Genomic DNA, 144,179 nt, shown 5'->3' with positions numbered 1-144,179 from the left:
TAATTTATTTCAGGTGCTCAGATGAACAATAGAGTTGTGTCTCAGGTCGCGAGGTGTTTCAAGAGAAGTTAATGTCCTTCATTCATTTTTCTCCTCTGCCATCCAATCATCCAGGGCAGCACGGTAGCATTGTGGATAGCACAATTGCTTCACAGCTCCAGGGTCCCAGGTTCGATTCCGGCTTGGGTCACTGTCTGTGCGGAGTCTGCACATCCTCCCCGTGTGTGCGTGGGTTTCCTCCGGGTGCTCCGGTTTCCTCCCACAGTCCAAAGATGTGCAGGTTAGGTGGATTGGCCATGATGAAGTGCCCTTAGTGTCCAAAGTTGCCCTTGGTGTTGGGTGGGGTTACTGGGTTATGGGGATAGGGTGGAGGTGTTGACCTTGGGTAGAGTGCTGTTTCCAAGAGCCGGTGCAGACTCGATGGGCCGAATGGCCTCCTTCTGCACTGTAAATTCTATGATAATAAGTTGCCCCTTTCTGCTTTATTGTCAAAGGAATTACCTGAGGAAAGGTGATCAAGTACCTCACTCACTCTCTGCCATGTTCAATGTGTTTTTGCCATTCACAACTGCTCAGAACCAGAAGCGGTTTGTGGCCACACGTAGCAGCATTCCTGGGCTTGGGCTGATAAGTGGCAACTAACTTTCATGCCACACAATCGCCAGCAATGACCATCACGAGAGAGAAGCTAACCATCTCCCTTTGTTTTTAAACAAAATTACGATTGCTGAAACCCCAACCATCACCATCCCCAGGTTTATGACTGGCCAGAAACTGAAATGTGTCATGATATGCAGACACACACATAATGATATACAGACAAGCAGCTAATGGACACAGAGAACAGGACATGACCAATAAGCAGGCAGGACACTCAGGGGTGGGATCTGACTATAAAAGACACGAGGCACTCACACTCCGCCTCTTTCCACTGATGAACATTTAGAGAGTCAGTCAGGGGGTGTTGTTACAATCTCACACCTCCAGCAAGTGGCTAAGAGCTAATCTGGTTCAGTCAGACAGAGTAACCACACTTAAGTTAGCAGAGAGTCGAACTCACGGAGAACTGTGCTAACTGTGCTATTAGTTCAATAAACCTGATTGAACTAACTTCAAGGTCTGGAGTATCTTTCTGATCTAAACTGCATCCAGTTGCAGCCAGTGTTAGAGCAGTGTACATAACATGACAAAATGGACGAGCCATATAAATGCTATGGCTACAAGAGCAGGTCAGAGATGGAGAATTTTGTGGTCAGTAACTCACCTCCTGACTCCTTAAATCCTGTCCACCATCTACAAGACACAAGTCAGGGGTGTGATGGAATACTCTCCAGATGCCTGCATGGATGAGAGCAGCTCCAACAATAGTCAAGAAGCTTGACACCAATATAGTAAATAGCGCCCTCTTGATCTATACCCTATTCAGTACCTTACACTTTCATTCCCTCTACCACCAGCTGACAGTCCCATCCAAAGATTTTAACATCATTTCTGGTTTTATAAGCACTCGATATTCTCAAAAACAATTTGACGTCAATTGTTCTAATCTGGAAAGAATTTGATATCAATTTTGATAATGTACTTATCCTCATGCACTCAAAGATATCCCTGCAGGGTCAAAGCCACCATGGACTCAAAGCTTTGCCTGTGCATTTAAAGCTATCTTTGTGCGTTCAAAGCTATCTTTGAGCGTTCAAAGCTATCTCCAGGTGCTCAAAGCTACCTCCACGTGCTCAAAGCTATCTACATGTGCTCAAAGCTATCTCCATGTGCTCAAAGCTACCTCCAGGTGCTCAAAGCGATCTCCATGTGCTCAAAGCTATCTCCATGTGCTATCTCCAGGTTCTCAAAGCTATCTCCAGGTGCTCAAAGCTATCCCCATGTGCTGAAAGCTATCCCCATGTGCTCAAATCTATTCCCATGTGCTCAAAGCTATCCCCATGTGCTCAAAGCTATCTCCAGGTTCTCAAATCTATCCCTATGTGCTCAAAGCTATCCCCATGTGCTCAAAGCTGTTCCGGTGTACTCAACCTATCCCCATTTGCTCAAAGCTATCCCCATGTGCTCAAAGCTGTTCCTGTGTACTCAAACTATCCCATGTGCACAAAGCTATCCCCATGCGCTCAAAGCTGTTCCCGTATACTCAAAGCTATCTCCATGTGCTGAAAGCTATCCCCATATGCACAAAGCTATCCCCATGTTCTCAAAGCTATCTCCATGTCTTCAAAGCTATCTCAATGTGCTCAAAGCTATCTCCATGTGCTCAAAGCTATCTCTAGGTGCCCAAAGCTATCCCCATGTGCTCAAAGCTATCTCCATGTGCTCAAACCTATCCCCATGTGCTCAAAGCTATCCCATTGTGCTCAAAGCAACCTCCATGTGCTCAAAGCTATCTCCAGGTGCTCAAAGCTATCTCCACAGAATTTGAAGCTATCTCCATGCACTCAAAGCTGTCCTTGTGTGCTCAAAGCTCCATGTGCTCAACGCTGTTCCCGTGTACTCAAATTATCTCCATGCACTCAAAGCTATCCCCATGTGCTCAAAGCTGTTCCGGTGTACTCAAACTATCCCCATGTGCTCAAAGCTATCCCCGTGTGCTCAAAGCTATCCCCATGTGCTCAAAGCTGTTCCGGTGTACTCAAACTATCCCCATGTGCTCAAAGCTATCCCCATGTGCTCAAAGCTGTTCCCGTATACTCAAAGCTATCTCCATGTGCTGAAAGCTATCCCCATATGCTCAAAGCTGTTCCCGTATACTCAAAGCTATCCCCATGTGCTCAAAGCTGCTCCGGTGTACTGAAACTATCCCCATGTGCTCAAAGCTATCTCCATGTGCTCAAAGCTGTTTCCGTGTACTCAAACTATCCCCATGTGCTCAAAGCTATCCCCATGTGCTCAAAGCTGTTCCCGTATACTCAAAGCTATCTGCATGTGCTGAAAGCTATCCCCATATGCTCAAAGCTATCCCCATGTGCTCAAAGCTATCCCCATGTGCTCAAAGCTATCCCCATGTGCTCAAAGCTATCCCCTTGTGCTGCTGAAAGCAATTCCAGTGCACTCAAAGCTATATCCATGCGCTCAAAGCTACCTCCGTGTGCTCAAAGCTATCCCCTTGTGCTGCTGAAAGCAATTCCAGTGCACTCAAAGCTATATCCATGCGCTCAAAGCTACCTCCGTGTGCTCAAAGCTATCCCCTTGTGCTGCTGAAAGCAATTCCAGTGCACTCAAAGATATATCCATGCGCTCAAAGCTATCCCCATGTGCTCAAATCTATCTCCATGTACCCAAAGCTATCCCATTGTGCTCAAAGCAACCTCCATGTGCTCAAAGCTATCTCCAGGTGCTCAAAGCTATCTCCACAGCATTTGAAGCTATATCCATGCACTCAAAGCTGTCCTTGTGTGCTCAAAGCTCCATGTGCTCAACGCTGTTCCCGTGTACTCAAATTATCTCCATGCGCTCAAAGCTATCCCCATGTGCTCAAAGCTGTTCCGGTGTACTCAAACTATCCCCATGTGCTCAAAGCTGTTCCCGTATACTCAAAGCTATCTCCATGTGCTGAAAGCTATCCCCATATGCTCAAAGCTATCCCCATGTGCTCAAAGCTATCCCGATGTGCTCAAAGCTATCCCCATGTGCCCAAAGCTGTCCCCATGTGCTCAAAGCTATCCCCATGCGCTCAAAGCTATCTCCATGCGCTCACAGCTATCCCCATGTGCTCAAAGCAACCTCCAGGTGCTCAAAGCTATCTTCACAGCATTATAAGCTATCTCAGAGTTCTTCCAGTGAGTCAGAGAAGACAGAGCCAGGAGTGAGACACAGCTAAGAGTGAGTTTGAGAATTTGAATCTAGGTGGGAATTCGAAGCAGGGTGGGGAGGACGTGCTTTTTATCCCTGGTAAGTAGTGTTTCTGTTTCTCTGTTTCTTTTCATTGGTATATTTATTTATTTTTTCTTTGTTGTTTCTTTTTGATCAAATTGTAGTTGTTGAAGTTAACCGAAGGTTGAAGACATGGCAGGAGATCTCAGACCCGTGTCATGCTCCTCGTGTGCGATGTGGGAGCTCAGGGACACGTCCACTGTCCCTGGCTCCTTCACGTGCAAGACGTGTGTCCAGTTGAGCTCCTGTTAGACCGCTTGACGGCTCTGGAGCTGCGGATGGACTCACTTTGGAGCATCCGCGATGCTGAGGACGTCGTGGATAGCACGTTTAGTGAGCTGGTCACACCGCAGGTGAAAGGTACTGAGGGAGATAGAAAATGGGTGACCAAAAGACAGAGCAAGAGTAGGAAGGCAGTGCAGATGTCCTCTGCGGTCATTCCCTGCAAAACAGATATACCGCTTTGGATACTGTTGAGGGAGATGGCTCACCAGGGGAAGGCAGCAGCAGCCAGGTTCATGGCACCGTAGCTGGCTCTGCTGCGCAGCTGGGCAGGAAGAAGAGTGGCAGGGCTATAGTGATAGGGGACTCAATTGTAAGGGGAATAGACAGGCGGTTCTGCGGACGCAATCGAGACTCCAGGATGGTATGTTGCCTCCCTGGTGCAAGGGTCAAGGATGTCTCGGAGCGGCTGCAGGACATTCTGGGGGGGGGGAGGGTGAACAGCCAGCTGTCGTGGTGCACATAGGCACCAACGATATAGGTAAAAAACGGGACGAGGTCCTACAAGCTGAATTTAGGGAGCTAGGAGTTAAACTAAAAAGTAGGACCTCAAAGGTAGTAATCTCAGGATTGCTACCAGTGCCACGAGCTAGTCAGAGTAGGAATGTCAGGATAGAGAGGATGACTGTGTGGCTCGAGAGATGGTGCAAGAGGGAGGGAGTCAAATTCCTGGGACATTGGAACCGGTTCTGGGGGAGGTGGGACCAGTACAAACCGGACAGTCTGCACTTGGGCAGGACTGGAACCGATGTCCTAGGGGGGGTGTTTGCTAGAGCTGTTGGGGAGAGTTTAAACTAATGTGGCAGGGGGCTGGGAACCGATGCAGGAAGTTGGAAGGTAGTAAAATATGGACAGAAATAAAAGGCAGTAAGGGGGAAAGTGTAAGGCAGAGAAGCCATAGTCAAAAATCAAAAAGGGCGACAGTACAAGGTACAGTGACTGAGGGGAGCTCAGTGAATAGGACCAGGAATACTAAAAGAAATAAAACGGGAAGTGAAAACATTAATGGTAAGCGACGCGGCAGGGTGTTACAGGAAGATATGGGTTCAACGACAAGGAAAATTAGGAGAAATGTTCAGAGGAAATATAACTTAGGAGAGGTTACTGATCGAGGTGTTAAGATTCAGAACAGAGGTAAAAAAGCCAACATAAGTGTACTTTACCTGAATGCTTGTAGTATTTGGAATAAGGTAAATGAGTTGATGGCGCAAATCATCGTGAATGACTATGATTTAGTGGCCATTACTGAAACATGGTTAAAGGATGGTCACGACTGGGAGTTAAATATCCGAGGGTATCAAACTTTTCGGAAGGACACGGTGGATGGTAAGGGAGGTGGTGTAGCTCTGTTATTTAAGGATGACATCCGGTCAACAGTAAGGGATGACATCGGTGCTATGGAGGATAAGGTTGAATCCATTTGGGTGGAAATCAGGAATAGTAAGGCGAAAAAGTCACTGATAGGAGTAATCTACAGGCCACCAAATAGTAACATTATGGTGGGGCAGGCAATAAACAATGAAATAACAGATGCATGTAGAAATGGTACAGCAGTTATCATGGGGGATTTTAATCTACATGTCGATTGGTTTAACCAGGTCGGTCAAGGCAGCCTTGAGGAGCAGTTTATAGAATGTATCCGCGATAGTTTCCTAGAACAGTATGCAATGGAACCTACAAGGGAACAAGCGGTCCTTATCTGGTCCTGTGTAATGAGACGGGATTGATTCAGGATCTCATAGATAGGGATCCTCTCGGAAGGAGTGATCACAATATAGTGGAAATTAAAATACAGATGGAGGGGGAGAAGGTAAAATCAAGCACTAGTGTTTTGTGCTTAAACAAAGGAGATTACAATGGGATGAGCGAAGAACTAGCTAAATAGACTGGGAGCAAAGCCTTTATGGTGAAACAGTTGAGGAACAGTGGAGAACCTTCCAAGTGATTTTACACAGAGCTCAGCAAAGGTTTATACCAACAAAAAGGAAGGACGGTAAAAAGAGAGAAAATCAACCGTGGATATCTAAGGAAATAAGGGAGAGTATCAAATTGAAGGAAAAAACATACAAAGTAGCAAAGATCAGTGCGAGACTAGAGGACTGGGAAATCTTTAGGGGGCAACAGAAAGCTACTAAAAAAGCTATAAAGAAGAGTAAGATAGATTATGAGAGTAAACTTGCTCAGAATATAAAAACAGATAGTAAAAGTTTCTACAAATACATAAAACAAAAAGGAATGGCTGAGGTATATATTGGTCCTTTAGAGGATGAGAGGGGAGATTTAATAATGGGAGATGAGGAAATGGCTGAGGAACTGAACAGGTTTTTTGGGTCGGTCTTCACAGTGGAAGACACAAATAACATGCCAGTGACTGATGGAAATGAGGCTATGACAGGTGAGGACCTTGAGAGGATTGGTATCACCAAGGAGGTAGTGATGGGCAAGCTAATGGGGCTAATGGTAGACAAGTCTCCTGGACCTGATGGAATGCATCCCAGAGTTCTAAAAGAGATGGCTAGGGAAATTGCAAATGCACTAGTGATAATTTACCAAAATTCACTAGACTCTGGGGTGGTCCCGGCGGATTGGAAATTAGCAAACGTGACACCACTGTTTTAAAAAGGAGGTAGGTAGAAAGCGAGTAATTATAGGCCAGTGAGCTTAACTTCGGTAGTAGGGAAGATGCTGGAATCTATCATCAAGGAAGGAATAGCAAGGCATCTGGATGGAAATTGTCCCATTGGGCAGACGCAGTATGGGTTCATAAAGGGCAGGTCATGCCTAACTAATTTAGTGGAATCTTTTGAGGACATTAACAGTGCGGTAGATAACGGGGAGCCAATGGATGTGGTATATCTGCATTTCCAGAAAGCCTTTGACAAGGTGCCACACAAAAGGTTGTTGCATGAGATAAAAATGCATGGCATTAAGGGGAAAGTAGTAGCATGGATAGAGGATTGGTTAATTAATAGAAAGCAAAGAGTGGGGAATAATGGGTGTTTCTCTGGTTGGCAATCAGTAGCTAGTGGTGTCCCTCAGGGATCAGTGTTGGGCCCACAACTGTTCACAATTTACATAGATGATTTGGAGTTGGGGACTAAGGGCAATGTGTCCAAGTTTGCAGACGACACTATGATAAGTGGTAAAGCAAAAAGGGCAGAGGATATTGGAAGTCTGCAGAGGGATTTGGATAGGCTAAGTGAATGGGCTAGGGTCTGGCAGATGGAATACAATGTTGACAAATGTGAGGTTATCCATTTTGGTAGGAATAACAGCAAAAGGGATTATTATTTAAATGATAAAATATTAAAACATGCTGCTGTGCAGAGAGACCTGGGTGTGCTAGTGCATGAGTCGCAAAAAGTTGGTTTATAGGCGCAACAGGTGATTAAGAAGGCAAATGGAATTTTGTCCTTCATTGCTAGAGGGATGGAGTTTAAGACTAGGGAGGTTATGCTGCAATTGTATAAGGTGTTAGTGAGGCCACACCTGGAGTATTGTGTTCAGTTTTGGTCTCCTTACTTGAGAAAGGACGTACTGGCACTGGAGGGTGTGCAGAGGAGATTCACTAGGTTAATCCCAGAGCTGAAGGGGTTGGATTACGAGGAGAGGTTGAGTGGACTGGGACTGTACTCGTTGGAATTTAGAAGGATGAGGGGGGATCTTATAGAAACATATAAGATTATGAAGGGAATAGACAGGATAGATGTGGGTAGGTTGTTTCCACTGGCGGGTGAAAGCAGAACTAGGGGGCATAGCCTCAAAATAAGGGGAAGTAGATTTAGGACTGAGTTTAGGAGAAACTTCTTCACCCAAAGGGTTGTGAATCTATGGAATTCCTTGCCCAGTGAAGCAGTAGAGGCTCCTTCATTAAATGTTTTTAAGATATAGATAGTTTTTTTAAGAATAAAGGGATTAAGGGTTATGGTGTTCGGGCTGGAAAGTGGAGCTGAGTCCACAAAAGATCAGCCATGATCTCATTGAATGATGGAGCAGGCTCGAGGGGCCAGATCGCCTACTCCTGCTCCTAGTTCTTATGTTCTTATGTTCTCAATGCACTCAAAGCTGTCCTTGTGTGCTCAAAGCTCCATGTGCTGAACGCTGTTCCCGTGTACTCAAACCTATCCCCATGTGCTCAAAGCTGTTCCGGTGTACTCAAACTATCCACATGTGCTCAAAGCTAACCCCATGTGCTCAAAGCTGTTCCCGTATACTCAAACTATACCCATGTGCTCAAAGCTATCCCCATGAGCCGAAAGCTGTTCCCGTGTACTCAAAGCTATCTCCATGTGCTGAAAGCTATCCCCATGTGCTCAAAGCTATCCCCATGTGCTCAAAGATATCCCCATGTGCTCAAAGCTGTCCCTGTGTGCTCAAAGCAATTCCAGTGCACTCAAAGCTATCACCATGTGCTCAAAGCTATCTCCATGTGCTGAAAGCTATCCCCATGTGCTCAAAGCTATCCCCATGTGCTCAAAGATATCCCCATGTGCTCAAAGCTGTCCCTGTGTGCTCAAAGCAATTCTAGTGCACTCAAAGCTATCTCCATGTGCTCAAAGCTATCTCCATGTGTTCAAAGCTATCCGCATGTGCTCAAAGCTATCCCCATGTGCTCAAAGCTGTCTCCATGTGCTCCAAGCTATCCGCATGCGCTCAAAGCTATCCCCATGTGTTCAAAGCTATCCGCATGTGTTCAAAGCTATCCCCATGTGCTCAAAGCTATCTCCATGTGCTCAAAGCTATTTCCATGTGCTGAAAGCTATCGACATGTGTTCAAAGCTATCTCCATGTGCTCAAAGCAATCCCCTGTGCTCAAAGCTATCCCCATGTGCTCAAAGCTATCCCCATGTGCTCAAAGCTATTTCCTTGTGCTCAAAGCTATCCCCATGTTTTCAAAGCTGTCTCCATGTGCTCAAAGCTATCCCCATGTGCTCAAAGCTATCTCCATGTGCTCAAAGCTATCTCCATGTGCTCAAAGCTGTCTCCATATCTCAAAGCTATCTCCATGTGCTCAAAGCTGTCTCCATGTGTTCAAAGCTGTCTCCATGTGCTCAAAGCTGTTCCCGTGTTCTCAAACTTATCTCCATGCGCTGAAAGCTATCGCTGTGTTCTCAAAGCTCTCCCTGCAAGCACAAAGCTATATCCATGTGCTCAAAGCAATCCCCTGTGCTCAAAGCTATCCCCATGTGCTCAAAGCTATCTCCATGTGCTCAAAGCAATTCCAGTGCACTCAAAGCTATTTCCATGTGCGCAATGCTATCTCCATGTGCTCAAAGCTATCCCTGTGTTCTCAAAGCTCTCCCTGCATGTTCAAAGCTATTCCAGTGCACTCAAAGCTATCCCCAAGTGTTCAAGCTACCCCATGTGCTCAGAGCTATCCGCATGTAGTCAAAGTTATCCATGTGTGTTCAAAGCTATCCCCATACACTCAAAGCTCTCAAAGCTACCCCTGTGTGCTTAATGCTGTCCCCATGTGTTCAAAGCTACTCTTGCATGCTCAAAGCTATCGCCATGCATTCAAAATCTACCTACCTGTGCTTAAAGCTATCCCACGCAAAGCTAACTCCACGCCCTCAGCAACTGCCATTAAAAAATACAAGGAAATTAATTCCTTAAATTATTTCTCAATTTATTGTTTTTCATTTCGTCCAGAAAACCTGTTTCTCTATAAACTAAAAGCTTGAGAGCACTACTTGATCCACATCATTTCTTAATTAATATGACGATACTTTCCACCCATTCACTCCCCAGGTCTCACGGTCTAAACTGTCCCCCCTCTCGAGTGCTGGGCCTTTTCTCTGAACTCGAGTATTGGATCTCACCCCTCCTCATGTCTTTCCCCTGAACTCAGTGCTTGAGGAGACCTCAGTCTCCTCCGAACCCAAGTGACAGGCCTTTCCTCCGAACTTGAGCTCCGGTTCTCTCTTGCGAACTCAAGCACTGCACCTCCCCTCTGAACTCGAGTACCATGCCTTTCCACCAAACTCAGCACCGGGCCTCTCCTCAAATCTCTAGTGCCAGACCTTTCCTCAGAACCCAAGTGCTAGGCCTTTCCTGTGAGCTTGTGCAACAGGCCCCTCCTCCAAACCGAGTGCCAGACCTCTCCTTTGAACTCGAGTACAAGGCCTTTCCTCCGAACCCGAGCGCCCAGCCATTCTTCCAAACTCAGTGCTTGGCCTCTCCTCCAAACACTACTGTTAGGCTTCTCCTCTGAACTCGAGCTCCGTGACTCTCCTCTGAACCCAAACTCCAGGCTTCTCCTCTGAACTCGAGCTCCAGGCCTCTCCGCCGAACTAGAGCTCCAGGCCCCTCCTCTGAACTTCAGGTCCCGGCCTCTCCACCAAACTTACGCTCTGGGTTGCTCCAAAGTTGACCTCCAGGTCTTTCCTCCAAACACGAGTGCCAGGCCTCTCCTTTGGACAGCAACGCCTCACCACCGAACCTGAGCTCTGGGCCTCTCCTGTGAATACAAGGCCCAGGCCTCCGACTTCTCCAACGCTTGATCCACGTTATGATCACATTAGGGTGGTAAATTGTCAGTTAATAACTATTATTTGATATCGCAAGTATGGTTCTGTGTGAAAATAATAACTAAATGGCCAGTTCTGAGAGAAAATTAAATGGAAAGATAGCCAGATGATTGTTTGTGAGTGCAAGTGATATCAAACGATAGGAACTGAGAACAATTGGTATCAAATGATGGCAACATGATTGCAATTGACGGCAGTTTTGTTAAATGAAAGCCTTTGAAAGCAAATTATGTGAAATTACATTAAAACATTTGGGTAGTGAATGACTGCAGTGTGCATCATCTACAAGATGCAATGCAGCAACTCCCCAAGGGTGCTTTGACTGCACCTTCCAAACCCATGACCTTTACCACCGAGAAGGACAAGTGCAGCATACCAAATGGGAAGCTCACCACCTGCAAGTCCCTCTCCAAGGTCACATGTCACTCTGGCTTTGCATTATAATGTAATTCCTTCATTTTCGCTGGGAGAAGATCCTGGAAATCTACACTGCACGAACGGGAGAGGTTAAAGAAAACGGCTCACTATCACCTTGTCAAGGCAACAAATGATGGGCCTTTCAGTAAAACCCACAATCCATAAATGAATTTTTTGTTCAAATGAGGTGCATGCCTCCAGAAGATGGAAGAATTTGCATTTATACAGTACCTTTCATATTTGGCTGAAGTGGTGGAGATAAAAAAACGCTTAGTGGGGCTATCCCTGGGCATGATGTCTAAGTCATGGAAACCAATGGCCTTTTTTGAATTCATTCACGGGATGTGGGCGTCGCTGGCTAGGCCAGTATTTATTTCCATCCTTCATTGCCCTTGAGAAGGTGGTGGTGGGCTGCCTCCTTGAACAGCTGCAGTCCATGAGGTGGAAGTACACCCTCTGTGCTATTAGGGAGGGAGTTCCAGGATTTTGCCTCCGCGACAGTGAATGAATGGTGATATAATTCCATGTCAGGATGGTGTGTGGCTTGGAGGGGAACTTCCACATGGTGTTTCCATGCATCTGCTGCCCTTGTTCTTCCAGACGGTAGCGGCCGTGGATTTAAAAGGTGCTACCGAAGGGGCCTTGGTGAGTTCCTGCAATGCATCTTGTAGATGGTACACACTGCTGCTACTGTGCATCAGTGGAGAAAGGGGTGAATGTTTATGGATGTGGTACCAATCAAGCGGGCTGCTTTATCCTGGATGGTGCCAAGCTTCTTGCACTCATCCAGCCTAGGTTGGAATGAAGGTAAATTTACAAATTACCATAATTTAATTTATCTCTTACATGCGCAAACCTTGCATGACATGCAGCTACATTCATAGAACATAGAACATAGAACATAGAACGATACAGCGCAGTACAGGCCCTTCGGCCCACGATGTTGCACCGAAACAAAAGCCATCTAACCTACACTATGCCATTATCATCCATATGTTTATCCAATAAACTATAAATGCCCTCAATGTTGGCGAGATCACTACTGTAGCAGGTAGGGCATTCCACGGCCTCACTACTCTTTGCGTAAAGAACCTACCTCTGACCTCTGTCCTATATCTATTACCCCTCAGTTTAAAGCTATGTCCCTTCGTGCCAGCCATTTCCATCTGCGGGAGAAGGCTCTCACTGTCCACCCTATCCAACCCCCTGATCATTTTGTATGCCTCTATTAAGTCTCCTCTTAACCTTCTTCTCTCCAACGAAAACAACCTCAAGTCCATCAGCCTTTCCTCATAAGATTTTCCCTCCATACCAGGCAACATCCTGGTAAATCTCCTCTGCACCTGCTCCAAAGCCTCCACGTCCTTCCTATAATGTGATGACCAGAACTGTACGCAATACTCCAAATGCGGCCGTACCAGAGTTCTGTACAGCTGCAACATGACCTCCTGACTTCGGAACTCAATCCCTCTACCAATAAAGGCCAACACTCCATAGGCCTTCTTCACACCCCTATCAACCTGGGTGGCAACTTTCAGGGATCTATGTACATGGACACCTAGATCCCTCTGCTCATCCACACTTCCAAGAACTTTACCATTAGCCAAATATTCCGCATTCCTGTTATTCCTTCCAAAGTGAATCACCTCACACTTCTCTACATTAAACTCCATTTGCCACCTCTCAGCCCAGCTCTGCAGCTTATCTATATCCCTCTGTAACCTGCTACATCCTTCCACACTATCGACAACACCACCGACTTTAGTATCGTCTGCAAATTTACTCACCCACCCTTCTGCGCCTTCCTCTAGGTCATTGATAAAAATGACAAACAGCAACGGCCCCAGAACAGATCCTTGTGGTACTCCACTTGCAACTGAACTCCATTCTGATCATTTCCCATCAACCACCACCCTCTGTCTTCTTTCAGCTAGCCAATTTCTGATCCACATCTCTAAATCACCCTCAATCCCCAGCCTCCGTATTTTCTGCAATAGCCTACCGTGGGGAACCTTATCAAACGCTTTGCTGAAATCCATATACACCACATCAACTGCTCTACCCTCATCTACCTGTTCAGTCACCTTCTCAAAGAACTCGATAAGGTTTGTGAGGCATGACCTACCCTTCACAAAGCCATGCTGACTATCCCTGATCATATTATTCCTATCTAGATGATTATAAATCTTGTCTCTTATAATCCCCTCCAAGACTTTACCCACTACAGACGTGAGGCTCACCGGTCTATAGTTGCCGGGGTTGTCTCTGCTCCCCTTTTTGAACAAAGGGACCACATTTGCTATCCTCCAGTCCTCTGGCACTATTCCTGTAGCCAATGATGACATAAAAATCAAAGCCAAAGGTCCAGCAATCTCTTCCCTGGCCTCCCAGAGAATCCTAGGATAAATCCCATCAGGACCCGGGGACTTATCTATTTTCAGCCTGTCCAGAATTGCCAACACCTCTTCCCTACGTACCTCAATGCCATCTATTCTATTAGCCTGGGTCTCAGCATTCTCCTCCACAACATTATCTTTTTCCTGAGTGAATACTGACGAAAAATATTCATTTAGTATCTCGCCTATCTCTTCAGACTCCACACACAACTTCCCATCCCTGTCCTTGACTGGTCCTACTCTTTCCCTAGTCATTCGCTTATTCCTGACATAACTATAGAAAGCTTTTGGGTTTTCCTTGATCCTACCTGCCAAATACTTCTCATGTCCCCTCCTTGCTCGCCTTAGCTCGCTCTTTAGATCCTTCCTCGCTACTTTGTAACTATCCATCGCCCCAACTGAAACTTCACACCTCATCTTCACATAGGCCTCCTTCTTCCTCTTAACAAGAGATTCCACTTCTTTGGTAAATCACGGTTCCCTCGCTCGACGCCTTCCTCCCTGCCTGACCGGTACATACTTATCAAGAACACGCAGTAGCTGATCCTTGAACAAGCTCCACTTATCCAGTGTGCCCAACACTTGCAGCCTACTTCTCCACCTTATCCCCCCCCAAGTCATGTCTAATTCACATTCACAAATCAGGGTAAAGATTTTTCTTGAGAAACAGAATATTTTCTGCGTTGTTTTAGACATTTTTGAGATGCCCTGGTTTCAATTCCGGGTTTTAAATCAACATGGTCCTGTTACTTTGTGAGAGATTTAATTTGGACCTTAAACGGTAATATTTTTCAATTTTTGTTTGAAAAGAATAGGAATTAGGATGCCACATCGTGGGGTGTTTCTGTTTTCCGTTTTCTGCCTCCTTTCCTGAAGGCGGTGACTCATTGGTGGTGGGTATTATCAGAGAGACGATGACAGCTTTCCAAATGCTCGTTCATCAAAATGTGTGCTCCTGAGCTGTGTGTGTTGGCAGGCTGTTCAACTGTGCCAGCCACCATAAATAAGCCCGATCTTTGCCCCACCCACCTCCAATTTACAGCCAGGAGGGGTGGATTGCCATCTGAAGTAACAAAACGGAATTGAGTCTGGAGCCTTGTTCGGTGATATGGGCAGTTCTTCAACATTGCATTCGGAGAGTCAGACAGGAGGCTGCTGTGTGTGTGTGTGTGTGTGTATGTTTATTTTTATTAATGTTGTTTAATTAATGCAGGCTTTACTGGGAAGACTGTGCGGTGCTTTTGGTATTCTTGAAGTTAGGATGGTGGCAGATTTGGATGACTGAGAGCTAATTGGGTGAATGAGAGCTGACAGTATCCTAACTCTGGTAGCCGAGGAGAGAAGGCAAAGCTGTCTCCATCCTGACGTGATCTTAGCTCCAGTGCTATGCCGTTCCATGCTCCTATTTTGTTGTCTGATGCTGTGTGATAGGTCCCCTCATAACATTCAAGGCTATGGGCCATGTGCTGGCAAATGCGATTAGGTAGGCAGGTCAGATGTTTTTCATGCACGGTTCAGACTCGATAGGCTGAAGGTCCTCCTCTGCTCTGTATTATTCTGTGATTCTGTGATATGATCACGAATGCAGCGTGGATGAACAGATGTGTGACCTCAAATGCCTACAAGGACATGGGCAGGGGAGGCATTTAAAAAGTACATTCTAAAGTAAGATCCTTTCTGTGAGTGGACAATCAAAAAAATCCAGAAATGTGACATTGGCAGAGATCATTTCAAAACAAGGATCTCTTTAACACCTCTGCTCTTCGACAAGATAGTTGGGAAATCTTATGCCGATCATCTCAGTATTAAAATAGTTAATAGTCCGCCAACCTTCTGAAAACTGTGTGGCACATAGCAAAGCATGTAACTTAATAAGCCTGAGTTTGACTGTGGTTGCATATTTCAGTGAAAAAGATAATAATTACAGGGACTCACTGCTGATTATAAAAATAATCTTTATTAATGTCACAAGTAGGTGTACATTAACACTGCAATGAAACTACTGTGAAAACCCCCTCATCGCCACACTCTGGCGCCTTAGATTAAAGATTATGTAGCACCGGCATCTTGGTTGGCAGTCCAGTGCAGCACTGAGACTTTGGATGAGAAATGCCCCAACCGCACATTCAGGCAGACATAAATATCCCAATGACACTATTTCAAACAGGGAAAGTGGAATTCTCCTGGTCTCTTAACCAATGTTTATCTTTCAACCAAAATGTCAAAGCAGACGATTTGCTCATTATTACATTGCTGTTGGTGGGAGCTTGCTGTGCTTAAATTGCCTTCCACATTTTGTACACTACACCACTTCAAAAGTACTTCTTTCTTTAAAGCACTTTGGGGTGCCCTGGATTTGTGAGAGACACAATAGAAGTGCAAGTTCTTCCTTATTTCTTTCTTTAAAGAGAGAAGTTGCGTTGTCATGAAGTACCAGGGAGTGAGCAGGCAACAGTTCCCGCAGAACTCAATATGAGAAAAATTTCAGCTGTTTGCTGATGATCCCATGCAGAGAGGATGGTATGAATCATCTGCTGATGGACAGAGATGAGCTAGCAGGAAGGAAAGGCAAGGGGCAGATTAAATTCAATACAGAGAAGTGTGAGGTGATGCATTTTCGCAGAAAGGTGAGGGTGAGGAAAGATAGACTTAATGACACAGTTCTAAAGAACATGTAAGAACAGAGGGAGCTGGGGGTGGATGGTGGATAGGAGTGTATGTGCCCCAATCTTTGTAAATGGCAGGAGACATTGAGAGAATGATCAGCAAAACATAGGGAACCCTGGCCTTCATAAACTGAGGCATTGAGTAAAGGAACAGACAGCTTTAGCTGAATCAATTTATAAAAGCTCTGCTTGGGCCCCAAGTGGAGTTTTGTGAACAGTTCTGGTCAGCACACTTTAGAAAAAATGTGAGGATCCTTGAGAGGATATGAAGGAGATTGATCAGATTGGATGAGGGATGGTGGGTCGGGGGGGGGGGGGGCTGCGGTGGAGGGGTTGTCCGTTACATGGTGAGGTTGGAAAGATTGTTCTCCTTGATTGAGGGGAGATTTGATAGAGGTGTACAAGATTACGATGGCTTAGCTAATGTAGACAGGGAAAATAGTTTCCCATTAACTGATAGGAGGACTATGGAGTACAGATTTTAAAATTTCGGGCAAGGGATGCAAGAGCAATGTGAGGAAGAACCTTTTTACACAATGAAATAGTAATGACCTGGAACGTGTTGCCTATGAAGGTGGAGGAAGTGCAAACGATCAATGATTTCAAAACAAAATTTGAATGGACACTCGAAAGAAATTAACTCGCAGGACCCAGGGATAAAATGGGGGCAATGGGACAGATTGGATTAATCTGCAGGGAATCAACATGGACTTGATGGGCTGAATGGCCGTCACTCGTAAATGAATCTCTCCCTCTAAGCTTAACAGTTTTGTAAGAATTGGATGATAATTCAAGTGCTGCTGATGGGTTTCAAACCAGAATGACCTCAGTGGGATTGCTTGGCAGAGATGGTAGATTAGTGGCAATGTCTTTGGAGCAGTGATCCAGAGGCCCAGGCGAATTCTCTCGGGCAGTGGTTTAGATCTCAGCTTAGCTGCTGAAGGAATTTCAAATTCAATTAATAAATTTAAAATACAATTCTTGTTTCAGTAATGGCGTCCACGGAACCATCATTTATTGTTGTAAAAACCCATCTGCTTCCTTAATGTCCTTTAGGGAAGGAAATCTGCCATACTTACCTGGTCTGGCCCACATGTCATTCCAGACCCACAGAAATCTGTTTGACTCTAAACTTTCACTAAAATGGCTGAGAAAACCACTCAGTTCAAGGGCAATTAGGGAAAGATGACAAATGCTGGCCTTTCCAAAGCTGTGCATGTCTAATGAATGGATAAAAAAATAAACATGCTCATTTACATTATGGAGCAACCATTATGAACAAAAAGATAATTTGTAATATATTAAACAAGGATAGTTTTGTTTTACTGTTCTGAAACCAGGGGCGAATGAGAGGAAGAGCAATAGTGATAGGGGATTCTTTAGTCTGGGGAACAGATACACGCTACGGTGGGAGTCGATGTGACTCCAGGGGATGGTGTGTCGCCTCCCTGGTGTCGTGTTGGGTGTCCTGATACACAAATAAGCGAACACGGCTGTAGATGGTACAACTTGATTTTATAATGTTAACTAACAGATGCAACTAAATATAGACTTGGGTACCTTCGCTACTAGCTAACCTATGGATCTAGCCCGATCACTAATGTTGGTGAGGCACTCAGCACATGGTCTATGTCTGAGTGTCACGCTGCAAGCTCTGTGTCCCAAGCTGTCTCCTACCAGAATCAGCGGGAACTCTCGTGTTCCCCCCTTTTATAGTGCGTGTGCTCTTACTAGTGATTGGCTGCGATGTTGTGTGTGTGCTGGTTGGTTCAAATACCTGTCCATCAGTGTGTGTGTGATTGCACCATGATATGCTGATCTGGATATCATGACATCCCCCCTTTTCACAAGAAATATGTGCCTGCATGATAATAAATAAGATTGTGTACTGGGTGCAACTAAATATGTGTGTGTGAGATTAACTACAAAATGTACAGGAGGCTAACTATATACATAGGAAGATGTCAGGTGCAACATAAGAACAAAAGTGTACCAAGAACGGAACAAATGCAAACTCTCGAACCCAGAACGATAATAGAAACATGTCAGCAGTACTGTAAACCAGTTCAGTAAGTCCAATGGAACAAAATAAACCAAAACAGGCTCATCAGTTCAGTCTCTCAGGTGGGCGGCGAATTCGAGTTGACCGCCTCAAGGGTGGGTCAGGAGCCACCGGCTGAGGAATGGGCCTATCGACGGGCGAGAGAGGAAAATGCATCACGGCAGGAAGCTCAACAAAGTTGACATCAGGGGCAACAGGAGGGCATGGCACCAGTGCAGAGTGTCGTAGTGAGCGTGGAGTCAAAAGAAGGGCCCGCCGATTGCGGCGGCGAGCAGAGCCATCAGGCATGCGAACAACGAATGATCGGGGAGCTACCTGGTGGAGAACCTCAGCCGTTGCTAACCAGCCACCGTCCGGAAGGTGTATGCGGACATTGTCGCCAGGCTCCAGGGCAGGAAGATCAGTCGCCCGAGCATCATGTGCCACCTTCTGCTGATCGCGCTGTTGCTGCATCTTCCGCAAGACCGGGGCATGATCGAGGTCAGGAACAGGAATGGACGGAACAGTTGTCCTGATGGTGCGACCCATCAACAGCTGAGCCGGCGACAGGCCCGTGGACAGTGGGGCCGAGCGATAAGCCAGCAAGGCTAGACAGAAGTCAGACCCGGCATCAGCAGCCTTGCAGAGAAGCCTCTTAACAATATGGACTCCTTTCTCCACCTTGCCATTCGATTGAGGATACAACGGACTGGACGTCACATGCGTGAAGTTGCAGGCAGTGGCAAAGGAAGACCATTCCTGACTCGCAAAGCAAGGTCCGTTGTCAGGCATGACGGTGAGCGGAATGCCATGGCGAGCGAAGGTCTCCTTGCATGCCCGGATGACAGCAGATGATGAAGTGTCGTGCAGGCGGATGACCTCCGGGTAACTCAAGAAATAGTCAATGAGAATAACGTAGTCCCTGCCGAGCGCGTGAAAGAGGTCGACACCGACCTTCGACCAGGGGGACGTGACCAACTCGTGGGGCTGAAGGGTCTCACGGGGTTGAGCCGACTGAAACCTCCGGCAGGTGGGGCAGTTGAGCACCATGTTGGCGATGTTGTCGCTGATACCCGGTCAGTACACAGCCACTCAGGCCCTCCGTCTGCACTTCTCGACTCCGAGATGGCCTTCGTGCAGTTGCTCGAGGACAAGTTGGTGCATACTGTATGGGATCACAATCCGAACCAATTTTAAGAGGATGCCGTCAACGACAGCCAGGTCATCGCGGACATTGTAAAATTGTGGGCACTGCCCCTTTAGCCACCCTTCTGTCATGTGGCGCATCACACGTTGTAGCAGGGGGTCAGCCGCAGTCTCACGTCGAATGTGGGCCAGACGTGCATCAGTGGCCAGCAGATTGGCCAATGTGAAGGCTACCTGTGCCTCGACCTGGCACACGAACCCCTCGGGGTCGGACGGTGTGTTGACCGCCCTAGACAGAGCATCTGCGATGATAAGCTCCTTCCCCGGGGTATAGATAAGCTGAAAGTCATACCTCCGGAGCTTGAGCAGAATGCGCTGGAGGCGAGGGGTCATGTCGTTTAGATCCTTCTGGATAATGCCGACCTGGGGGCGATGGTCGGTCTCTACAGTGAACTGCGGAAGACCATAGACATCGTCATGAAACTTGCCAATGCCCGTCAACAATCCTAGGCACTCCTTCTCGATCTGCGCATCGCGCTGTTCTGTGGGGGTCATGGCCCGCGAGGCATAGGCGACCGGAGCCCATGATGAGGTGTCGTCCCATTGCAGGAGAACCGCACCAATACCCGATTGGCTGGCATCCGTGGAGATCTTTGTCTCCCGTGTGGTGTCGAAAAACGCCAATACCGGGGCGGTGGTGAGCTTGACCTTGAGCTCCTCCCATTCACTCTGGTGTGCAGGCAGCCTCTGGAACTCCGTGGTCTTCTTGACCAGGTGGCGAAGAGCAGTTGTGTGTGAAGCAAGGTTGGGAATGAACTTCCCCAGGAAGTTGACCATCCCGAGAAAGCGTAGCACTGCCTTCTTGTCTGACGGCTGCTGCATGGCTGTGATGGCTGCCACCTTGTCGGCATCCGGCCGGACACCCGACCAGAAGATGTGGTCAGTTCAGTCTGGCCAAAAGAGCATTTAGCTCGGTTAAGGCGCAGTTCCTGATCTCGGATACGTGCAAAGACACGCTGGAGACGACTGATGTGCTCCTGTGGTGTTGTTGACCAGATGACAATATCATCTACGTAGACGCGTACAACTTCGATGCCCTCCATCATCTGTTCCATGATGCGATGGAACACTTTTGAAGCAGAAATGATGCCGAATGGCATTCTGTTATAGCAAAACCTGCCAAATGGAGTGTTGAAAGTGCAGAGTTTCCGGCTGGACGGATCCAGTTGAATCTGCCAAAAGCCCTTGGAGGCATTAAGCTTGGTAAATATTTTTGCCCGAGCCATTTCGCTCGTGATCTCTTCCCGCTTAGGTATAGGGTAGTACTCCCTCATGATGTTGGAATTCAAGTCTTTCGGGTCAATGCAGATCCGGAGTTCGCCGGATGACTTCTTCACACACACCATGGAGCTGACCCATGGCGTTGGTTCCGTGACCCGGGAAAGCACTCCTTGGTCCTGCAAGTCCTGCAGCTGTTGCTTGAGGCGGTCCTTGAGGGGTGCTGGGACCCTACGAGAGGCATGAATGACTGGGGTGGCATCCGGTTTGAGCCGTATTTTGTACGTGTAGGGCAGTGTGCCCATGCCCTCGAAAACCTCCTGGTTGTGCGCAAGGAGTGAGTGGAGCTGCGCCCTAAAGTCTACATCTGGAAGTCAGATGTGCCGTCAGGAGACAAAGTGTGGACTCGCCGAACGAGGTGGAGAATCTTGCACGCCTGTGCGCCTAATAGAGTCCTTCGAGGATCCTACGGTTTCAAATGACAGCTTGGCCGTGCGCGAGTTGTGGGTGACTTCCAGCTGGCAGGACCCCGTGGCCGGGATGACGTTCCCATTGTAATCCACCAATTGACAGTGGGAAGGTAGAATGGGTGGTTTGACCTTTAATGCCTGGAAAGCTGACCATGCGAGCAGATTGGCGGAGGCACCAGTGTCCAGGCGAAATGTGACTTAGGATCGATTGACCATCAGGATGACACACCACTCATTGTCCGGATCAATGGTGTGGACTGGCAGCTGCTGGTGGTGCCTACTTGGGGACAGCCTGTTCTTATGGATGACCGTAACGCGGAAGGGCTCGCTGTCGTCGGTGTCGCCGGTCTGCAAGGCGTCTGGAGGTGAGCCAGTGAATGGAGGCTGAATGTCCCGCACGGTCCTGCGAGACTGGCGGAATTGTTGCGAGTTGGCAGGTTGAGGTGCTCGACAACAGGCAGCATAGTGGCCCAACCTGCCACAGCGTAGGCACTGTCGGGTTCTAGCAGGACATTGCCGCTTTAAATGTGCAGATCTACAGTTGCTGCACGTCGTGACGTCATTACGTTCATCGCGTTCGTTGCGCCACCGCGCATGCGCGCTGCGGTCCTGCGTAGTGCGCGCCTGCGCATCGCGTTCCTCTGCCTCAGCATCCCCTCTTTTGGCGCGTACAAGCGCGAGAGGCCTTGGAAAGCGCGCGAAATGGCCACCCTTGTCCAGGCCGCGGGCTGGGAGGCACTCGATCGACCGGACCTGCTCCGCCCCGGGGGCCCCGTGCCACGCCGTTTTGGCCGCCTGGATATGGGAGTACCGGCTGGTCGCGTTTTTATGGAGGACACAGGTCTCGATTGCAGTCGCCAGGGTGAGTTGTTTCACTTTAAGGAGCTGCTGCATAGGGTGTCCGACGCAACCCCAAAAACTATCTGATCCCTTATCATGGAGTCGGAGGTGGCCCCGTAGCCGCAGGATTGCGCAAGGATGCGGAGATGTGTTAGTATGATTGAAAAGGTTCGTCCTTACCCTGCAGGCGCTGCTGAAATAGGTACTGTTCGAAGCTTTCGTTTACTTCCACGCTGAAGTGTTCATCGAACTTGAGCAGCTCCGTTTTTTTTTGTCCTCGCCTTCTGCGAATGCCAGGGAGTTAAAGATGTGGATGGCGTGTTGCCCTGCCGTGGAGAGGAGAAGGGCTATCTTCCTGGTGTCCGATGCATTCTCCTTGTCTGTGGCCTCGAGGAATAGCTGGAAGCACTGTTTGAAAAACTTCCAGTTTACACCTAGATTGCCAGCAATCCGGAGCGGCTGCGGCGGGCTGATGCTTTCCATGGAGCAGGATGGCGGATTGCTGAAATGGTGCAGGTAGGTCTCACAGTCGCTGGTCTGCGTCCACTCGTGGTACCATGTCGTGTTGGGTGTCCTGATACACAAATGAGCCAACACGGCTGTAGATGGTACAACTTGATTTTATTATGTTAGCTAACAGATGCAACTAACAATAGACTTGGGTACGTTCGCTACCAGCTAACCTATGGACCCAGCCCTATCACTAATGTTGGTGAGGCACTCAGCACATGGTCTATGTCTGAGTGTCACGCTGCAAGCTCTGTGTCCCGAGCTGTCTCCGTCCAGAATCAGCGGGAACTCTCGTGTTCCCCCTTTTATAGTGCGTGTGCTCTTACTAGTGATTGGCTGCGATGTTGTGTGTGTGCTGATTGGTCCAAATGCACTGTCCATCAGTGTGTCTGTGATTGCACCATGATATGCTGATCTGGATATCATGACACCTTGTGCCAGGGTCTGAGGTGTCACTGAACAGCTGCAGGGCATCTTGAAGGGAGAGAGTAATAAAGCAGAGGTCATGTTGGTACCAATGACATAGATAAAAAGAGGGATGAGGTCTTGCATCCAGATTCAGGGAGTTAGGAGGTAGACCATAAAACAAGACCTCTCGGGTTGTAATCTCTGGATTACTCCCAGTGTCATGTGCCAGCGAACACAGGGAAAGGAGAATAGTGCAGATGAATGAATGGCTTCAGAGTTGGCGCAGGAGGGAGGATTTTAGATTCCTGGACCACTGGGATCGTTTCTGTGGAAGGTGGGACCTGTACAAGCGGGATGGTCTACACCTGAACCAGAGCGGGACTAACATCCTTTCCGATAGGTTTGCTAGTGCTGTTGGGAGAAGTTTAAACTAATTTGGCAGGGGGAGGGGACACAGACTGTTAGCAGAATAGGGACACAGTATAACATAGAAAAGCAATCAAGTCAGAGAGAATTTAACGGTAGTAAGTTTCAAGGGAGTATTACAAGCCTGGATGGCCTCTACTTCAGTACCAGGAATATTACAGTTAAAACGGATGAGTTAATGGCAAGGATTGACATGTGGAATTGTGATATCGTCGCCATCACGGAGACATGATTGAGGGAGGGGCAGGGTTGGCAGTTCAACATCCCGGGATGTAGAATCTTCATGCGAGACAGAGAAGGGTGTAAAAGAGGAGGGGGCATTGCAGTATTAGTTAAGGAGCCAGTTACTGCTGCAAGGAGAGATGATGGGCTGGATTCTCTGCTGTCGGATTATGGCGCAAAAGGGACAGCCACATTGCTAGGTACTTATAGACCTGCCGATATTCAGCAGGAAATTGAGGAGCAAATATGTGCGCAATTCACGAGGTGTGTAAAAATAATAATAGGGCAATTCTCTGAGGTGATTTCAACTTTCCCAACATTAATTGGGATAGACATAGTGTTAAGGACTTAGATGGAGTGGAGTTCTTAAAATTAATACAAGAGAACTTTTTAGCTCAATGTGTAGAGGGTCCAACAAGGGACTGTGCAGTGCTGGACCTAATGCTGCAAAACAAAACCGGACAGGTGGTTGATATGTTGCTGGGGGAGCATTTTAATGATAGCGACCACAACATGGTTCAATTTAAGTTTGCTATGGACAAAGAAATAGACGAGTAGCAACAAAAAGATTTTGGATTGGGGGAGAGTGGATTTTAGTGAAATAAGGCAGGATCTGGCCAACATAGAACATAGAACAATACAGCGCAGTACAGGCCCTTCGGCCCACGATGTTGCACCGAAACAAAAGCCATCTAACCTACACTATGCCATTATCATCCATATGTTTATCCAATAAACTTTTAAATGCCCTCAATGTTGGCGAGTTCACTACTGTAGCAGGTAGGGCATTCCACGGCCTCACTACTCTTTGCGTAAAGAACCTACCTCTGACCTCTGTCCTATATCTATTACCCCTCAGTTTAAAGTTATGTCCCCTCGTGCCAGCCATATCCATCCGCGGGAGAAGGCTCTCACTGTCCACCCTATCCAACCCCCTGATCATTTTGTATGCCTCTATTAAGTCTCCTCTTAACCTTCTTCTCTCCAACGAAAACAACCTCAAGTCCATCAGCCTTTCCTCATAAGATTTTCCCTCCATACCAGGCAACATCCTGGTAAATCTCCTCTGCACCCGCTCCAAAGCCTCCACGTCCTTCCTATAATGCGGTGACCAGAACTGTACGCAATACTCCAAATGCGGCCGTACCAGAGTTCTGTACAGCTGCAACATGACCTCCCGACTCCGGAACTCAATCCCTCTACCAATAAAGGCCAACACTCCATAGGCCTTCTTCACAACCCTATCAACCTGGGTGGCAACTTTCAGGGATCTATGTACATGGACACCTAGATCCCTCTGCTCATCCACACTTTCAAGAACTTTACCATTAGCCAAATATTCCGCATTCCTGTTATTCCTTCCAAAGTGAATCACCTCACACTTCTCTACATTAAACTCCATTTGCCACCTCTCAGCCCAGCTCTGCAGCTTATCTATATCCCTCTGTAACCTGCTACATCCTTCCACACTATCGACAACACCACCGACTTTAGTATAGTCTGCAAATTTACTCACCCACCCTTCTGCGCCTTCCTCTAGGTCATTGATAAAAATGACAAACAGCAACGGCCCCAGAACAGATCCTTGTGGTACTCCACTTGTGACTGTACTCCATTCTGAACATTTCCCATCAACCACCACCCTCTGTCTTCTTTCAGCTTGCCAATTTCTGATCCACATCTCTAAATCACCCTCAATCCCCAGCCGCCGTATTTTTTGCAATAGCCTACCGTGGGGAACCTTATCAAACGCTTTGCTGAAATCCATATATACCACATCAACTGCTCTACCCTCATCTACCTGTTCAGTCACCTTCTCAAAGAACCCAATAAGGTTTGTGAGGCATGACCTACCCTTCACAAAGCCATGCTGACTATCCCTGATCATATTATTCCTATCTAGATGATTATAAATCTTGTCTCTTATAATCCCCTCCAAGACTTTACCCACTACAGACGTGAGGCTCACCGGTCTATAGTTGCCGGGGTTGTCTCTGCTCCCCTTTTTGAACAAAGGGACCACATTTGCTGTCCTCCAGTCCTCTGGCACTATTCCTGTAGCCAATGATGACATAAAAATCAAAGCCAAAGGTCCAGCAATCTCTTCCCTGGCCTCCCAGAGAATCCTAGGATAAATCCCATCAGGTCCCGGGGACTTATCTATTTTAAGCCTGTCCAGAATTGCCAACACCTCTTCCCTACGTACCTCAATGCCATCTATTCTATTAGCCTGGGGCTCAGCATTCTCCTCCACAACATTATCTTTTTCCTGAGTGAATACTGACGAAAAATATTCATTTAGTATCTCGCCTATCTCTTCAGACTCCACACACAATTTCCCATCCCTGTCCTTGACTGGTCCTACTCTTTCCCTAGTCATTCGCTTATTCCTGACATACCTATAGAAAGCTTTTGGGTTTTCCTTGATCCTTCCTGCCAAATATTTCTCATGTCCCCTCCTTGCTCGTCTTAGCTCTCTCTTTAGATCCTTCCTCGCTACCTTGTAACCATCCATCGCCCCAACTGAATCTTCACACCTCATCTTCACATAGGCCTCCTTCTTCCTCTTAACAAGAGATTCCACTTCCTTGGTAAACCACGGTTCCCTCGCTCGACGCCTTCCTCCCTGCCTGACCGGGACATACTTATCAAGAACACGCAGTAGCTGATCCTTGAACAAGCCCCACTTAACGTAGACTGGAAAGAGTTACCATAAGACCATAAGCCATAGGAACGGAAGTAAGGCCATTCGGCTCATCGAGTCCACTCCACCATTCAATCATGGCTGATTTCAACTCCATTTACCCGCTCTCTCTCTCCATAGCCCTTAATTCCTCGAGAAATAAGACCATAAGAAAGTTACTTGTGGGGAAATCTACAGAAGAGCAGTGGGGGGCATTCAAAATGGAAATGGGCAGGGTACAGGCCCCCAACATGTTCCCTCTAGGGTAATAGGGAGGAGTAACAAGCCCAGAGAACCATGGATGACCAGTGACATTCAGGATACGATGAGAAGGAAAAAGAGGCTTTTAGCAAGAAGAAGGGGAATCAGCAAAGGCATTAGTGGAGTACAGAAAGTGCAGGATGGAGATTAAGAAAGCAATTAGCAGAGCAAAGAGAAGATATGAGAAAGCTCAGGATTAATTTAGAGGCCTACGGAGATGGGGGCTAGAGAATGGGACTAGCTGGGTAGCTCTATTGGGAGCCGGTGCAGACACAAAGGGCCAAATGGCCTCCTTCTGTGCTGTAAAAATTAAAAAGTAAATTATTGGGAAGAGAATAACCAGGGTAAGAGTAGGGCCCATTAAGGCCCAAGGGGGAAATGTGTGGGTGGAGCCAGAGGACATTGGTAGAGTTTTGAATCAATACTTCACACCTGTTGTCACCCAAGAGAATGAGAAGATAGATTCGGAACTCAGGGAGAGAGAGGTTCAAGGAAAATTGTCCAAGGGAGTGACAAGGTATTGGAGGAGTTGGCACGCTTAAAAGTGGGCTGATCTCCAGGACCGGATGAATTGTGTCCCTTAAATGTTGTGGGAAGTGAGGGAGGAGATTGCAGGAGCTCGGACCCAAATTTTTAATTCCTCTCTGGCCACAGGAGAGGTGCCAGAGAACTGGAGAACAGATAATGTGGTCCCACTAATTAAGAAAGGTTGTAGAGATAAACCAGGGAATTACAGACCAGTGAGTCTCACGTGAGGGCAGCACGGTAGCACAGTGGTTAGCACTGTGGCTTCACAGCGCCAGGGTCCCAGGTTCGATTCCCAGCTGGGTCACTGTCTGTGTGGAATCTGCACGTTCTCACCGTGTCTGCGTGGGTTTCCTCCGGGTACTCCAGTTTCCTCCCATATGTCCCGAAAGATGTGCTGTTAGGTCATTTGGACATTCTGAATTCTCCCTCTGTGTACCCGAACAGGCGCCGGAATGTGGCAACTAGGGTATTTGCACAGTAACTTCCTTGCAATATAAGCCTACTTTGATTTGATTTGATTTGATTTATTATTGTCACATGTATTTGTTTCTTGCATGCTGTACAAACAATGCATACCGTACATAGGGAAGGAAGGAGAGACAGCAGAATATAATGTTACAGTTATAGCAAGGTGTAGAGAAAAGATCAACTTAATAAGGTAGGTCCATTCAAAAGTCTGATGGCAGTAGGGAAGAAACTGTTCTCGAGTCGGTTGGTCCGTGACCTCACGCTTCGGTATCTTTTTCCTGACAAAGAAGGTGGAAGAAGGTATGTCCAGGGTGCGTGGGGTCCTTAATTATGCTGGCTGCCTTTCTGAGACAGTGGGAATTATAGATAGAGTCAATGGATGGGAGGCTGGTTTGCGTGATGGACTGGGCTACATTCACAACCTTTTGTAGTTTTCTGCAGTCTTGGGCAGAGCAGGCTCCATACCAAGCTGTGATACACCGAGAAAGAATGCTTTCTATGGTGCATCTTTAGAAGTTGGTGAGGGTCGTGGCTGACATGCCAAATTTCCTTAGTCTTCTGAGAAAGTAGAGTCGTTGGTGGGCTTTCTTAACTATAGTGTCGGCATGGGGGGACCAGGACAGGCCGTTGGTGATCTGTACACCTAAAAACTTGAAGCTCTCGACCCTTTCTACTTCGTTCCCATTGATGTAGACAGGGGCATGTTCTCCACTACGCTTCCTGAAGTCGATGACAATCTCCTTTGTTTTGTTGAAATTGAGGGAGAGATTATTGTCGTCGCACCAATTCACCAGATTCTCTATCTCATTCCTGTACTCTGTCTCGTCATTGTTTGAAATCCGACCCACTACGGTGGTGTCATCAGCAAATTTGAAAATCGAGTTGGAGGGGAATTTGGCCACACAGTCATAGGTGTATAAGGAGTATAGTAGGGGGCTGAGGACACAGCTTTGTGGGGCACCGGTGTTGAGGATAATCGTGGAGGAGGTGTTGTTGCCTATCCTTACTGATTGTGGCCTGTGGGTTAGAAAGTTCAGGATCCAGTCGCAGAGGGAGGCACCGAGGCCAAGGCCACGGAGTTTGGAGATGAGTTTCATCGGAATAATGGTGTTGAAGGCTGAGCTGTAGTTGATAAATAGGAGTCTGGCATAGGTGTCTTTGTTAACTAGGCGTTCCAGGGTAGAGTGCAGGGCTCTGGAGATGGCGTCTGCTGTGGACCTGTTGCAGCTGGAGGTGATTCATGCCATGACTAATATTTCGAAGCACTTCATGATGATGGATGTCAGAGCCACTGGACGATAGTCATTAAGGCATGCTGCTTGACTTTCTTTTGGTACAGGGATGATGGTCGTCTTCTTGAAGCAGATAGTGACCTCAGATTGTTGTAAAGCGACGTTGAAGATGTCTGCAAATACCCCCGCCAGCTGATCCGTGCAAGACCTCAGAGCTCGTCCGAGTACCCCATCCGGGCCAGTGGCTTTCCATGGGTTGACCTTCGAGAAGGCTGCTCTGACGTCTGCAGTGGTGATCTCAGATACAAGTTCATCCGCGGCTTCTGGGGTGGAGGGCTTGCTCTCGCTGACCTCTTGCTCAAAGCGGGCAAAGCGTTGAGCTCATCAGGCAGGGACTTGTGACAATAACGATTATTATTATTAGTTATAGGGAAACTATTGGAGAAAATTCTGAAGGAGTGAATCTATCTCCACTTGGAGAGGCAAAGTTTGATCAGGAATAGTCAGCATGGCTTTGTCAGAGGGAGGTCATGCCTAACAAATTTGATTGAATTTGATGTGCAGTTGATGTAGTTTACATGGATTTCAGAAAAGCCTTTGATAAGGTCCCACGTGGGAGACTTATAAAGAAGGCAAATGCACATGGGAACTTGATAAGGTGGATCCAAAATTGGCTTAGCTGTAGAAGACAGAGGGTGATGACAGAAGGCTGTTTTAGTGACTGGAAGCCAGTGACCAGTGGCGTACCACAGGGGTCTGTTCTGAGTCCCCTATCATTGGTCATTTAAATGAATGGCATAGATGACTATGTGGGGGTAGGATCAGGAAGTTTGTGGATGTCACAAAGATTGGCCGTGTGATTAACAGTGATTTGATTTTCCTGGGTTACAGGAAGGTATAGACCGGATGGTCAAATGGGCAGAAAAGTGGCAGATGGAATTTAACCCTGAAAAGTGTGAGTTGATACTCTTTGGAAGGAGTAATTTGACAAGGAAGTATTCAATGAATTCTGAAGAACAAAGGGACCTTGGTGTGCATGTCCAAAAATCTCTGAAGGCAGGAGGGCAGGTTGATAGGGTGGCGAAAAGCGCATATGGAACACTTGTCTTTAACAATCGAGGCATAGATTACAAAAGCAGGAAGGTCATGTTGGAGTTATGTAGAACGTTGCTGAGGCCACAGCTGGAGGACTGTGTGCAATTCTGGTCACCACATTATAGGAAGGATGTGATTGCACTGGATTGTACTGGAGGAGGTGCAGAGGCGGTTCACCAGGATGTTGCCTGGGATGAAGTTATGAAGAGATAGGCTTGAGTTGTTTTCACTGGAGCAGAGAAGAATGAGAGGCTACTTGATCAAGGTGTACAAGATTATGAGGGGCATGGACAGGGTGGATAGGGAGCAGCTGTTCCCTTCGTTTAAGGGTCAGTCACAAGGAGACACAAGTTCAACGACAGGGGCAGGAGGTTAGGGGGGAAATAAGGTAAACCTTTTTACCCAGAGGGTGGTGACGGTCTTGAATGCACTGCCTGGGAGGGTTACCTCACATCCTTTAAAAAGTACCTGGATGAGCACTTGGCACGTCTTAACATTCAAGGCTCTGGACCAAGTGCTGGAAAATGTGATTAAGTAGGTAGGTCAGGTATTTTATGTGCATCGGTGCGCCTCGATGGGCCGAACGGCCTCTTTTGCACTGTATTATTCTGTGATTCTGTGATTCTGAGGTAACAAATCTCTGAGGTCCAGTATTTAAAATATAGCCCACGTTTTCATTTCATTTTCGGACCTGCAAGAAAATGACAATCAAAGATACCCCTGTACCATCATTCAATGAAATGAAAATCACTCAGTGTCACAAGTAGACTTCAAATGAAGTTACTGTGAAAAGCCCCTAGTCGCCACATTCCGGCGCCTGTTCGGGGAGGCTGATACGGGAATTGAACCCGTGCTGCTGGCCTGCCTTGGTCTGCTTTAAAAGCCAGCTATTTAGCCCACTGTGCTAAATCAGCTTCTTTGCAGCAAATTCCTTTGTACTATTTGAATGCAGGTGCCACCTCATTTAAAATGGAATTTACAGACCTGCTCAGTCTCACTCACTTTGAATGAGGTTTAAATATGTGACCTATTTTGGCATATTTCACTTTAAAAAAATAAACACAGTTCCATATGTTTAAAAGGGTTGGTAATCTTCCTCAGTCATTTTGATCATAAATCTCACTCCTAGAAGTTCACTGATCTTGACAACTATGGAAGTAGGCCAGTCATTTAACTTCCCTCATATGTTCAACATTTAAATTCGGCAAACCCTTCTGCTTGAGTCTATTCCAATTTGCAATCTCTAACCTAAGAGACAGTTTCTTATGATAAGACCACAGAATTACAAACCATTTACCAACGTATGCATTACAAATATACTTTTCCTTGGTCAATTGGCTCAGGGGATGAATTTATTTGCGTGAAATGTTCACAACATTTCTCATTGTTGCAGTGCTGTTCATGAATACGCAGTGCCCCTTGCTTTATTGTCACTGATCCATAGAAAGAAAGCACATAGATTTTTATTATTCCTTTCATATTTTCAGGGCACCCCAAAGAGTTTTACAGACAATGAAGAGCTCTTTTGTAGTTGCTGTTGCAGGATAATTGGCAGCCAATTTGCGCACAGCAAGGTCCCATAATGGGTGATGCGATAATGACTAGGTCATCTGTTTTTAGGTGTTGGTTGAAGGATAAATATTGGCCATGATACGGGGGAGAAGATTCCCCCAGCTCTTCTGCAAATATCCATGGGATATTTGATGTCAAGGACAGGTGGGCCGCTGTTTACTGTTGCACCTGAAGGACTGCACTGAAATGTCAGCCTAGATACTGTGCTCGACGTCGTCATCATGCCCCCAGGAGCTACGATTCTGACCCTTACAGGGGGCCAGCACAGCACTGGAGCGATCCACGCTGCTCCAGCTGCCGATACCGGCGTCAAATGGGCGCTGCGGGTCTATGCAAGCGCAGTGCGACCGGCGCGATTGCACGCATGCGCCCTCTCCGCGCCGGCCCTGACGCAACATGGCGTAGGGCTATAGGGGCCGGCGCGGAGCAAAAGAGGCCCCCAGCCCAAGAGGCCGGCCCGTCGATTGATAGGCCATGATCACGGGCCAAGCCACAGCGGAGGCCCCCCCGGGGTCGGACCCCCCCCCCCCACTACCCTCCCCCCTCCCCCCCACTACCGCCCCCCCCCCCCCCCCCCACCAGGCCGCCCCTGGATGGATGTATGCTGAGGTTCTGCCAGGTGGACGGCGTCGTTGGACTTGGATGTTTTGTACGGCTGAGCGGCCCCCGACTGGCGCCGGGCCGACCGCGCTGGCGCCAATGGCGGCGATTCTCCGCCCCGGCAATTCTCCAGCCCGGCTTGAGCTAAGAGAATCCCGCTCTACGTGCTGATGTCAGCGGAGCATTCATGGTCATTCGCGACCAGAAAATGGGAGCGAAAGCCTCACCGAATCCAGTTCCGGTGAGGGGCTAGCACCAACTCTGATGGAAACTCCCTCTGCCCATGTCGAAAACGGCCGGAGACTGGCCGGGTCCTGGGTCGCGCATGCGCACGGCTGACAACCTGCACCGGTCATGCCATACAACGTGGCACCAGCCATGCCCAAACCAAACCCACCAGCCGCAACCTCCCAGGCGTGGCAGGAGCTCCCCCGGCCAGCAGCACGGATCTCGGCCGAGTGTGGTGGCTCTGGCCACAGTCTGCAGCCGGCACGCTGGTTTTCTGCACCATCCGTGGCCCCTGCCGTTGGGAGCCCGCCCCATCGGGGGCGGAGCATCGAGTGTGGGCCAGCCGATGATGCGCCAGCGCCGTTGGAATGGTGCGCATCACGATGATGCCAGTTTTGAGGGGGCGGAGCATGGAGGAACGGTGCCAAACCGGCGCTGGCCCCGATTTCAGCATGGAAATCCATTCTCCGCCTGATCGCCGTTCACGATTTTGGCGTTGGGCGACGGAGAATTCCGCCGTAACCTTTTGACACAGAGGTGGAATTCGTACCTACTGAACCGTGGGTGCCACTGACAGCCATAACTAACGTCTCAGATTTTGCTCTGGGAGTAATGGCAAGACTCACAATGCTCATGGTTATTTATGTGCGAATTATACAGCAACTTCAAGCAGCTGCACATACGCAGTTAAACATTGAAACACAGAAGATTCAATCTGAGATGCAATGGTATTCTGTAAGTTTCCCAAAAGGAGCGTCTCACCATCTGACTCACCTTTCAAATGTGGAAGGCTCCAAGTTAAAAGATGAAGTTGCAGGAAGCAGATGGAAAGCAATATGGGCTTGCAAGAAGCTAGAGATCCAAGGAGACCCAAAGATTGGTGACTCCTTACCGCGGGCCTGTGAAGCAGCGGTGTTCTGTTGGTATCTGGGTATCTGAAAGATTGCGTGGAAGACGAAGCTTGAGTGCGCATAGCGCTCCAGGATAGAAGAACATTGGATTACAAGTTTGAAACCTGGAGGTGGATCCTTGGTGAAGACATCCAAAACAAAGTGTCGTTTGGGAGCAGATTCCAGATGTGGAGCGCAATTCAGCAGCTTTGTTGGTGTTGGGACGAAACCATTGAATCTCACAGCAGGCTTCTTGCGAGACTTGCAATGCTCCAAACATCTCGATCTGGATCTCGCCCTTGCTGGGCATGGTCCAGATCAGCATATTTAAATGAGTCTTTCTGGAGACCTTGCTAGAGTGCCGTTTATTACTGGTCCACACAAACATGGACCATGCATAACGGCACCTTGGGGGGAGGTTTTGCAGGCCATTGGAGAACACTGGATGGCCAGGGACAAGGCACAGTGGAACCCTAGATCTCCCTCTGACACCCGGGCACCTTCGGGCTGCCAGACTAACACCCTGGCAGTGTCACCCGGGTACCATCTTGGCACTGTCAGGGCGTCAGGATGGCAGTGCAAGGCTTTCCAGGTGCCAGGTTGACAATGCCAGGGATCAAGCCCGTGGGGGGCTCTTACCAGGTAGAAGGGGATTGAGGAGTTATTCTGGGGCCTCCCCAAGGTTGGTGAGGTGAGCGGTGGGGGTGTCGGAAATGGGGGAGAGTGGTACTGGAAAGGGGGGGAACAGGGAGATCAGGGGAAATCCTCTAAGTGCGAGCTCGGCGGAGAGAATCTCCCCAAGGCCAAATGAAAACGTCAAAGTGGTGCTATAGAGTGAAAAGTCCGCTGAATTACACCCGTATTCTTCGAGAGTGGAGGTTGGATACCCTTGTGTGAAAAGTAGTTTCAGTGAGACGAGCTGGATCGCATGTGGGGAGAATTGCATTGCTGAGAAATTCGTAGAAGTTGTTTTAGTTGGCACATATCGCTTGCTTTCAGAATACGGTGTCTCTAACCATATTTTGCCTATTGATTTCCATGGCTGCCTACTTACTGTGAACATTAGAGTTTGAGATAGATTTTGTCACTTGTGTTACCCTTACAAACTGCGTATATCTGTAAAGGTATAGTTGGGGTGAAGGAGGAGTGTAATATAGTTTTTTCATTGTTTAATAAATGTTTTCTTCTTTTATACAAAGTACACCAGCAGTCTGTCTGACTCTGTTCAGTAGCCACCTCCACATTTCTAAACAAAAACTAAAAATTAGGATCTATCAGGCCGGGTTTTAACCTGGGATCTGACTTTGAGTCTTTGTGTCTTTTAAAAAACATTTAGATAGTTACATGGGTAAGATGGGTATAGAGGGTTATGGGCCAAGTGCGGGCAACTGGGACTAGCTTAATGGTAAAAACTGGGCGGCATGGACTGGTTGGGCCGAAGGGCCTGTTTCCATGCTGTAAACTTCTATGATTCTATGACTTGTCCAGTAATAACATCAACTGGGACCATAACGCTGGGCAACATGGTGGCACAGTGGTTACTGTGTTACTACCGCCTCACAGCGCCAGGGACCCAGGTTCAATTCCAGCCTTGGGTGACTGTGTCGAGTTTGCACATTCTCCTCGTGTCTGCGTCGGTTTCCTCCGGGTGCTCCAGGCTCCTCCCACAGTCCAAAGATGTGCAGGTTAGGTGGACTGGCTATGCTAAATTGCCCTGAGTGTTCAATGGTTAGGTAGGATTACGGGGCTATGGGGATTGGACAAGGGGGTGAGCGTAGGTAGGGTTCTCTTTCGGAGACTCGGTGCAGACCCGTTGGGCCGAATGGCCTCCTTCTGCACTGTCAGAATTCTATGATTCTATGAACATTCATCCATCAACCATCATCCCTATAACAACCGTTCTTTGTTTCTTGTGAAATGTAGCTGTGTGTGCATTGGGTGTCGGATGCTCTTTTTGGACATCAATTATGATTCTTCTTCCTCAGGCTCAATATGGGAGGCGCTGGCGTAGTAGTATTGTCACCTGGTGACCCAGAGTAATGCTCTGGGGACCCAGGTTCAAATCCCGCCTCTGCAGATGGTGAAATTTGAATTCAGTGAAAATCTGGAATTAAACAAAAAGTCTAATGTTGACCATTTTCGATTGATGTAAAAACCCACCTGGTTCACTAATGTCCCTTAGGAAAGGAAGCTTGCTGTCCTTACCCGATCTGGCCTACATGTCACTCCAGGTCCACAGCAATGTGGTTGACTCTTAACTGCCTCGGCAAGGGCAATTATGGATGGGCAATAAATGCTGGCACAGCCTGCGACGACCATGTCCCAAGAATACATTTTTAAACAAAATAGCTGGATTGCCTGGGAATACTAGGTTCATACACAAGAAATATTTGGACCAGGGACATAATTGCTGCCGGTGCCTATGTAGTCATAGAGGATCAAAGTCTTCAGGAGAGGAAGGACAGCGGAACACAATCTGTTTTGCTGAATTTGACGATACACCTTCACTTTTACTGAGAGATCCTAGAGGATCTTTCTTGAACTATTTTGGTTTTAGTTCGGCCCTTTCTTGAAGCTGTTGTACGTCAAGTTGAATTTTCCCTGACACTCTCTCACGAGTGAGCTGTCAGGTGAATCTTATTAAGCCACCCTTTACAATCAGCGGTGCTTGTAGCCTGCTCGGGACAAGGAAGTGCTTGCAAAATTCTGCAGCAGTGAAAGTCCCCCCTTCACTTCCCCCAATGATATTATGTTGTTAATTTGACATTATATTGGTAGCGGCTGACATCTGGGCTTTATAAGTTTTCCTGATTTCCCCAATCTCACTCGAGGGAGTCAGTTCCCTCTTGACTTCTGCAACCATAAGGATTTCCTCTTCGAGAAGGCTGTCAGAGCTGGATAGAGTTATGACAGGAAGGACATCCGCTGTTTTGCTCCAGCCTTATGTTTTTCCCTTTCTTTTAAAATGCCAACATTTTTTTAAATCTAACCGGAATTTGACAACGGATTTTATTTTCCACACCAGGAGACTGCTGCAGTACGAGGCCAGGAGTGACAGTCGGCCAGAGCGCTGCTTTCTTTCAGTAAGGAGCACGCCAGCCCACATTGATTTCACCAGTAGTGGTGTACATTTTGCCACAAGTTTGTAAGTGCAACGATTACCTGCAGGGACAGCAGTCAGCCGAGTAAGTATTTATCTTGTTTATGTTGTAGTGTCTCCATCCATAAATACCGACCAGATTTGAAAATGAAGATCCGGCTGTGTGTTTTGTTGTGATGCATTTGTTTCAAGTAGGGTAATTTATTAATCCTGAGCTATTACAAGCCAAAGATGCATAATTTGATTCAGTACCCAAATAAATGGGCTCCAATAGCACCAGAAAACACTAATTATTCATTAAGCCTCGTACCACTGATTTATCTGAAGCTGGCACACATTGTTAAACGATCAGAAAACATTCATTGATGCTCCCTCACGCTGAATCATCACTGCTACAGTTGAAGCTTTTGCTTGTGTGTTTTGAATGGGACTTTAACACTACCGAAAGCCCAATCACAGCCCCACTTTTGTTTTGCGTCTTGAATCTTGGTCATTTTACCCAGTTAAACACTCAATGTGATTGCTCAACAAATGATAAATCTTGCATTTCTATAGAGCCTGAATGATCCAAAATGCTCCACAGCTATTGGAGAGCTTGTGTAATATAGTGCAAATGACAACCAATTTTGCACAGCAAGGTTCCACAGAGGCCCACCACCACCTTTTCGAGGGCAATTGGGGATGGGCAATAAATACTAGCCTAGCCAGAAATGCCCATAACTGGTCAATAAATACATTTATAATAATAATCTTTATTAGTGTCACAAGTAGGCTTACATTAACACTGCAATGAAGTTACTGTGAAAAGCCCCAAGTCGTCACATTCTGGTGCCTGTTCGGGTACACAGAAGGAGAATTCAGAATGTCCAATTCGCCAAACAGCAGGTCTTTTGGGACTTGTGGGGAAAAAAACCTGAGCACCCGGAGGAAAGCCACGCAGACATGGGGAGAACATGCAGACTCTGCACAGTGACCCAAGTGGGATTTGAACCTGGGACCCTGGCGCTGTGAAGCAACAGTGCTAACCACTGTGCTACTGTGCAGCCCGATTTTAAGTGAAAACGAGTGAAAGATATGAAAATGAAAAATAACTTTCCTCTTGCTATGTTTGGGTTTAAGGTACCAGCAGTGAAGGAGGAGAATCTGGTATTGCAGATTGTCACAATCCCCACAGCAACCGACAACCTGATAATAATCAACTTTCAGTTAATAGTTGAATGGATTACACAAAAGGAAATTCACATTTTAAGATATTGGGCACAATTCAGCGGAATTCAAAGTCTTCTGTCGGGTGCGTTTAGCACCTGGAAAGCACTGTTATTCAACGACAATTTGCAGGTTTTCATGGCCTTGGTGAGTTTCTCTCCGCCAAGGCCGCACTTTAGGAATATCCCACTGGCGAGTCGAAGTTCGGCAGCAGGAAAGGATGCTCACAGACCGGGGCACCATTTTGACAGGCAGCCCTTGATCTTTCCCCTCCCCCTTTTCAGGCTCCCCCACTTTACTGACGACCCTCACCTTGGGAGGCTGCTCGGAACCCCTCCCTCACCACCCACCCCATCTAATCAGAGGCTAAGAAGGCAGAGTTGTTCAAGTTCTTTTTACTGGGGACCTTCTTTGGAGTACAAGATGTCTGAATGGGAGGAGCCATTCTTCACATCATCACCTGTCCTCCCCTCAGCCCACAGTATATAGAGTGGACTTGTCACACACACGGTAGTCACCCCATGCCACTGGTAAAATACCAGCAGCATTGGGAGCAGATCCTTGGGTGGCTAGTGGTTGGCCACTTAAACATCTCAATTTGTTTAAGGGTGGGCAAGCCATCAATTTGCATGTGCTCCCCCATCACCATTCAAACCAATTTTACACCTACCCCTCCACCTGCCTGCCGGCCTACACCTGGGGGGCATAAGATTCGAGCGTTTGAGTGTTTCAACATGGTTTAATCATATCCTTTTACAGTTGTACATGAAGAAAATAATCACATAATACCATGGGTAAATCAAGGAAAATCTGGCTTTATCGAAAAGCATCAGCTGATTATTCAATCATTTCTGACCAGGTTCAGCCCTGGCTGAGTAAAACACTGTGACATTTCAGAGAGCATTTGAGGTTTGCTGCTTTGATTGCCAGCCTCAATTTACTCCAAACTGGACCAATAAAATCAATCTCCTGAAAGAAAGACCAGCATTAATATAAAGTACCTTTCACTACCTCAGGAAATCAAATAGCTCTTTACACTCAATGAAGTGCTCCTGAAGGGTCATCTCCCTTGCAGTGTGTGAAACCCAATGGCCTATTGGCACACTGCAATCTTTCACAAACAACAATATGATAATGGGCAGATAACGGGTGCGGTTTTCTGCCGCCCCCTCCCCACCCACCATGATGTGTTTTCCAGCAGCAGAGGTGGCCCAAGTTGACATAGACATAGAATTTACAATGCAGAAGGAGGCCATTTGGCCCATTGAGTCTGCACCAACCCTTGGAAAGAACACCCTACACCTTCACCCTATCCCCCGTACCCAGCTTTTCAGTTCTGTTGATGTCTACGGGGTTTTGCCTGGCTTGCTGCGGAACCCGTCGTGGGGAGATTTCCATCGGCAGGTAAATCCCAGAGGCGTGGAGGACTGGAGTGTTGTGTTCAGTTTTGGTCTCCTGACCTAAGAAAGAACGTACTGGCGCTGGAGGATGTGCAGATGAGATTCACTAGGTTAATCCCAGAGTTGAGGTGGTTGGATTACGAGGAGAGGTTGTGTAGACTGGGACTGTACGCATTGGAATTTAGAATGATGCGGGGGGATCTTATAGAAACATATAAAATTATGAAGGGAATAGATAGGATAGATGTGGGCAGGTTGTTTCCACTGGCGGGTGAAAGCAGAACTAGGGGGCATCGCCTCAAAATAAGGGGAAGTAGATTTAGGACTGAGTTTAGGAGGAACTTCTTCACCCAAAGGGTTGTGAATCTGTGGAATTCCCTGCCCAGTGAAGCACTTGAGGCTCCTTCATTAAATGTTTTTAAGATAAAGATAGTTTTTTGAAGAATAAAGGAATAAAGGGTTATGGTGTTCGGGCGGGAAAGTGGAGCTGAGTCCACAAAAGATCAGCCATGATCTCATTGAATGGCAGAGCAGGCTCGAAGGGCCAGATGGCCTACTCCTGCTCCTAGTTCTTATGTTCTCACGGTAATATGATATTTGTGATGCTGATAGAGGGTTAGACGTTGACCAGGACACCAGAGATAACTCCGCTGCTCTTCCTTAAAATAGTGCAAAGGAATCTTTTATGTCCACCTGAGAGAACAGACTGGGTTTTCAGGAGAGAATTAGATAAATAATTGGGAAAGAGCCGGGGAGTAGGAATAACTGAAACTCTTTCGAAGACACGGTGGGACAAGTGGTCTCCTTCTGGACTGTATGATTTTCGGATTTGGAGGCATGACACAGGAAGCCATCACTGCCAATGTATAAAGGAGTGGGAAACAGAAGAAATGCATCACCACAAATCCATACTTACAATACAAAGGAGGAACTCCAATGTTCTTCCCTTCCTGATATAATCTTCGCATTTATTGAATAAAACCTTTGATATCACATAGCCTTAATGTCCTGACATATATTCTCTTATCCCCCATTGTTTGAAACCTCCAGCTGATGTCTCTGCGATACCATCGTGGTAATAAAATAGTGACCTGCTCTATTAATGAGAACTACCTTCAGGGTAAAATATGAGCATTAGAATAATGATTGTAAACTTAGATGAGGAATCCTATTTCAGGATTTTTTTCCTGTACAAAGACTGGTTGATCAAGGAGTTAGGATTAATGTGAACTGATGCTGCTAAATATGTTTCAAAATCAATAGCTTGTAATACCTGTACCTCGACTCTTGACTAATTTGATTTCTTGAAACCAGATCCAACAAGATTATTGTGCAAAATGAGGACTTTTGCACAACTGATAGGCATGTGTTCAGAATTCAGGTGTCATGAGCCATGGCAACTTGTAGAGAATTGGAAGTAGTGTTATGCTTGAAATGGAAATCTTTGCCGGAATTCTCCGGCCATTGGGATTCTTTTTTCATGCTGGCAGCGCACCCCCGCCCATGGGTTTCCCGGTGGCATGGGTTGGCTTCAATGTGAAATTCCATTGACAAGCGGTGAACGGCGCCCCACCGAGAAACACAGAGCTGGGGGACCAGAGAATCAAGCCCCTTTTATCATCTTTCCGTTGCTTCCATTTTTCTTGAGGTCACCGCAATGCTGATTGGCCACCCTCCTCCATTTCCTCCAGTCAGTCACCCATTCTTCCTCCTGTGTTTAAGTCTCTCGTCACTGCATCTTTCTATCTTGTCTTAGCCCTTCTTTTTCTCCATCTTCCTGGCACTCCCATCCCCATCACTCACCTCACCACGTTTTATCTCTCCCTAACAGATGAACATGCGATTTCAATCTCTTCTGAGCTACTTTCTTCGACGCTCCCACAGCCTTCACTGACCCTCTGATGTACTGGTTCCTGATTTTGTCCTTTATTGTCACTCTGCACATTCTTCTCAGCATCCACATCTCATTAGTGTCCATGCATTGTTCCTCCCTTCTTCATGTTGCCCAGGAGTTTGGACTAGTTTAATGAGGCCCGTCTCACAACATTGTTCCTTTCTTTTGCAGTGATATTTTTCTGCCATGTAACTCTACTGCACTGCACCTCTTTCAATTACTCCACCCAGAGCTAGTCTGATTGGAAATCTTTGAGAGCAAACTGGAAATGGTTTGACATATTGGAATCCTTTCTCAGACCAGATACAATAGTGAGATGCTTTCACCTGGAGATAACTAATGAGCTATGGAATATTACGAGCCCTCCTGGTGCAACAAATCATAGAACATAGAACACACAGTGCAGAAGGAGGCCATTCGGCTCATCGAGTCTGCACTGACCCACTTAAGCCCTCACTTCCACCCTACCCCCATAACCCAATAACCCCACCTAACCTTTTTTGGACACTTAAGGACAATTTATCACGGCCAGTCCACCTGACCGGCACGTCTTTGGACTGTGGGAGGAAACCGGAGCACCTGGAGGAAACCCACGCAGACACGGCGAGAACGTGCAGACTCCACACAGACAGTGACCCAGCGAGGAATCGAACCTGGGACCCTGGCGCTGTGAAGCCACAGTACTAGCCACTTGTGCTACCGTGCTGCCCAAAATCATGTGCAGTTGTTTGCATGTTAAGCTGCTGTCACAAAGTAGATGCAGATGAGAGGCACCCACTTGACACATCTTAGCGACTCTCTGTGAGATCTCTCACACAGATCCTCTTCCTACATCTCTTATAACCGTACTAACCTTTTTGTGGTGGTTCTCCACCGTGACCGTAAGCCCGCCTACCACCAACTCCCCATTCGCCCCGTTGACCGCAAGTACACTGCCTTCGAAGCAGACGGGCGGCTATACCACTTCAGGGTTCCATTCGGCGTTACGAACGGAGTCTCGGTCTTCCAACGGGAGATGGACCGAATGGTCGACCACGGTTTACGGGCCACGTTCCCGTACCTCGACAACATCACCATCTGCGGCCACAACCAGCAGGACCACGACGCCAACCTCCGCAAATTCCTCCAGACCGCTAACGCCCTCAACCTCACCGACAACTAGGAAAAATGCGTGTTTAGCACCGACCGTCTAGCCATCCTTGGCTACGTAGTGCGTAATGGAGTGATAGGCCCCGACCCTGAACGCATGCGCCCCCTCATGGAGTTCCCTCTCCCCCACTGTATCAAAGCCCTGAAACGCTGCCTGGGCTTCTTTTCTTATTACGCCCAGTGGGTCCCCCAGTACGCAGACAAGGCCCGCCCACTAATCCAGTCCACTACTTTTCCCCTGTTGACAGAGGCCCGCCAGGCCTTCAGCCGCATCAAAACGGATATCGCAAAGGCCAAAATGCGTGCCATCGCGTCCCTCCCCTTCCAAGTCGAGAGCGACGCGTCCGACGTAGCTCTGGCGGCCACTCTCAACCAAGCGGGCAGACCCGTGACCATTTTCTCCCGGACCCTACACGCTTCAGAAATTCGCCACTCCTCAGTAGAAAAGGAGGCCCAAGCCATAGTGGAAGCTGTGCGACATTGGAGGCATTACCTGGCCGGTACGAGATTCACTCTCCTCACTGACCAACGGTCGGTAGCCTTCATGTTCGATAATGCACAGCAGGGCAAGATAAAGAACGACAAGATCCTGCGGTGGAGGATCGAACTCTCCACCTACATTTATGAGATCTTGTACCGTCCCGGAAAGCTGAACGAGCCGTCCGATGCCCTATCTCGCGGCACTTGTGCCAACGCACAAGTGGACCGTCTCCAAGCCCTCCACGAGGACCTCTGCCACCCGGGGGTCACTCGTTTCTACCACTTCATAAAGGCCCGCAACCTCCCTTACTCTGTCGAGGACGTCCGAACAGTCACCAGGAACTGCCAAATCTGCGCAGAATGCAAACCGCATTTTTTCAGGCCAGATAGAGCGCACCTGATAAAGACTTCCCGTCCCTTTGAACGCCTCAGTTTGGACTTCAAAGGCCCCCTCCCCTCCACCAATCGCAACACGTATTTTCTTAACGTCGTTGACGAATACTCCCGCTTCCCCTTCGCCACCCCCTGCCCCGACATGACCACGGCCACGGTCATTAAAGCCCTCGGCACCATCTTTACCCTGTTCGGTTTCCCCGCCTACATCCATAACGACAGGGGGTCCTCCTTCATGAGTGACGAGCTGCGTCAATTCCTGCTCAGCAAGGGCATAGCCTCGAGCAGGACGACCAGCTACAACCCCCGGGGGAATGGGCAGGTAGCGAGGGAGAACGGAACGGTCTGGAAGACTGTCCTACTGGCCCTATGGTCTAGGAGTCTCCCAACTTCCCGCTGGCAGGAAGTGCTCCCGGATGCCCTTCACTCTATCTGGTCCCTGCTGTGTACCACCACTAACCAAACGCCTCACGAGCGCCTCCTTGTCTTCTCGAGGAGGTCCGCTTCTGGAACGTCACTTCCGACCTGGCTGGCAGCCCCGGGACCCATCCTGCTCTGGAAACATGTGCGGGCGCACAAATCAGACCCGCTGGTGGAAAAGGTACATCTACTCCATGCAAACCCGCAGTACGCCTACGTGGCGTACCCAGACGGCCGACAGGACACGGTCTCTCTGCGGGACCTGGCGCCCGCCGGAGCTTCCCCCCCCCCCCCCCCCCCCCCCCCCCAAACACAAATCACCTCCCCCTCACTCCCGCCGGTGCACCCCACAGCCACCCCCTTCCCGGGGGGATCAGTTCTCCTCCCAGGCCCATCCAGGGGTAAGGAAACAGAGGGGGACAGCGCGATGCTCCCAGAGTCGACTGGACCTGAGCCTGCAACACCACCACCATCCGGGCTGAGACGATCGGAAAGGGCGACCAGAGCACCATCTCGACTCCTCGAGTCGATTTAAGATGTATATAATTCAGTGGCCCAGTAAAGCGGCATTGTTGTAAATAGTTAACGCTGCAAATCGGGTAAAATGTGAATAATTCGGTGGCCCAGTAAAAGCGGCATGATTATATATAGTTCAATGGTTAAGGCACCGATCCTGTAAACCCCTACCACCCACCACCCCGCCGGGTTCTTTTTTAACAAGAAAGGTTAGGGGGGAGAATGTGGTGGTATGTATTAAGGGTAATACGGTACACCATATGAATGCCGAGGAGCCATTGGAGGACAGATGCTGGATCCCGATTGGATCCGCCGCCTACTGGGCTCCACCCAGATAGGCGGGGCATAAGAACCTGGGTTTAATCCCCGCAGCTGCATTCTGTGACTGAGCTGCTGGGGAACGAGTCTGAACAAGTCGGCTCAATAAAGCCTCGATTGAAGTTCTTTACGTCTCGCCTCGTGTGTGATCGATGGTGCTACACCTTTAAAATTTAATTCCAACAATACTATCTCTAACCTTTTTTACTGAGTAGTACGGCACTCCGTATGCTTCACCCGATACCTGTGTCTATGTATTTACAGTGTGTACCTGTGTCTATGTATTTACAGTGTGTATTTATGTATGTCCTATGTTTTTTTTCATGTATGAAATGATCTGACTGGAACTGTACGCAGAACAATACTTTTCACTGTACCTCGGTACACGTGACAATAAAACAAATCCAATCCAAGCCATTAAAACATTCTATGGGCTGGATTTTACAGGGAGGGATACTACACCTGTATGACCCCATTCCGCCACCATAATTACAAAAGTCAGTCGCAAACTGACCAACTTAAAGAAAAAACACCCTGCAGAGATAGCACGCTGCATTTGGCTGAAGCAAAGAGAAAGTGGGAATTCTGCCGCTCGGGGACAGAAAGACCAACCTCCTGTGCCGCCAACCTTTCCGATTCTGATACTCGCAGTCTCCGAAATGTTAGAACTGGATGCTTTGGAGACTGCAAGCTGTCCCACGAAGAAGAAAGCAATGTTTTCCAGGCTCTGGAAAGTCCGGGATTTTTAGACTGGGATGGAACAAGCCCAGGGAGGGTTGCACTGGGATGGGGTGCAGAGGCGAGTTTCGGCTGTCAGGTGGAGAGGCACAAAGGAGAGTGAGTCATCTTGAAGCGGGGTGCCCCAGATACACGCAAAGCCAACCCCCCCTCTTTTCTTTCCTGCTTTTTTACGTCAGAGGGCAAAAAATGGGGGGCGTCCTATTCTCCCTTGCCTGCCCATACCAACTGTATTATGAACACAACGTTTGGGTCAATTGGCGCGTTAACAACTAGTTTGCCCATTAATGCTTTTTTCAAATGATGGGAGGCCTGCTGATTTTGCCACCTGCCAACCTACTGTATTGTGGAAAACTGAGGTGTTGCCAACAGGTTCATGGCCCACATCATCTTGATAGGTTCTGTGCATGGCAGGAAACTAGTTTCCACACACAAAATCCTAGCCTATGTTCCCCCAACCACATCACCTGCTCTTTGAATGAGTCTTCCATTTTCATCCCCAGTTACTTTGCCCAGGCAATTATTCCAAACTTTGAGCACACTTCTGGTCAAATCTAACAAGTACAAGTGGACCTTATCTTGTCCCAGGATGTGACCATGTCAACTTTGATGTCTGTATTTTGAAGTCGCTGCACAAATATGTTTTTTTTAACAAACCTGCTCCTACCTCCAAAATGTGTGCCTGAAGGAAGAAAAGCATTAACATATTCTTTTAATTAGAAAAACATTAGAAAATACAGGATAAGTGAGGACCTCTCAACACATTTTCCCTCTTCGCCACCTTGCATTCAGTTCCTTCCTTCCCCTTCCCCTGGAACCACCTTTTCCCTACTCGCATTCTCCTTCCAGCTTTTTCAAATTCCCTCCTTTCCATCTTGTCTCTCCCTCCACCTTACAATTTCCCTCATCCTCTCCTGGGTCGATCGATCACACAATCACTCCACACTTGGCTTGGATGTCCTGCATGATATCACCGCAGAAATCTAATTGATCTATTGCCTTGCAATGCCCTATTGAACTATAGCAACCACTGTGATACATGCACAGACACTTCCTCTGTGTAGTTTTCAGCAGTGCTGAAGGGAGACCCAGTTCTCCAGAGTGTTGCAGGGCACAATATTACGGCCACACTGTGCCCAAAAGGCAGCTCGTCACGGTGCAGCGTGGCCGGTAGAAGCCGGGGAACCCCGCCCCGGGGTTCTACCGGGTTCTACCCAGCTCACAATGCTGCATAATATCTAAAGTGATCTCGCGAGACGTTGCGATGTAAATCCTGCACATTGTGCAAATCTGTATATTAAAGTGAAACAGCTCATCTCACATTAATGTGCAAATTCCCGAGGTACCCGAGGCATGGGTGGCGGGATTCTCTGAAACTGAGGCTAAGTGTTGACGCTGTCGGAAACGCCTTCGAGAAATGCCCTACAGGGGCCAGCAGGGCGCTGGAGCAGTTCACGCCGCTCCAGCTACTGATCCGGCCGTGGAATGGGCGCTGGTGGATGCGTGCATGCGCAGTGGGTCCGGCGTGAACCCACGGGCGCGATTTCCACGCATGCGCGGTGTCTCCTTTGTCCGCGCCAGCCCCGACCAACATGGTGCAGGAGTACAGGCGCCGGTGCAGAAGAAAGGAGGCCAGGAGACAGAGAGGCCGGCCCGCCGATCGGTGGGTCCCGATTGCAGGTCTGGCCACATCGAACCCCCCCCCCCCCCCCCACAACAGGCCGCCACCCGACACTTCAACGCCGTGGCCCACCGGCTCAGAGCAGGTTAGAACGGCGTCGGCCGGACATGTTTTTTTTTACGGCTGCTCGGCCCACCCGTGCCGGAGAATCGCTCGGGGGCAGCGTAGAGTGGCCCCCAACCGGTGCCGTGCCGACCACGCCGGCCCCACGCTCTGCGGAGAATCGCGTCCCAGTATCGGGGCGGCCTCGCATGATTCGCGCGGCCCCCGGCGATTCTCCGACCCGACGCAGGGTCGGAGAATCTCTCCCTGGATCTATTCCTTTCGCCTCGGAGACCTCGGGTGAGCGCCGTTCAGCGCTGGCCTCTACAAAAGAGGGGGTTGGCCCTGGGACCCTCCCATAGTGCGTTGGGCCTTGGGGGGTTCAGGGATTGCTTTGGGGGTTCCAGAGATTGGGACTCCATTTATAAATAGCTTCACGATATCTCGCTACACTGAGGAGTTCCGACGAGCAGAGCTCCTCCGCGCACAAAACGGGGCTATGGGCAGCCTCGGTCACGCGTTCCCCGCTGTGGCTCCCTATCTAATGTGAGGGCCGTTTTAAAGCATGGTGTTTCTCAGTGCTAAACACGCAGCACGTGGCTAAACCCACCCGCTATGTGACTTTGTTCCCATTTAGTTACATCGCACCCGCAGTCTTTACAGGAAATTGCTCAAAATCACTCCAGTGGGTTCACTTGTCCCAGTTTTGGCAAGTCGCAACATCCGGTGTACGTCAGAAACCTTTCCCTTGGCCTTCTTAGAATTCCTGAACAGACATCCAGCAGCATGGCTCACTCTGTCGATTCTTTCCCCGTGCCAAACTTGAATGAATCTTCCAGTTTTCTTAAATTTCCACAGGTTCAATCCCTTGGACCAGAGGATGTGTCTCACCCACTTTCTGCCTGACAGAAATCACACTGCCTTGGACTCTGTAAGTTTGAACAAAGCAAAAACAGCTTCCACTCTCTGTGTCCAGTTGTGAAACATGGCATGAAAAGGGGAAATGCTGAATAGACTCAGCAGGTCTGGCAGGATGTGTGGAGAGAGAAACCGAGTTAATGTTACAAGTCTGTATGATTTCTACAGAGCAGTCAATATGGTACTTGGAAATAAGACATTTGGGTTTCAATACGACTCGATCTGGGCCCCATATCCACCTGGCAGCCATCACTGGGCAGAGTCCAATACAATTTCACATCATCTCTTTTCCAAGGCATTCTGTTTTACCTTAAAATTAAAAGAGAAATTTCAAAACATAATTATCCTATAAAAACACATATTCATAACAACACCTCAATTTTAAAATTCGCATCCTGATTTTCAATTTCTTCAATAGTTTTGCCCCTCCATAATTCTGTAATTTCCTTCAGTCACACTGTGGCTTCACAGCGCCAGGGTCCCAGGTTCAATTCCCCACTGGGTCACTGTCTGTGCGAAGTCTGCACGCTCTCCCAGTGTCTGCGTGGGTTTCCTCCGGGTGCCCCGGTTTCTTCCCATAGTCCAAAGACGTGCAGGTTAGGTGGATTGGGCATGCTAAAATTGCCCTTCGTGTCCAAAAAAGGTTAGGAGGGGTTAATGGGATAGGGTGGAAGTGAGGGCTTACGTGGGTCGGTGCAGACTCGATGAGCCGAATAGCCTCCTTGTGCACTGTATGTTCTATGTTCGATATGTTAATACTCCAAGGTATCCGTAATCCTCCAATTTTTATTCTCTTGAACACCCCCAATATGACAAAGAACAAAGAACAAAGTAATGTACAGCACAGGAACAGGCCCTTCGGCCCTCCAAGCCGGTGCCGACCATGCTGCCCGACTAAACTACAATCTCCTAAACTTCCTGGGTCCGTATCCCTCTATTCCCACCCTATTCATGTATTTGTCAAGATGCCCCTTAAATGTCACTATCGTCCCTGCTTCCACCACCTCCTCCGGTAGCGAGTTCCAGGCACCCACTACCCTCTGCGTAAAAAACTTGCCTCGTACATCTACTCTAAACCTTGCCCCTCTCACCTTAAACCTATGCCCCCTAGTAATTGACCCCTCTACCCCGGGGAAAAGCCTCTGACTATCCACTTTGTCTATGACCCTCATATTTTGTAGACCTCTATCAGGTCGCCCCTCAATCTCCTTCGTTCCAGTGAGAACAAACCGAGTTTATTCAACCGCTCCTCAAAGCTAATGCCCTCCATACCAGGCAACATTCTGGTACATCTCTTCTGCACCCTCTCTAAAGCCTCCACATCCTTCTGGTAGTGTGGCGACCAGAATTGAACACTGTACTCCAAGTGTGGCCTAACTAAGGTTCTATACAGCTGCAACATGACTTGCCAATTCTTATACTTAATGCCCCGGCCCATGAAGGCAAGCATGCCGTATGCCTTCTTGACTACCTTCTCCACCTGTGTTGCCCCTTTCAGTGATCTGTGGACCTGTACTCCTAGATCTCTTTGACTTTCAATACTCTTGAGGGTTCTACCATTCACTGTATATTCCCTACCTGCAGTAAACCTTCCCAAATGCATTACCTCACATTTGTCCGGATTAAACTCCATCTGCCATCTCTCCGCCCAAGTCTCCAAACAATCTAAATCCTGCTGTATCCTCTGACAGTCCTCATCGCTTTCCGCAATTCCACCAACCTTTGTGTCGTCTGCAAACTTACTAATCAGACCAGTTACATTTTCCTCCAAATCATTTATATATACTACAAACAGCAAAGGTCCCAGCACTGATCCCTGTGGAACACCACTGGTCACAGCCCTCCAATTAGAAAAACATCCTTCCATTGCTACTCTCTGCCTTCTATGACCTAGCCAGTTCTGTATCCACCTTGCCAGCTCACCCCTGATCCTGTGTGACTTCGCCTTTTGTACTAGTCTACCATGAGGGACCTTGTCAAAGGCCTTACTGAAGTCCATATAGACAACATCCACTGCCCAACCTGCATCAATCATCTTAGTGACCTCCTCGAAAAACTCTATCAAGTTAGTGAGACACGACCTCCCCTTCACAAAACTGCCTCTTACTAATACGTCCATTTGCTTCCAAATGGGAGTAGATTCTGTCTGGAAGAATTCTCTCCAGTAATTTCCCAACCATTGAAGTAAGGCTCACCGGCCTGTAGTTCCCTGGATTATCCTTACTTAAACAGAGGAACAACATTGGCTATTCTCCAGTCCTCCGGGACATCACCTGAAGACAGTGAGGATCCAAAGATTTTTGTCAAGGCCTCAGCAATTTCCTTTCCAGCATCCTTCAGTATTCTGGGGTTGATCCCATCAGGCCCTGGGGACTTATCTACCTTTATATTTTTTAAGACACCCAACACCTCGTCTTTTTGGATCTCAATGTGACCCAGGCTATCTGCACACCCTTCTCCAGACTCAACATCTACCAATTTCTTCTCTTTGGTGAATACTGATGCAAAGTATTCATTTAGTACCTCGCCCATTTCCTCTGGCTCCACACATAGATTCCCTTGCCTATCCTTCAATGGGCCAACCCTTTCCCTGGCTAACCTCTTGCTTTTTATGTTCGTGTAAAAAGCCTTGGGATTTTCCTTAACCCTATTTGCCAATGACTTTTCGTGACTCCTTCTAGCCCTCCTGACTCCTTGCTTAAGTTCCTTCCTACTTTCCTTGTATTCCACACAGGCTTCGGCTGTTCCCAGTCTCCTAGACCTGACAAATGCCTTCATTTTTCTTTTTGACAAGGCCCACAATATCTCTCATTACCTAAGGTTCCTGAAATGTGACGTATTTACCCTTCTTCCGCACAGGAACATGCCGGTCCCGAATTCCTTTCAACTGACATTTGAAAGCCTCCCACATGTCCGGTGTTGATTTGCCCTCAAACATCCGCCCCCAATCTATGTTCTTCAGTTCCCGCCTAATATTGTTATAATTAGCCTTCCCCCAATTTAGCACATTCACCATCGGACCACTCTTATCCTTGTCCACCAGCACTTTAAAACTTACTGAATTGTGGTCACTGTTCCCGAAATGCTCCCCTACTGAAACATCTACCACCTGGAGCTGTGAAGTAACTGTGCTAACCACTGTGCTACCGTGTCACCCACAGTCTCCTACTGGAGATGTTATCCCAGTAAATGAATTTTATTCATTTCAAAGGCAAAGAAAGAACTTCAGAAGGCGAAGATGATTCTGGATATGAGCGAAAGTAACAGGGTAGTTATTATGGGAGACTTTAACTTTCCAAATATTGACTGGAAAAGATATAGTTCGAGTACAATAGATGGGTCGTTTTTTGTACAGTGTGTGCAGGAGGGTTTCCTGGAACAATATGTTGACAGGCCAACAAGAGGCGAGGCCACGTTGGATTTGGTTTTGGGTAATGAACCAGGCCAGGTGTTGGATTTGGAGGTAGGAGAGCACTTTGGGGACAGTGACCACAATTCGGTGACGTTTACGTTAATGATGGAAAGGGATAAGTATACACCGCAGGGCAAGAGTTATAGCTGGGGGAAGGGCAATTATGATGCCATTAGACGTGACTTGGGGGGGATAAGGTGGAGAGGTAGGCTGCAAGTGTTGGGCACACTGGATAAGTGGGGCTTGTTCAAGGATCAGCTACTGCGTGTTCTTGATAAGTATGTACCGGTCAGGCAGGGAGGAAGGCGTCGAGCGAGGGAACCGTGGTTTACCAAGGAAGTGGAATCTCTTGTTAAGAGGAAGAAGGAGGCCTATGTGAAGATGAAGTGTGAAGTTTCGGTTGGGGCAATGGATAGTTACAAGGTAGCGAGGAAGGATCTAAAGAGAGAGCTAAGACGAGCAAGGAGGGGACATGAGAAGTATTTGGCAGGAAGGATCAAGGAAAACCCCAAAGCTTTCTATAGGTATGTCAGGAATAAGCGAATGACTAGGGAAAGAGTAGAACCAGTCAAGGACAGGGATGGGAAATTGTGTGTGGAGTCTGAAGAGATAGGCGAGATACTAAATGAATATTTTTCGTCAGTATTCACTCAGGAAAAAGATAATGTTGTGGAGGAGAATGCTGAGCCCCAGGCTATTAGAATAGATGGCATTGAGGTACGTAGGGAAGAGGTGTTGGCAATCCTGGACAGGCTGAAAATAGATAAGTCCCCGGGACCTGATGGGATTTATCCTAGGATTCTCTGGGAGGCCAGGGAGGAGATTACTGGACCAATGGCTTTGAGTTTTATGTCATCATTGGCTACAGGAATAGTGCCAGAGGACTGGAGGACAGCAAATGTGCTCCCTTTGTTCAAAAAGGGGAGCAGAGACAACCCCGGCAACTATAGACCGGTGAGCCTCACGTCTGTAGTGGGTAAAGTCTTGGAGGGGATTATAAGAGACAAGATTTATAATCATCTAGATAGGAATAATATGATCAGGGATAGTCAGCATGGCTTTGTGAAGGGTAGGTCATGCCTCACAAACCTTATTGAGTTCTTTGAGAAGATGACTGAACAGGTAGACAAGGGTAGAGCAGTTGATGTGGTGTATATGGATTTCAGCAAAGCGTTTGATAAGGTTCCCCACGGTAGGCTATTGCAAAAAATACGGAGGCTGGGGATTGAGGGTGATTTAGAGATGTGGATCAGAAATTGGCTAGCTGAAAGAAGACAGAGGGTGGTGGTTGATTGGAAATGTTCAGAATGGAGTACAGTCACAAGTGGAGTACCACAAGGATCTGTTCTGGGGCCGTTGCTGTTTGTCATTTTTATCAATGACCTAGAGGAAGGCGCAGAAGGGGGGTGAGTAAATTTGCAGACGACACTAAAGTCGGTGGTGTTGTCGATAGTGTGGAAGGATGTAGCAGGTTACAGAGGGATATAGATAAGCTGCAGAGCTGGGCTGAGAGGTGGCAAATGGAGTTTAATGTAGAGAAGTGTGAGGTGATTCACTTTGGAAGGAATAACAGGAATGCGGAATATTTGGCTAATGGTAAAGTTCTTGAAAGTGTGGATGAGCAGAGGGATCTAGGTGTCCATGTACATAGATCCCTGAAAGTTGCCACCCAGGTTGATAGGGTTGTGAAGAAGGCCTATGGAGTGTTGGCCTTTATTGGTAGAGGGATTGAGTTCCGGAGTCGGGAGGTCATGTTGCCGCTGTACAGAACTCTGGTACGGCCGCATTTGGAGTATTGCGTACAGTTCTGGTCACCGCATTATAGGAAGGACGTGGAGGCTTTGGAGCGGGTGCAGAGGAGATTTACCAGGATGTTGCCTGGTATGGAGGGAAAATCTTATGAGGAAAGGCTGATGGACTTGAGGTTGTTTTCGTTGGAGAGAAGAAGGTTAAGAGGAGACTTAATAGAGGCATACAAAATGATCAGGGGGTTGGATAGGGTGGACAGTGAGAGCCTTCTCCCGCGGATGGAAATGGCTGGCACGAGGGGACATAACTTTAAACTGAGGGGTAATAGATATAGGACAGAGGTCAGAGGTAGGTTCTTTACGCAAAGAGTAGTGAGGCCGTGGAATGCCCTACCTGCTACAGTAGTGAACTCGCCAACATTGAGGGCATTTAAAAGTTTATTGGATAAACATATGGATGATAATGGCATAGTGTAGGTTAGATGGCTTTTGTTTCGGTGCAACATCGTGGGCCGAAGGGCCTGTACTGCGCTGTATTGTTCTATGTTCTATGTTCTATGTTCTAAGACAAATTAAGGCTCTATATGATACCAAGCTCAATATTAAATGTGAAATATCTACAATTTTATTATCGCAGGGGAAACTGTGTAACTGCACGAGTTATTCATTGGAAATAGCATAGCATGTATGGAAATAGCATAGCATGCAGGAAATAGCATGTATAGGAAATAGCAATATGCACGGCAGGGACGCACAGTGATTAGCATTATTGCTTCCCAGCAAAAGGGTCCCAGGTTTGCGCAGGTGAAGAAGACACAGCCTGAATGAGACACTTCCAGAGTGAGAATTGGAACTTGGTAATTTGGTGCAGTGAGGTAATCAGGAAAAGTAAGTGGTAAGTCTAATTTTGCTGTTTTTCAGTTAAAAGTGCCGTGTGTAGCTTAGTGTCTGATTGGCTGAAGCTGCCCCCACCTAATTGCTGAGAGGCAGTTATCTGTCAGTCACCTGAGGCCTGTTTAGTGGCACAAGGGTGTACATTGTATTCTTCTGTTTGAAGCTTAAGTAGTGTGAGTCACCCTGGTTAGCTGAGGTCTGAGGACGGACTGAAGTCTCATCACAGTAAAGCTGTGACCTGAATGGCTGGTTGGGAATCTGTTAAATTTGGAAAAAAGTAAGATTGCAAAACAAATCTAATTGATTAACTAGATAGTGGAGTAACTAAACCTGAGGGCAGTGATCGGTATTTAGCATTTAATTTTACAGTAAAAATCATCTAGTGTCAGGGCCATATAGTTAATTGTAACTCAATCTAACAATAATTCAAGTGTTTATTTCAAATTAATTAATTAGTGCTTAAATGTCACTCAGCGGGATGCAGTGCTCCAACTGTGAGATGTGGCAGATCTGTGACGCTTCCAGCGTTCCGGTCGACTACATCTGCAGCAAGTGTAACCAATGGCAGCTCCTCACAGACCGCGTGGTTCGGTTGGAGCAGCAATTGGATGCACTTAGGAGCATGCAGGTGGCGGAAAGCATCATAGATAGGAGTTATAGAGACGTGGTCACACCCAAGGTGTAGGCAGAGAGATGGGTGACCACCAGAAGGGGCAGGCAGTCAGTGCAGGAATCCCCTATGGTTGTCCCCCTCTCGAACAACGCTTTGGATACTGTTGGGGGGAATAGCCTATCAGGGGAAAACAGCAGCAGCCAGAGCAGTGGCACCAAGGCTGGTTCTGATGTTCAGCAGGGAGAGTCAAAGCGCAGAAGAGCAATAGTCATGGGGGACTCTATAGTCAGGGGCACAGTTAGGCGCTTCTGTGGATGTGAAAGAGACTCCAGGATGGTCTGTTGCCTCCCTGGTGCCAGGGTCCAGGATGTCTCAGAGCGGGTAGCGGGCATCCTGAAGGGGGAGGCCAAACAGGCAGTTGTCGTTGTACATATTGGTACTAACGACATAGGTAGGAAGGGGCATGAGGTCCTGCAGCAGGAGTTCAGGGAGCTAGGCAGAAAGTTAAAAGACAGGACCTCTAGGGTTGTAATCTCGGGACTACTCCCTGTGCCACGTGCCAGTGAGCTAGAAATAGGAAAATAGAGCAGCTAAACACGTGGCTAAACAGCTGGTGTAGGAGGGAGTGTTTCCGTTATCTGGACCACTGGGAGCTCTTCCGGGGCAGGTGTGACCTGTATAAGAAGGGCAGGTTGCATCTAAACTGGAGAGGCATAAATATCCTGGCCGCGAGGTTTGCTAGTGTCACATGGGAGGGTTTAAACTAGTATGGCAGGGGGGTGGGTACTTGAGCAATAGGTCAGAAGGTGAAAACATTGAGGGAGAACTAGGGAATAGGGCCAGTATGGCTCTGAGAAAGAGCAGACAGAGATGTTGCTGAAAACAGCGGGTCTGGTGGCCTGAAGGGAATATGTTTTAATGCAAGAAGTATAATGGGTAAGGCAGATGAACTTAGAGCTTGGATTAGTACTTGGAACTATGATGTTGTTGCCATTATAGAGACCTGGCTGAGGGAAAGACAGGATTGGCAGCTAAACGTTCCAGGATTTAGATGTTTCAGGCGGGATAGAGGTGATGTAAAGGGGGTGGCGGAGTTGCGCTACTGGTTAGGCGGGAGGACACCTCAGAGGCTATATGGGTAGAGATCAGGAATAAGAAAGGTGCAGTCACAATGTTGGGGATTTACTACAAGCCTCCCAACAGCCGGCGGAAGATAGAGGAGCAGAGAGGTAGACAGATTTTGGAAAGGAGTAAAAGCAACAGGGTTGTTGTGATGGGAGACTTTAACTTCCCCAATATTGACTGGGACTCACTTAGTGCTAAGGGCTTGGACGGGGCAACGTTTGTAAGGAGCATCCAGGAGGGCTTCTTAAAACAGTATGTGGATAGCCCAACTAGGGAAGGGGCTGTACTGGACCTGGTATTGGGGAATGAGCCCGGCCAGGTGGTAGAAGTTTCAGAAGGAGAGCATTTCGGGAACAATGACCACAATTCAGTAAGTTTTAAAGTGCTGATGGACAAGGATAAGAGTGGTCCTATGGTGAATGTGCTAAATTAGGGGAAGGCTAATTATAACAATATTAGGTGGGAACTGAAGAACCTAGATTGGGGGCGGATGTTTGAGGGTAAATCAACATCGGACATGTGGGAGGCTTTCAAATGTCAGTTGAAAGGAATTCGGGACCGGCATGTTCCTGTGCGGAAGAAGGGTAAATACATCACATTTCAGGAACCTTAGGTAATGAGAGATATTGTGGGCCTTGTCAAAAAGAAAAATGAAGGCATTTGTCAGGGCTAGGAGACTGGGAACAGCCGAAGCCTGTGTGGAATACAAGGAAAGTAGGAAGGAACTTAAGCAAGGAGTCAGGAGGGCTGAAAGGCGTCACAAAAGTCATTGGCAAATAGGGTTAAGGAAAATCCCAAGGCTTTTTCCACGTACATAAAAAGCAAGAGGGTAGCCAGAGAAAGGGTTGGCCCACTGAAGGATAGGCAAGGAAATCTATGCGTGGAGCCAGAGGAAATGGGCGAGGTACGAAATGAATACTTTGCATCAGTATTCACCAAAGAGAAGGAATTGGTGGATGTTAAGTCTGGAGAAGGGTGTGTAGATAGCCTGGGTCACATTGAGATCCAAAAAGACGAGTTATTGGGCGTCTTGAAAAATATTAAGGTTGATAAGTCCCCAGGGCCTGATGGGATCTACCCCAGAATACTGAAGAAGGCTAGAGAGGAAATTGCTGAGGCCTTGACAGAAATCTTTGGATCCTCACTGTCTTCAGGTGATGTCCCAGAGGACTGGAGAATAGCCAATGTTGTTCCTTTGTTTAAGAAGGATAGCAAGGTTAATCCAGGGAACTACAGGCCGGTGAGCCTTACGTCAGTAGTAGGGAAATTACTGGAGACAATTCTTTGAGACAGGATCAACTCCCATTTGGAAGCAAATGGACGTATTAGTGAGAGGCAGCATGGTTTTGTGGAGGGGAGGTCGTGTCTCACTAACTTGATAGAGTTTTTCGAAGAGGTCACAAAGATGATTGATGCAGGTAGGGCAGTGGATGTTGTCCAAATGGACTTCAGTAAGGCTTTTGACAAGGTCCCTCATGGCAGACTGGTACAAAAGGTGAAGTCACACGGGATCAGGGGTGAGCTGGCAAGATGGATATAGAACTGGCTAGGTCATAGAAGGCAGAGAGTAGCAATGGAAGGGTGGTTTTCTGATTGGAGGGCTGTGACTAGTGGTGTTCCGCAGGGATCAGTGCTGGGACCTTTGCTGTTCATAGTATAGATAAATGATTTGGAGGAAAATGTATCTGGGGCAAAATTCTCTGTTGTCGGCGCGATGTCCGCCAACCGGCGCCAAAAACGGCGCAAATCAGTCGGGCATCGCGCCGCCCCAAAGGTGCGGAATCCTCCGCACATTGGGGGGCCGAGCCCTAACCTTGAGGGGCTAGGCCCGCGCCGGACTGATTTCCACCCCGCCAGCTGGCGGAAGTGCCCCGCCAGTTGGCGCGGAAATGACATTGCCGGGCCGTGCATGTGCGGGAGTGTTAGCGGCTGCTAACGGCATCCCCGCGCATGCGCTGTGGAGGGAGTCTCTTCCGCCTCCGCCATGGTGGAGACCGTGGTGAAGGCAGAAGGAATAGAGTGCCCCCACGGCACAGGCCCGCCCGCGGATCGGTGGGCCCCGATCGTGGGCCAGGCCACCGTGGGGGCACCCCCCGGGACCAGATCACCCCATGCCCCCCCAAGGACCCCGGAGCCCGCCCACGCCGCCTTGTCCCTCCGGTAAGGTAGGTGGTTTAATCCACGCCGGCAGGACAGGCATTCTAGCAGCGGGACTTCGGCCCATCCGGGCCGGAGAATCGCAGGGGGGGCCCCGCCAACCGGCGCGATTCCCGCCCCTGCCGAATCTCCGGTGCCGGAGAATTCAGCAACCGGCGGGGGCGGGATTCACGCCAGCCCCCGGCGATTCTCCGACCCGACGGGGAGTCGGAGAATTTCGCCCCTGGTCTGATTAGTTAAGTTTGCAGACGACACAAAGGTTGATGGAATTGCGGATAGCGATGAGGACGGTCAGAGGATACAGCAGGATTTAGATTGTTTGGAGACTTGGGCGGAGAGATGGCAGATGGAGTTTAATCCGGACAAATGTGAGGTAATGCATATTGGAAGGTCTAATGCAGGTAGGGAATATACAATGAATGGTAGAACCCTCAAGAGCATTGAAAGTCAGAGCGATCTAGGTGTACAGGTCCACAGCTCACTGAAAGGGGCAACACAGATGGAGAAGGTCGTCAAGAAGGCATACGACATGCTTGCCTTCATTGGCCGGGGCATTGAGTATAATAATTGGCCAGTCCACACTTGGGGTATCGTGTTCAATTCTGGTCGCCGCACTACCAGAAGAATGTGGAGGCAGAAGAGATTTACCAGGATGTTGCCTGGTATGGAGGGCATTAGTGATGAGGAGCGGTTGAATAAACTTGGTTTGTTCTCACTGGAACGACAGAGGTTGAGGGGCGACCTGATAGAAGTCTACAAAATTAGGAGGGGCATAGACAGAGTGGCTAGTCGAGCTTTTTCCCAGTGTAGAGGGGTCAATTACTAGGGGGCATAGGTTTAAGGTGCGAGGGGCAAGGTTTAGAGGAGATGTACGAGGCAAGCTTTTTACACAGAGGGTAGTGGGTGCCTGGAACTCGCTGTCGGAGGAGATGGTGGAAGCCGGGACGATAGTGACATTTAAGGGGCATCTTGACAAATACATGAATAGGATGGGAATAGAGGGATACGGACCCAGGAAGTGTAGAAGATTGTAGTTTAGACGGGCAGCATGGTCGGCACAGGCTTGGAGGGCCGAAGGGCCTGTTCCTGTGCTTTACTTTTCTTTGTTCTTTGTTTGATTCCCGCTTGGGTCACTGTCTGTGCAGAGTTTGCACGTTCTCCCTGTGTCTGCATGGGTTTCCTCCGGTTGCTTCTGTTTACTCCCACAAGTCCCGATAGACTTGCTTGTTAGGTGACTTGGACATTCTGAATTCTCCCCTCTGTGTACCAGAATGTGACGACTCGGGACTTCTCACAATAACTTCCTTCATTGCAGTGTTTAATGTGAGCCTACTTGTGACAATAATAAAGATTATTATTATTGTAGCCGACCACTTGCTTCAGATCCTTGTGAAAAATGCCATCTTGAAATAGCTCAGGTTCAAACCTATAAATGGTTTATTGCAATGTAATCTTTATTGTCACAAGTAGGCTTACATTAACACTGCAACGAAGTTACTGTGAAAAGCCCCCAGTCGCCACAGTCCGTAAGATTATATGGAAGCATGCTGGATCAGATTTGACACCAATATATTACTTAACTGTCACCAATCTGTTAAATGATTTTCTAACTGTAAAAAATAGTCATTTTAAATTTTAAGAATCCCTTTTATCAGAATTGTTATACCTCAAGTACAGTTGTCAGAAATATTTGAATTAAAGTGACCAACTGGCATCCATTTATTCCTCGCCTACACTGTGGAGATGGGTCTCGCCATCAAATATCAGAACAGATGCACAATGAATGAATGCCTACATACTGTGTTTATTGGCATTAACACCAGCATCCTTTTGAACCACAAAATGCTGATTTCAGCCCAGAGAGCACTAGCAGGTTAGCTTTGCGAAAACAAAGCTCAATTTTGATGGGAATAGTAGTGCCTCTCACAGTGCCAACTTTGAATGTATATTAGACGTACCACAAGTCTGAGGTGCCTATTCAACTAATCCTGTGAAGCATTGTTTACATCAAAGGCATAAACAAAGAGCAAGTTGATTCTCCACCACGCCCCCCCCCCCCCCCCCCCCCCCCCCCATCCACCCCACACTAAAACAGTAAATGGGGAGGTTATTCACCGATGCCATGGAAATATCTCCTCGAAAGCAATCACAGAAACCTTTTCACTAAAATCGCTTCTATGCTAGTCAAGGCCGCAGATTCTCATAGCAAACGAGTGATACTGTGAATCTCCTGAGGTGTGCAGGGCAGGCCCTCATTCCTGTCAGAGAAATGCTATCATCTGCAGAACCATTGTTCCATACGGGTTAAGGAAAGAAAGAATGAAAATGAGGAGGTGAATCTCATTAGTTTTCTTCATTTTAATTGTATTGTAAATAGATTTAGATTATTGCGGATCTAAAAAGTGAAATGTAACGGACTCCTTAACTTGGTGGATGAAGCTGTTCTTCACGCAAACACACTGCACACTTGCCAGTTCAATTTGACTGGAGATTAGCATACTCTTTATTGTTTTCCACCTTTTGGTTGCAATTAAAATATACCACTTGACTAAAAAGAAGTCGCACAGTGCCTCACTTTGCATATGAAATGAGTTACAAAGATTTGTGGTTGGATTGTCTTATTGCAGCACTTGCCTGCAGAATCAGCCCAGTTTCTAAAGAGGTAACATGGTTACTAATTGCTTACAAGCGAGCGCTTCAAAGGGGAGGAAAGAAGGCTGTGCTGAGTTTTGATGCACTCTCCACCTAATAATTTGTCGTTCAGAGAATGTCAAGTGTTTCTTGTTAGAGTGATTTAAAAAGTGAAGTGTCATTACTCGTGTTTATTCAGTCTCAAAAAATGGGCGAGGGGAAATGAATGAGGGACCTCTGATGGTTTTATAATCGGTGCAAACCAAATGCATTGCTGATTGCTTCCTTCCTTCGCTAATAATGACTGAATTCACACCAGCTGCAGCAGTTCCAATCCATTCTCTAGAAACCACTTGGTTCCTTTTCTCAGGCAATGGAATGATTACTATCACATTTCTTTGATGAACACTGGCAGTTTTTCATTTCAAAATGATCAAGCTTCATCAGCTACGTCATCTCGTGATCACGATCGCAGAAATGAGACTTTGCTAGAAGCTTCCACGATACATCGCACTGGTGCGTCGCCTCTCTGAAGTAGTTACACACGTCGAGGGAAGATAATTAGCCATGACCCCAGAAAGATCATCGGCATTAGACAGGGACGGTTAGTTAGAGGGAGCTTGAGGGCACTGCTCCTCAAGTGCAAGGCGAGGTGAGGAGTCAGGCCTCCACGACGTGCCTTCATGGCATTATCCTGTATCAAACTCTAGCCGTTTAGCCAAATGAGCTAATGCCGCCCACAAATGGCTACGCTCTATGAGGAGGTTGTTAAAAATTAAACCATAGGGAAATGTGGGTGACATAATTCACCCGTATCCATTTCATTTTTGCCAATATTTCAATTATTCCAACTGTTAAACGAATAACAGTTTTGTTTGGAGTCACTAGCTTTCGGAGCGCAGCTCCTTCATCCTGAGGAAGGAGCAGCGCTCCGAAAGCTAGTGACTCCAAACAAACCTGTTGGACTTTAACCCGGTGTTGTAAGACTTCTTACTATGCTCACCCCAGTCCAACGCCGGAACTCCACATGATGTTAAAAGAATATAACGGTTTTATTCTGCGAGTATTTAGAATTGTGTCAGTATTATGATAGACATAGGAACATGGGAAGAGGAATCGGCCATTCCACTCCTCCAGCTTCTCCTGCCATTCAGTTGGATCATGGTTGATATGTATTTCAACTCCATTCGCTTGCCTTTGCTCTCTGTCTCTGCTACATTATTTCATAAGGTTCTCTCACACGGTGACTTGAAATTTTCAGTTAACTCAGCACCCAGAGCCTTTTAGATTTATACCTCACTTTGTTTGAAAAGATGTTGTCTGGTATAACGCCCTGATACAACTTTCCAAAGTCATTTCAATACTAACCCGAATTTTATGTTTATGGCTTTGTTCTTCCCTAAAGTTAATTGCTCAACTATTGGTGGTCACGCCTAAGTTCCTGAATTCCTTCCTTAAACGTTTCCACCTCTTTGTTTCTCCTCTTTGTTTAAGACGTACCTTAAAATCTACCTCATTGACTAAGGCCGGAATTCTACGGCCGTTCGCTGGTGGAGGGATTCTCTAGTCCTGCTAGCTTCACATCCCTGCCTGCGGGAGTCCCGGCGGGGTGGGGTGGCTTCAATGGGAATTCCCATTGACGGGGTGGGAATAGAGAATCCTGCCGCCAGCGAACAGTACGCCGTCTCCGGATGCCGAGAAACACGCAGACGGGGGAACCAGGGAATCCATCCCTATGTTTTTGTTCACCTGTCCCAATATCTCCACGTTGTCCATGTTTTTCGATAATGCTCCGATTAAGCACCTGGCATGTTTTGCTTTTTGACAGGGGCTATATAGATGCAAGTTGTTGTTCAGGACTCTCCAGTCAGAGGAAATAGTGGGCGAATTCTCCGTTGCATTGGGAACTCCGAAACCGGCGGTGGACGGCGAAGAATCCAGCTTTGGGCAAAAACTGCCTATCCCATTCCGATGTTCCGGTCACCCGCTGGTGTCGGGACCAAGGTTTGCACCCCGCATCAGCGGGAGCATGCAAATGAGTCATTAAGACCAATTTGCATCCTATTAACGGGTCAGGCACCATATTTTCCGGGCTCTCGTGATTCTCCGGCCCTCTGGGCTGGGAATCATATGGTGCAGGCCTTGACACGTGTGGCCCTGACACGGTGGACCTTGCAGTGGACCAAAGGGGTAACTTTGTGGGCAACTCCTCTAAAAGTCGATCATCGTAAAGACTTTCCCCTCGGTGGGGCATTTTACTGATGGGGCTCCTGGGTCACTTTCTAGTGCGTCCGTCACACATGCTGCGGCATGTCAGATGGAGGTAGGGACTCCTAAGGGAGAGCTGCCCGATCCCAGGAAACAACTGTGGTCTGGACAGGTATCGCACTTCTGGAAATTATGATCCCATCACTGGTGGAGATGCAGATACGGAGCCAGGATTTACAGGCGGGGCGGGGGGCTGGAGTGATGGTATCAGCAATGTTACAGCACCTGAAGGTGGAGCTAAAGGTGTCCTACCACCTTCAGGTGCAGGAGATGATGCTGACATTGCATGGTACCCAGGCCAAACGGGTGGAAGGCCTTGGACAAGATGTCAGAGTCACGTGGCAGGACGTACAAGGCTCGGGGCACACTGAAGTGAATGGCAGATGCTCTGGACAGGGAAACCCAGTCATAGTCAGTAATGTATCGAGCCCACATGGACATTGCTGCGGAGCTTCAGAGGTTGGCCCATTTGTAAAGGGTTATGGCTGAGGGCATCGAGAGCTTTGGCCAAGCACTGACTGACGTAGGCCAGTCCCAGAGAGACATGGCACAGCCCCAGAGGGGCATGGCATACTCGCAGATGGACATTGCCAGTGCCAGAGGGACATGACCGAGGCAGTGAGGGAGATGACTCACTTGCTGAGGGATGTGTCCCAGCCTCAGAACTCCATGGATGAGGGCATCCAGATGACGATGGAACTCAGTCCAGCCACACTTCCATTCCATGGAGTAGCCCAGGGGCCATCAAGCACCCTGAGGGAGGAGGAGGTGATGGGGTCTATGCAGGACACCTACCACAGGGGAGGTGCTGGGACGTCTCAATATTTCTGAATCCCTGCCACCTGACACCAGCACATCTGGAGGGCAGAGCAGGGTGGCTGTTTGTCACCTGTGACACCTGGAAGTCAGTGGAGTGGAGGGGCAGGGGAGGTGGCGTGAAGGGTGGAGGGACGGGATGCTGGAGTGAAGGGTGGAGGGACGGGATGCTGGAGTGAAGGGTGGAGGGACGGGGGAGCTGGAGTGAAGGGTGGAGGGACGGGGGAGGTGGAGTGAAGGGAGGAGAGACGGGGAGGTGGAGTGAAGGGAGGAGGGACGGGGAGGTGGAGTGAATGGAGGAGGGACGGGGGAGGTGGGACTGAGGAGGTGGAGTGAAGGGAGGAGGGATGGGGGAGGGGGAGAGAAGGGAAGGTGGAGTGAAGGGAGGAGGGACGGGGAGGTGGAGTGAAGGGAGGAGGGACGGGGAGGTGGAGTGAAGGGAGGAAGGAGTGAAGGGAGGAGGGACCGGGGAGGTGGAGTGAAGGGAGAAGGGACGGGGAGGTGGAGTGAAGGGAGGAAGGAGTGAAGGGAGGAGGGACCGGGGAGGTGGAGTGAAGGGAGGAGGGACGGGGAGGTGGAGTGAAGGGAGGAGGGACCGGGGAGGAGGGACCGGGGAGGTGGAGGGACCGGGGAGGTGGAGTGAAGGGAGGAGGGACGGGGACGGGGAGGTGGAGTGAAGGGAGGAGGGACGGGGGAGGTGGAGTGAAGGGAGGAGGGACGGGGAGGTGGAGTGAAGGGAAGAGGGACGGGGAGGTGGAATGAAGGGAGGAGGGACGGGAGGAGGTGGAGTGAAGAGAGGAGGGACGGTTGAAGTGGAGTGAAGGGAGGAGGGACTGGGGAGGTGGAGTGAAAGGAGGAGGGACGGGGTGGTGGAGTGAAGGGAGGAGGGACGGGGAGGTGGAGTGAAAGGAGGAGGGACGGGGGAAGCGGAGTGAAGAGGAACGGGGAAGAATGTGAGCGGATTTGGTGAAGTGAGCACCACTTGAAGGGGCGGGCTGCATGGAGAGATGGGACTGGATGGCTGAGCTGCCAGTAGCCAGGCCTCTAATTTGCCAAATTGGGAGGTGATGAGGTTTACCCATATGCTGCGGTCCTGGAGCACACGTCGGGCTGCCTGCTGTGCCATCCCAGGCTCCATGCCCGGTTACTCCTGGACATCCTCATCACCAGATAAGGCCTGGTGTTCTTCTTTCTCCAGCATGTTCCCCGCACTGCTCTGCGATGTTGTGCAGGACACAGTACGTCAGCACGATTTTTAGACCCTCGTGAGGCTATATTGCAGGACCCCTCCAGACCATTCCAGGCATCGGAGCCGCTCAATGACGCCGCTGGTTGTTGCATGTGCGTCGTTTTAATGGGTCTCGGAAGATCCTGGGAACCGACATGTGCGCCAGGATGCATGAGTCGGGTGCACTGCCTGGGTATCGGGGGCAGACGTGCATGATGTGCAGCTGGTGATCACACACGAACTGCACATTCAGGGAGTGGAAGACCCTCCTATTGATGAAGGGCAACTCCTAATGAGTTGGTGCTGGTAGGGGGACCTGCGATCCATCGATTATCCCCTGGTCCTGCAGCATGCCAGCAATGTCGGCAAATCCTGCAGCCCAGGCATCTGTCATGATATTCAAACACACATATCATGATAGACACACCAACAGACAAATCAGCACACACAACACCACAACCAATCATAGACAAGGACAGAGAAAGTATAAGAGAAGAAACACAACACCTGGTGGCCAGTAGATCTGGAGACCAGGACAAGGACAGGACCTGATTAACATCACACACAGGGAGTCACCACGTGCAGAGTATCAAGACAGAACTGTAAATAACAAGTTGAAATAAAACAGCGTTGTACCAAATACAACCGTGTTGGTTCATCTGTACATCAGAACACCCAACACTACATGGTACAGGAGTGGATCGATACCTGCCGGCAAACCTGCCATCCTGAGATATGGACATCACCAACAAACCGCAGCCGTTGCAAGTCGCTGGGAACCTTGGCACCAATTGGAAGCTTGTCAAGCAGCGATTTGAACTGTACATGCGAGCCAACGAGAAACAGAGTGCCTCGGACGAAACAAAGATTGCGATGCTCCTCACCACCGCAGGTCAGCACACCATCAATGTATTCAACTCACTGGTGTTCGCGGAAGGCGAGAACCAATCCAAGTATGACACGGTCCTCCTCAAACTAGACCAGCACTTTAACGTTGAAGTGAATGAAAGTTTTGAAAGGTATATCTTTCAGCAACGCCTGCAAGGTGAGGATGAGCTCTTTAAACCCTTTCTGACGCACCTCCGCATACTCGCGCAGTCCTGCAGTTACGGCAACACCTCAGAGTCCATGATCCGGGACCAGATTGTTTTTGGCATTGCCTCCAGTGGCCTATGCCGGCAGCTTCTTAAAATTAAAGGCCTGACCTTAGCATCTGCGGTGGAAGCTTGTGTCCTCCATGAAAATGCAACCAGCCGTTTTGCCCAATTTCAGGCGACCGAATTGGCACAGAGGGGGTCCCTAGCCATCGAATCGGCAAGCCAGGCCACCCACGAGGCCGAACGCATCCAGGCAATTGATTATCTCCTGGCCCGCGGCCCGGACGAGGGCGGCCGTTTCCCGCGGTCTCCCGCGCTTGTGCGCGCCAAAACCAACGGCAACATAGAGGGACGCACTGCGCAGGCGCGCCCGATGCAAGACCGAACTGCGCATGCGCAGTGGTGTAACGAACGCCGTGACGTCATGACGTGCGGCAACTGTGGAGCTGTACATTTAAAAGGGCAATGTCCTGCTAAAAACCGACAATGCCTATGATGTGGCAAGATGGGCCACTACGCTGCCTACTGTCGAGCGGTTCAACCGATGGATCCTACACATCTCCGACAACCTCGCAGACTCGTCAGGACCGTCCAGCCCGTACATCAGGACATCCCGCCCGATGACACAGATGACCAAGATGCCTTCCGGGTTTCAGTCATTGATGTGAACCGGGTCAACACCATCAATCCGGCCGATGAATGGAGTGCCACCCTGACGGTCAACTGATCGCAGATCACTTTCCGCCTGGACACTGGCGCATCCGCCAACCTCATAGCATATTCAGCATTCCATGCCATGAAGGTCAAACCACCTATCCAGCCATCCCGGTGCAAGATGGTTGACTATAACGGGATCGTCATCCCGGCCATGGGATCTTGCCAGCTCCAGGTGACACACAACGCACACGGCCACACTCCCCTTTGAAATTGTTGGCTCATCGAAAGATTCCTTGCTGGGCGCACAGGCATGCAAGGCTCTTCACCTTGTACAGCGAATTATGTCTCTCTCTCCAGACGACACATCCGACTTCCTGGATGCTGACTGCAACGCAAATCTCCATTCCCTCCTTGCTCACAACCAGGAGGTATTTGAAGGCATGGGGACACTGCCATACACATACAAAATTCACCTCAAACCGGACGCCACCCCGGTCGTTCACGCACCTCGCAGGGTTCCTGCGCCACTTAAAGACCGCCTCAAGTTGCAGCTGCAGGATCTCCAGGACCAAGGGGTCCTATCCAGGGTCACGGAGCCCACGCCATGGGTCAGCTCCATGGTGTGTGTCAAGAAGCCCTCTGGCGAGCTCCGCATCTGTATAGACCTAAAGACCTAAATAATAACATTATGCGGGAACACTATCCCATACCTAAACGAGAGGAAATCACCAGTGAGATGGCCCAAGCCAAAATATTCACCAAACTGGATGCTTCCAAAGGATTTTGGCAGATCCAACTGGACCCGTCCAGCCGAAAGCTATGTACTTTTAACACCCCTTTCGGCAGATTCTGCTACAACCGGATGCCATTTGGCATCATCTCGGCATCCGAGGTCTTCCACAGAATAATGGAGCAGATGATGGAAGGCATCGAAGGGGTACGCGTATATGTGGACGATATCATCATCTGGTCCACCACTCCGCAGGACCACATACATCGTCTCCAACGCGTTTTCGTCCGCATAGGAAACAATGGCCTGAGCCTCAACCGCGCCAAGTGTGCCTTTGGCCAGACCGAATTGAAGTTCCTGGGGGACCACATCTCCCGATCAGGGGTCCGGTCCGATGCGGACAAGGTAAGCGCCATCACAGCCATGCCGCCGCCGGCCGACAAGAAAGCTGTACTACGATTCCTGGACATGGTCAACTTCCTCGGGAAATTCATTCCCAACCTTGCTTCCCACACAACGGCTCTGCGCCATCTCGTAAAGAAATCTACAGAGTTCCAGTGGCAACATACACACCAGCTGGAATGGGAGAAGCTCAAACACAAACTGGCCACGGCACCAGTGTTGGCGTTCTTCGACACGTCTCGTCCCACCAAAATCTCAACTGATGCCAGCCAATCTGGTATTGGAGCAGTGCTCCTGCAGAAAGATAACACGTCGTCATGGGCCACGGTTGCCTATGCATCACGGGCCATGACCCCTACGGAACAGCGCTACGCGCAAATTGAAAAAGAATGCCTGGGCTTGCTAACTGGTTTGGACAAGTTCCACAATTATGTATATGGTCTTCCACGATTCATGGTCGAAACTGACCACCGCCCCCTGGTCAACATAATAAACAAGGACCTGAACGACATGACCCCTCGCCTCCAGCGTATCTTACTTAAACTCAGGAGGTATGATTTCCAACTGATCTACACTCCAGGGAAGGACCTCATCGTGGCGGATACCCTATCCCGAGCAGTGAGTACACCACCAGATGCGGAGGGGTTCGTATGTCAAGTTGAGGCACACGTGGCTTTGACAGCGGCAAATCTGCCGGCTAACGACCCCAGTCTGGCCCGCATACGCGCAGAGACAGCGGCCGACCCCCTTCTACAGCGAGTGATGCGCCACATGACGGAAGGTTCGCTCAAAGGGCAGTGCCCGCAGTTCTATAATGTGCGAGATGACCTAACCACCATTGATGGGATCCTTCTGAAGCTAGATAGGATCGTCATTCCGCACAGTATGCACCAGATGATTCTCAATCAAATACACGAAGGCCACTTGGGAGTCGAGAAGTGCAGACGGAGGGCCCGAGAGGCGGTATATTGGCCGGGCATTAATGACGATATTGCCAACATGGTGCTCAATTGCACAACCTGCCAGAGGTTTCAGCCGGCGCAACCTCCGGAGACGCTTCTGCCCATGAGCTGGTGACGTCCCCCTGGGCGAAGGTGGGTGTCGACCTATTTCACGCGCTTGGCATGGACTATATTATCATCATAGACTACTTCTCCAATTACCCAGAAGTCATACGCCTACATGATCTGACGTCGTCTGCAGTCATCAGGGCCTGCAAGGACACCTTTGCTCGCCACGGCATTCCGATGACTGTCATGTCGGACAATGGACCCTGTTTCGCCAGCCGTGAATGGTCGTCCTTTGCCGCATCATATGGTTTCACACACGTAACATCCAGCCCTCTACATCCACAGTCAAATGGAAAGGCGGAAAAGGGCGTTCACATTGCCAAGCGGCTCCTCTGCAAGGCTGCTGCTGCCGGATCGGACTTTCACCTCACCCTGCTGGCCTATCGCTCGGCCCCGCTAGCCACGGGTCTCTCGCCAGCACAGCTACTGATGGGTCGCACCCTCAGAACAACTGTGCCTTCCATCCTGGCACCAACAACGGACCATGCTAAGGTACTGCACAAGATGCAACTGCAGCATGATCGCCAGAAGAGTCTGTACGATACAAGGGCGACTGATCTTCCCCCCCCCCCGTCCTCCGGGGATAAAGTCCGCATTCATCTGCCAAATGGTGGCTGGTCAGCACCAAGTTCTCCGACGTGTGGCTCCCCGCTCGTTCCTGGTACGCATGCCGGATGGATCAGTGCGTCGCCGCAATCGGCGAGCCCTTCGCCGCCTTCCACGCTCGCAACCGAACAGTGCACACACGCCGGGTCCTCCACTGGTTCCCGAGGATGACTTCGTGGAGCTGCCATAGATCATGCCCCTTCCATCGCCACCCGTGGCCAGGCTCGCACCTCAGCCGGTGATTCTCGACCCACCTTTGAGACGGTCAACCCGAATTCGTCGCACACCTACTAGATTGGACTTATGAGACTGTTCACACGTTAAAGTTGAAATTCTATTGTATTGTAACATGTTACTGTTTTATCATTCCAGATATCGTTTGATCGGACCACACTTCAAAGTTTTTCGTCTCCCTGTTTTGTTATGGTACAACCTCGTTAGCATGGCACACCCAACATCGCCCCATGTATATAGTTACGCCACATGCACCTGCTGTAAATATCACACACACACACTTTTAGATGCACTCACGACACATTCGTATTTATAACCATGTAGGCACATCATTTTGTAAAAAAGGGGGGATGTCATGATATTCAAACACACATATCATGATAGACACACCAACAGACAATTCAGCACACACAACACCACAACCAATCATAGACAAGGACAGAGAAAGTATAAGAGAAGAAACACGACACCTGGTGGCCAGTAGATCTGGAGACCAGGACAAGGACAGGACCTGATTAACATCACACGCAGGGAGTCACCACGTGCAGAGTATCAAGACAGAACTGTAAATAACAAGTTGAAATAAAACAGCGTTGTACCAAATACAACCGTGTTGGTTCATCTGTACATCAGAACACCCAACACTACAGCATCCTGTTGGGCTTAGTCCAGATTGACGTTTATACAGTCTGGAGGCCCAGGTACATAGGACATCCTTCAAAGCGCAGGTGCAGCTATGTGCAGAGATCCCTGACAGGTCCCCTCTTAACCGCCAGATAAACCGAGAGGCATAAATGTTTAGGGCAACCTTCCCCTTGATGGCCATCAGGAGCGGGTGTCCTCCTCCATACCCCTGCAGTGCCAGGTGGGTCACCATTTGGCACGGGTGATGCACAGTCTCTCTGTCACACGTGGTCAAGTAGTTCCTCTAAGGATAGGTGCTGACGGTATACATGTATCCTGATGTGGTGCTTCCTTCACACCTCTTCCTCGGCCTGTTGGACAGCCTGCACTTGAGTCTCACTGGCTGGCTCCTGCTCTTCTGGGCAGGCTCCTCCCATGCAGGATCCTCCCCGAGTAGGCCCTGCTCCTACAGCCTCCGTGCATTTGCAATGGCAGCCGTGGGCAGATAGATAGTGAGCTTTGCTGGCTATATTCTGAAATTCATTCTCTTTGGGGGGGGGGGGGGGCGCGCGCCGGGGGGCTACATGGTGATCCTGAGTTGCACTTCAACTCCACCCTCTGAATGTGTCCCCCCCCCGAAACCCACCCCCACCCCTTAGCCACTTGCCTCGATATGTTTCCTTCCACACTGCACACCAATCCTCAGTGTGTGGCTCCGGGTCGTGATGTGGTGAACCTCTATATGCACCACCTGCACCTGTCAACAGGGATACCCACCTATATCAGCGATCGGCTCTCTGGCCTCTGTCCTGTTTCCCCAGTAGGTGTCCTCATTGGGTGGGCCATGTGTTATCCCACTAGCAGGGTGGCCTGGCTGTGCGGTAGAGAAGGTTGCACTGCGTGCACCAATCACTTCCATGCTTATAGGCTTGTGCGTGGGCAGGTCCTACAGATGGGGGTGAGGCAGGGAAGTGTGGGGTCTGCTGGGAGCTTAGCTGCAGCGTGATGTGGGTCCTAGGTGTGACACACAAGTTGTGACAACCTGACGGGGGCAGGATGGACAGGAGCAGGGGCACGGTGGGCAGGAGGGCTTGCAGAGAGCTTGTGGTCCTGAGGGGTGACAGTGTGACTGGTGAGGCCTCTACCCTGAGAGGAACAATGTGCCGGGGGAGGGTGCCGAAAGCCACGGTGCATGTATCCTTTGTTTGGGGTGAGCTCTGCTATTCCCCTGCTTCCTTTTCAATGCGGCTACGCTTCTGATGGGTGCCAGCATCTGGTGTGCCACTGATTGAGCTTGGCCATGTGCAGCCCATTGATGGGTCAGCTGGGGTCTTCGGGTTGCTATGTAAGTGGGCTCCAAAATGACCAAAGGCTCTGTGAACATTAACAGGACACAGTGAGCAGTCAGCAGAGTGAGCAGCCAGGGGCCTGTAACTTGTACCGAATGAGTGCGTTTAAAACACACACCGCAGCAATGGGGGCCTGAGCTAGGCCAGGCAGATCTCGAGGGGGACACTCCGAATCCAAAGACCTGTCACCAAGTCGCTCTCTGCTTTTCTCCCTGGCCCTGGCAGCCACTCTCCAGCAAGCACTTTTGAACACTTCTGTCGGACGTCCGATTCCCCGCCTGATCGCAATCCACATTTCCGCCATCACGAGGTGGAAAATCCAAACCGAAATCTGGTTCAAGATTCAGAATTACTGGGGAGCATTGATGTGCATTGAACGTATATTCACATGTTGACACCCTTCCCTGTGCACATTTTTGGATAGTATTTGAAACAGTATGGGTTTTGGAATCTGAAAATGCCACTTTCTATCATAAGCCCCAACAATTATGTCATCAGTATTCGCTTATTTGTATTTATTCAGCCAAAGTATACGTTACAATGCATGCCGAAGTTAAGGGCAGATGACACACAGTGGTAATGTCACTGGATGAGCAACCCATAGTGCAGGTTAATGCTCTGGGAACACGGGTTCAAATCCCACCACAGCAGCAAGTGGAATTTAAATTCAATGAATTAATAAAAATCTGAATTGAATGCCAGCCCGCTGAGCAAAGTCACCGGATACATTCCCGAGTTTCACGCCGCGCTCGTGATGGCCTACCTCTGATTTGCTGAACCCGGTCTCACTTGAGCTCGACAATCAGGTGGTCGCGCCTTTTAAAGACCTCCCCAGCAATTGTTCCAAGTTCAATTGTGGCCGGGGGGGGGGGGTGATGTTGCTGTTCGTAACCCCAGGGTAAGTAGCTCTTCTCATTTGTCACTTTGCAGCCACTCATACACCTATCACACTTCTGCTGGGAGGTCATTCACAGCAACCTCATGGTGTCCAAATACTCACCCCCCCACCCCCCCTTATCCCCCTATGAATCCTCGGGCCCTCACATCCCCGCTCCCGTTCACCTACCAAACATGCCAGGCATCTGATGCACGATCAATTGAACAAAGACTAGAGTTGGATCCAACTGAGGCTTTATTACTCTAAGATGTGAGACCTCTCACAGCAGCTGGCTAAATGGCTGCTGAATGGAGGACACGCAAATTTATGCTCCACCTACTGGGCGGAGCCAGCAGACAGGGACTACCGGTGAACCTGTGGTACAGGTCCTACCTTACATCACCTAATATAGGTGCAACAGTGGTTTACCACATTCACCCCCTGTTAAAATTGAGTCCGGCGGGGGGGGGTGGAGAACTATACAGCAATGAATCTATATTTACAGTATTTGAGCAGACAAAAAATGTCTTTTGAAGTCCGGCGGACCAGTTAGAGGTTTAACCGGTCCGGTGCCTTCCTGTTCCGCTGGGAGCGACGTAGTGGTGACGGCGATGTCGTGCTGGCCCGATGTTCAGTGATTCCTCTTCATCCTCGGGCGTGGGCAGGGGAAGGAAGGATGGTCCTGGTGGGGTTAATGCTGGGAGCGCCGGGGGAGGGGAGGGTGGCGCCGGGCCGGAAGGGTGTGTGTGTGTGTGGAACCTGCTGGTGCCAGGTTCCTGAGGTATCCTGGCTGCCGTCGGGGTACGCCATGTAGGCATACTGGGGGTTGGCATGGAGCAATTGCACCCTCGCCACCAACGGGTCCACCTTGTGGAGTCGGACGTGCCTATGGAGCAGGACTGGTCCTGGAGCTGCGAGCCAAGTCTGGAGCGACACCCCGGATGTGGACTTCCTGGGGAAGGCAAAAAGACGTTCATAGGGTGTGTTGTTAGTAGCGGTGCACAGCAGTGACCGAATGGAATGTAGTGCATCAGGGAGGACCTCCTGCCAGCAAGAGGCTGGGATCTTCCTGGACCGCAGGGCCAGTTGGACGGCTCTCCATACCGTCCCGTTCTCCCTCTCTACCTGCCCGTTTCCCCGGGGGTTATAGCTGGTCGTCCTGCTGGGGGCGATACCCCTGCTGAGCAGGAACTGACGCAGCTCATCGCTCATGAATGAGGATCCCCTGTCACTGTGGATGTAGGCGGGGAAACCGAACAGAGCGAAGATAGTGTTTAGGGCTTTGTTGGCGGTGGCAGACGTCATATCGGGGCATGGGATGGCGAAGGGGAATCTGGAGTACACATCGACCACATGAGAATATACGTGTTTCGGGACGTGAAGGGGAGGGGCCCTTTGAAATCCACGCTGAGACGTTCAAAGAGGCGGGAGGCCTTCACCAGGCACGCACGGTCCGGCCGGTAGAAGTGTGGCTTGCACTCCGCACAGACCTGGCAGTCGGTGGTGATTGTCCGTACTTCCTCGACGGAGTAGGGCAGATTGCGAGCCTTGACAAAATGGTACAGCCCATGTGACTCCCGGGTGACAAAGGCTGTCGTGCAGGGCCCAGAGTCGGTCTACTTGTGCGCTGGTACATGTACCTCGGGATAGGGCGTCTGGGGGCTCGTTGAGTTTGTCGGGGCGATACAAAATCTCGTAATTATAAGTGGAGACCTCGATCCTCCACCTCAAGATTTTATCGTTTTTGATCTTGCCCCGCTGCGTGTTATTGAACATGAGGGCTACCGACCATTGGTCAGTGAGGGGGGTGAATCTCCTGCCGGCCAGGTAATGCCTCCAATGCCGCACAGCCTCAACAATAGCTTGGGCCTCTTTTGACAGATGAGGGCCGTATTTCTGAGGCATGAAGAGTGCGGGAAAAGAATGCCACGGGTCTGCCTGCCTGATTGAGGGTGGCGGCTAGGGCAACGTCCGATGTATCGCTCTCTACTTGAAAAGGCAGTGGCTCGTCTACTGCGTGCATCCCGGTCTTGGCGATATTGGCTCTGATACGGGCGAAGGCCTGTTTTGCCTCGGCCGCCAGGGGAAAGTGTGTGGACTGCATGAGTGGGCGGGCCTTGTCCGCATAGTTTGGGACCCACTGGGCATAGTATGAGAAGAACCCCAGGCAGCGTTTGAGGGCCTTGGGGCAGTGGGGAAGGGAGAGCTCCATAAGGGGGGCGCATGCAGTCTGGATCAGGCCCCAGAACTCCGTTCTGGACCACATAGCCGAGGATGGCTAAGCGGGTCGTGCGAAACACGCACTTCTCCTTGCTGTAGGTGAGGTTGAGGAGAGTGGCGATGTGGAGAAATCGGGCAAGGTTAACATCGTGGTCCTGCTGGTCATGGCCGCAGATGGTGACGTTGTCTAGGTATGGGAAGGTGGCCCGCAAACCGTACCGGTCGTCCATTCGGTCCATCTCCCTTTGGAAGACCGAGACCCTGTTAGTGACGCCGAAGGGAACACTGAGGAAGTGATAGAGACGACCGTCCCCCTCGAAAGCAGTATATAGATGGTCCGATTTACGAATGGGGAGCTGGTGGTAGGCGGATTTGAGGTCTACTGTTGAGAAGACCCGGTACTGTGCAATCTGATTGACCATATCACATATGCGTGGGAGGGGGTACGCGTCGAGCTGCGTGTACCTATTGATGGTCTGTCTGTAGTCCACGACCATTCTGTGTTTCTCCCCAGTTTTAACAACTACCACTTGGGCTCTCCAGGAGCTGTTGCTGGCCTCGATGATGCCTTCCCGAAGCACCGCTGGACCTTGGACCTGATGAAGGTCCTGTCCTGGGTGCTGTACCATCTGCTCCTGGTGGCGACGGGTTTGCAATCCGGGGTTAGATTTGCGAAGAGAGAAGGCGGATCGACCTTTAGGGGCGCGAGGCCGCACATAGTGAGGGGTGGTATACCGAATTTGAGGGTTAGGCTCTGGAGATTGCACTGGAAATCCAGGCCTAGTCGTAGAGCAGCGCAGAGGTTAGGGAGGACGTAGAGGCAGAAGCTGCTGAATTCTATGCCCTGGACCGAGAGTGTGACCGTACAGTACCCCCGGATTGCGATGGAATGGGATCTGGAGGCCAGGGAGATTCTTTGGTTGGCGGGGTGTACCGCAAGCGAGCAGCGCCTTACCGTATCCGGGTGTATGAAGCTTCCGCTGCTCCCGGAGTCCAGCAGGCAAGAGGTCACGTGTCCATTGATTTTCACGCTGGTCGATGCGGTGGCCAGGTTGTGCGGACGAGACTGGTCGAACGTCACTTGAGGCGAGTCGTGGTCGGTCGTCGCGGCCCTCGGATGATGGGGAGCCTGGGGGGCCCAGGTCCTGGAATGCTGTCGGTGTCCATGCCCCATTGGGGAGACAAGATGGCGGTGCCTGAAGATCCTGCGGGGGACAAAATGGCGGCACCCATGCACCGCACGTTGCGGGGGTTGAACAAGATGGCCGCGCCCATGGGCCGCACATGGACTGAGGGGGAGAAGATGTTGGCGCCCACTGGCCTCGCGTGTTCCGGGGAGATGAAGATGGCGGCGCCCATTGTGTGTAGATTAGGGGGGGGGGCGATAGCAGCGACTGTGCGGGCCTGGCACACCACGGCGAAGTGCCCCTTTTTGCCGCAAGCCTTGCAAAGGGCAGAACGGGCCGGGCAGCGTTGGCGAGGGTGTTTCTGATGGCCGCAGAAGTAGCATCGGGGACCCCCGGGGTGCGCGGGCTGGCATTTGGCGCAGGCGTACTGGCTGGGTAAGGCCCCCGCTGGGGCGGCCGTCTGTGGGGTTCACGATGCATAGGAGTGGTGGGCTGCGCAGCTGGGGGGGTAGTACTGAATGTTGCGCGAGGCGACCGTCATAGAGAGCGCTAGCTTCCTGGTCTCAGCTAGATCAAGCGTGGCCCCTTCTAACAGTCTTTGGCGTATGAGGTCCAACCCAATCCCCGTTACGAACGCGTCCCGCATAAGGAGGTTTGAATGTTCAGTGGCCATAACGGCCTGACAGTCACAGTCCCGGAGGAGTGGGATTAGGGCCCGCCAGAAGTCTTCTGTGGATTCACCAGGGTGTTGAGAGCGAGTGGCGAGTACGTGCCTGACGAAGAGCGTGTTCGTCTTCTGTGCGTAGTTTTCTTTGAGAACCGCCATGGCGTCGGCATAGTTCGGGGTGTCCTGGATCAGCGGAAACCCATTGGAGCTCAACCTTGAGTATAGGATCTGTATCTTCTGAGCCTCCGGAACAGGGGTGGGTGCTGAGTTGATATATGCCTCGAAGCAAGTTAGCCAGTGATTAAAGTCCTTTTTGGCGTTGCTTGATTGCGGATCCAGCTGCAGGCGATCTGGCTTGATTCGGAGGTCCATCTTTTAGAAAATCTCAGAGCAATAAATTGATGCACGATCAATTGAACAAAGATTAGAGTTGGATACAACTGAGGCTTTATTGCTCTAAGATGTGTGGCCTCCCATAGCAGCTGGCACAATGGCTGCTGAATGGAGGGCACGCATATTTATACTCCGCCGACTGGGCGGAGCCAACAGGCAGGGACTACCGGCGAACCTGCAGTACAAGTCCTACCTTACATCACCTAATAAAGGTGTAACAGTGGTTTACCACAGCATCTTTACCATCTGACCGAGCACGCACCCTGCCCACACTCTCCCCATTTGTCTCACTGCAGGATCAAATTGGAGCACAATCGGTGTGAGTGGGCACTGTAAGCCAGAGTGATGCCCCAGATGAAGACCCTCAACACTGTTTGAGGAGAGAGTCCTTGAGCTGGCCGAGGAGGAGCAGGACTACACCTGTGCTCAGCACGAGGTCAGGGCGCGAGACAAAAGTGAGAACACTCATCTAATGCAGCCATGGCGTCAGCCTCACATGAATTATGTTCCTGCTATCCATATGGCCCCGTCATGGTTGTACACCATCTCACTTCCTTTGCAGGTCAATCAGTCGACCAGCCAGGCCCATCCTCTCACCCTTTGGAGCCAAGCGGCTCAGGGGAAGTATTGTGGAGGCGAGCATCGAAGAGGCACCACGCACGTCACCCGCACCCTCCACAAGCGCAGATACGCGCATCTCAGTGGGGACAATGAGTAGGTAGGCTTCTGGGTCTCTCATTGGTGAGCACCTCACAGTTGAAAGACTACAGCGGGTCTAGGTAGGGATGCCCATGGGGATATGGCACTCAGAGGGATTCTGGAGACTGGGACTTTGCTGAGCCCCGGTCAGATGACTGAGTTCGTCCATCCCACAGTTGCTGGGGCTACAAAGGCAGAGTCGCAAATGTCAGGGAGGGATGTCTACATCCGTCCTCAGACAGAAAGGCAGATTAGAGGAGACCCATCGCATTCTGACAGGAGATGATGCCGTCATTCTGAGGCAACCAAGCCAATACTGCGATGGTGGTGTCTGCAGTGGAGATCTTGGTACAGAATATGCACTCCAAGGCAGAGAATGTCCACTCCATGGTTCAGAGCATTCACTCAATGGCTAAGGGCATCAACTGCATTGTGCAGGCACTCATGGAAATCCACGAGTGCCAGCAGCAGAGGACAGCGGAGCGTCTGGATCTCACTCCAGCTGCCCCCTCCGTCCCATGGGGAACCCACATCCCACAAAAGAATAAATGTAAAGTTAAAGAAAAGGAGGTCAGTGCCAATGACCCCTGTCAGGTGGAAACTGCACTTACACAACAGATTGAACTAAGAACATCGAACATACAGTGCAGAAGGAGGCCATTCAGTTCATCGAGTCTGCAGCGACCCACTTAAGCCCTCACTTCCACCCTATCCCCATAACCCAATAACCCCTCCTAACCTTTTTGGACACTAAGGGCAATTTAGCATGGCCAATCCACCTAACCTGCATGTCTTTGGACTGTGGAAGGAAACTGGAGCAGCCGGAGGAAACCCACGCAGACACGGGGAGAACGTGCAGACTCCGCACAGATAGTGACCCAGCGGGGAATCGAACCTGGGACCCTGGCACTGTGAAGCCACTTGTGCTGCCCAAAGACAAATCCCAGCCCAGGAGTGCATCATGAAATCCATTATTTCCAAAGCATTAAAGAGCTTATCATCTGTCTGGTAACATGTTAACCCAGTTACTTCATGCATAAGGCCAGTTTCATTCATAGGATTTGCCGATATTGAATTTTGCATTGGGAATGTGTAAAGAGTGGTAAAAGGCAGTGAATTTTCCAGGTATCCCCCTGCAGCGAATACAGTCAAGTGAACAAAAAAGTAAATGGCCCTCTATTTCCCCGCTGTCTGTGGGATATTGCTGGTGCTTTCATTGTTGGTGATTTCTCACCATCAGCCTCTTTGATAAACCCTTCCAAACATACAAGAATTCACTACCTAGAAGTATAATGGCAACAAGTGCATGGGAACAACATCACCTCCCGGTTACCCTCCATGTCACATTCTATACCAACTTGGACATATGTGCAAAAACCCCACCGTACAGCTCGATGGAAATCCCTCCACCATGCAGGCTGCACTGTTCAACAAGAAGGCAGCTCACCACCACCTTCTCAAGTGTAACTAAAGACAGGCATCTGGTCTGTCAGGAACACCTATATCTCCAGAATGAATGCATAATAACAGTCACTATTTCATAAGTAATTTACTTTGTGAAGTGTTCTGAGATGTTTAATTGTGGTAAAGTATGATTATCATTGAAAGTATATTAGTGTAAGTCTCAAATCATTATCGTCTTCATTATACCTTTGCTCGTATGTCCCTAGACATGTGATCTCACCCTCAACAGCAAGAAATCTAAATATTTTATGTTATTACTGAATGTAGACTATGTGGTATAAAGAATAACAAATATCTGCCGTTGAGTTTACGTCAGTAATTCAATCTCTCAATTCAGCTTTTGTCATGAGCTATTCATTCTTCCCTCTTGTGACTTACATCAGCAGAAACACTCCACTCGAATTATGCTAAATATAAAGTTTAATAGTTTCTCAAACATTCAAGTCCACGTTCAACTCTATATTCATTCAGCTAGCAATGGCATGTCTCTTGTGCAAATCTTTTCAACATCTTTCAAGAACATGTTGCAGATAAATATAGAAGGACGCATTTCAATTTATATAACACCTACAGGCCATCCCAATGCACTGTTCTCCACATGAATTATTTTTAAAGTACTTGTCGGTTATGTGGGCAAATGCACTGCTGATTTTCTACACAGCAAGGTCTCAGACAGCTGAGATGAAGCAACTGTTAAATCATGTTTAGTATTGTTTGAAACAAAGAAAAACAGTGTCCTTGTCCTAGTCAATGGCATATATTTGTTATTCTTTGTACAATATAGTCTACTTTCAGTAACAGCATCTCCAACAACACAGCACCTAGAAGAACCCTAGATTATGACTGAGTTCATGTTCTCGAAAGGTGCTTGAACTCGACTTACTAACCTCAATGGTACCACTTCTGAGGGCTGAAACAAACTTCCATGATGAGATAATTGTAGAAAAGTCAAGGTCATGCTACTGTTACACCTGCAAGGGTAGGGAGTATCGTAGAATCCCTACAGTGCAGAAGGAGGCCATTCGGTCCATCAAGGCCGCACCAGCCATTGGAAATTGCACCCTACTAAAGCTCACGCCTCCACCCTATCCCCATAACCCTGTAACCCGACCTAACCTTTTTGACACTAAAGAGGCAATTTATCACGGCCAATCCACCTAACCTGCACATCTTTGGACTGTGGGAGGCAACCGGAGCACTCGGAGGAAACCCACACAGACACGGGGAGAAAGTGCAAGCTCCACACAGACAATCCCCCCGAGGCTGGAATTGGACCCAGGTACCTGGCGCTGTTAGGTAGCAGTGCTAACCACTCTACCATCGTGCCGCCCACCATCTCTTACCTCATAATAAATGGCTGAGCAATTCAATTCGTTGGGTGTCAATCCAGGGCCAGCAGTTTGTTGATTCACATTCTTCCAGGGTTCACTTTCTGAAGGTAATAAAGTCAACAAGCATCTTAGGACATGGATAAAAAGCAAGAATTGCAACACGCAGCGTCATCTTTACCGCACCTCTCCTCAATGTTTGGCAATGGAAACCAAACCTTCTGTGCACTTAAAGTAAACAATGGAATCAACATCTGCCCACTGTCCAGACAGTAACGTTCAGGTAATCATTGCAAGGGGCCAAGCTGAGGCTGCAGTACCAGCTCCAAGATGAGGCTGCCTCAATGGCAAGGTGCTCTCAAAGAGCAGGTACGTTTTTGAGGAAGCCAGAGCCAGGCCAAGTGGATTAATTCTCCTCCTAGTATCCTCTGCACTTTTTGCTTTACCACTCATCTTACTGTCGTCTGCAAACATGGACATATTGCCCTTGGTCCCCAACTCCAAATCATCTATGTAAATTGTGAACAATTGTGGGCCCAATACTGATCCCTGAGGGACACCACTAGCTACTGATTGCCAACCAGAAAAACACCCATTAATCCCCACTCTTTGCTTTCTACTAATTAACCAATCCTCTATCCATGCTACTACTTTACCCTGCATGCCATGCATCTTTATCTAATGCGGCAACCTTTTGTGTGGCACCTTGTCAAAGGCTTTCTGGAAATCCAGATATACCACATCCATTGGCTCCCTGTTATCTACCGCTCTGGTAATGTCCTCAAAAAATTCCACTAAATTACTTAGGCACGACCTGCCCTTTATGAACCCATGCTGCGTCTGCCCAATGGGACAATTTCCATCCAGATGCCTCGCTATTTCTTCCTTGATAGATTCCAGCATCTTCCCTACTACCGAAGTTAAGCTAACTGGCCTATAATTACCTGCTTTCTGCCTACCTCTCTTTTTAAACAGTGGTGTCACGTTTGCTAATTTCTAATCCGCCGGGACCACCCCAGAGCCTAGTGAATTTTGGTAAATTATCACGAGTGCATTTGCAATTTCCCTAGCCATCCCTTTTAGCACTCTGGGATGCATTCCATCAGGGCCAAGAGACTTGTCTACCTTTAGCCCCATTAGCTTGCCCATCACTACCTCCTTAGTGATAACAATCATCTCCAGGGCCTCACCTGTCATAGCCTCATTTCCATCAGTCACTGGCATGTTATTTGTGTCTTCCACTGTAAAACCGACCCAAAAAACCTGTTCAGTTCCTCAGCCATTTCCTCATCTCCCATTATTAAATCTCCCTTCTCATCCTCTAAAGGACCAATAGCCACTCTTTTTTGTTTTATATCTTTGTAGAAACTTATACTAACTGTTTTTATATTCTGAGCAAGTTTACTCTCATAATCTATCTTACTTTTCTTCATAGCTTTTTGTTGCCCCCTAAAGATTTCCCAGTCCTCTAGTCTCCCACTAAACTTTGCCACTTTGTATGTATTTCCTTCAATTTGATACTCTCCCTTATTTCCTTAGATATCCACGGTCGATTTTCCCTCTTTTTACTGTCCTTCCTTTTTGTTGGTATAAACCTTTGCTGAGCACTGTGAAAAATCATTTGGAAGGTTCTCCACTGTTCCTCAACTGTTTCACCATAATGTCTTTGCTCCCAGTCTACCTTCGCTAGCTCTTCTCTCATCCCATTATAATCCTTTGTTTAAGCACAAAACACTTGTGTTTGATTTTATCTTCTCACCCTCCATCTGTATTTTAAATTCCACCATACTGTGATCGCTCCTTCCGAGAAGATCCCTAACTATGAGATCATTAATCAATCCTGTCTCATTACACAGGACCAGATCTAGGACCGCTTGTTCCCTCGTAGGTTCCATTACATACTGTTCTAGGAAACTATCGCGGATCTATTCTATAAACTGCTCCTCAAGGCTGCCTTGACCGACCTGGTTAAACCAATCGACATGCAGATTAAAATCCCCCATGATAACTGCTGTACCATTTCTACATGCATCCGTTATTTCTTTGTTTATTGCCTGCCCCACCATAATGTTACTATTTGGTGGCCTATAGACCAGTGTTATTCAAACTTTTTTTCCGGGGACCCATTTTTACCAACCGACCGACCTTCGCGACCCACGCCGGCTGACATTCGCGGCCGACCTGAGCGACCCATCATTTTCTCTTACCTTGTTTGCTGCTGAGAAAAATGGAGGAAATGGTTTTGGGTCCCTTTGGCCCTCGTACACGCTCCTCCAATGGATCCTGTTGGATGAAGGTGAAGCCTTCCGGTGTCGGAAAGTATGGAGTCTCCAGCTGTCCAAAGTTCTGCATTTTTCCCATAAAATTTTATTAAATAAACCGCCCCCCCGAACTTGTAAAAAAAAAATGTTTTTTTAATGAATAAAATAAATGAAAAAAAAATTTAATGAATAAAATAAATGAATTAAAAAAAAACAAATTTGTAAAACAAAAAGCTGCGACCGTTTAAAAAAATAGCGGCTGCACTGCGCATGTGTGCCCGATCATCGGTGCTGCGCATGCGCACCAATGATCGTGCGCGCATTGCGGCTGAATTTTTTTAACATGTTCGCGGCCATTTTAAAGGCCGCTTGCAGCCGGCGTTATTAAAAACCGGCTGCTGCGCGGGGATTTGCGCGATCGGGAGCGCCGCGAAGGACGGCTCCACGATACTCCCGACACCCGCCCGCAACCCACCCGCGGGTCACGCCCCTGAGTTTGCAGAACACTGCTATAGACTACTCCTATCAGTGACTTTTTTGCCTTCCTATTCCTGATTTCCACCTAAATTGATTCAACCTTATCCTCCATAGCACCGATGTCATCCCTTACTATTGCCCGGATGTCATCCTTAAATAACAGAGCTACACCACCTCCCTTACTATCCACTCTGTCTTTCCGAATAGTTTGATACTGTTGGATATTTAATTCCCAGTCGTGACCATCCTTTAACCCTGTTTCAGTAATGGCCACTAAATCATAGTCATTCACGATGATTTGCGCCATCAACTCATTTCCCTTATTCCGAATACTACGAGCATTCAGGTAAAGTACACTTATGTTGGCTTTTATACCACTGTTTTGAATCTTAACACCTTGATCAGTAACCTCTCCTAAGTTATTTTTCCTCTTAACCTTTCTCCTAATTTTCCTTGTCGTTGAACCCATATCTTCATGTAACAACCTGCCGCGTCGCTTTTCATTGATGTTTTTACTTCCCTTTTTATTCCTTTTAGTATTACTGGGCCTATTCACTGAGCTCCCCTCAGTCACTGTACCTTGTACTGTTGCCCTGTTTGATTTTTGACTATGGCTTCTCTGCCATCGAGAAGCCCCGACCTCGATTTGGAGCTGACCCGGAGAGGCCCGCCCAACAACCCGACCTACCTGGTGATGGAAGAAAGAAAAATCCATGTGGAGGCTCGACCCGGCCTACTTCAAGATCCAACCCCAGGAGCGCCAAGGGAGGGAACAGACCATGGGACCCAGCCCAACCTGCCTCAGGAAGCCCCTGCCCACGGCCCAGGACCCCCGAAACGGCGGAGACGCGCACGAGGACCCGAACGCGCTGCAAGGTATTCCCGCGCCCGCAGAACGCCGGGACCCATCTGGATCGCAAACATGCCCCCCTAGCATCCCTCTACCTCAGCCAGTGCCCGGGACCCTGCCAGCCACGACCCCAGATACGTAAACAGCGCCCTGGTCCCCGCCAGCGCCCTGGACCCCGCCAGACGCAACCACCTACCTTCCACAAGAGCTGTCATCTGCCATCGGATCCCAGGATCATCCAGCAGCAGCAGCCGACTGAGGAAACGAGGGAAACGTGGCGGTCTGCAGGTTAGACTGAAGCAACGCGGTTTCAAGACCCCTCTCCCCAGCATACTCCTGGCAAACGTTCAAGCGATCGAAAGCAAGCTGGATGAACTTAACGCCAGACTTGCCTCTCAGAGGGAAGTAAAAGACTGCTGTGTGCTCTGTTTCACAGAGACAAGGCTCACCCCGCCTCACCAGACTGTGCCATACAACCTGAAGGCTTCTCAATTCACCGGGCGGACCGCACGGCATCATCAGGCAAAGCGAAGGGCCCCAGGCAGTAGTGAGGAAGGCGCTGAACGAACGATACACAGTAATAAACAACTACGAAACAGAACACCCGGAGGCCTTGTTCATCGTGGCCGGAGACTTCAACAAGGCCAACCTCAAGAGTGTACTGCCAAAATTCCACCAACACATCTCCTGTCCCACCAGGGGCGACAACACTCTTGACCACTGCTACTCAAAAATCAAGGGCGCCTACCGTTCCATCCCCCGACCGCACTTTGGGAAATCAGACCATAAGACGGTGCTCCTTCTCCCAGCATACAAGCAGAACCTCAAGTGGGAGAATCCAGCTAAGGAGGTTGTGCAGTGCTGGTACGAGGAGACAGAAGAGCTCTTACGTGACTGCTTGGAGACAGTGGACTGGTCCATACTTAAGAACTTAGCGACCAACTTAAATGAGTGCGCCACCACCGTCACAGACATCATCAGCAAATGTGTGGACGACTGCGTGCCAAAGAAAGCAGTACGTGCGTTCTCCAACCGGAAACCATGGCTCAATCGCGAAGGACAGGTCTGAAACGTTCAAGGCAGACGACCCTGACCTATACAAGAAAGCCAGGTACGACCTCCGCAAAACCATCCGAGATGCCAAGAGAGAATATCAAACCAAGCTAGAGTCACAGACAGACTCTCAGAGGTTGTGGCAAGCACTAAACAACATAACGGGCTACTAAGCGAAGCCGAACAGTATCTCTGGCAGCAGCGCACCACTCCCCGATGAACTCAATGCATTCTATGCTCGATTCAAGCAGGTAACCAACAATCCGCTGGCGAGTGCCCCAGTAGCCCGTAATTCACCCATACCCACCATCACAGCTTCCGAAGTCAGATTGGCCTTCCTGAAAGTGAACCCTCGGAAGGCGACGGGCCCAGACGGGATCCCTGGTCGTGCACTCAGAGCCTGCGCGGGCCAGAGGTATTCACGGACATCTTTAACCTGTCCCTCTCCACTCCGAGGTCCCCACCTGCTTCAAGAAGACCACCATCATACCGGTACCAAAGAAGAATCAGGCAACGTGCCTCAATGACTACCGACCAGTGGCCCTGACTTCAGTCATAATGAAGTGCTTCGAGAGATTGATCATAAAGCGCATCACCTCCATACTCCCAGAACGCCTTGATCCACTGCAATTCGCATACCGCTGCAACCGGTCCACATCAGACACCATTTCCCTGGCCCTACACTCATCCCTGGAGCATCTCGAAAACAAGGACTCCTACATTAGACTCCTATTTATTGACTAAAGCTCCGCCTCCAACACCATAAACACAGCCAAGCTCATATCAAAGCTCCCAAACCGAGGACCTGGCTCCTCACTCTGCAACTGGATCCTTGATTTTCTGACCCACAGACCACATTCAGTAAGAATGAACAACAACACCTCCTCCACAATAGTCCTCAACACCGGCGCCCCGCAAGACTGCATACTTAGCCCCCTACTCTACTCCCTGTACACATACGACTGCATGGCAAAAGTTGGTTCCAACTCGTTCTACATGTTTGCTGACGATACGACCATCGTGGGCCGGATCTCGAATAACGATGAGTCCGAATACAGGAGGGAGATAGAGAACCTAGTGGAGTGGTACAGCGACAACAATCTATCCCTCAATGCCAGCAAAACTAAAGAGCTGGTAATTGACTTCAGGAAGCAAAGTACTGTACACACCCCTGTCAGCATCAACAGGGCCGAGGTGGATATGGTTAGCAGTTTCAAATTCCTAGGGGTGCACATCTCCAAAAATCTGTCCTGGTCCATCCACGTCGACGCTACCACCAAGAAAGCACAACAGCGCCTATACTTCCTCAGGAAACTAAGGAAATTCGGCATGTCCACATTGACGTTATAATGCGTGATCCTGTTTACCAAGTGGGTCTTGACAAAATGGAAAAAGCGAGTTTACTGAGTGCTGAATTTGGTGCATTTGAGTGCTGTAGTGAGAGTTTGGTGACTGAGGGAGTGCTGAATTTGGTGCATTTGAGTGCTATAGTGAGAGTTTGGTGAATGAGGGAGTTAGGTGAGGAGGGAGTAAGGTGCTCCTTTCATTTTGTTTCCTGCATTTCCGCAGAGTGAGAAGAGAGCCAGGAGTTTACAGAGAGTGCAGCTGACTGGGAGCAGAGGCGGAGGGCGGACATCCAGTTGGTCCACAGGGCAGCTATATTCCGTAAGGTAAGAGGGGATGGAGGCTAGGCCAGTTGCATGCTCCTCCTGTAGGATGTGGGTGGTGAGGGATACCACCGGTGTCCCCGCTGACTCTACTTGCGGGAAGTGCACGCAACTCCTGCTCCTCAAAGACCGTGTTAGGGAACTGGAGCTAAAGCTGGATGAACTTCGGATCATCCGGGAGGCAGAGGGGGTGATTGAGAAGAGTTACAGGGAGCTAACCACACCCAAGGTACAGGACAAGAATAGCTGAGTTACAGTGAGGGGAAAAAAAACAAACAGGCAGACAGTGCAGGGATCCCTCGTGGCCGTTCCCCTTCAAAACAAGTATACCGTTTTGGATGCAGTTGGGGGGGATGACCTACCGGGGGAAGGCCCTAGCGGCCAGGTCTCTGGCACTGAATCTGGCTCTGGGGCTCAGAAGGGAAGGGGGGGAGAATAGAAAAGCAATAGTTGGAGCAGATTCAATGGTTAGGGGAATAGATAGGAGATTCTGTGGTCGCGAGTGAGACTCCCGGAAGGTATGTTGACTCCCGGGTGCCAGGGCCAGGGATGTCTCGGATCGTATCTTCAGGATCCTTAAGGGGGAGGGGGAGCAGCCAGAAGTCGTGGTGCACATTGGTACCAACGACGTAGGGAGGAAAAGGGGTGTGGAGGTAATAAACGAGTTTAGGGAGTTAGGCTGGAAGTTAAAAGCCAGGACAGACAGAGTTGTCATCTCTGGTTTGTTGCCGGTGCCACGTGAAAGCGAGGCTAGGAATAGGGAGAGGGTGCAGCTGAACACGTGGCTGCAGGAATGGTGTAGGAGGGAGGGCTTCAGGTATTTGGATAGTTGGAGCGCATTCTGGGGAAGGTGGGACCTGTACAAGCAGGACGGGTTGCATCTGATCCAGAGGGGCACCAATATCCTGGGAAGGGAGGTTTTCTAGTACTCTTCGGGAGGGTTTAAACTAATTTGGCAGGGGAATGGGAACCGGATTTGTAGTTCAGCAACTAAGGTAGCCGATATTCAGGACGCCAAAGCGTGTAATGAGGCAGTGGGGAAGGGAACACTGACAAAGGAGAGTACTTGCAGGCACGGAGATGGGTTGAAGTGTGTATACTTCAACACAAGAAGCATAGGAATAAGGTGGGTGAACTTAAGGCATGGATCGGTACTTGGGACTATGATGTGGTGGCCATCACGGAAACTTGGATAGAAGAGGGGCAGAAATGGTTGCTGGAGGTCCCTGGTAATAGATGTTTCAATAAGATTAGGGAGGGTGGTAAAGAGGTTGGGGGTGGGGGGGGGGGGGTGGCATTGTTAATTAGAGATAGTATAACAGCTGCAGAAAGGCAGTTCGAGGAGTATCAGCCGGCTGAGGTAGTATGGGTTGAAGTCAGAAATAGGAAAGGAGCAGTCACCTTGTTAGGAGTTTCCTATAGGCCCCCCAATAGTAGCAGAGATGTGGAGGAACAGATTGGGAAACAGATTTTGGAAAGGTGCAGAAGTCACAGGGTAGTAGTCATGGGTGACTTTAACTTTCCAAACATTGAGTGGAAACTCTTTAGATCAAATAGTTTGGATGGGGTGGTGTTTGTGCAGTGTGTCCAGAAGCTTTTCTAACACAGTATGTAGATTGTCCGACCAGAGGAGGGGCAATATTGGATTTAGTACTTGGTAATGAACCAGGGCAAGTGATAGATTTGTTAGTGGGGGAGCATTTTGGAGATAGTGACCACAATTCTGTGACTTTCACTTTAGTATTGGAGAGGGATAGGTGCGTGCAACAGGGCAAGGTTTACAATTGGGGGAAGGGTAAATATGATGTTGTCAGACAAGAATTGAAGTGCATAAGTTGGGAACATAGGCTGTCAGGGAAGGACATAAGTGAAATGTGGAACTTGTTCAAGGAACAGGTACTACGTGTCCTTGATATGTATGTTCCTGTCAGGCAGGGAAGAGATGGTCGAGTGAGGGAACGATGGTTGACAAGAGAGGTTGAATGTCTTGTTAAGAGGAAAAAGGAGACTTATGTAAGGCTGAGGAAACAAGGTTCAGACAGGGCGTTGGAGGGATACAAGATAGCCAGGAGGGAACTGAAGAAAGGGATTAGGAGAGCTAAGAGAGGGCATGAACAATCTGTGGCGGGTAGGATCAAGGAAAACCCCAAGGCCTTTTACACATATGTGAGAAATATGAGAATGACTAGAGCGAGGGTAGGTCTGATCAAGGGCAGTAGCGGGAGATTGTGTATTGAGTCTGAAGAGATAGGAGAGGTCTTGAACGAGTACTTTTCTTCTGTATTTACAAATGAGAGGGGCCATATTGTTGGAGAGAACATTGTGAAATAGACTGGTAAGCTCGAGGAAATACTTATTAGGAAGGAAGATGTGTTGGGCATTTTGAAAAACCTGAGGATAGGCAAGTCCCTCTGGCCTGACGGGATATATCCAAGGATTCTATGGGAAGCAAGAGATGAAATTGCAGAGCCGTTGGCAATGATCTTTTCGTCCTCACTGTCAACAGGGGTGGTACCAGGGGATTGGAGAGTGGCGAATGTCGTGCCCCTGTTCAAAAAAGGGAATAGGGATTACCCTGGGAATTACAGGCCAGTTAGTCTTACTTCGGTGGTAGGCAAAGTCATGGAAAGGGTACTGAAGGATAGAATTTCTGAGCATCTGGAAAGACACTGCTTTATTAGGGATAGTCAGCACGGATTTGTGAGGGGTAGGTCGTGCCTTACAAGTCTTCTTGAATTCTTTGAGGAGGTGACCAAGCATGTGGGTGAAGGTAAAGCAGTGGATGTAGTGTACAAGAATTTTAGTAAGGCATTTGATAAGGTTCCCCATGGTAGGCTTCTGCAGAAAGTAAGGAGGCATGGGATAGTGGGAAATGTGACCAGTTGGATAACGAACTGGCTAACCGATAGAAGTCAGAGAGTAGTGGGAGATGGCAAATATTCAGCCTGGAGCCCTGTTACCAGTGGCGTATTTGTTGGCTGCAAAGAGACATAGATAGGATGCAGAGCTGGGCTGAGAAGTGGCAGATGGAGTTTAACCCTGAAAAGTGTGAGGTTGTCCATTTTGGAAGGACAAATATGAATGCGGAATACGGGGTTAACGGTCGAGTTCTTGGCAATGTGGAGGAGCAGAAAGATCTTGGGGTCTATGTTCATACATCTTTGAAAGTTGCCACTCAAGTGGATAGAGCTGTGAAGAAGGCCTATGGTGTGCTAGCGTTCATTAACAGAGGGATTGATTTTAAAAGCCGTGAGGTGATGATGGAGCTGTACAAAACTTTGGTACGGCCACATTTGGAGTACTGTGTACAGTTCTGGTCGCCTCATTTTAGGAAGGATGTGGAAGCTTTGGAAAAGGTGCAAAGGAGATTTACCAGGATGTTGCCTGGAATGGAGAGTAGGTCTTACGAGGAAAGGTTGAGGGTGCTAGGCCTTTTCTCATTAGAACGGAGAAGGATGAGGGGCGACTTGATAGAGGTTTATAAGATGATCAGGGGAATAGATAGAGGAGACAGTCAGAGACTTTTTCCCCGGGTGGAACAAACCATTACAAGGGGACATAAATTTAAGGTGAATGGTGGAAGATATAGGGGGGATGTCAGAGGTAGGTTCTTTATCCAGAGAGTCGTGGGGGCATGGAATGCACTGCCTGTGGAAGTAGTTGAGTCGGAAACATTAGGGACCTTCAAGCAGCTATTGGATTGGTACATGGATTACGGTAAAATTATACAGTGTAGATTTATTTGTTCTTAAGGGTAGCACGGTAGCATTGTGGATAGCACAATTGCTTCACAGCTCCAGGGTCCCCAGTTCGATTCCGGCTTGGGTCACTGTCTGTGCGGAGTCTGCACATCCTCCCCGTGTCTGCGTGGGTTTCCTCCGGGTGCTCCGATTTCCTCCCACAGTCCAAAGATGTGCAGGTTAGGTGGATTGGCCATGATAAATTGCCCTAAGTGTCCAAAATTGCCCTTAGTGTTGGGTGGAGGTGTTGACTTTGGGTAGGGTGCTCTTTCCAAGAGCCGGTGCAGACTCAATGGGCCAAATGGCCTCCTTCTGCACTGTAAATTCAATGATAATCTATGATTAATCTAGGACAAAGGTTCGGCACAACATCGTGGGCCGAAGGGCCTGTTCTGTATTTTTCTATGTTCTATGTTCTATATGCAGGGGAGAGGGTACGCGTCCAGCTGCGTAAACCTGTTGATGGTCTGACTGTAGTCGATGACCATCCTATGCCTCTCCCCGATCTTTACCACCACTACTTGAGTTCTCCAGGGGCTGTTACTGGCTTCAATGACCCTTTCCCTCAGTAGCCTTTGGACCTCTGACCTAATAAAGATTCGGTCCTGGGCACTGCACCATCTGCTCCTGGTGGCGACGGGTTTGCAATTCCGGAGTCCAACTGAACGTTTTAATAAGCTGGATGTTTCCCCCAGCAGCTGAGGCACAGAATGAAGGCTGCTGGGGCGGCACGGCTTCTTATACCCCGCCTAGCAGGGCGGAGCTACCATACATCCTAACCAATAGAAAGCATACAGTTACCACCAGTGGTGCTTCAGCCTATCAGGTACCGTAATACCTATAATACCACATAGGACATCAGTTCCAGTCCTGTCCAGATGTAACCCGTCCAGTTTGTACAGGCCCCACCTCCCCCAGAAACGGTCCCGATGCCCCAGGAATCTGAAACCCTCCCCTTGACACCATCCCTTCAGCCACGTATTCATCCTATATATCCTGTCATTTCTACTCTGACTAGCACGTGGCTCCGGTAGTAATCCTGAGATCACTGCCTTCGAGGTCCGATTTCAGAACTTCCTTCCTAGCTCCCTGTATTCTGCTTTTACGACCAAATCAAATTAAAATTAAAAAGATAGTAATTCAAATCAACTTAAATATGGTAAACTGAGTCAAATCAAAACTAGTATAAAAATCAGTAACTATCAAGTCACGCCCTCTCTCTCTCCGCACTCTTTACTGAAGTCTCGCCCTCTCTATCTCCACGCTCCTTACTGAAGTCTCGCCCTCTCTCTCTCCGTGCTCTTAACTAAAGTCTCGCACTCTATATCTCCGCGCTCCTTACTGAAGTCTCGCCCTCTCTCTCTCCGCGCTCTTTACTGAAGTCACGCCCACTCTCTCTCCGCGCTCTTTACTGAAGTTTCGCCCTCTCTCTCTCCGCGCTCTTTATTGAAGTCTCGCCCTCTCTCTCTCCACGCTCTATACTGAAGTCTCACCCTCTCTCCGCGCTCTTTACTGAAGTCTCGCCCTCTCTCTCTCCGCACTCTTCACTGATGGGGCAGCACGATAGCATTGTGGATAGCACAATTGCTTCACAGGTCCAGGGTCCCAGGTTCGATTCCGGCTTGGGTCACTGTGCGGAGACTGCACATCCCCCCCGTGTCTGCGTGGGTTTCCTCCGGTTGTTCCGGTTTCCTCCCACAGTCCAAAGATGTGCAGCTTAGATGGATTGGCCATGATAAATTGCACTTAGTGTCCAAAATTGCCCTTAATGTTGGGTGGGGTTACTGGGTTCGGGGATAGGGTGGAGGTGTTGACCTTCGGTAGGGTGCTCTTTCCAAGAGCCGGTGCAGACTCGATGGGCCGAATGGCCTCCTTCTGCACTGTAAATTCTATGATAATCTATGAAGTCTCGCCCTCTCTCTCCGCGCTCTTTACTGAAGTCCCGCCCTCTCTCTCCACGCTCTTTACTGAAGCCTCGCCCTCTCTCTCTCCGTGCTCTTTACGGAAGTCTCGCCCTCTCTCTCTCCGCGCCCTTTACTGAAGTCTCGCCCCTCTCTCTCCGCGCTTTTTACTGAAGTCTCGCCCCTCTCTGTCCGCGCTCTTTACCGAAATCCCGCCCCCTCTCTCTCCGCGCTCTTTCCTGAAGTCCCACCCCCTCTCTCTCCGCGCTCTTTACTGAAATCTCGCCCTCTCTCTCCGCGCTCTTTACTGAAGTTTCGCCCTCTCTCTCTCCGCACTCTATATTGAAATCTCGCCCTCTCTCTCTCCGCGCTCTTTACTAAAGTCTCGCCCTCTCTCTCTCCGCGCTCTTTACTGAAGTCTCGCCCTCTCTCTCTCCGCGCTCTTTACTGAAGCCTCGCCCTCTCTCTCTCCGCGCTCTTTACTGAAGTCTCGCCCCTCTCTGTCCGCGCTCACTGCTGAAGTCTCGCCCCCTCTCTCCGCGCTCTTTACTGAAATCTCGCCCTCTCTCCGCGCTCTTTACTGAAGTCTCGCCCTCTCTCTCCACACTGTTTACTGAAGTCTCGCCCTCTCTCTCTCCGCGCTTGTTGCTGAAGTCTCGCCGCTCTCTCTCCGCGTTCACTGCTGAAGTCTCGCCCTGTCTCTCTCCGCGCTCTTTACTGAAGTCTCGCCCGCTCTCTCTCCATGTTCTTTACTGAAGTCTCACCCTCTCTCTCCGTGCTCTTTACGGAAGTCTTGCCCTCTCTCTCTCCGCGCTCTTTACTGAGGTCTCGCCCTCTCTCTCTCCGCGCTCTTTTACTGAAGTCTCGCCCTCTCTCTCTCCGCGCTCTTTACTGTAGTCTCGCCCTCTCTCTCAGCGCTCTTTACTGAAGTCTCGCCCCTCTATCTCCGTGCTCTTTACTGAAGTCTCGCCCTCTCTGTCTGCGCTCTTTACTGAAGTCCCACCCCCTCTCCCTCCGCGCTCTTTACTGAAGTCCCGACCCCTCTCTCTCCGCGCTCTTTACTGATGTCTCGCCCTCTCTCTCCACGCTCTTTACTAAAGTCTCGCCCTCTCTCTCTCCGCGCTCTTTACTGAAGTCTCGCACTTCTCTCTCCGCGCTCAATGCTGAAGTCTCGCCCTCTCTCTCTCCACACTCTTTACTGAAGTCTCGCCCTCTCTCTATCCGCGCTCTTTACTGAAGTCTCACCCTCTCTCTCCACGCGCTCTTTGCTGAAGTCCCGCCCCTCTCTCACCGCGCCCTTTACTGAAGTCCTGCCCCTATCTCGCCGCGCTCTTTACTGAAGTCTCGCCCTCTCTCTCTCCGCGCTCTTTACTGAAGCCTCACCCCTCTCTCTCCGCGCTCTTTTACTGAAGTCTCGCCCTCTCTCTCTCCGCGCTCTTTACTGTAGTCTCGCCCTCTCTCTCCGCGCTCTTTACTGAAGTCTCGCCCCTCTCTCTCCGTGCTCTTTACTGAAGTCTCGCCCTCTCTGTCTGCGCTCTTTACTGAAGTCCCGCCCCCTCTCCCTCCGCGCTCTTTACTGAAGTCCCGCCCCCTCTCTCTCCGCGCTCTTTACTGATGTCTCGACCTCTCTCTACACGCTCTTTACTAAAGTCTCGCCCTCTCTCTCTCCGCGCTCTTTACTGAAGTCTCGCCCTTCTCTCTCCGTGCTCACTGCTGAAGTCTCGCCCTCTCTCTCTCCGCACTCTTTACTGATGTCTCGACCTCTCTCTCTCCGCGCTCTTTACTGAAGTCTCACCCTCTCTCTCTCCGCGCTCTTTGCTGAAGTCCCGCCCCCTCTCTCACCGCGCCCTTTACTGAATTCCCGCCCCTATCTCGCCGCGCTCTTTACTGAAGTCCCACCCCCTCTCTCTCGGCGCTCTTTATGGAAGTCACGCCCTCTCTCTCCGTGCTCTTTACTGAAGTCTCGCACTCTCTCTCTCCGCGCTCTTTACTGAAGCCTCACCCCTCTCTCTCCGCGCTCACTGCTGAAGTCTCGCCCTCTCTCTCTCCGCGCTCTTTACTGAAGTCTCGCCCTCTCTCTCTCCGCGCTCTATACTGAAGTCTCGCCCCTCTCTCTCCCCGCGCTCTTGACTGAAGTCTCACCCTCTCTCTCTCCGCGCTCTTTACTGAAGTCTCGCCCTCGCTCTCGCCGCGCTCTTTACTGCAGTCTCGTCCTTTCTCTCTCCGCGCTCTTTACTGAAGTCTCGCCCCTCTCTCTCCGTGCTCACTGCTGAAGTCTCGCCCCTCTGTCTCTGCGCTGTTTACTAAAGTCCCGCCCCTTCTCTCTCCGCGCACTTTACTGAAGTCTCGCCTTCTCTCTCTTTGCGCTCGTTACTGAAGTCTTGCACTCTCTATCTCCTCGCTCTTTACTGATGTCCCGTCCTCTCGCTCTCCGCGGTCTTTAATGAAGACTTGCCTTCTCACTCTTCGCGCTCTTTCCTGAAGTCTTGCCCTCGCTATCTCCTCGCTCTTTACTGAGGTCCCGCCCTCTCTCTCTCCGCGCTCTTGACTGAAGTCTCGCCCTCTCTCACCGCACTCTTTACTGAAGAGTCGCCCTCTCTCTCTCTGCGCTCTTTACCGAAGTCTCGCCCTCTCTCTGTCCTCGCTCTTTACTGAAGTCCCGCCCTCTCTCTCTCTGCGCTCTTTATTGAAGTCTCGCCATCTCCCCACGCTCTTTACTGAAGTCCCGCCTTCTCTCTCTCGGCGCTCTTTACTGAAGTCTCGCCTTCTCTCTCTTCGCGCTCTTTACTGAAGTCTTGCCCTCTCTATGTCCTCGCTCTTTACTGAAATCCCGCCCTCTCTCTCTCCGCGCTCTTTACTGAAGTCTCGCCCACTCTCTCTCCGCGCTCTTTACTGAAGTCTCGTCCTCTCTCTCTCGCGCGCTCATTACTGAAGTCTCGGACTCTCTCTCCGCGCTCTATACTGAAGTCTCGTCTTCTCTCTCTCCACTCACTTTGCTGAAGTCTGGCCCTCTCTATCTGCTCGCTCTTTACTGAAGTCTCGTCCTCTCTCTCTCCGCGGTCTTTACTGAAGTCTCACCCCTCTCTGTCCGCGCTCTTTACTGAAATCCCGCCTCCTCTTTCTCCGCGCTCTTTACTGAAGTCCCATCCCCTCTCTCTTCGCGCTCTTTACTGAAATCTCGCCCTCTCTCTCCACATCTTTACTGAAGTCCCGCCCTCTCTCTCCACGCTCTTTACTTAAGCCTCGCCCTCTCTCTCTCCATGCTCTTTACGGAAGTCTCGCCCTCTCTCTCTCCGCGCTCTTTACTGAAGTCTCGCCCTCTCTCTCTCCGCGCCCTTTACTGAAATCCCACCCCCTCTTTCTCCGCGCTCTTTCCTGAAGTCGCACCACCTCTCTCTTTGCGCTCTTTACTGAAATCTCGCCCTCTCTCTCCGCGCTCTTTACTGAAGTCTCGCCATCTCTCTCTCCGCACTCTTTATTGAAGTCTCGCCCTCTCTCTCTCCGCTCTCTTTACTGAAGTCTCGCCCTCTCTCTCTCCACGCTCTTTACTGAAGTCTCGCCCTCTCTCTCTCCGCGCACTCTACTGAAGTATCGCCCTCTCTCTCTCCGCGCTCTTTACAGAAGTCTCGCCCCTCTCTGTCCGCGCTCAAGGCTGAAGGCTCGCCCCCTCTCACTCTGCGCTCTTTACTAAAGTCCTGCGCCCTCTCTCTCCGCGCTCTTTACTGAAGTCTCGCCCTCTCTCTCCACCCTCTTTACTGATGTCTCGCCCTCTCTCTCTCCGCGCTCTTTACTTAAGTCTCGCCCTCTTTCTCTCCGCGCTCGTTACTGAAGACTCGCCCCTCTCTCTCCGCGCTCTTTACTGAAGTCTCGCCCTCTCTCTCCGCGCTATTTACTGAAGTCTCGCCCCTCTCTCTCCGTGCTCTTTACTGAAGTCTCGCCCTCTCTGTCCGCCCTCTTTACTGAAGTACCGCCCCCTCTCCCTCCGCGCTCTTTACTGAAGTCCCGCCCCCTCTCTCTCTCCGCGCTCTTTACTGATGTCTCGCCCTCTCTCTCCGCGCTCTTCACAGAAGTATCGCCCTCTCTCCGCGCTCTTTACTGAAGTCTCGCCCTTCTCTCTCCGCGCTCACTGCTGAAGTCTCGCCATCTCTCTCTCCGCACTCTTTACTGAAGTCTCGCCCTCTCTCTCTCCGCGCTCTTTACTGAAGTCTCACCCTCTCTCTCTCCGCGCTCTTTGCTGAAGTCCCGCCCCCTCTCTCACCACGCCCTTTACTGAAGTCACGCCCCTATCTCTCCGCGCTCTTTACTGAAATCCCGCCCCCTCTCTCTCCGCGCTCTTTACGGAGGTCTCGCCCTCTCTCTCCGTGCTCTTTACTGAAGTCTCGCACTCTCTCTCTCCGCGCTCTTTACTGAAGCCTCACCCCTCTCTCTCCGCGCTCACTGCTGAAGTCTCGGTCTCTCTCTCTCCGCGCTCTTTACTGAAGTCTCGCCCTCTCTCTCTCCGCGCTCTATACTGAAGTCTCGCCCCTCTCTCTCTCCGCGCTCTTGACTGAAGTGTCACCCTCTCTCTCTCCGCGCTCTTTACTGAAGTCTCGCCCTCGCTCTCGCCGCGCTCTTTACTGCAGTCTCGTCCTTTCTCTCTCCGCGCTCTTTACTGAAGTCGAGCCCTCTCTCACTCCGCGCTCTTTACTGAAGTCTCGCCCCTCTCTCTCCGTGCTCACTGCTGAAGTCTCGTCCCTCTGTCTCTGCGCTGTTTACTAAAGTCCCGCCCCTTCTCTCTCCGCGCACTTTACTGAAGTCTCGCCTTCTCTCTCTTTGCGCTCGTTACTGAAGTCTTGCACGCTCTATCTCCTCGCTCTTTACTGATGTCCCGTCCTCTCGCTCTCCGCGGTCTTTAATGAAGACTTGCCTTCTCACTCTTCGCGCTCTTTCCTGAAGTCTTGCCCTCTCTATCTCCTCGCTCTTTACTGAGGTCCCGCCCTCTCTCTCTCCGCGCTCTTGACTGAAGTCTCGCCCTCTCTCACCGCACTCTTTACTGAAGAGTCGCCCTCTCTCTCTCTGCGCTCTTTACCGAAGTCTCGCCCTCTCTCTGTCCTCGCTCTTTACTGAAGTCCCGCCCTCTCTCTCTCCGCGCTCTTTATTGAAGTCTCGCCATCTCCCCACGCTCTTTACTGAAGTCCCGCCTTCTCTCTCTCGGCGCTCTTTACTGAAGTCTCGCCTTCTCTCTCTTCGCGCTCTTTACTGAAGTCTTGCCCTCTCTATGTCCTCGCTCTTTACTGAAATCCCGCCCTCTCTCTCTCCGCGCTCTTTACTGAAGTCTCGCCCACTCTCTCTCCGCGCCCTTTACTGAAGTCTCGTCCTCTCTCTCTCGCGCGCTCATTACTGAAGTCTCGGCCTCTCTCTCCGCGCTCGATACTGAAGTCTCGTCTTCTCTCACTCCACTCTCTTTGCTGAAGTCTGGCCCTCTCTATCTGCTCGCTCTTTACTGAAGTCTTGTCCTCTCTCTCTCCGCGGTCTTTACTGAAGTCTCACCCCTCTCTGTCCGCGCTCTTTACTGAAATCCCGCCTCCTCTTTCTCCGCGCTCTTTACTGAAGTCCCACCCCCTCTCTCTTCGCGCTCTTTACTGAAATCTCGCCCTCTCTCTCCGTGCTCTTTACTGAAGTCTCGCCATCTCTCTCTCCGCACTCTTTATTGAAGTCTCGCCTTCTCTCTCTCCGTGCTCTTTACTGAAGTCTCGCCCTCTCTCTCTCCGCGCACTTTACTGAAGTATCGCCCTCTCTCTCTCCGCGCTCTTTACTGAAGTCTCACCCCTCTCTGTCCGCGCTCTTTACTGAAATCCCGCCTCCTCTTTCTCCGCGCTCTTTACTGAAGTCCCACCCCCTCTCTCTTCGCGCTCTTTACTGAAATCTCGCCCTCTCTCTCCACATCTTTACTGAAGTCCCGCCTTCTCTCTCCACGCTCTTTACTTAAGCCTCGCCCTCTCTCTCTCCATGCTCTTTACGGAAGTCTCGCCCTCTCTCTCTCCGCGCTCTTTACTGAAGTCTCGCCCTCTCTCTCTCCGCGCCCTTTACTGACGTCTCGCCACTCTCTCTCCGTGCTTTTTACTGAAGTCTCACCGCTCTCGGTCCGCGCTCTTTACTGAAATCCCACCCCCTCTTTCTCCGCGCTCTTTCCTGAAGTCCCACCCCCTCTCTCTTTGCGCTCTTTACTGAAATCTCGCCCTCTCTCTCCGCGCTCTTTACTGAAGTCTCGCCATCTCTCTCTCCGCACTCTTTATTGAAGTCTCGCCCTCTCTCTCTCCGCTCTCTTTACTGAAGTCTCGACCTCTCTCTCTCCACGCTCTTTACTGAAGTCTCGCCCTCTCTCTCTCCGCGCACTCTACTGAAGTATCGCCCTCTCTCTCTCCGCGCTCTTTACAGAAGTCTCGCCCCTCTCTGTCCGCGCTCACTGCTGAAGTCTCGCCCCCTCTCACTCTGCGCTCTTTACTAAAGTCCTGCGCCCTCTCTCTCCGCGCTCTTTACTGAAGTCTCGCCCTCTCTCTCCACCCTCTTTACTGAAGTCTCGCCCTCTCTCTCTCCGCGTTCTTTACTTAAGTCTCGCCCTCTTTCTCTCCGCGCTCGTTACTGAAGACTCGCCCCTCTCTCTCCGCGCTCTTTACTGAAGTCTCGCCCTCTCTCTCCGCGCTATTTACTGAAGTCTCGCCCCTCTCTCTCCGTGCTCTTTACTGAAGTCTCGCCCTCTCTGTCCGCCCTCGTTACTGAAGTACCGCCCCCTCTCCCTCCGCGCTCTTTACTGAAGTCCCGCCCCCTCTCTCTCTCCGCGCTCTTTACTGATGTCTCGCCCTCTCTCTCCGCGCTCTTCACAGAAGTATCGCCCTCTCTCCGCGCTCTTTACTGAAGTATCGCCCTTCTCTCTCCGCGCTCACTGCTGAAGTCTCGCCATCTCTCTCTCCGCACTCTTTACTGAAGTCTCGCCCTCTCTCTCTCCGCGCTCTTTACTGAAGTCTCACCCTCTCTCTCTCCGCGCTCTTTGCTGAAGTCCCGCCCCCTCTCTCACCACGCCCTTTACTGAAGTCACGCCCCTATCTCTCCGCGCTCTTTACTGAAATCCCGCCCCCTCTCTCTCCGCGCTCTTTACGGAGGTCTCGCCCTCTCTCTCCGTGCTCTTTACTGAAGTCTCGCACTCTCTCTCTCCGCGCTCTTTCCTGAAGCCTCACCCCTCTCTCTCCGCGCTCACTGCTGAAGTCTCGCCCTCTCTCTCTCCGCGCTCTTTACTGAAGTCTCGCCCTCTCTCTCTCCGCGCTCTATACTGAAGTCTCGCCCCTCTCTCTCTCCGCGCTCTTGACTGAAGTCTCACCCTCTCTCTCTCCGCGCTCTTTACTGAAGTCTCGCCCTCGCTCTCGCCGCGCTCTTTACTGCAGTCTCGTCCTTTCTCTCTCCGCGCTCTTTACTGAAGTCGAGCCCTCTCTCACTCCGCGCTCTTTACTGAAGTCTCGCCCCTCTCTCTCCGTGCTCACTGCTGAAGTCTCGCCCCTCTGTCTCTGCGCTGTTTACAAAAGTCCCGACTCTTCTCTCTCCGCGCATTTTACTGAAGTCTCGCCTTCTCTCTCTTTGCGCTCGTTACTGAAGTCTTGCACTCTCTATCTCCTCGCTCTTTACTGATGTCCCGTCCTCTCGCTCTCCGCGGTCTTTAATGAAGACTTGCCTTCTCACTCTTCGCGCTCTTTCCTGAAGTCTTGCCCTCTCTATCTCCTCGCTCTTTACTGAAGTCCCGTCCTCTCTCTCTCCGCGGTCTTTACTGAAGTCTCGCCCTCTCTTTCCGCACTCTTTACTGAAGTGTCGCCCTCTCTCTCTCTGCGCTCTTTACTGAAGTCTCGGCCTCTCTCTCCGCGCTCTTTACTGAAGTCTCGTCCTCTCTCTCTCCACTCTCTTTGCTGAAGTATCGCCCTACCTCTCTCCGCGCTCTTTATTGAAGTCTCGCCCTCTCTCTCTCCGCGCTCTTTACTGAAGTCTCGCCCTCTCTCTCTCCGCGCTCTTTACTGATGTCACGCCCTCTCTTTCTCCGCTCTCTTTACTGATGTCTCGCCCTCTCTCTCTCTGTGCTCTTACTGAAGTCTCGCCCTCTCTTTCCGCGCTCTTTACTGAAATCTCACCCTCTCTCTCTCCGCGCTCTTTACTGAAGTTTCGCCCTCTCTCTCTCCGCGCTCTTTACTGAAGTCTCGCCCTCTCTCTCTCCGTGCTCTATACTGAAGTCTCGCCCTCTCTCTCTCCGCGATCTTTGTTGAAGTCTCACCCTCTCTCTCTCCGCGCTCTTTACTGAAGTCTCGCACTCTCTCTCTCCGCGCTCTTTACTGAAGTCTCGCCCTCTCTCTCTCCGCGATTTTTGCTGAAGTCTCACCCTCTCTCTCTTCGCGCTCTTTAATGAAGTCTCGCCCTCTGTCTCTCACGCGCTCTTTACTGAAGTCTCGGCCTCTCTCTCCACGCTCTTTACTGAAGTATCGTCCTCTCCGCGCTCTTTACTTAAGTCTCGCCCTCTCTCTCTCCGTGCTCTTTACTGAAGTCTCGCTCTCTCTCTCTCCGCGCTCTTTACTGAAGTCTCGCCCCCTCTCTCTCCGCGCTCTTTACTTAAGTCGCGTCCTCTCTCTCTCGCGCGCTCATTACTGAAGTCTCGGCCTCTCTCTCCGCGCTCTTTACTGAAGTCTCGTCCTCTCTCTCTCCACTCTCTTTGCTGAAGTATCGCCCTCCCTCTCTCCGCGCTCTTTACTGAAGTCTCGCCCTCTCTCTCTCCGCGCTCTTTACTGAAGTCTTGCCCTCTCTCTCTCCGCGCTCTTTACTGATGTCACGCCCTCTCTTTCTCCGCTCTCTTTACTGATGTCTCGCCCTCTCTCTCTCCGTGCTCTTACTGAAGTCTCGCCCTCTCTCTCCGCGCTCTTTACTGAAATCTCACCCTCTCTCTCTCCGCGCTCTTTACTGAAGTTTTGCCCTCTCTCTCTCCGCGCTCTTTACTGAAGTCTCGCCCTCTCTCTCTCCGTTCCCTATACTGAAGTCTCGCCCTCTCTCTCTCCGCGATCTTTGCTGAAGTCTCACCCTCTCTCTCTCCGCGCTCTTTACTGAAGTCTCGCCCTCTCTCTCTCCGCGCTCTTTACTGAAGTCTCACCCTCTCTCTCTTCGCGCTCTTTAATGAAGCCTCGCCCTCTGTCTCTCACGCGCTCTATACTGAAGTCTCACCCTCTCTCTCTCCGCGCTCTTTACTGAAGTCTCGTCCTCTCTCTCTCCGCGCTCTTTACTGAAGTCTTGCCCTCTCTATCTCCTCGCTCTTTACTGAAGTCCCGCCCTCTCTCTCTCCGCGCACTTGACTGAAGTCTCTCCCTCTCTCTCCGCACTCTTTACTGAAGTGTCGCCCTCTCTCTCTCTGCGCTCTTTACTGAAGTCTCGCCCTCTCTCTGTCCTCGCTCTTTACTGAAGTCCCGCCCTCTCTCTCTCCGCGCTCTTTATTGAAGTCTCGCCATCTCCCCCACGCTCTTTACTGAAGTCCCGCCTTCTCTCTCTCGGTGCTCTTTTCTGAAGTCTCGCCTTCTCTCTCTTCGCGCTTTTTACTGAAGTCTTGCCCTCTCTATGTCCTCGCTCTTTACTGAAGTCCCGCCCTCTCTCTCTCCGCGCTCTTTACTGAAGTCTCGCCCTCTCTTTCCGCACTCTTTACTGAAGTGTCGCCCTCTCTCTCTCTGCGCTCTTTACTGAAGACTCGCCGTCTCTCCGCGCTCTTTATTGAAGACACGACCTCTCTCTCTCCGCACTCTTTACTGAAGTCACCCCCTCTCTCTCTTCGCGCTCTTTAATGAAGTCTCGCCCTCTCTCTCTCGCGCTCTATACTGAAGTCTCACCCTCTCTCCGCGCTCTTTACTGAAGTCTCGGCCTCTCTCTTCTCGCTCTTTACTGAAGTCTCGTCCTCTCTCTCTCCGCGCTCTTTACTTAAGTCTCGCCCTCTCTCTCTCCGTGCTCTTTACTGAAGTCTCGCTCTCTCACTCTCAGCGCTCTTTACTGAAGTCTCGTCCTCTCTCTCTCCGCGCTCTTTACTGAAGTCTCGCCCACTCTCTCTCCGCGCTATTTACTGAAGTCACGTCCTCTCTCTCTCGCGCGCTCATTACTGAAGTCTCGGCCTCTCTCTCCGCGCTCTTTACTGAAGTCTCGTCTTCTCTCTCTCCACTCTCTTTGCTGAAGTCTGGCCCTCTCTATCTGCTCGCTCTTTACTGAAGTCCCGTCCTCTCTCTCTCCGCGGTCTTTACTGAAGTCTCGCCCTCTCTTTCCGCACTCTTTACTGAAGTGTCGCCCTCTCTCTCTCTGCGCTCTTTACTGAAGTCTTGCCCTCTCTCTCTCCTCGCTCTCTTTACTGAAGTCACGCCCTCTCTCTCTCCGCGCTCTTTACTGAAGTCTCGGCCTCTCTCTCCACGCTCTTTACTGAAATATCGTCCTCTCTCTATCCGCGCTCTTTACTTAAGTCTCGCCCTCTCTCTCTCCGTGCTCTTTACTGAAGTCTCGCTCTCTCTCTCTCCGCGCTCTTTACTGAAGTCTCGTCCTCTCTCTATCCGCGCTCTTTACTGAAGTCTCGCCCCCTCTCTCTCCGCGCTCTTTACTGAAGTCGCGTCCTCTCTCTCTCGCGCGCTCATTACTGAAGTCTCGGCCTCTCTCTCCGCGCTCTTTACTGAAGTCTCATCCTCTCTCTCTCCACTCTCTTTGCTGAAGTATCGCCCTCCCTCTCTCCGCGCTCTTTACTGAAGTCTCGCCCTCTCTCTCTCCGCGCTCTTTACTGATGTCACGCCCTCTCTTTCTCCGCTCTCTTTACTGATGTCTCGCCCTCTCTCTCTCCGTGCTCTTACTGAAGTCTCGCCCTGTCTCTCCGCGCTCTTTACTGAAATCTCACCCTCTCTCTCTCCGCGATCTTTGCTGAAGTCTCACCCTCTCTCTCTTCGCGCTCTTTAATGAAGTCTCGCCCTCTGTCTCTCTTGCGCTCTATACTGAAGTCTCACCCTCTCTCCGCGCTCTTTACTGAAGTCTCGGCCTCTCTCTCCATGCTCTTTACTGAAGTCTCGTCCTCTCTCTCTCCGCGCTCTTTACTTAAATCTCGCCCTCTCTCTCTCCGTGTTCTTTACTGAAGTCTCGGCCTCTCTCTCCACGCTCTTTGCTGAAGTCTCACCCTCTCTCTCTCCGCGCTCTTTACTGAAGTCTCGTCCTCTCTCTCTCCGCGCTCTTTACTGAAGTCTTGCCCTCTCTATGTCCTCGCTCTTTACTGAAGTCCCGCCCTCTCTCTCTCCGCGCTCTTTACTGAAGTCTCGCCCTCTCTTTCCGCACTCTTTACTGAAGTGTCGCCCTCTCTCTCTCTGCGCTCTTTACTGAAGTCACGACCTCTCTCTCTCCGCACTCTTTACTGAAGTCACCCCCTGTCTCTCTTCGCGCTCTTTACTTAAGTCTCGCCCTGTCTCTCTCCGTGCTCTTTACTGAAGTCTCGCTCTCTCACTCTCAGCGCTCTTTACTGAAGTCTAGTCCTCTCTCTCTCCGCGCTCTTTACTGAAGTCTCGCCCACCCTCTCTCCGCGCTCTTTACTGAAGTCTCGTCCTCTCTCTCTCGCGTGCACATTACTGAAGTCTCGGCCTCTCTCTCCGCGCTCTTTACTGAAGTCTCGTCTTCTCTCTCTCCACTCTCTTTGCTGATGTCTGGCCCTCTCTATCTCCTCGCTCTTTACTGAAGTCCCGTCCTCTCTCTCTCCGCGATCTTTGCTGAAGTCTCACCCTCTCTCTCTCCGCGCTCTTTACTGATGTCACGCCCTCTCTCTCTCCGCTCTCTTTACTGATGTCTCGCCCCCTCTCTCTCTGTGCTCTTACTGAAGTCTCGCCCTCTCTCTCCGCGCTTTTACTGAAATCTCACCCTCTCTCCGCGCTCTTTACTGAAGTCTCGCCCTCTCTCCGCGCTCTTTACTGAAGTCTCGCCCTCTCTCTCTCCGCGCTCTATACTGAAGTCTCGCCCTCTCTCTCTCCGCGATCTTTGCTGAAGTCTCACCCTCTCTCTCTCCGCGCTCTTTACTGAAGTCTCGCCCTCTCTCTCTCCGCGACCTTTGCTGAAGTCTCACGCTCTCTCTCTTCGCGCTCTTTAGTGAAGTCTCGCCCTCTGTCTCTCACGCGCTCTATACTGAAGTCTCACCCTCTCTCCGCGCTCTTTACTGAAGTCTCGGCCTCTCTCTCCACGCTCTTTACTGAAGTCTCGTCCTCTCTCTCTCCGCGCTCTTTACATAAATCTCGCCCCCTCTCTCTCCGTGCTCTTTACTGAAGTCTCGCTCTCTCTCTCTCCGCGCTCTTTACTGAAGTCTCGTCCTCTCTCTCTCCGCGCTCTTTACTGAAGTCTCGCCCACTCTCTCTCCGCGCTCTTTACTGAAGTCTCGTGCTCTCTCTCTCGCGCGCCCATTACTGAAGTCTCGACCTCTCTCTCCGCGCTCTTTACTGAAGTCTCGTCCTCTCTCTCTCCACTCTCTTTGCTGAAGTCTGGCCCTCTCTCTCTCCGCGCTCTTTACTTAAGTGTCGCCCTCTCTCTCTCCACGCTCTTTACTGAAGTCTCGTCCTCTCTCTCTCCACTCTCTTTGCTGAGGTCTCGCCCTCTCTCTCTCCGCGCTCTTTACTTAAGTCTCGCCCTCTCTCTCTCCGCGCTGATTTCTGAAGTCTCGCCCTCTCTCTCTCCGCGCTCTTTACTGAAGTCTTGCCCTCTCTCTCTCCGCGCTCTTTACTGAAGTCTCGCCCTCTCTCTCTCCGCGCTCTTTACTGAAGTCTCGCCCTCTCTCTCTCCGCGCTCTATACTGAAGTCTCGCCCTCTCTCTCTCCGCGCTCTTTACTGAAGTCACGCCCTCTCTCTCTCCGCTCTCTTGACTGATGTCTCGCCCTCTCTCTCTCCGTGCTCTTACTGAAGTCTCGCCCTCTCTCTCCGCGCTCTTTACTGAAGTCTCACCCTCTCTCTCTCCGCGCTCTTTACTGAAGTCTCGCCCTCTCTCTCTCCGCGCTCTATACTGAAGTCTCGCCCTGTCTCTCTCCGCGATCTGTGCTGAAGTCTCACCCTCTCTCTCTCCGCGCTCTTTACTGAAGTCTCGCCCTCACTCTCTCCGCGCTCTTTACTGAAGTCTCGCCCTCTCTCTCTCCACGATCTTTGTTGAAGTCTCACCCTCTCTCTCTTCGCGCTCTTTAATGAAGTCTCGCCCTCTGTCTCTCACGCGCTCTATACTGAAGTCTCACCCTCTCTCCGCGCTCTTTACTGAAGTCTCTGCCTCTCTCTCCACGCTCTTTACTGAAGTCTCGTCCTCTCTCTCTCCGCGCTCTTTACTTAAGTCTCGCCCTCTCTCGCTTTGTGCTCTTTACTGAAGTCTCGCTCTCTCTCTCTCCGCGCTCTTTACTGAAGTCTCGTCCTCTCTCTCTCCGCGCTCTTTACTGAAGTCTCGCCCACTCTCTCTCCGCGCTCTTTACTGAAGTCTCGTCCTCTCTCTCTCGCGCGCTCATTACTGAAGTCTCGGCCTCTCTCTCCGCGCTCTTTACTGAAGTCTCGTCCTCTCTCTCTCCACTCTCTTTGCTGAAGTCTGGCCCTCTCTCTCTCCGCGCTCTTTACTTAAGTGTCGCCCCCTCTCTCTCCGCGCTCTTTCCTGAAGTCTCGTCCTCTCTCTCTCGCGCGCTCATTACTGAAGTCTCGGCCTCTATCTCCGCGCTCTTTACTGAAGTCTCGTCCTCTCCCTCTCCACTCTCTTTGCTGAAGTCTCGCCCTCCCTCTCTCCGCGCTCTTTACTTAAGTCTCGCCCTCTCTCTCTCCGCGCTCATTTCTGAAGTCTCGCCCTCTCTCTCTCCGCGCTCTTTACTGAAGTCTTGCCCTCTCTCTCTCCGCGCTCTTTACTGAAGTCTCGACCTCTCTCTCTCCGCGCTCTTTACTGAAGTCTCGCCCTCTCTCTCTCCGCGCTCTATACTGAAGTCTCGCCCTCTCTCTCTCCGCGCTCTTTACTGAAGTCTCGCCCTCTCTCTCCGCGCTCTTTACTGAAGTCTCACCCTCTCTCTCTCCGCGCTCTTTACTGAAGTCTCGCCCTCTCTCTCTCCGCGCTCTTTACTGAAGTCTCGCCCTCTCTCTCTCCGCGATCTGTGCTGAAGTCTCACCCTCTCTCTCTCCGCGCTCTTTACTGAAGTCTCGCCCTCTCTCTCTCCGCGCTCTTTACTGAAGTCTCGCCCTCTCTCTCTCCGCGATCTTTGCTGAAGTCTCACCCTCTCTCTCTTCACGCTCTTTAATGAAGTCTCGCCCTCTGTCTCTCACGCGCTCTATACTGAAGTCTCACCCTCTCTCCGCGCTCTTTACTGAAGTATCGGCCTCTCTCTCCACGCTCTTTACTGAAGTCTCGTCCTCTCTCTCTCCGCGCTCTTTACTTATGTCTCGCCCTCTCTCTCTCCGTGCTCTTTACTGAAGTCTCGCTCTCTCTCTCTCCGCGCTCTTTACTGAAGTCTCGTCCTCTCTCTCTCCGCGCTCTTTACTGAAGTCTCGCCCACTCTCTCTCCACGCTCTTTACTGAAGTCTCACCCTCTCTCTCTCGCGCGCTCATTACTGAAGTCTCGGCCTCTCTCTCCGCGCTCTTTACTGAAGTCTCGTCCTCTCTCTCTCCACTCTCTTTGCTGAAGTCTGGCCCTCTCTCTCTCCGCGCTCTTTACTTAAGTGTCGCCCATCTCTCTCTCCACGCTCTTTACTGAAGTCTCGTCCTCTCTCTCTCCACTCTCTTTGCTGAGGTCTCGCCCTCTCTCTCTCCGCGCTCTTTACTGAAGTCTCACCCCCTCTCTCTCCGCGCTCTTTACTGAAGTCTCGTCCTCTCTCTCTCGCGTGCTCATTACTGAAGTCTCGGCCTCTCTCTCCGCGCTCTTTACTGAAGTCTTGTCCTCTCCCTCTCCACTCTCTTTGCTGAAGTCTCGCCCTCCCTCTCTCCGCGCTCTTTACTTAAGTCTCGCCCTCTCTCTCTCCGCGCTCTTTACTGAAGTCTCGCTCTCTCTCTCTCCGCGCTCTTTACTGAAGTCTCGCCCTCTCTCTCTCCGCGCTCTTTACTGAAGTCTCGTCCTCTCTCTCTCCGCGCTCTATACTGAAGTCTCGCCCTCTCTCTCTCCGCGCTCTTTACTGAAGTCACGCCCTCTCTCTCTCCGCGCTCTTTACTGATGTCTCGCCCGCTCTCTCTCCGTACTCTTACTGAAGTCTCGCCCTCTCTCTCTGCGCTCTTTACTGAAGTCTCACCCTCTCTCTCTCCGCGCTCTTTACTGAAGTCTCGCCCTCTCGCTCTCCGCGCTCTTTACTGAAGTCTCGCCCTCTCTCTCTCCGCGCTCTATACTGAAGTCTCGCCCTCTCTCTCTCCGCGATCTTTGCTGAAGTCTCACCCTCTCTCTCTCCGCGCTCTTTACTGAAGTCTCGCCCTCTCTCTCTCCGCGCTCTTTACTGAAGTCTCGCCCTCTCTCTCTCTGCGCTCTTTACTGAAGTCTCACCCTCTCTCTCTTCGGATGAGTGCTGCCAACTCATCCATAGCTGACATTATTAATTCAGTACAGGTGGAAAGAGAATTGGAGGAAAATAATTAAAAACTGAGAGCGACCCGGTATGAAATAAATTAACCAATTGCATTTTTGTGCTCCATCAGTGCGCTAGAGGAAGCAGATTTAAATGAATAAAAGGCAAAATTAAGATATTTTTTTAATGAGGTGAGTTATTGTGATCTAAAATGCATTTTGCAGAAAGGTGGCACAAGCAGATTCAATTTCCCAAAGATAACTGAATTTTTTAGAAGAGAGAATTTTGCAGGACAACAGCAAAAGGGCGGGAAAATGGGAATAACATGATGATCATTTCAAAGAGATGGAACAGGCATGATGGGTTGAATGGCCTCTTCTGCCTATTATACTCCGATAGTTGGGTGTCATCCATTACTTCTGTGAGAGAAATACTCAAGCCTGTTATACCGATGAACGCAAGCATTTTGCCTGCCTGGCTAAATTCATGGAATTCATGATATTTTATGAGATCGAGCTACTTGAAAAATGTTCTCTGGTACTCTTCAGGGGATGTGAAGCGGCACGGTTAGGTTATAAGTAGGGAAAGGATTGGTCCCGTTACCGAGGGAAATTTCTCTAGCAATGCAGAATGTGCAGCAAAGTCGAATGTCATATTTAAAGACTGCGGTTCAGGTGTTTGTTTACAAGATGATTCAGTGGGTCAATACAATGTCCCTGGCGAGAAGCACAGATATTTGAGAATTTTGCCAAAATAAATATATCCATTATTTAGCGTCATCTCGTTAAATGGGAGCAATTCACTGGGAGCAGAGATTCTGAAATGCCTGAGCTCGGTACCTTTGACATTTAATTGAAGGTGTTGCAATTTAAAAGTTGCCCTTCGACCTCCTCACCACAGCTGGAGTGCAGCAGGCAAATAACCAGTCTTGCGATCATTGTCATCACCCAATGTAGTTCCTCCCTATTAGTCCACTGACGCTTGCTAACTGGTGACTGAGTCACAAAGCTTGTGCAGCACACAGTATATCACCATCACCATGGATACATAGAGTCATTGGATCATACTGTACAGAAGAGACCCTTCGACCTATCGAGTCTGCATCAACAAAACTACACTAAATCTACACTAATCCCACTTTCCATCACTTGGCCCATTGTCTTGAATGTTATGACATTTCAAATGCTCATTCACGTACTTTCTTAAGGTTATGAGGTTGGTGTCCCCCCCCCCCCCCCCCCCAATGCCGCCCCCACCCCACTCCCCTCTGCTACTACTACCCTCCCAGGCAGAGCATACCAGATTCCCACCGCCTTCTGATGACCATCATGGGCGGGATTCTCCGACCCCCTACCGGGTCGGAGATTCGCCGGGGGGGGGGGCGGCGTGAATCCCGCCCCCGCAGCCGCCGAATTCTCCGGCGCCAGAGATTCTGCGGGGGCGGGAATTGCGCCACGCCGGTTGGCGCCCCCCCCCCCCCCCCCCCCGGCGATTCCCAGCCCATGATGGGCTGAAGTCCCGCTGCTGTCATGCCAGTCCCGCCGGCGGGAATTAAACCACCTCTCTTACCGGCGGGACTGGCGACGCGGGCGGGCTCCGGGGTCCTGGTGAGGGCTTGGCCTCTAAAGGTGCAGAGAAATCCGCACCTTTGGGGTGGCCCGATGCCGGAGTGGTTCCCACCACTCCATCCCGCCGGGACCACCCGCACCGCTGGGTAGGATAGAATCCCAGCCCATTTTCCTCAAAGCTCCTCTAAATCCTCTGCCCCTCACCTTAAAATTATGCCCCCTCATTATTGATCCTTCAAATAAGGGGAACAGCTGCTTCCTCTCTATCCTGTCCAGACCCATTATAATCTTATACACCTCAATTAGGTCCCCCTCAGCCTTCTCTGCTCGAAAGAAAACCCAACCTCTCTTCATAGCTAAAAGGCTCCATCCCAGGCAACATCCTGGTGAATCTCCTCTGCACCCTCTCCAGTGCAATCACATCTTTCCTATAGTGAGGTAACCAGAAATGAACATAGTACTCCAGCTGTGGCCTAACCAAAGTTTTGTACAGCTCCGACATAACATCTTCATTCTTACAATCTATGTCACAACTGATAAAGGCAAGTGCCCTGTGTGCCTTCTTAACTACCAATTAATCTGTCCTGTTGCTTTCAGGGAGCTGTGGACTTTCTTCCCTCTTTTGATAAGGACAGGAAGGGGCGTGATATAACCAACTGGGAACAGAATCCCGTAACAAGCACATTTAGCACGGTGTTTCCCGGTGCTCGTATACCGAGAAACACCATGCTACCTACGGGGACTCAGGTTATGTTTGCGACCCTCGAACTCCCCCCAAAGTCCAACTCACCTATAAGGGGGTCCTCGCCTCCCTCACACGCCCTGCATCCATGCAGGGCATCCCCCGGACTGATCCCCGTCCCGGGACAAATCCCAGCCTGGCACCCTGGCAGTGCCACCCTGGGCGCATTGGAAATGCAAGTCTGGCCCCCAGGTGGCACTGGCAGCGTGTCAGGCTGGCAGTACCAGTGTTTCTGGGTGGTACCAACAGTGCCAGGATGCCACCCTGCACAGAGGGCATACACCTGGGGGCCTCCGATCTCCTGTGAGACCCCCACAAATACAGTTCCACCTGGTCCCCATTTTTGGAGATTAGCACCGCATGGCACTCGCCCAAAGTCTCCAAAGTGAAGGGGTTAGATCGCAGGGCCTCGGTAGATCGCGGGGATGCATATTATAGCGAGACTAACTGTCTCACTCTAATATGCAGATTAGCAAAATAGTGATCCCACCCACAATGGGTGGAATTCATCTCGCGAGATCTAACACGATGCCACGAGGCGTGGTGAGCCAGGTAGATCCCGGAAGAGGGATTTCCCAGCAATGCCAAGCTGCCATTCGGGCACAACGTGGCCAGTAGATCATGCCCTGGAAGTCCACATTGAGTAAAATAAGGAAGGAAGTTTTATTTACACATCGATATGTACACTTCCCAATAGATTCCTCCTGGTTTCCTATTCCAATTGGCGCCTTGCTGGCCAACCTTTTATACATCGGTAATTGAGATACCCCTCGCCTAGTGGGGGAGTTCGTACTCCGCAAGGAGCCTGGGAAAGATAAGCATTCTCACCCTATAGGTCCATTTTTATGCCTGCTAAAACCTCCAATACCTCCTCATTCCTGATGTCAAACCTCACGGTTTCTCTTCCCGAATTCTGTACCTATATCCGACTGAAGACAGATGTGAAGTACTCATTTAACACCCTACCAATGTCCTTCATCTCCACGTACAGATTGTTCCCTTGGTCTTTAATGGGCCCTACTCTTTCCCAGGTTATACTCTTCCCATTAAAATTTAGAGTATCTCGGCATTATCCTTGGGCTTTTTCATGATTTCTTAGGTTCCCATTGCACTTTCCTTTCTCCACTAAGGTGCCTGTTGATTTGCTCCCTTTGTACCTGTTAAAGGCCTCTCTTTACCTTCTTATCCAATCCGGAATATTCCTCGACATCCTCAGTCCTCTGAGCTTGTTGCTCTCACATTTCACCCTGAAAGGAACATGTTGGGCTTGTACACTCCCCATTTCCTTTTTCCCACTGCGTTGCTGTAGATTTTCCCACAAGGAGCTGTTCCCAGCCTACATTCCCCCAATGCAAAACCATTTTTTGCAGACCATCTTTTTCTTTTTCACAAATCTAAATCGTATTGTGCTGTGTTCGCTATCACTAAAATGCTCCCTCACTGCCACCTCGAACACCTGTCCAGCTTTGCTCCCTGGAATTAGATCCAGCACTGTGGCGACCCTTATTGAGATAAAAAGCTCTCCTCAATACTGTCGATTTCAGCACGCTGAGATAACACGGGCTGCAACTGGATGCAGCTTTAACTGAAAGATACTCCAGACCTTGAAGTTAGTTCAATTTAATTTATTGAACCTGTCACAGTTAGCACAGTTCTCTGTGAGTTCGAATCTCTGCTAACCTAAGTGTGATTACTCTGTCTGACTGAACCAGACTAGCTCTTCGCCACGTGCTGTAGGCGTTATGTGATATATACACCCTGACTCACTCTGTAGATGTCCCCAGAGGAAAGAGGCGGATTGTGAGTGCCTCATGCCTTTTATAGTGGGAAACCACCCCCAAGTGCTCTGCCTGCTGATTAGTTACGTCCTGTTCTCTGTGTTCATTAGCTGCCTCTCTGTATCACATGACAAATCTCATGTCTGCATATCATGCCAAATACATTTCAAGAAATCCACCCCCTCTAAACCCTTAACACTAGAACTCTCCCCAGTTAATGTTCTCAATGGCTGGGATCCATATTTAAATATGTTTGTGCCAGTGTTGCCAAAGGCGCGGACCTAATAGCTGGGAATGGACCTGGGGTGCTCTGCTTTTAAGAAGTGGGGTGTGCGGGCTTGGCAAACTCATCCACAAGGATGTTGGTCCCATTCTGGTTCAGGTGCAGACCATCCCACTTGTCCATGTCCCGAAGATTGCACCCTGAATTTGTTTTTAAAGAAGAATCGGAGCTAATTAAAAGCAATGAATACAGCACCAAAAAAACCCTCAGTGACTTCTCAAAACACACCCCAAAGAAAACTGTATCATTCTCAAAGCCAAAGGAGGTTCAGGTACCAGGACTTCACTTACTTACGACGCTGATATTTCTTCTTCGGGTCAAACCATACAAAGTGAAGATAGGAAAGCTCTCCTCTCATGTGGTGAGTTAAAAAGAAAATACTCCAGAGTCTTTCAGTACCCTGCTCCCCAATGTCAATCACACACACACATGACAAGATTAACCCTCCAGTTCTGCCAAGTGAATTCATAGAATCATAGAACTTACAGTGCAAAGGATGCTATTTGGCCCATCAAACCCGTACTGAACCTCTGAAAGAGCATCCACCCTATCCCAACAACCCCTAACCTAACCTAACCTACACACCTTTGGCCTCTAAGTGTCAATTTGGAGTGGCCAATCCACCTTACCTGCACATCTTTGGACTGTGGGAGGAAACATCTGGAGGAAACACATGCAGACACGTGGAGAATGTGCAAACTCCATACAGACAATCTTCCAACGCCAGAATTGAACCTTGGTACCTGGCACTGTGAGGCAGCAGTGTTTACCATTGTGCCTATTGGAAATTAACTTTGGAAGCTCATTAAAAACAGAGAGCACCACCATTGCAAAATATTCTGTAAGTGTTCCAGAATTAACACACACAATATATTCAGTCATTCTGAGAATATTTATTTGGACAGAATTGCCATAAATCAGTCCTTAGTATAAGATGGGCTCTGGGCCAGTGCAACTTTCTAATTACTTATCATCTACAAATATCAAGATTGAATGAGCATGTTTTAAATAGCAAAACTTCCCTTTGGAAAATTACATTGAAGTTAACTGCATAGAGGGATTAGAGTATAATCCTCTCCTTAAGTCCAGCATAATACTTGTACCACAGGTTTACTTCAACATAACAACATAGAAGGGGGTTCTCCTGGAGATTTTCAGTGATATGCTGAGCCATGCCACCAATTTGTCTCTGGCACTGTCCCTGCCCCCATCAAAACCACTATGATCACCCCATTCTTCAAATTAAACACCTTTGAGTTTCTTAACTTTCCACTTTCCCTTTATCTCTAATGCCTGTTAATTTCATGAGAACATTCAAACTAGCTTTGCTTCATTTACAGTAGCATGACTACCCTAGTCAGCTCAACATATAGCATCTTCTGTGACTACAGCAGTGACTGACTCTTTTATTATATATTTCTTGATCTTTCCACTGTCTTCAGCAGCATCAACCATTTCATGCTCATACAATGGTCAGTACTAACTCTCTGTATGAGTTGGACTGTACCTATATAAGTAGGAGCAGTGGTCACCTCATATAAAATCTTTATAGAAAGCATTTGGGCTATGTGGTTTCCTGGAATGGTTTTGATTGGCTGAGGGGGTTTGTCAAGAATGTTTGAGAATATTCTTTCTCTTGTGTCTTTCCCTGTTTTTTCTCTCGTACAGGAGAGGAGAGTTGGAATGGTGGGGAAGTGGAAGGGAAGATGGAGAGGAGAAAATTGTTCAGTCATATTGCTTCAATAATCATAGTGCAGCGAACGCTTGATGGACCAACTGGTCTTTTTCTGCCTCTGGGTTTGTATGTTCCCGATACATCTTTTCTGCAGTCTAGCTCCATGACATTACATTTTCCTGGATTGAGTTCTTTTACAATTAAGTCATGTTACCTGAACCAAAGCTTTCTTTTCCGTTAACCTTACATCGCCCTATATTTCAATTCTCATTTCCCCCAAGCCCCTTCATTCATCTGCACGCTGCCCTTCAACAATAGTGCAATTAGCATGTCGTCAGACGGTGCATGCTGATTTTGCCCAGTTTTATTGTCCAAGCTTCCGTTCCATTTTCTCCTACGAGCTATACAAAACTGAAGCCTGGATGGATTATTAACTGTTTCCATTCCCTTTCTCTCCCATTAGAACTTGCAAGGCCTAAAATGTTTGCGCCACCACCTCAAAACCAGCTGGGAAGTGCGAAGACTCAACAGCAACTTGACCCTGAGCAGAGCTTCCTTCCTCACATCTGGACCTTCAGCGCTTTCTTCCACCTCCATAATTACATTTAAAAGACAGTCTGGAGTCCAAAGAAAAAATTGTGCTTCATAATTCATTCTGTCTGCTGACATAAGCCTGAGGGTTATCATTATAGGATTTGAACTCCAATTACTCATGTTACAAATTAACATGAGCACAGTGGGTGCCTGTTATGCGTGCAGTTTGGTTGACAGCTCAAAGTAGTTACAGAATGGAAATGTTTGTTTTCATAAGAAATCATTTGAAGGAATGTCTATGTATTGAATGATACTTATAATCTTTGAGAGTATTTTTAGAAATAGTCACATTGTCAATAGACACATAACTTTATTTTAAGTCGGTATGGTTCCTGAGGTTTGCCGATGGTAGACACTAAGTGAATTGGCATGGAGGTGGTAAGGGAAAGGGGTGCTAGGTGGGGGAGCATGGGTTCACATGAATTGGCACTAAGTTGGCTTTGGGGATGTGGAAACAAAGGGGTATATGGCCATGGGGGTAGCAAGGAGCCATAAGTTGACATAAAAGGTATGATGAGGAATGGGGATTGAGTGGGAGGGTCATAAGGTAACGTAGGTTAGCATGGACGGAGCACGAGAGTGTATGTGGGTGAGGAATGAGTGTTTTTTTTTGTTTTGCTCATTTTTTAAATGAAATTCAGCAAAGTACTGAGCACAGAGGCAGGTCTTCCACCCAGCCCACCCCAGCATACCCCCTTTGCCCCACATCCCTATGGCCTTTACACCTGGAAGCCTCCACAGTCATTCCAGGGGTGGTGATCCCAACTTCTCATTCAGCCCAATGCCCTGGAAGAAAATTGGAACTGTGGGTGGCCATCTTTCAAGGTTGGGCCTATAGATTTCTGACTGCACAGCTGGATATCTCGAACCTGAGGCTGGAGTTTCAAATGCCGATAGTTGGGGACCCATTGCGTCCGGAGTTTGGAAATTCCTGGTCCTAGAGGTTGCCACTGGATGCTGATGCCTTCAGGACGGACAGTCTGACAGTTTCCAAGTGGTGGAGGGAACAGGAAGCCTATTCACCTCCAATAAGGACTCTGTCAAGCTCCTTTAGGAGTTTGTTAATGGGACGGGGAGAGTGAAGATGGGATTTGCAGAGGGAAAGTTGAAACCGTATAATCTGATGTGTGTTAGTGCCCAGCTGTTGGGTTCACTGCAGGGACATCTGAAAGTTTCCTTTTATCATTGTCCAAATTGTCCAACCGGTTGAGTGATTTTTCCAGCTTGGCCACTTTCATCCACATTAATGCTGCTAGCTCTCAGGGGAGCTGCCTGCTCCATTCAGAAAGGCAGCAGCAGGCTCCATCATGGGTCCTATTTGCCTCCAACGTGGGTGCCAGGCAGGCAGCTCAGCACCAATAATTTGGCGCCAAACTCACCTCAGGCCCAATTAAAGAATTTATTTAGAAAAGTAACATTCCATAAACAATGAGGCAGAGGGTGTAGACTCGGAATACATCCGAGTGTCAGGTTCCCAATACCGCTTTGAAATGCTGGCCATTAGTCTATGAAAACAAATGTCGACATGTCCCTTTGTAAATGTGAGAAAGTAAAGAAATTGAACTGGATAAAAAACAATATATGGTCATGTAGAATTGTGCTGTTCCTATGAACAAAGATTCTAATTAATTTTTAAAAAATAATAGAACTACTTTTTAAATTATTTACTCAGCAATTGTAAAGCCTACCCCATACAGTTCAATATGAATTTAAAACTGTGGTAAAGGTTTGGCATCACCTCCCTAACATAGAACAATTCCAAAACTAAATTTGACTGTCGTTGCTATGTGCTGCAGTACTGAAGTGGGGATCTGCTTGGGATGCTTCTATTAACTAGTATATTTTCAATGCAGTCAACATCGATGCAATTTCCTTATCAAATTAACACACAATGTGCAACATGAATACGATGCCAATTAATGAATATGTACTTTCAGTTCTTATGGCGCTTGCTTTGAATGTTTACATTTATTTTATTTGTATGATTTAGCACTTCCCTTGGTAAGTTAAAATCATCTCAGTGGCACAGTGGTTAGCACAGCTGCCTCACGGCGCCGAGGTCCCAGGTTTGATCCCCGCTCTGGGTCACTGTCCATGTGGAGTTTGCACATTCTCCCCGTGTTTGCATGGGTTTCGCCCCCACAACCCAAAGATATGCAGGGTAGTATTTGCCATGCTAGATTGCCCCTTAATTGGAAAAAACTGAATTTGGTACTCTAACTTTAAAAAAAAGTTAAAATCACCTGATGAAGGAGCTGCGCTACAAAATCTAGTGATTCCACATTTATCTGTTGGGCTTTAACCTGGCATTGTAAGACTTCTTACTGTGCCCACCCCAGTCCAACGCCAGCATCTCCACATCTAAGTTAAAATGAAAAGGGCGATAATGCCATTGTGATACCCAGGCAGTAACTGCACAGCCTAGAATCATAGAAGTTACAGTGCAGAAGGAGGCCATTCGGTCATCGAGTCTGCACCGTCCCTTGGAAAGAGCACCCTACTTAAGCCCACACCTCTAACCTATCCCTGTAACCCTGTAACTGTAGGGGCAGCCTGTGACGCAGTGCTTATCACTGGGACTGCGGCGCTGAGGACCCAGGTTCAAATCCCGGCCCTGGGTCACTGTCCGTGTGGAGTTTGCACATTCTCCCCATGTCTGCGTGGGTTTCACCCTCACAACCCAAAGATGTGCAGGTTAGGTGGATTGGCCACGCTAAATTGCCCCTTAATTGGAATAAAAAATAATTGGATACTTTAAATTTAACGAGGCATTTACCTTATTCCGAATACTACGAGCATTCAGGTAAAGTACACTTATGTTGGCTTTTTTACCTCTGTTCTTAATCTTAACACCTCGATCAGTAACCTCTCCTAAGTTATATTTCCTCTTAACCTTTCTCCTAATTTTCCTTGTCGTTGATCCCATATGTTCATGTAACAACCTGCCGCGTCGCTTACCATTTATGTTTTCACTTCCCGTTTTATTTCTTTTAGTATTCCTGGTCCTATTCACTGAGCTACCGTCAGTCACTGTACCTTGCACTGTCACCCTTTTTGATTTTTGACTATGGCTTCTCTGCCTTACACTTTCCCCCTTACTGCCTTTTATTTATGTCCCTGTTTTTCTACCTTCCAACTTCCTGCATCGGTTCCCATCCCCCTGCCACATTAGTTTAAACTCTCCCCAACAGCTGTAGCAAACACCCCCCCCCAGGACATCGGTTCCAGTCCTGCCCAGGTGTAGATCGTCCGGTTTGTACTGGTCCCACCTTCCCCAGAACCGGTTCCAATGTCCCAGGAATTTGAATCCCTCCCTCTTGCACCATCTCTCGAGCCACGCAGTCATCCTCTCTATCCTGACATTCCTACTCTGACTAGCGCGTGGCACTGGTAGCAATCCTGAGATTACTACCTTTGAGGTCCTACTTTTTAGTTTAACTCCTAGCTTCCTAAATTCAGCTTGTAGGACCTCGTCCCGTTTTTTACCTATATCGTTGGTGCCTATGTGCACCACAACAGCTGGCTGTTCAGCCTCTTCCCCCCCCCCCAGAATGTCCTGCAGCTTCTCCGAGACATCCTTGACCCTTGCACCAGGGAGGCAACATACCATCCTGGAGTCTCGATTGCGTCCGCAGAACCGCCTGTCTATTCCCCTTACAATTGAGTCCCCTATCACTATAGCCCTGCCATTCTTCTTCCTGCCCAGCTGTGCAGCAGAGCCAGCCACGGTGCCATGAACCTGGCTGCAGCTGCCTTCCCCTGGTGAGCCATCTCCCTCAATAGTATCCAAAGCGGTATATCTGTTTTGCAGGGAGATGACCGCAGAGGACACCTGCACTGCCTTCCTACTCTTGCTCTGTCTTTTGGTCACCCATTTTCTATCTCCCTCAGTACCTTTCACCTGCGGTGTGACCAACTCGCTAAACGCGCCATACACGACGTCCTCAGCATCGCGGATGCTCCAAAGTGAGTCCATCCGCAGCTCCAGAGCCGTCAAGCGGTCTAACAGGAGCTGCAACTGGACACACTTCTTGCACGTGAAGGAGCCAGGGACAGTGGACGTGTCCCTGAGCTCCCACATCGCACACGAGGAGCATGACACGGGTCTGAGATCTCCTGCCATGTCTTAAACCTTTGGTTAACTTCAACAACTGCAATTTCAACAAAAAAAACAACAAAGAAAAAATAAATAAATATACCAATGAAAAGAAACAGAAACACTACTTACCAGGGATAAAAAGCACTTCCTCCCCACCCAGCTTCTAATTCCCACCTAGATTCAAATTCCCAAACTCACTCTTAGCTGTGTCTCACTCCTGGCTCTGTCTTCTCTCAGGAATTGTTCTTGGCCTTGTTCTGCATCACAAACCAGCTCTCCAGCCCACTGAGCTAAACCAGCCCCAGGTGAAGCAACAGTGCTAACCACTGTGCTACCGTGCCATATCAGTACATCATTACATCCATAGCAGCCTTAGTGGCAGCAAAGAGGGCAACATTTCGCCATTACTTTGGTCTTGAATATCCTCTTTTCTAAGTTGAACATAAGAAATCGGAGCAGGAGGGGACCATGTGAATAAATGATTACATAAAACAGGGCATAAATCTTTTCAAAATAACTTAATTTTCTATGAAGGCTTTGGATTTCCTTAATTTGTGCTCAATTCTGCCCAGTGCAATTCTGATATATTTCTCCAAACCATTTGGATAAAATGATCGATGTTTACATTAAATTTACTTATGCTGTCACCGAACAATTTTGGAACAAAGCTATTCCTGTGAGGCCTAGTTGACTGACCACTAAGGCACACACCCAGTGATCCAGGCCAGGGGCAGACAGCAGTTCTGTGTTCCTCATAGCTGTTTATATTACTGTATAAGACAGCATACAAAACACAAAGATTATGTAGTGGCATGGGCCCCAGGAGCTGGAGATCCATCAGTTATACTGACAGAATTGGCACAGGCACTGGGAATAGAAAAGTGATGTTATTTTTTAACAAGAAAGCCTTTTCCAATAGCTTTGTGTGAAGTGAAACACAATCAAAAGAATATGCTTTTTCAGGCTCACTGCCAAGCTCCAACCACTCAAACATGCATGTTGGTTTTTAAAAATTCCTTCAGGATTATCATTAAATGAAGAGAGGACATCTGCTTGACATATTACTGAAAGCAGATTTGCAAGCACCTTCGACACAAAATTTAGCCGCGTGTCATTCTTCGTTTGGGTGCCGCGAGTCACTTTGGAAGTCCAAAAATGCCTGTGGTGCATAGACAGATGTCTGCTGTGAGTCACGCGGAACATCTTATAGGTGAGGGTTTTCGTGGCCAGTGAGCCGAGTGGACAGTTAGTGTGGGACATTGATTTCATTCCAGCGCTGCTATTTGGGCTGATTTAGCACAGTGAGCTAAATAGCTGGCTTTTAAAGCAGACCCAGGCAGGCCAGCAGCGTGGATTCAATTCCCGTATCAGCCTCCCCGAACAGGCGCCGGAATGTGGTGACTAAGGGCTTTTCACAGTAACTTCATTTGAAGCCTACTTGTGACAATAAGCGATTTTCATTTCATTGAAGCCCAGCAGTCCAGCAACATCTTCACTTAGCCTCGCACAGCTGAACACTTTGTTGAGCACCTTCGGTTTGTGCGCATTAAGGACCCTGACCTTCCCATTGCTTGCACAAGACCCTGCTCCCATGCCCATATGCCTGATGCAATGTTCCAGTGAAGCTCAAGGCAAACTGGAGGAACAACATCTCATCTTCCGTTGATTAGCTTTAGATGATTAGCTCTATCTCACCTCGACCCATTTGTTTTCATCCCATTCCTGTACCAGCCTCCCCGAACAGGCGCCGGAATGTGGCGACTATTTGCTTTTTACAGTAACTTCAATTGAAGCCTACTTGTGACAATAAGCGATTTTCATTTCATTTCATTTCAAGTGGCGCAACAGGTGCCGAATTGCCTTGTCCTGATTTCAAAGTCTCTGCACAAACTATTTGAGCGCAGTAGTAAACATTCCACTTGGAAAACAGCATGACTGGAAGAATGAGCAGAGGTGTACACAGAGCAGGGCAAGCTGTTAGAAGAGGGAGGAGGAGAAGGGAGAGAAGGACTCTTACCTGTCCTAACAGAATCTGAATGAGGAACAAAGTATGATTTGTCCACGCTTCAGTCAGGACATCCTCACTGAAATCTACCACCTGCTGCAGATATAACTACAACTGCAGGGCAGCATTAAGGGTCAGTGTCAGTGACTGTGAAGTTGACTGTAACAATGAACCTCAATGCATCAGGCCTCGTCCAGGCTAGAGCTAGAGATATTTGGAACATCTTGCAGTTAGCCATCTACCCTTGTGTAAACGAGGTGACAAGGTGGATTATATTTTATTGTCTCCTGTCAGAGAGAAACTGATGAGGCAAGCAAGCTGTTTTGCAAAGATTGTCAGGTTTCCCATGGTGCAGACTGCCATTGCTTGCATGCACCCCATTTTGCAGGTGTCACATATCAATTCTGAGAAAGAGGTTCCAGTCCCTCAACGTCCAGTTGGTGTGTGACAGGAGGCAGCCAATCATACTGGTTAATACTATTCACACTAGTCTGCAGCGGTTCAAGAAGGCAGCAGTTTTATATCACAGTTTGGATTGAGTGGCAAGTCGGCTAGAAAGGGAAATTTTAGGCATGAGGGTATTGGCATCTTCTATAGTTTCAGTGGTCGCGGCCCCAGCAATGGCCACTCCAAGAATGGCAAGCTGGATCTCCTCCCTGGAGATAAGAACATTCAACCATGCCTGTCCCCCACCTGTTCTTCTGTTGTGTCCAGTTATGCACCACATTATACATGCTCGGGGTAGATAAGTATGTCAGTGAGTGTAGAATGGTCTGTTTGGGTGATGTGATATTTAGAGGATGCTGAATAGCTGGCAGTGTGTGCAAGTAGTGGAATGTGAGGCTTGCAACAGTGATAAGTATGTGAGGGTGAGGTGAAGGTATGAATGTTAGGTTTGAGGAATGATTGAGAGATTGGTAGTGAGGAAGTGATGGGGATGTGATGCATTGAGCAGTGTGTCAGCCTAGTTGGATTTGAAGATACATTCGCTGACCTTAACCCCCTCATTTAAGCCCATTGAGAATTTTTGCAACACTGCTTCCAGGTCCTTGGGACGAGACTCCTGGCATCGACTGCCACATCTATCGACTCCCACTGCCTTCTGAGAGATTCTGGAGTGGGCTTCCTGGCCCCCTGTGAAAAGAGTGCACCTCCTCAGTGCTTCTTAAACCAAGTCCTCCAGTACCTCAACGGAAAACCTTGGGCTGGATTCTCCGATCACCGACGCTGAAATCGCGTTCGGCGATCGGCCGGAGAATGCGTTTTTACGCAGGAATCGGGGGAGGCGCGGTTTTTCCGATGCTCCGCCCCTCAAAAAACGGCGTACAGGACGGCCTCAGCGCGTCACCTGAGGCCCTCCCACGATGCTCTGTCCCGATGGGCCGCGGTCCACGACTGCGTGGGGCGCGAGTCCTCATAACTTTCGGGGACCTCGCGTGGCGGCTGCGGACTCTGTCCAGCGACAGTCAGGGGGGAGCCATTCCGCTGGCAGGGGGGGCTTCGGCGGGAGCTGGGGGGGACTGGTGGGGGTGGTCCGGGGGTGGCGAGGCGGATTACAGGGGGGGGCAGTTTTTAGCAGGCTGGGTCCGCACTTCCGGCACCATGACGTACGGCATGACCGTATTCACAGGTAAAGCCGGGGGTTTACGTTACGCGGCAGCTAGCCCTCCACCGGGCGGCGCATTGGCGCGGGGGTGCCGCCAACATTTTGATCGTAAGACCAGATGTATCTTGTGGACATAACTGCAGAATCGGAGAATCCAGCCCATGGTATCTCATTCTCTCCCATGTTGTGCCATTATCACATTCCCATTTTGGAACCAGCTTTACAAGGAGTTGCAGTACCTGTTCCAACCATAACATCACTTTTCTTTAAGATGTGCACGATGGCCTTGACAGATGCCAACCTGTCACCATGTGCACTTCCTGCTGAGGGGTACATCCAATCAACAGCATTTTCTGCGTTGACTGCATGTGCCAATCAAGAGGCAGCACAAAGTTAACAGGCACCTGCATTGAAAATAATGGGCAGCAGTTAACTCACCCATGACAATCCTCTCGCCCATTTTCTATTGAATTTAGTCATAGATCATAGAACCCCTACAGTGCAGAAGGAGACCATTTGGCCCATCAAGTCTGCACCGACCCTCTGAAAGAGCTCCCCACCTCGGCCCACATCCCCATCCTACCCCGTTACCCAGTAGCACCGCCTAACCTTTTTGGAGGTTTAGGGGCAATTTAGCATGGCCATCCACTTAACCTACACATCTTTGGAATGTGGGAGGAAACCGGAGCACCCGAAGGAAACCTGCGCAGACACTGGGAGAACGTGCAAACTCCACACAGACAGCGACCCAAGACCGGAATTGAACCCAGGTCCCTGGCGCTGTGAGGCAGCAGTGCTAACCATTGTGACACCATAGGTCCGCATTGTTTTTGCCCTTTGTTGCACTCACAGGATTAACAGTTCTTTAGTAATCATTTTACAGGCACGCTATAACCAACAAACATCTCGTAATGGGGAATGGTGTCGGCAAAGATGGACAGTCAGGCTATGGTGCAGTGCTTCATTTGTATTAGTATGTGGCATTATGGAAGAGGTTTGGATTCCAGCCCACAACCAATTTTGAAAGCCTACCCACTCCAGCAGCTTGGTATTTTCCACTCCATTGAGGCCTAATGAAGGAAAGGGAAACAAATAACAGAAAGGAAAGAGGAATATTAAACTCACTCAGAACTTTTGTTAGAATATAGATTGTCGGGGCAGTAGATTCCTAATCGGTGCAATAAGAGTTCAAATCCCGCCAGTAGTTGTTCACCGGACACATTAGGCTGTTAAGTTCAATACGGTTCAATAGTTCGAGCTGCCTTTGTGATCATCGGTCACCAGCTGGGCACTGGTCCTGTGCGTGCGTGCAGCAATAGTGAAGTAAATTTGTTGAAAGAGTTATTTTTTTCTGGGTGCTCCTGACTGCACCCAGCCTTGTCGGAGGTGGGTTAATCACTGTTTGTGTGGCAGCTACATGTTTCTGTCGTGAGGTCATGATGCATGTACGCGCAGAGATGTTTCCCCCCCTCGGTGATGCTCTGGCACAAAGTCGTGAAACTGTACTTTGTGCCAAAATGCCCTAGGCGGTCTCTGTATGTGGGCGGTGGTGGATCCTTCAGTGCAGCCGGTTTACGGGAACACCGGCTGCACAACAAAAATGCCGGAGATCAGGGCTGCCATGTAATAGATGTTTCAGCTGATTACAGAATAGTGACATGGGAAACCCAGAGCCCAGCTTGTTCTTGTCATCGCAGTGCAGGAAGAGGCCTGTCAGCAGTGGACGACCTGGTATAAATTTATGAAAGCTTTCTTGGAGAACACTGACTTATTGCCATTTGCAAAGGATGTTTGGACCGGGAGCCTCATTGTACTGGGATGTTTCTCTGGAAGCCTTCGTTTCTGAAAGAGTCAGATGCAATCCAGTCAAATTTTTAGAGGCTCCACTGGATTCTCGATCAAGGGAAGAATTGGATATCAAAGCTAAGCTCGTGGCCAGAATATTGGGGTTAGTGGGTGTTGCTGCTGCACCTGAATTTCCGATCTGGAGGAGAATATCTGAACGTTTCGGCCTTTATTTCCTCAGAAGCCCCGATGGGCATCTCCTCATATATACTTTCTGTCTGAGAGCTGATGCACGATCAATTACAATTAAAAACGAGGTAGTAACATAACTGAAGGCTTGAATAGACTAGAACTGTTCTCCAGCAGCTTCGGTACAGAATGAGGGCTGCTGGGACGGCACCGGTTCTTATATCCCGCCTGTCAGGGCAGAGCTACATACCAAACAGCCAATGGTAAACTCCAAGGAGGTTTAACCAATGATCTTCAGCCTCTCGGGTACTGCAATGCCTGATAATACCACATTCACCCCCTGTTAAAAAAGAGTCCGGCGGGGGTGGTGGCCAGTGGTTACAAATGCATCTAACATGGTATGATCAGATATGGAGGTACCGTGATACCTCCTTACAGGGTTGTCGAGAATATTTACAAGCGTGGAAGATATATACATTCAGTGTTCATTTACAGTTAGTTACATTGAAGCAATCTGTCGGTCGGGTGGCCTGGTCGTCCTCCTGGATCGTCTGAGCTTCGGTGGTGATTTTGGTGGGGGTCCGGCGTCTGCGACTCCGGGAGCGTGGCTTCGGCCTCCATGGCAGCTTCGTCACCCCGAGATGGCGCTGGTGGGGCAAACGGTTGACACGAGAGGGGGGCGCCTGTAGGGGGTGTCGGTGGGTGGGAGGGCCTAGGCAGGAACGGCGGGAGGACTGACCCTCCTGTGAGGTGCTGTGGAGGTGGGGGGGGGGTAATGGTTCGGGTGCGCGTGGGGTTCCGGCGGGTGCCAGGTCCCGAAGGGAGACTGTATCTTGCCGGCCTTCAGGGAACGCCACATAGGCGTACTGGGGGTTAGCGTGCAGCAGGTGGACCCTCTCAACCAACGCGTCCGACTTGTGCGCCCGCCCGTGCTTCCGGAGCAGGATGGGTCCAGGTGTTGCTAGCCAGGTTGGGAGCGAGGTCCCGGAGGAGGACATCCTGGGGAAGACAAGGAGACGTTCATGAGGTGTCTGGTTGGTAGTTGTACAGAGCAGTGACCGGATGGCGTGGAGGGCCTCCGGGAGGACTTCTTGCCAGCGGAAGACCGGGGGATTCCTGAATCGTAGGGCCAGTAGAACGGTCTTCTAGACCGTTCCGTTCTCCCTCTCTACCTGCCCATTTCCCCGGGGGTTGTAACTGGTCGTCCTGCTTGAGGCAATGCCCCTGTTAAGCAGGAATTGACGCAGTTCATCGCTCATAAAGGAGGACCCCCTATCACTGTGTATGTACGCGGGGAAACCGAACAGCGTAAAAATACCCTGGAGGGCCTTGATGACGTTGGTTGCGGTCATGTCTGGGCAGGGGATGGCGAATGGGAACTGGGAGTACTCGTCAATCACGTTCAGGAAGTATGTGTTGCGGTCGGTGGAGGGGAGGGGGCCTTTGAAGTCCATGCTGAGGCGTTCAAAGGGACGAGAAGCCTTTATCAGGTGCGCCCTCTCTGGCCGGTAGAAGTACGGTTTGCACTCCGCGCAGATTTGGCAGTCCGTGGTGACTGTCCTGACCTCCTCAATGGAGTAGGACAGGTTGCGGGTCTTAATGAAGTGGAAAAAACGAGTGACCCCCGGTTGGCCGAGGTCCTCGTGGAGGGCTCGGAGGCGGTCCACTTGTGCGGTGGCACATATGCCGCGGGACAGGACATCAGGAGGCTCGTTTAGCTTCCCGGGACGATACAAGATCTCGTAGCTGTAGGTGGAGAGTTCTATCCTCGACCACAATATCTTGTTGTTTTTTATCTTGCCCCGCTGTGCATTATCGAACATGAACGCCACCGACCGTTGGTCAGTGAGGAGAGTGAATCCCCTGCCGACCAGGTAATGCCTCCAATGTCGCACAGCTTCTACTATGGCTTGTGCCTCTTTTTCGACCGAGGAATGGCGAATTTCAAAAGCATGGAGGGTACGGGAGAAGAAGGCCACGGGTCTGCCCGCTTGGTTGATGGTGGCGGCCAGAGCTACGTCGGACGCATCGCTCTCGACCTGGAAGGGGAGGGACTCGTCGATGGCGTGCATCGTGGCCTTTGCAATGTCTGCTTTGATGCGGCTGAAGGCCTGGCGGGCCTCCGTCGACAAGGGGAAGGTTGTGGACTGGATTAGGGGTCGGGCTTTGTCTGCGTAGTTAAGGACCCACTGGGCGTAATAACTGAAAAACCCGAGGCAGCGCTTCAGGGCCTTGGGGCAGTAAGGGAGGCGGAACTCCATAAGGGGGCGCATGCGTACAGGGTCGGGGCCTATAACTCTATTTCGCACTACGTAGCCGAGGATGGCTAGGCAGTCGGTGCTAAATACACATTTATCCTTATTATATGTTAAGTTAAGGATTTTCGCGGTCTGGAGAAATTTCCGGAGGTTGGTGTCGTGGTCCTGCTGGTCATGGCCGCAGATGGTGACGTTATCAAGATACGGGAACGTTGCGCGTAAGCCGTACCGGTCAACCATTCGGGCCATCTCGCGTTGGAAGACCGAGACCCCATTAGTGACACCAAAGGGAACCCTTAAAAAATAATAGAGCCGCCCATCTGCTTCGAAGACGGTGTATTTGCGGTCACTAGTGTGGAGGGGTAGCTGATGGTAGGCGGACTTGAGATCCACCGTGGAGAAGACCTTATATTGCGCAATCCTGTTTACCAGGTCGGATATGCGGGGGAGAGGGTACGCATCCAGCTGTGTAAACCTGTTGATGGTCTGACTGTAGTCAATGACCATCCTATGTTTCTCCTTGGTCTTTACCACCACTACTTGAGCTCCCCAGGGACTGTTGCTAGCTTCGATGACCCCTCCCCTCAGTAGCCTTTGGGCCTCTGACCTGATAAAAGTCCGGTCCTGGGCACTGTACCGTCTGCTCCTGGTTGCGACGGGTTTGCAATCGGGGGTGAGGTTCGCTAACAGAGAAGGCGGGTCGACCTTAAGGGTCGCGAGGCCGCAGACAGGAAGGGGGGGTATAGGGCCGCCGAATTCGAAGGTCAGGCTTTGCAAGTTACATTGGAAGTCCAACCCCAGGAGTGTAGCCGCGCAGAGGTGCGGCAGGACATAACGGCAGAACTTGGTTGAATTTACTGCCTTGGACAGTGAGGTTTGCTAGGCAGAACCCCTTTATCTCCACTGAGTGTGACCCGGAGGCCAGGGAGATTCTTTGGTTTACAGGGTGGGTAACAAGTGAACAGTGCCTTACTGTGTCGGGGTGTATAAAGCTTTCCGTGCTCCCAGAGTCGATCAGGCAGGACGTCTCGTGGCCGTTGATGAAGACCGTTGTCGTTGCTGTTGCGAGTGTCCGAGGTCGATTTTGGTCCAGAATCACTGAGGCCAGATGAAATAGTTACGGGTTTTGATCGGGCAGCGTGTAGTCGGCCGTGCTGGGGGTCTGGGGCCCCATCCAAGATGGCGTCTCCCATGGGTCGCACATGGTGGTCGGGGATGGACAAAATGGCGGCGCCCATCCGTCCAGCGTGGTGTCCGAGGGGCAAGATGGCCACGCTCGTGGGTCGCACGTGGCCCTAGGATAGGGGGGTGGCGGTGAGTGCTGGCCGCCTGGGGCCCGAAGGGAAGTTTGCCGCGATGGTCCAGAGTCGCTGGAGACCGTGGCCACGGCTCGTGCCTGGCTGACCCCCACAAAATGGCCCTTCTTGCCGCACCCTTTGCAGGTGGAGGTGCAGGCCGGGCAGCGCTGGCGTGGGTTCTTCGCCTGCCCGCAGAAGAAACAGCGGGGCCCGATGGAGTTAGCGGGCCGTCTTACAGCGCAGGCCTGCGGGGTCATGGGGAAGATCTGTGGGGTGCCACTGCGGGGTGCCACGCAGTCCAGGGGGCCGTCCCACGGTCAGGCACAGAGGATTGCGCATTTCTGGAGGCAACGTCCATGGACCCTGCCAGGGCCCATGCCTCTCTATGTCCCAGGGTGTCTTTTTCTAAGAGCCTTTGGCGGATCTCTGAGGAGCTCATATCTGCTACGAAGGCATCCTGGATTAGGAGGTCGGTGTGCTCGCTCCCCGAAACTTGCGGGCAGCCACAGTTTCTGCCCAGCACCAGTAGCGCACGGTAGAACTCCTCCAATGATTCCCCGGGGCTTTGCCGTCTACTTGCAAGCAGGTGACGTGCGTAGACAGTTTGATCGCAGCATCGAAGTCCTCAGCCTCCTCGATGAGGGTGAAGATTCCAGGGCTTACCCTTGAGTGCAGGAGATGCAGTTTCTGTTCTCCTGAGGGTGTGCCTCCAGCCGTCTCGAGGTAGCCTTTAAAGCACGCCAGCCAGTGTTTAAATATCGCCGCCGGGTTCTCCGCGTGGGGGCTGAGTTGTAGACACTCCGGCTTGATTTGGAGATCCATCCTTTCAGCTTAAGTGTAGTCTATTAAATTGATGCACGATCAATTACAATCAAAGACGAGGTAGTAACATAACTGAAGGCTCTAATAGACTAGAACTGTTCCCCAGCAGCTTCGGTACAGAATGACGGCTGCTGGGACGGCACCGGTTCTTATCCCACGCCTGTCAGGGCGGAGCTACATACCAAACAGCCAATGGTAAACTACTAGGTTTAATCAATGGTCTTCAGCCTCTCGGGTACTGCAATACCTGATAATACCACAAGAGCACCTTATGGGGAGATGGTGGCACAGTGGTATTGTCACTGGACCAGCAAACCAGAGGCCGACAGTAATGTTCTGGGAATCCAGATTTAAAGCACACCACTGCAGAAGGTGAAATTTGAATTCAATAAAAATCTGGAAATAAAAATTCTAATGACGACCATAAAACAATTGTCAATTACCAACTTTTACAGATGCACCATAGAAAGCATCCTATTGGGCTGCATCACAGCCTGGTGTGGCAACTGCTCGGCCCAGGACCGCAAGAAACTTCAGAGAGTCGTGAACACCGCCCAGTCCATCACACAAACCTGCCGCCCATCCATTGACTCTATCTACACCTCCCGCTGCCTGGGGAAAGCGGGCAGCATAATCAAAGATCCCTCTCACCCGGCTTATATGATGTGAGTGGCAGGGAATATGGGGAGGTGAAGGATTGAATGGCTGAAACTTTCCTTGTATGGGGCTGCAGAACCTTCCTGTTCCTCACGAACCACAAGAAATGCGAAAAGAACCATTTACCTTGGAGAGCAAACAGTTCCTGTCTCTGTCTCCCCTATCAGTTTTCCTAACCAATGGGAAACCTCATACAGCATTGGTTAACTCTAAATCAGGCTCCCAATTGCACTGGAGGAGCCCATCCACAGTGAGGCACTCAGATAATCTGATATCTGCTGACACAAAAATGGAAGTGTCTATGGCACATTGGGGTCACTAGGGAATTAACACGCCCCACCCCATCCCATCCTCTTCCACCTGTTATGGGAGGGAGGAGATTAATACTGGGGCCTTGGATATCTGCCACAGTGAAGATTTTTTAAAATATTCATTCATGGGACGTGGGCATCGCACGTTGTGTCAGCATTTATTGCCAATCCGTGCCCATTGGGGTAACACGGTAGCACAGTGGTTAACACAGTTGCTTCACAGCTCCAGGGACCCAGGTTCGATGCCCGGCTTGGGTCACTGCCTGTGCGGAGTCTGCACGGTCTCCCCGTGTCTGCGTGGGTTTCCTCCGGGTGCTCCGGTTTCCTGCCACAGTCCAAAGATGTGCAGGTTAGGTGGATTGGCCATGCTAAATACCCTTAATGTCTAAAAGAAAAGGTGGGGTGGGCTTACTGGGATAGGGTGGAGATTTGGGCTTTGGTAGGATGCTCTTTCCAAGGGTCGGTGCTGACTCGATGGGCCAAATGGCCACCTTCTGCACTGTAAATTCTATGATTCTATGAACCAAAGCCTTCCCTCCCTCCTGTTGTTGACTTCCCTAACAGTGTGGAACGCCCTGCCTCCCATGTCCCAGTTGTCAGTGAAGGACAGTGATACAGTTCCAAGGCAAGATGGTGGCTTGGAGGAGAATTCAGAGGTTGTAGTTTTCCCATGCATCTGTAGCCGTTGTCCTGGGTGGTAGAGGTGCAGGTTTTGGGTGCTGTTGAAGGAGCATTGGTGAGCTCCCGCAGTGCAGTTTGTAGCTGGTATACACTGCTGCCAATGTGCATCAGTGGTAAGTAGATGTTGAAGGTGGTGGATGGGGTGCCAATAAAGTGGGCTACTTTGTCCGAACTGCTGTTGCGCTTCTTGCGTACTGTTGGAGCTGCATTCATCCAGGCAAGTGGAGAGCATTCCATCAAACGCCTGACTTTGCCTTGTGGATGTTTCTTCCACTTATCAGCGCAAATCTAAATGTTGTCCAGGTCTTGCTGAATAAGGGCACAGACTGCTTCAGGATCTGAGAATTTGCGAATGGTGCTGAACAATGTACAATCATTAGCGAACATCCCCACTCCTGACCTTACGGTGGAGGGAAGGTCATTGATGATGTAGCTGAAGATGGTTGGGCCAAGGACACTACCCTGAGGAATGCTTGCAGCGATGTCCCGGCATGGAGATAATTGGCCTCCAACAACCAGTGCTATGAGTCAAACCAATGGAGTGTCTCTCATCTCCTTAATTGGGTGGTGAACACACAAGTAGCCTTGTGGAGTGACGCAAATCAAATAATTTCTATTTGCAGATTATTTAAATTTGATATAGGAATATGTGCATGTAAGCAGGGGTTTGAAACATGTCTGATATTTGTAAGGTGTGTACCTTTAATTTCACGTTCAATCTCCTGAACATTTAAACTCTCATTAACTGTTATTCCCATTAGGGTAGAATTATGGAGCTTTCTGTACCGGTCAGATGTGATTGTGATGAAAATGGCTTGAAAATGGAGCCATGAGGCCTAATGCTGCCTCAGCCCCCGAAATAGGATCCTCTCCCCTCCCATTCCCCCAGGACTTCACAACCAGGCAGAGAGCGGCAGACTTTCCAAGGTGCTCAAAGAACAAAGAACAAAGAAAAGTACAGCACAGGAACAGGTCCTTCGGCCCTCCAAGCCCGTGCCGACCATACTGTCCGACTAAACTACAATCTTCTACACTTCCTGGGTCCGTATCCCTCTATTCCCATCCTATTCATGTATTTGTCAAGATGCCCCTTAAATGTCACTATCGTCCCTGCTTCCACCACCTCCTCCGGCAGCGAGTTCCAGGCACCCACTACCCTCTGTGTAAAAAACTTGCCTCGTACATCTACTCTAAACCTTGCCCTTCTCACCTTAAACCTATGCCCCCTAGTATTTGACCCCTCTACCCTGGGGAAAATGTGCAGGTTAGGTAGATTGGCCATGATCAATTGCCCTTAGTGACCAAAAAGGTTAGGAGGGGTTATTGGGTTATGGGGATAGGGTGGAAGTGAGGGATTAAGTGGGTCGGTGCAGACTCGATGGGCCGAATGGCTTCCTTCTGCACTGTATGTTCTATGTTCACCTGTAGGCTGTATAAGAGCAGGCATGCTGGCACGTCGATGGGGTAGATGGCGAACATGGAGGCTGAATATGTCAACGGGTGCATTTCCGAGAAACATGGGCCTCAGACCCAAAAGAGGCCGAAATGCCATGTTCCTGATGCCCATGAGATGATTCAGCCCATTATCGTTCAATTTTTAACTTGCACAATGTCAAAACGACAGAAATGGAAAAGAGCTGAAGAACATTCCGACACTGATGGAAGGGAACCTATCTCCATTAATTCGAACCTGCCATGATTTGTAGAGTTTTCTCTTGTCTGGTTCTTAAGGTTTTATCATATTATATCTCAAGCCATATGTTATGGGTTTGAACACAAACCATACTGTTCTGCCAGGTTCTTTTACAATAAGCCCTTTGGCATTTTGAACCTCGACAGTAGTATTGTATGTGCACAAATGAAAGGAGATACTAACATTGGGTCAGGATCTCTGATGTTGCTGACAGTGGCTCGAAACTTCAAAGACATTGACACTTCTTTATTTTACACATCAAGACTTTTCAAACTTGCAAAGGTCCGGGTGCGCTAATGTTCAGCTTGTGTGCAACATTCTACAAAGCTAAGGATCAGTGAAGAGGCCACCACTTCGATTCTGGCAAAGGCTTACGATAAAGACAAATTCAAGTTACCAAGATTTTTAATAGTCCAAAATGGAAGAACCATTAAAGGGTGTTATTAACCAGTGGAGAGGTCAGAGCAAAACCAACCTGTGGAATGATGTGAGTCGGGTCACTTCTCTTCAAAACTGATGAAGGAAAATGTAAAGAGGGTTTGAAATGCCATCCTAAATTTGCGAGGCATGTACCTTTAATTATACTTTCATGCCATTGAGTGTTTAAACTGTTCCGTTTGAGGCAGATATATGAAGCTTTTTGTGCCAGGAGGACAGAATTGTGACAGAAAGAACAGAATAATGAAGCTGTGAGGCCGAATGCTGTCTCATCGCCCTAACCGGATTTCAGAGGGGTTGCTCCGACCCACAGCCTCGAAGAAGATTAGCGGGCCTGTACACTGAATGGGACCCAGCATCCTGGCTCAATCATGGGCGGCCTATCCACTCTTCACCTTGGGGGTCTGGACTTGGGTCTGGACTTGGTTGCCACCTGAACCCCCAAACATTTCAACAACGTTTGACCTTTTCATGACAGATGTCATGGGGCAGCACGGTGGCATAGTGGTTAGCACAGTTGCTTGACAGCTCCAGGGTCCCAGGTTCGATTCCCGGCTTGTGTCACTGTATGTGTTGAGTCTGCACGTTTGCCCCGTGCCTGCGTGGGTTTCCTCCGAGTGCTCAGGTTTCCTCCCACAGTCCAAAGATGTGCGGGTTAGGTGGATTGGCCATGATAAATTGTCCCTTAGTGTCCAAAAAGGTTAAGTGAGGTTACTGGGTTGCGGGGATAGGGTGGAGGTATGGGCTTGAGTAGGGTGCTCTTTCCAAGAGCCGGTGTAGACCCGATGGGCCGAATAGCCTCTGTGTTGGCCTCATAGCACTGTAGATTCTATGATTCTATGATTCTCTGGCAAATAGAAAACACAATTGAGAACTAGGCTGAATGTAAAAGGTTCAGAGGGAGGTGTTGATGTGTTGGGTGCTCTGGATCCGTGGAACACATACAGGCCACCAACACTTAAAATAGTACAGCTTAGTACTGCTTAGATAGGGTGGATGTAGGGAAGTTGTTTCCATTAGCAGGGGAGACTAGGACCCGGGGGCACAGCCTTAGAATAAAAGGGAGTCACTTTAGAACAGAGATGAGGAGAAATTTCTTCAGCCAGAGAGTGGTGGGTCTGTGGAATTCATTGCCACAGAGGGCGGTGGAGGCCGGGACGCTGAGTGTCTTTAAGACAGAAGTTGATAAATTCTTGATTTCTCACGGAATTAAGGGCTATGGAGAGATAGCGGGTAAATGGAGTTGAAATCAGCCATGATTGAATGGTGGAGTGGACTCGATGGGCCGAATGGCCTTACTTCCGCTCCTATGTCTTATGGTCTTATACAACACTATTTTATTAAGTTAGAAACTGTTGAACATACTTTCACTGTGGGTTAACATGATGTTAGATTAAACTAAAGACTTATGCCTGTCCTAACCAGTCTATGCACTCAGCACATGGTGAAGATCTGTGCTATAAGCTGTAAGTTCTGTCCTTCTGAGAGGCTGCATCCCGAATGAGCGGGAACTATGGTGCCCTCTGTCTATATAGTGAGTGTGCTCTAATTGGTGATTGGCTACGGTATTGTGTGTGTTGATTGGTCGTGCTGTGAGTCCATCAGTGTGTGTGTCTGCACCATGATATACTGGTGTATATTATGACAGGTGTGAAAACAACTAAGAGAAACAAAGAGGGAGTATGAATTGAGACTGGCAGCCAACATTAAAGGGGATCCCAAAGTTTTGTATAGGCCTTATAAAGAGTAAAAGTCTGGTAAAAAAAGAAATAGGGTTAAATGGGGACAAAAAAGGGGTTGGAGGCAGAGGGCATAGCTGAGTTATTTAATGAATACTTTGGACAATATTGGAAAAGGAGGTAATTCAGACACTAGAGGGAAAGGCAGTAGTGTAGTGATATTACCACTGGACCAGAGATCCAGAGTAATGCTTTGGGGACCTTGGTTCAAATCCCACCATGGCAAATAGTGAAATTTGAACTAATTTAAAAAAAAACTCTACGGCAGCATGGTGGCGCAGTGGTTAGCACTGCTGCCTCACAGCACCGAGGTCCCAGGTTATATCCCTGCCCTGGGTCCCTGTCCATGTGGAGTTTGCGCATTCACTCTGTGTTTGCGTGGGTTTCATCCCCACAACACAAAGATGTGCAGGCTAGGCGGATTGGCCACCCTAAATCTCCCCTTAATTGGAAGAAATGAATTGGGTGCTCTAAATGTATTTTTAAAATTTAAATTTAAAAAAACTCTGGAATTGAAAGTCCAAAGATGTGCAGGTTAGGTGGCCATGCTAAATTGCCAGTTAGGGCGGGATTCTCCGATCACCAATTCCAAAATCACGTTCGGCGATCGGCTGGAGAATCACCGTTTACGTCTGAATTGGGGGTGACGCCATGTTTGCGATGCTCTGCCCCCTCAAAAACGGTCGCGACGGCCTCAGGACGTCACCTGAGGCCCTCCCCCGATGCTCCGCCCCCGATGAGCCGCGTCCCCAATAGCGTGGCCCGTGCATTCTCACACCATTCAGGGACATCGCGTTGCGGCTGCGGTCTGTGTCCAGTCCCGCCACACTTGGGGAGGTGGGAGGGGGCGGAGACAATCTGATGGCAGGAGGGCATTCGTCGAGTGCTGGGGGGACTGGTGGGGGGTGGGGTGGCTGGGCCATTCTCCAGAAGACCATAAGGCATAGGAGCAGAATTAGGCCACTCAGCCCTTCGAGTCTGCTCCGTCATTCAATCATGGCTGATATTTTTCTGATCCTCATTCTCCTGACTTCTCTCCATAACTCCTGGTCCCCCTATTAATCAAGAACCTATCTATCTCTGTCTTAAAGACACTCAGTGATTTGACCACAACAGCCTTCTGCGGCAAAGAGTTCCACAGATTCACCACCCTCTGGCTGAAAAAATTCCTCCTCATCTCTGTTTTAAAGGATCGTCCTTTTAGTCTGAGATTGTGTCCTCTGGTTCTAGTTTTTCTCCAAGTGGAAACATCCTCTCCACGTCCACTCTATCCGGCCTCGCAGTATTCTGTAAGTTTCAATAAGATCCCCCCTCATCCTTCTAAACTCCAACGAGTACAGCCCAGAGTCCTCAACTGTTACTCATATGACAAGTTCTCCATTCCAGGGATTATTCTTGTGAACCTCCTCTGGACCCTTTCCAAGGCCAGCACATCCTTCCTTCGATATGGGACCCAAAACTGATCACAATACTCCAAATGGGGTCTGACCAGGGCCTTATACAGCCTCAGAAATACATCCCTGGTCTTGTATTCTAGCCCTCTTGACATGAATGCTAACATTGCATTTGCGTTCCTAACTGCCGACTGAACCTGCATGTTAACCTTAAGAGAATCGTAAACAAGGACTCCCAAGTCCCTTTATGCCTCTGATTTCCTAAGCATCTCCCCATTTAGAAAATAGTCTATGCCTCCATTTCTCCTTCCAAAGTGCATAACCTCACATCTTTCCCCATTGTATTCCATCTGCCACTTCTTTACCCATTCTCCTAGCCTGTCCAAGTCTTTCTGAAGCCCGCCTGTTTCCTCAAAACTACCTGTCCCTCTACAGATTTTTGTATCATCTGCAAACTTAGCAAAGGTGCCTTTAGCTCCTTCTTCCAGATCATTAATATATATTGTGAAAAGGTGTGTGTCATAATATACATCTATGTATATAATGGAGTGCAGACAGGCAGTGATTGACACACAGGATGACCAGTAAGCACACAGAACAGAGCAGCCAATCACCAGACAGGACACGACCACTATAAAGCGAGAGGGCACCAGTTTTCCTGCAATCTCGGGACCCAGCCTCTGGGATAGTCAGAGTTGGTGAACTGGCCAGTGCAAACACCATGTGGTAGCTGGTAAGTCTGGTTAGGCTAGTATCAGGTCTCCAGTCAAGTCAGCATAGTGTCAACCCACAGTTGAACATGTATAATAGTTTAGATGTTAAATACAATCGTGTTGCATCTTATCAAGTGTTGGAGGTCTGTCTCTCACTACACTGCATCAAGCAGTCCACAGCCTACCCAACGCATCAGTGTGGACCCAGCACAGACCCCTGAGGCACACCACAAGTCACCGGCTGCCATTCTGAAAAAGACCCCTTTATCCCCACTCTCTGCCTTCTGCCAGTCAGCCAATTCTCTATCCATGCCAGGATCTTACCCTGAACACCATGGGCTTTAACTTATTTAACAGTCTCCTATGTTAACTGGTTCTCCTTTGTCTAACTTCCTTGATATTTCCTCAAAGAACTCGAACAGACTTGTCAGACATCACCGCCCCTTGACAATGCCGTGTTGACTCAGTCCTATTTTATCATGCACTTCCAAGTACTCCGCGATCTCATTTTTAATAATGGTCTCGAAAATCTTACCAATGACCGATGTCAGGCTAACCGGCCTATAATTTCCCGTCTTCTGCCTCCCTCCCTTCTTAAACAGGGGTGTTACATTCGCCACTTTCCAGTCCTCTGGGACCCTTCCTGCCTCCAGTGATTCCTGAAAGATCACCACCAATGCCTCCACAATCTCCTCAGCTATCTCTTTTAGAACCCAGGGGTGTAGTCCATCCGGTCCAGGTGATTTATCCACCTTCAGAACTTCTCCTTAGTGATGTTCTCCAGCCGTATCCACAGGTAAAGCCGGCCTCCACTGCTCTCTGTGGTAAACAATTCCAAAGACTAACAATCCCCTGAGAGAGGAAGATCCTCCTTATCTCCGTCTTAAATGGAAAACCCCAGGCTGGATTCTCCACATTTCTGCCCTGACCCACCTGCATGTTCGCAGAGTACTCCGCGTGGCTGGGGGGCCATTGCCAGAGGCCAGCCAGCGATCCTCCGCTCCCGACCGGCCTAGTTCCCAACGACATGGTTCGAACCACCTATCGCCGGTCGGGATGATTGCGTGGTGGCTGCGGACTCAGTCCGCGACCGCCCTAGTTGAGAGTGGGGGGGATCGGACACTGGGGGGGGGGGGGGGGGCCTGATAGGCGGCCAGGGGATAGATCGCCACGGTCGGAACTGCGGGCATGCTGCCGATTGGGGGGTCTACATTTTTAATCTGCCTCCGCAGTCCAGGTCCACCATAGCACACGGCGCGGCCACTGGAGGCTGCCGCTGTGCACATGTGCAGTCTCAAAACTGGATGTGTGGGGGCCCGTATCTGCAGCTAAAGCTGCGTGAATTACTCTGGGTCCCTGCTAGCCCCCTACAGGCCAGTGAATCGGCTCCACTTTTTCACAGGAATCTTCAGGTGAAACACCAGCGTTTTTACGCCAGTGTGGGGACATAATAATAATCGCTTATTGTCACAATTAGGCTTTAATGAAGTTACATAAGAACATAAGAACTTAGGAACTAGGAGCAGGAGTAGGCCATCTGGCCCCTCGAGCCTGCTCCGCCATTCAATGAGATCATGGCTGATCTTTTGTGGACTCAGCTCCACTTTCCGGCCCGAACACCATAACCCTTAATCCCTTTATTCTTCAAAAAACTATCTATCTTTATCTTAAAAACATTTAATGAAGGAGCCTCTACTGCTTCACTGGGCAAGGAATTCCATAGATTCACAACCCTTTGGGTGAAGAAGTTCCTCCTAAACTCAGTCCTAAATCTACTTCCCCTTATTTTGAGGCTATGCCCCCTAGTTCTGCTTTCACCCGCCAGTGGAAACAACCTGCCCGCATCTATCCTATCTATTCCCTTCATAATCTTATATGTTTCTATAAGATCCCCCCTCATCCTTCTAAATTCCAACGAGTACAGTCCCAGTCGACTCAACCTCTCCTCGTAATCCAACCCCTTCAGCTCTGGGATTAACCTAGTGAATCTCCTCTGCACACCCTCCAGTGCCAGTACGTCCTTTCTCAAGTAAGGAGACCAAAACTGAACACAATACTCCAGGTGTGGCCTCACTAACACCTTATACAATTGCAGCAGAACCTCCCTAGTCCTAAACTCCATCCCTCTAGCAATGAAGGACAAAATTCCATTTGCCTTCTTAATCACCTGTTGCACCTGTAAACCAACTTTTTGCGACTCATGCACTAGCACACCCAGGTCTCTCTGCACAGCAGCATGTTTTAATATTTTAACATTTAAATAATAATCCCTTTTGCTGTTATTCCTACCAAAATGGATAACCTCACATTGTATTCCATCTGCCAGACCCTAGCCCATTCACTTAGCCTATCCAAATCCCTCTGCAGACTTCCAGTATCCTCTGCCCTTTTTGCTTTACCACTTATCTTAGTGTCGTCTGCAAACTTGGACACATTGCCCTTGGTCCCCAACTTCAAATCATCTATGTAAATTGTGAACAGTTGTGGGCCCAACACTGATCCCTGAGGGACACCACTAGCTACTGATTGCCAACCAGAGAAACACCCATTAGAGTCGATTTTGGCGGGAGAACAGCTGGTGAGTCAGTTTCAGCGGGAGCAGTGCGGAAGTGGTTGCTGGGAGGTAAGTCTGTCCTTTAAAAGCACTTGTCTTTGCAGGGGCAGGCCAGTCGATTTCGGCGGGAGAACAGCTGGTGAGTCAGTTTCAGCGGGAGCAGTGCGGAAGTGGTTGCTGGGAGGTAAGTCTGTCCTTTAAAAGCACTTGTCTTTGCAGGGGCAGGCCAGTCGATATCGGCGGGAGAACAGCTGGTGAGTCAGTTTCAGCGGGAGCAGTGCGGAAGTGGTTGCTGGGAGGTAAGTCTGTCCTTTAAAAGCACTTGTCTTTGCAGGGGCAGGCCAGTCGATTTCGGCGGGAGAACAGCTGGTGAGTCAGTTTCAGCGGGAGCAGTGCGGAAGTGGTTGCTGGGAGGTAAGTCTGTCCTTTAAAAGCACTTGTCTTTGCAGGGGCAGGCCAGTCGATTTCGGCGGGAGAACAGCTGGTGAGTCAGTTTCAGCGGGAGCAGTGCGGAAGTGGTTGCTGGGAGGTAAGTCTGTCCTTTAAAAGCACTTGTCTTTGCAGGGGCAGGCCAGTCAATTTCGGCGTGAGAACAGCTGGTGAGTCAGTTTCAGCGGGAGCAGTGCGGAAGTGGTTGCTGGGAGGTAAGTCTGTCCTTTAAAAGCACTTGTCTTTGCAGGGGCAGGCCAGTCGATTTTGGCGGGAGTGGAGCTGGCTGGTTAGTCAATTTCAGCAGGAGCTGAAATTTTTTTTAAAAAAATTAGTGTTTTAGGCGGGAACAGGAAGTCGACCTGCGGACGTCTGGGAAGACCCTCACCAATAAATTCTGGTGGAGAGGAAACCCGAGACACTACACGTGTAGTGTCTCCCACCCGCCCTCCTCTCTCTAACCTAATAATAAAACCCATTGGTCTGAGGTAAGTACCATATTTTATTATATTATTATTATTTTTTATAAAAAATTTAATTTAGTTGTTAGCCAGATCTTGGTAGAAAGTTAGGGGAATGGCAGGGAAGGGAGTGCAATGTTCCTCCTGCAGGATGTTTGAGGTGAGGGATGCAGTTAGTGTCCCTGCTGATTTTACCTGCAGGAAGTGCTGCCATCTCCAGCTCCTCCAAGACCGAGTTAGGGAACTGGAGCTGGAGTTGGAAGAACTTCGGATCATTCGGGAGGCAGAAGGGGTCATAGATAGCAGCTTCAGGGAATTAGTTACACCAAAGATTGGAGATAGGTGGGTAACTGTAAGAGGGACTGGGAAAAAGCAGTCAGTGCAGGGATCCCCTGCGGTCGTTCCCCTGAGAAACAAGTATACCGCTTTGGATACTTGTGGGGGGGTGGACTTACCAGGGGTAAGCCATGGGGTACGGGCCTCTGGCACGGAGTCTGTCCCTGTTGCTCAGAAGGGAAGGGGGGAGAGGAGCAGAGCATTAGTAATTGGGGACTCTATAGTCAGGGGCACAGATAGGAGATTTTGTGGGAGCGTGAGAGACTCACGTTTGGTATGTTGCCTCCCAGGTGCAAGGGTACGTGATGTCTCGGATCGTGTTTTCCGGGTCCTTAGGGGGAGGGGGAGCAGCCCCAAGTCGTGGTCCACATTGGCACTAACGACATAGGTAGGAAAGGGGACAAGGATGTCAGGCAGGCTTTCAGGGAGCTAGGATGGAAGCTCAGAACTAGAACAAACAGAGTTGTTATCTCTGGGTTGTTGCCCGTGCCACGTGATAGTGAGATGAGGAATAGGGAGAGAGAGCATTTAAACACGTGGCTACAGGGATGGTGCAGGCGGGAGGGAGAGGGATTCAGATTTCTGGATAACTGGGGCTCTTTCTGGGGAAGGTGGGACCTCTACAGACAGGATGGTCTACATCTGAACCTGAGGGGCACAAATACCCTGGGGGGGGAGATTTATTAGTGCTCTTTGGGGGGGTTTAAACTAATACAGCAGGGGCATGGGAACCTGGATTGTAGTTTTAGGGTAAGGGAGAATGAGAGTATAGAGGTCAGGAGCACAGATTTGACGTCGCAGGAGGGGGCCAGTGTTCAGGTAGGTGGTTTGAAGTGTGTCTACTTCAATGCCAGGAGTATACGAAACAAGGTAGGGGAACTGGCAGCATGGGTTGGTACCTGGGACTTCGATGTTGTGGCCATTTCGGAGACATGGATAGAGCAGGGACAGGAATGGATGTTGCAGGTTCCGGGGTTTAGGTGTTTTAGTAAGCTCAGAGAAGGAGGCAAAAGAGGGGGAGGTGTGGCGCTGCTAGTCAAGAGCAGTATTACGGTGGCGGAGAGGATGCTAGATGGGGACTCTTCTTCCGAGGTAGTATGGGCTGAAGTTAGAAACAGGAAAGGAGAGGTCACCCTGTTGGGAGTTTTTTATAGGCCTCCTAATAGTTCTAGGGATGTAGAGGAAAGGATGGCGAAGATGCGAAAGTAACAGGGTAGATATCATGGGAGACTTTAACTTTCCAAATATTGACTGGAAAAGATATAGTTCGAGTACAATAGATGGGTCGTTTTTTGTACAGTGTGTGCAGGAGGGTTTCCTGAAACAATATGTTGACAGGCCAACAAGAGGCCATGTTGGATTTGGTTTTGGTTAATGAACCAGGCCAGGTGTTGGATTTGGAGGTAGGAGAGCACTTTGGGGACAGTGACCACAATTCGGTGACGTTTACGTTAATGATGGAAAGGGATAAGTATACACCGCAGGGCAAGAGTTATAGCTGGGGGAAGGGCAATTATCATGCCATTAGACGTGACTTGGGGGGGATAAGGTGGAGAAGTAGGCTGCAAGTGTTGGACACACTGGATAAGTGGGGCTTGTTCAAGGATCAGCTACTGCGTGTTCTTGATAAGTATGTACCGGTCAGACAGGGAGGAAGGCGTCGAGCGAGGGAACCGTGGTTTACCAAGGAAGTGGAATCTCTTGTTAAGAGGAAGAAGAAGGCCTATGTGAAGATGAGGTGTGAAGTTTCGGTTGGGGCGATGGATAGTTACAAGGTAGCGAGGAAGGATCTAAAGAGAGAGCTAAGACGAGCAAGGAGGGGACATGAGAAGTATTTGGCAGGAAGGATCAAGGAAAACCCAAAAGCTTTCTATAGGTATGTCAGGAATAAGCGAATGACTAGGGAAAGAGTAGGACCAGTCAAGGACAGGGATGGGAAATTGTGTGTGGAGTCTGAAGAGATAGGCGAGATACTAAATGAATATTTTTCGTCAGTATTCACTCAGGAAAAAGATAATGTTGTGGAGGAGAATGCTGAGCCCCAGGCTAATAGAATAGATGGCATTGAGGTACGTAGGGAAGAGGTGTTGGCAATTCTGGACAGGCTTAAAATAGATAAGTCCCCGGGACCTGATGGGATTTATCCTAGGATTCTATGGGAGGCCAGGGAAGAGATTGCTGGACCTTTGGCTTTGATTTTTATGTCATCATTGGCTACAGGAATAGTGCCAGAGGACTGGAGGACAGCAAATGTGGTCCCTTTGTTCAAAAAGGGGAGCAGAGACAACCCCGGCAACTATAGACCGGTGAGCCTCACGTCTGTAGTGGGTAAAGTCTTGGAGGGGATTATAAGAGACAAGATTTATAATCATCTAGATAGGAATAATATGATCAGGGATAGTCAGCATGGCTTTGTGAAGGGTAGGTCATGCCTCACAAACCTTATTGAGTTCTTTGAGAAGGTGACTGAACAGGTAGACGAGGGTAGAGCAGTTGATGTGGTGTATATGGATTTCAGCAAAGCGTTTGATAAGGTTCCCCACGGTAGGCTATTGCAGAAAATACGGAGGCTGGGGATTGAGGGTGATTTAGAGATGTGGATCAGAAATTGGCTAGCTGAAAGAAGACAGAGGGTGGTGGTTGATGGGAAATGTTCAGAATGGAGTACAGTCACAAGTGGAGTACCACAAGGATCTGTTCTGGGGCCGTTGCTGTTTGTCATTTTTATCAATGACCTAGAGGAAGGCGCAGAAGGGTGGGTGAGTAAATTTGCAGACGATACTAAAGTCGGTGGTGTTGTCGATAGTGTGGAAGGATGTAACAGGTTACAGAGGGATATAGATAAGCTGCAGAGCTGGACTGAGAGGTGGCAAATGGAGTTTAATGTAGAGAAGTGTGAGGTGATTCACTTTGGAAGGAATAACAGGAATGCGGAATATTTGGCTAATGGTAAAGTTCTTGAAAGTGTGGATGAGCAGAGGGATCTAGGTGTCCATGTACATAGATCCCTGAAAGTTGCCACCCAGGTTGATAGGGTTGTGAAGAAGGCCTATGGAGTGTTGGCCTTTATTGGTAGAGGGATTGAGTTCCGGAGTCGGGAGGTCATGTTGCAGCTGTACAGAACTCTGGTACGGCCGCATTTGGAGTATTGCGTACAGTTCTGGTCACCGCATTATAGGAAGGACGTGGAGGCTTTGGAGCGGGTGCAGAGGAGATTTACCAGGATGTTGCCTGGTATGGAGGGAAAATCTTATGAGGAAAGGCTGATGGACTTGAGGTTGTTTTCGTTGGAGAGAAGAAGGTTAAGAGGAGACTTAATAGAGGCATACAAAATGATCAGGGGGTTGGATAGGGTGGACAGTGAGAGCCTTCTCCCGCGGATGGATATGGCTGGCACGAGGGGACATAACTTTAAACTGAGGGGTAATAGATATAGGACAGAGGTCAGAGGTAGGTTCTTTACGCAAAGAGTAGTGAGTCCGTGGAATGCCCTACCTGCTACAGTAGTGAACTCGCCAACATTGAGGGCATTTAAAAGTTTATTGGATAAACATATGAATGATAATGGCATAGTGTAGGTTAGATGGCTTTTGTTTCGGTGCAACATCGTGGGCCGAAGGGCCTGTACTGCGCTGTATTGTTCTATGTTCTATGTTCTAACCCCCACTCTTCGCTTTCTATTAATTGACGAATCCTCTATCCATGCTACTACTTTCCCCTTAATGCCGTGCATTTTTATCTCATGCAACAACCTTTTGTGTGGCACCTTGTCAAAGGCTTTCTGGAAATCCAGATATACCACATCCATTGGCTCCCCGTTATCTACCGCACTGTTAATGTCCTCAAAAAATTCCACTAAATTAGTTAGGTACGACCTGCCCTTTATGAACCCATGCTGCGTCTGTCCAATGGGACAATTTCCATCCAGGTGCCTCGCTATTTCTTCCTTGATGATAGATTCCAGCATCTTTCCTACTACCGAAGTTAAGCTCACTGGCCTATAATTACCCGCTTTCTGCCTACCTCCTTTTTTAAACAGTGGTGTCATGTTTGCTAATTTCCAATCCGCCGGGACCACCCCAGAGTCTAGTGAATTTTGGTAAATTATCACTAGTGCATTTGCAATTTCCCTAGCCATCTCTTTTAGCACTCTGGGATGCATTCCATCAGGTCCAGGAGACTTGTCTATCTTTAGCCCCATTAACTTGCCCATCACTACCTCCTTGGTGATAACAATCCTCTCAAGGTCATATCCTGTCATAGCCTCATTTCCATCAGTCACTGGCATGTTATTTGTGTCTTCCACTGTGAAGACCGACGCAAAAAACCTGTTCAGTTCCTCAGCCATTTCCTCATCTCCCATTACTAAATCTCCCTTCTCATCCTCTAAAGGACCAATAGTTACCTTAGCCACTCTTTTTTGTTTTATGTATTTATAGAAACTTTTACTATCTGTTTTTATATTCTGAGCAAGTTTACTCTCATAATCGATCTTACTCTTCTTTATAGCTTTTTTAGTAGCTTTCTGTTGCCCCCTAAAGATTTCCCAGTCCTCTAGTTTCCCACTGATCTTTGCTACTTTGTCTGTTTTTTCCTTCAATTTGATACTCTCCCTTATTTCCTGAGATATCCACGGTCGATTTTCCCTCTTTTTACCGCCCTTCCTTTTTGTTGGTATAAACCTTTGCTGAGCACTGTGAAAAATCACTTGGAAAGTTCTCCACTGTTTCTCAACTGTTTCACTATAAAGTCTTTGCTCCCAGTCTACCTTAGCTAGTTCTTCTCTCATCCCATTGTAATCTCCTTTGTTTAAGCACAAA

At 49.5% G+C, this 144,179-nt stretch overlaps 1 long non-coding RNA gene across 1 annotated transcript; it reads left to right on the top strand.

Annotated features, from left to right (window-relative positions):
- Positions 1 to 35,982: 35,982 nt before the first annotated feature.
- LOC140387853 (uncharacterized) lies at positions 35,983 to 115,479 on the top strand. Its single transcript, XR_011934020.1, has 3 exons — positions 35,983 to 36,253; positions 113,291 to 113,419; positions 113,761 to 115,479. It is a non-coding gene; the product is annotated as an uncharacterized lncRNA (long non-coding RNA).
- The last annotated feature ends 28,700 nt before the right edge of the window (positions 115,480 to 144,179 follow it).

This window comes from Scyliorhinus torazame, chromosome 2, assembly GCF_047496885.1.
Source record: "Scyliorhinus torazame isolate Kashiwa2021f chromosome 2, sScyTor2.1, whole genome shotgun sequence".
Taxonomy (NCBI): Eukaryota; Metazoa; Chordata; class Chondrichthyes; order Carcharhiniformes; family Scyliorhinidae; genus Scyliorhinus; species Scyliorhinus torazame.
Note: the sequence above shows the minus strand (reverse complement) of the source record. Positions and strands in the feature narration are given on the sequence as shown.